Genomic DNA, 144179 nt, shown 5'->3' with positions numbered 1-144179 from the left:
CATAACCTCACACACACAGAAAGAGCAGCCATTAAAACCCTACAAAACGACCATGCTCTGGTCATCCGCCCCGCGGATAAAGGCGGGGCAATAGTCCTAATGGACTATGAGGATTATAAAGAAGATATACTTATGCAATTGACTGACAACAACACCTATAGAAAGCTACTAGGTGACCCTACGGTCAAATACAAAAAAGAACTGGATGGTATCCTTAAATTAGGATTTGAACAAGGATACCTAACGGAACAACTCTTTGAGTACTGCACTACAACACACCCAAGAATCCCAATATTATACACCACCCCAAAAATACACAAAACCCTACACCACCCACCAGGGCGGCCCATAGTCTCCGCAGTACAGTCACTCACACAGCCTGTGGCACAAGTAATAGATATTTTCCTTCAACCCATTGTCAAGACAGTCAGATCATTTATTTCAGACACCAACGACCTAATTAGGAAGATGAGGGATGTGCGTGTGGAGACTGGGGACATCCTGGTCACCCTGGATGTCAACAGTCTCTACACTATCATCCCTCATGATACAGGACTCATGGCTACCAAACAACACCTCATAGACAGCACACTATATGAGGGACCCCCTATTGACTACTTTTTGACACTAATGGAATATTGCCTCACTAGGAACTATTTTCGCTTTGAGACATCCTTTTATTTGCAACTTACGGGCACTGCGATGGGGTCAAATATGGCCCCATCGTATGCCAACATATATATGTCTCAGTTTGAAAACCAATTCCTATGGAGCACTGACACATCGCCGGTTGTTTTCTACGCAAGATACATCGATGATGTGTTCATGGTGTGGCGTGGCGGACAACAGGCACTGTTAGAGTGGTTCATGAAATGGAACAATACCCCTACACCAGTGAGATTCAAGATCACGCACCATCACAAGGAGATACAATTTCTAGACCTCAATATTTACATAGAGGGAAGTACCTTAGGCACCACACTCTACAGTAAGCCTACTGATAAAAATTCCATTTTAAGTGCAACAAGCTGCCACCCCCCAGCCTTACTAAAAGGGATAGTCAAATCACAGATGACTAGAGTCGTGCGCAATAATTCCAACAAAGCTACAGGGGTCTCACAGTTGCAGCTCATGCGGGACAAATTCTTGCAGCGGGGATACAAGCAACAGATAATTGATAGTACCCTTAGAGAAGTCCTTCCATACACCCAGGACAGTCTGATTTACAAGGGGAATCTGACAGAGAAACCGAACAAATTGATAATGGCAACAACGTTTTCACCTAACACAACACAGGCTGGGAACATACTAAGAGAACACTGGCCAATAGTACAGTCTGACCCAAAATTGACCTTTACGCACAACCTGACACCAATGATAGCATACCGGAGGGGTACTAACCTAAAGGACAGCTTGGTACGCACAGATCCTAAATCAAGCTACATGGACACTGCCCATATTAACATCAAAGGCTCATACAGGTGCCTAGGGTGCACAACATGCAATGGTCTCATGACAACTAAGAACTTTCACCATCCTCACACAAATAAAGTATTCAAGATCAAGCACTCAATATCCTGCACCACAACATTTGTAGTCTATCTGTTATTCTGTCCATGTGCCCGGTTCTATGTGGGCAAGACGAGCGGAACACTCCGCGACAGGATGGCTAACCATAGACGGGCAATACGGCTGGCACTGGATCAAGGAGGATCGGATCAACCAGTGGCCAGACATTGCGCCAATATGAGACACCAGGTGTCCACTATCAGGTATATCCTGATTGATCACATCCCCCCCCTTGATAGGGGTGGCGATAGAAACAAGGCCCTGCTTAGAAGAGAGGCTGAATGGATATACAGATTGGGCACTATAGCCCCAGGAGGGTTAAACTCACCTCCACACTTTAAAGCGCTCATGTAAGCAGAGACACACACTGGGGCATGGCAAATATACCTCGAGTAGTATGTGACGATGCACTGGGAGTCAGGCCTCTTGGGGGGTAGACTATTCAGTGCAGGGCGCACTACCTGTTGTTGGGGGAGTCATGGTAATGATTCCCTCCAATGTAGCAGCACTCGGTCTATCAATGCCAATTGCCAACAAGTTCTCATGCAGTCTTAAAACACTGAGCCTCCTTTAAATACATAGCAATTACATAGAGATCATCCATCTACATCAACCCAAGGTGATAATCTCAACGTGCAGAAATCAACCAACAGAAACACCACAAAGCTACAGATCTATGAACCATGGACATACAACCATGTCAGAGATGACATTAACCCCAAAATTGAGGAACACACCCCATACACCCCAGGGTCAGGTTGTGCTAATACAAAAAAACTAGGGACACTGTACTAGGACTATCAAACTATGATGAATCTAAAAACCTAAAGATTGAATCACGGATGGAAGTTACTATATAGTAATGTGACACAAAATAACTATATGGACTAATAGGGCAATAATAGCTTCCTTTAATACACAATAAGAGGAGCTAAGATGTGTACATTAGACGTAAAGAGTATGCAGACACAAGAGGGATAGATATAATTTAGAACAAAATCGAAACCAATTATACATTACTAATGCTAAGTGTACAATGTAGCAACAGCGTTTAGGTTGCTTTTCATTTTTTATTTATGTTAGATTGTTTGATGCTTTTATTTTTTTTTTCATTGTAACCCAGGTCTATTTATGTGGATCAAACACACAGTCCACATTGATAACTTAGAAGCACACTAACGATAACCGGGATGATACACAGATAGTACACACAACAAGTGCCAGAGAATACTCTTTAGCTCCTACATATACCTCTAACAGGCATGTTCTAGGACAAGCAAAAGAGACACATAAATGAATAAATTCCATAAAACCATGCAAATACCAAGATAATAGCAAGGCACGAAGGTAGCCTATACTGGTTATATGATATAGTAAAATCTGATAAAGAGTAATAAACAGATCAATCCGCCTAAGTAGAACCGGCATAACAAACGGTTTCTATGACAACCAGACTATGACAGCGTGTCCTATTGAACAGGCATGTTCTAGGACAAGCAAAAGAGACACATAAATGAATAAATTCCATAAAACCATGCAAATACCAAGATAATAGCAAGGCACGAAGGTAGCCTATACTGGTTATATGATATAGTAAAATCTGATAAAGAGTAATAAACAGATCAATCCGCCTAAGTAGAACCGGCATAACAAACGGTTTCTATGACAACCAGACTATGACAGCGTGTCCTATTGAACCATTTATACAAATGATCGAGACGGACACTAGTAAGACTACATACAGGGGGATGTAATTTAAGGTAATAGGGAATAATGTGCACATATAAGAGTTTACGAGTAGTGGACAATGCATCAGTAAAATAAATTCACGTAATCTGAATAACTCACAAAGAATGTGATGCACTGTCAACAATGGCACAGACAATGAAGCACTATGGCACACTTAGCCACTTGTGGTTAATTACAAATGAACACCGCAAGTTTATTTGCGAAATACAATATTATAATTATTTTTCTGTAAAACTGAGGATACCGGAAATAACACTGCACTGAACACTTCCGGTTCTCACAGTGGAACGCAGAATATGCGGTCCACACACACACTGTTTGGCGCCACCACACTGAGAAATTTTTTTCACACACAGGTATTTTGTATTAGTTTGATGAGTAATATGCCTCTATTTAAGTTTGTTTGATGCACTGTATGTTTATGCTGATGATGGGGAGGAATACCCCGAAAACGTTTCATTAAAATTATCTACGATTTTCACCAAAAGACCTGAGAGTGCGACTATTTTTCTGGAATATATATATATATATATATATATATTATTTTTTTTTAACACAAAGAAAGCACACACAGGATTTAACAACTTTTTAACCAAATTTTAATGTGAAGTTTCAAGGGTCATAAATGTCCCCTTCCTCAGAGACTTAAAATGTCACATTAAAATTTGGTTAAAAAGTTGTTAAATCGTATGAGTGCTTTCTTTGGGTTAAAATATCTACTAATAGCTACAACTCAAGTAGAAGCAAGAGACCATGGGCACCTTTACTGTATGCAATATTATAGATGACAAGAGAGAGGGTACAGTTGAGCAAAACTGCCCCAGCCAGCTGTTAATCATCCCATTCGGATTGGATCGGGATGATATCAATGCGCCACCTGAAAGGTAGCGGACAAGTTAAGGAGCAGCCAGCGGGCTTACGACCGCTGCTTCTTAAATTCTGTTTCAGGCGAGTCGGAAACTATGGGACTCCAAACCAGCATCCGCTGCTTCATAAATTGAGCCGTTTGTCTGCATTCTCCAAAGAAATTCTGGTGGCAAATGTGAAAGGAGACCATTTCATACAGGTATTCTAGGAATGCTAAGAGGAGTTCCTATATAGACACAAATACCGAAAGAGATTAGGAAATTCTGAGATATTAATTTCCATTTGTTACCATGAATCTATTTATTACAACCATGTGTGAGGTATTTAAATTACTATGATGTTTACATGCAATGCACAAGCAGATTCTGTAGTGCTGTACAGGGGTAACATAAGGCATGGATAAGCAGACTCAATATCTAGATGGTTCTTCTCGCTACAGTTCAAGCAATAACTGGAAACAAAAGGTCACACTGATGCTTGCAGATTTGTATTTTTTTTACTGATAAGACTTTGGGTGATTTACATTTGTTTGCAAATTGATTTCATAAATCAGATTGCATCTCATATCAGGGAAGTCCATGGGGTAGATTTATCATAGTGCGAGCGGACACGATATGATGTAGCATATCATGTACTCTGCACATCGATAAATGCTGACATACGCTGTCGGCATTTATCATTGCACCACCAGTTCTTGTGAACTGCTTGTGCAATGCCGCCCCCTGCAGATTCGCAAGCAGGGGGTGTCAATCAACCCGATTGGGTTGATTTCTGTCCACGGCCTCAGAACAGGCGGACAACTTATGGAGCTGCGTTCATTAGACAGCTGCTTCATAACTTATGTTTCTGGCGAGCCTGAAGGCTCGCACGGAAACAGGGGCATCAAGCTCCGTACGGATCTTGATAAATCGCCCCCCATAAGTTTAAAACAGCTCCCAGGAAGTCCTTGAGTTGTAACTAGGATCGTGCAACCTCCCCACCAAGTCATAAATAAATAAACAACCCCTCTCCAGAACTACTACCTAGCACTGCACACCTACGGCACCATGCAGGCACACAAGGTTTCCTAACCTACCTACCATAACACTTTTAGCTATTTGACCAATCAATAGAGAAATGGTGATCAGGTGTTTAAGGTTTGCCTATTTAAGATGTTATGGTTTCATTGGTGATGTCATATGTCATGTGATCAGTGATGTAATGGATTATGTCATATACTGTATATTATGCAAACAGTCATATGTATAATGTAAACTACCAGTTCTAGTGATACAGTGTATATTTTCTATATTTATTTTTGTGTATTTTCTGGCTTTTCTGAACCTGAATGAGACATATTTTAGGGAAGATTATTAAATGCACAGGACATTCCAACAATATTGCCTTCTAGGCTAAAAAACTGGGCAATATAAACGTTCTATAAGCAGATGTAAGCTTATCCTGCAGGTATTGTAAGAGCAATAAATATGGATTTTTCATAAGGGCTTCCAGGAACATTGAGTTTGGGGAGCTAATTATGTAAACCTGTATGTTTGTTATATGGCACGGTGCCCAAAACCACCAGTCTTACGCCCGTTCTTGTGTTACATTTTGTCAGTTATTTGCCGTCATGCATTAATACTTTCCTGAATACATTTTATTTCTACAGTGTTTATACGGGCAGGAACAGTATTGCTTCCCATGAAATTAAGTAGAAAGAGCAGGTTCCTAGCATGCCCTCCTGGGTAGTATCATGCAATAAAGCCAGGCATGTAAAGAATTAAACTAATAACGACTGCAAAGCACAATGGCATAAATATATCCACAAACCAAATTCCACCAGAATGATAAACATATTTATTACACGTTTTACTTCTTAAACAAAACAAAACAATCTGAGTGTACTTTAAATGTGACATGATTATTTTGACATAGAAAAAAAGAAGCACAAATTGCTTTTATTACTCTTATACTTAGGGCAAGATTACAGCTAGGGGCTGATTTATTAAAGTGAGGACGGACATGATACGATGTAGCGTATCATGTTCGCTGCACATCAATAAATGTCGACAGAATACGGTGTCGGCATTTATCATTGCACAAGCAGTTCTAGTGAACTGCTTGTGCAATGCCGCCCCCTGCAGATTCGGCCGTTAGCAGGGGGTGTCAATCAGCCTGATCGTATAGGATCGGGCGGATTGATGTCCGCAGCCTCAGAGCAGGTGGACAAGTTATGGAGCAGGCAACTTCTGTTTCCGACGAGCCTTAAGGCTTGCATGAAAACAGGGGAATCAAGCTCCATTTGGAGCTTGATAATTCAGCCTCCAAGAGCGTAAAATAGCATTTACGCAAAGCCGTAAATTACGCTGCCAAGATTTTGTTTTTGCATACTTTCTGCAGGATCTGTTTGGGCGTGGGATTACTAGAAAGCAGAAACATTACTTCCTTGCGCCATTTATGGGTTAGCGTATATTATTGCAAGGGGCTTTTCTACAGTATCACAGTCACGCTACACTACTTACGTACTCTAAGACCTGAGCTGTTATGCCAATAATTTAGGGAATATAAACACGTTTTTTCAATTAAAAAAGACTAATAAATTAAAATGGTGACAACCATTAATGTGTTGGAAAACCACCTAGAAGAACTGCATTCGATTTACATCTTTAGCCCAGTTTACAATGATCAGTGGAGTGAGCCTAGAGTTGACACTTCGGCCATGTTTTTAGAAACACTTATGACTTATACATGCTACAGGGTTTGGCAGAGGGGAACAGGAATAGTAATCTCCAGCCTCAATTAAGTGAACTGTCCTGGGGTGCAATGCATGCTACCATATGTATGTATTGGGTACTTGTAAAACACAGCTAATCACCCGTTAGGGTCTCAAGGCGCTGCTCATTTTATCAACCTCGGAAGGCTGAGTGGACCTCGCCGGGGATCGAACCTGTGCCTTAGCATGCTGAGCTATCTGTCCGGCTATGAACACCCTGAAACATGGGTAACTCAGAACACTGCTACAGAAACGTCATGTTGGGAGACTACTACATAAACGTGTGTGCGAATTATAATTACGTGTAAAACATGGTGGAGGCATTATTTAGTTTGCAAATAAATAACTGTTTAGACAGCAATTACGTGGGCAATACTTTAGAATAAGTTTTGAATAATACAATGCGAAGGCAAATATTGCTAAATTAACATCAGTAAAATGCAGAAATAGCTTCATGCACACATGAAAAAAACTTACAAGACATTTATAGAGATTTCTTTTGAGCGCGTGAACAATGTTCTAAACATATTCACATTGCGCACACACAAATATGTTTATGTAATCAACATACTAATCTTGCTATAAAGCACAATGAAGTGACATCTATGTAAATACATAGGCCACTACTTTGGAAAGTTTACCAGAATAATTGCACACATCCTACTATCAATTTTCATTTAGTACTATTACATTAAATTCGTTTTTTTTTTAAATATTTAAACATTATATTAGTGTTATGAATTACTAAAAATATTTTATTCAAATTGCAAGAAATAGCCAAATATTTTTCTTGTATTAAGAAATAGATATACACTGCAGTTGCTTAAAACAAAATGCAAACACCAACATATAAAGGAGGTACACAACGCCGCTGTACCTTAAGTTGTCATATTATTATAAACATAAAAAAGACACAAATGTATTATCATTTGGAACGTTTATTTAAATATTTGTAGCACTGGCATATTATAATTAATACTCAAGAAAATAATGTTCATTTATGAGTCCAAAGGGAGTGTTGTGAGTTCCATCACCACCAAAACAAAGGCAAATGCTGTGTCTATTTAGTTCTGCAATATGCCATACTGTCTCGTTTAGGGCTTACAGATAACATTAACTAGACCTCTGCTAGAATCATTGGATGTCAGGATAACTCACGACAGTCCCACTAATGCTAGTGATCATGATGGGGTCAATTTATCAAGCTCCGTATGGAGCTTGATGCCCCGTGTTTCTAAAGACCACTGCTCCATAACCTGTCTGCCTGCTCTGAGGCGGAGGACAGAAATCAACCCGATCGAATACGATCGGGTTGATTGACACCTCCTGCTAGCGGCCGATTGGCCACGAATCTGCAGGGGGCGGCATTGCACCAGCAGTTCACAAGAACTGCTGGTGCAATGATAAATGCAGACAGTGTATGCTGTCGGCATTTATCGATGTGCAGCGGACATGATATGCTACATCGTATCATGTCCGCTCGCACATTAATAAATTCACTCCGATGTCATTTTTTCAAGCATTTTTTCCCACTGATTTTTTAACTGCTTGGTAATCATTTGTGGTTCTTATTTTGTGGTTTTATAATCCATAAGCGTCATTTGTATGAAGTCTTTTGTTGTCTTCACTAATAAAGTACATGGTCAGTCTATAATGTATGTAATAAAACTTATTTGCAATTCTAACTGCGCTGTACTTTTCAACTAATCCTGAAAAATATTGCCATCATGTCATGGTGGCATCACACTTTACCCTGGAAGAAAATGAAGTACTTGTGGCTGCCTTAGAGTCACAATATACTGTATCTACCTAGTGGGATTGCGGAGGAGGGAGAAGAAATCACATGAAAGGGATGTCATGTGTAGTGACATTGCAGATATTGTCAACTTGACTGCCTAGAATGAGAAATCTGTTCTGCAATGTCGGAAAATAATTTCCGACATCAAAAGGAAGGTTTTAAGGAAGAAAAAACAATTACGCAAATTTAAAATACTAAAAGCTAAGAAAATAATTGGAAAGATTTGGCAAACAAAACTTAAGCAGTATGAAAAAGATATCCTGAACCTATTGAGGTTGGAAAATCCAGCTTCCAACATTTTATAACAGTGTTCTGAGGACCAATCACATCCCTTTCATGTGGGCTCTGTGTCCCCTTCCTATCCCGCAAATATTGAAAAAAAATGACATAGTGAAGATGAGCGTTCAACAGATAAGAACCTGTTTTTAAAATGTTCATTGTCAACTTATGTACAAAACGTTTGACTACAAGAAATGTTTAACTTGTATTTCAGACACTCTGGATTATGGCAATATTTTTCAGGACTTTTAATTTGTGCCAGAAATGCCAGATTTCCCTATACTAATATCTGATTCCTCAGGTAACTTGATATTTAATTAACTATTTGCAATGTAAAATGGAAAATATTAACAAATAATACTATGGGGTAGATTTAGCATAGTGCGAGCGGACATGATATGATGTAGCGTATCATGTCCGCTGCACAATATGCTGTCGGCATTTATCATTGGACAAGCAGTTCTTGTGCAAGCGGACACGATATGATGTAGCATATCATGTACGCTGCACATCGATAAATGCTGACATACGCTGTCGGCCTTTATCATTGCACCACCAGTTCTTGTGAACTGCTTGTGCAATGCCGCCCCCTGCAGATTCGCGGCCAATCGGCCGCTAGCAGGGGTATCAATCAACCTGATCGTATTCGATCGGGTTGATTTTTGTCCGCGGCCTCAGAGCAGGCGGACAAGTTATGGAGCAACGTTCTTTAGACCGTTGCTTCATAACTTCTGTTTCCAGCGAGCATGAAGGCTCGCGCGGAAACAGGGGCATCAAGCTCCATTCGGAGTTTAATAATTCGACCTCAAAAAATTTATTCACAGGTATAGTAGACATATATTTATATTTTTATTTGTGAATGCAGATTTTTGGTAATTAATACTGCTCCGAACGGCCCCACGTTTTTGCCACTTGAGGCTCGCCACAAACACAAGTTATGAAGCAGCAGTCTAAAGACCGCTGCTCCATAACCTGTCCGCATGCTCTGAGGAGGCAGACAGACATTGCCGGAAATCAACCCGATCGAATACGATTGGGTTGATTGACACCCCCTGCTAGCGGCCGATTGGCCGCGAAGCTGCAGGGGGCGGCATTGCACCAGCAGTTCACAAGAACTGCTGGTGCAATGATAAATGCAGAGAGCGTATGCTGTCAGCATTTATCGATGTGCAGCGGACATGATCCGCAATATCGGATCATGTCCGCTCACATCATGATAAATAGGGCCCATTAGGCATCAGCCTTCTCATGGGACCTCGACACCCTCTTCAGTTATCAGGGTTGAGCAGATGTTAGACTGTTAGGGGTAGATTTAACAAATGTAGAGCGGACATGATTCGCTATAGTGAATCATGTCCGCTCGACATCGCTAAATGCCGACAGCATACACTGTCAGCTTTTAACATTGCACAAGCATTTCTAGTGAAATGCTTGTGCAATGCCGCCCCCTGCTCACTCGTGGCCAATTGGCTGCTAGCAGGTACTGTCAATCCTCCCGGTCATAACGTATCAAGATGATTTCAATCCGCCACGACAGGTTAACGAGCGCTGCTTATTAAATTCCGTTTCAGGTGAGCCTGAAACAATGGGCCTCTGAAGCAGCGTCCGCTACTTCATAAACGGAGCCCTTAGACTGCTATTTATGTCCCTAGATAATATAGTTTTAATGATCCACCCAGCATCCTAAGATAAGCAACAGTTGGGATTCTTTGTCATACACTAAACCTATACATTTAGAGGTGAAAATGGAGGCAGAATTTAACTTGAGGCTATGGCCCAGTTGATGGAGGAGCTTTTTACACATTTTTTGTGGCATCTTGCTCAAGATTTGGGGAGTGTGCATGAGCTCTTAGCACAAACTGTACGTTTGCCGACAGTAAATAATGAGAAGAAGGGGGGAAGTGAAGTACCTTATGTGTGTCCTCCCAAGGACAGTGCCTTGACATGGACATACAGAGTTCTGAAGAGGCTATTTCAGATGCTAACCGCTCATCTTTTGAGGAGCCCTTCGGACCGTTTAGTTGGAAGAGGCGAGATAGCGAGTAGCTGTGAGGCGGCCAATTACGGAGGGGTTAGTAGACAAGTTTATTGCGGATAAGCCTCTGACAATCCATTTAAAGTGGAGAGATCATCAGGCACTACTTATTAAGGCAAAGGATGTCGGAGAACCGAACGTAACATCGTTTAATCTGGGAAATCTCCCTGCAGTGACTATCCATTTACTTTCAGAAACTTATTTCCATGATTACTGAAGATTTTAATGCAGAGACAGAATTGTTTCATAAGCGCATTTAACTTTTCCAGATAAGACTTAGGGGTAGATTTATCGTACCCCAGGAGGACATGATTCACTATAGCGAATCATGTCCACCCTGCATGGCTAAATGCCGACAAAACACACTGTCTGCATTTAACATTGCACAAGCATTCCAGCGAGCCATACTATAATTAACAGTCCTTCGGTCATGGAAGAGGGGCATACAAGTCAGGGCCTAAGGCAGATGTTGGTGGTAGGAGACTCTATTATTAGGAAGGTTGATAGGCTAATTTGTCATCCAGACCCTTAAAATAGAACAGTTTGCTGTCTTCCAGAACTGGATTTCTGTTTTTGTTCCAGGGGCTCATGTTAGGCATATTGTGGATCGTATAGATTGTTAGAGGGATATGGGTCTGATCCTGCAGTCATGGTACATATTGGTACTAATGAAGGAATCAGCAAGAGATGGAGAGTCTCAAAAAATGACTTCAGGGAGTTAGGTAGCAAGCTTAAAGCAAGGACCTCCAAAGTAATTTTTTCGGAGATATTACCAGTGCCGTGTGCTAACTCAGTAAGGCAGAAGAAGCTAAGGTCTGTTAATTCATGGTTAAAAACATGGTGTAAAAATTAGGGGTTTTACTTTTTAGAGCACTGGGCTCACTTTTCACTTGGGTACAATTTGTACAGTAAGGATGGATTGCACCTGAATGACATGGGTGCAGGTGTGTTGGGGAAAGGATGGTAGCACGTTTAGAGAATCTTTTAAACTAGGCAAAGGGGGAAGGGTCAGTTAGAACACAATAGAACAGAGAGATCAGTCTGTGAATATGTCACTCCCATAGTATCTCAAGGAAGGGATGACTTAAAGGGAAACTAAACCCAATTTTTTTTATTTCATGATTCAGATAGAGCATGCAATTTTAAGCAACTTTCTAATTTACTCATATTATCAATTTGTCTTTGTTCTCTTGCTTTCTTTATTTGAAAAAGAAGGCATCTAAGCTAAGGAGCAAGCCAATATTTGTTTCAGAACCCTGGACTGAACTTGTTTATTGGTGCTGTCCAATCAGCAAGGACAACCCAGGTTGTGAACCAAAAATGGACCGGCTTCTAAACTTACATTCTTGCTTTTCAAATAAAGATAGCAAGAGAATTAAGAAAAATGCTAATAGGAGTAAATTAGAAAGTTGCTTAAAATTGCATGCTCTATCTGAATCATGAAAGAAAAAAATCTGGGTTCAATGACCCTTTAAGAAATGTCACATTAGAAAGTATAGAGAAAAGCACACCAAGTAACAGCAGAAAGCACATGAAAATTAAATGTATGACAACAAATGCAAGAAGCATGACAGGTAAAATGGGGGAGCTGAAGCTTTTAGTTGCAGAAGAGGACTATGAAGTTATCAGTATAACTGAAACTTGGTGGGATGATTCACATGACTGGGCAGTTAACTTAGAGGGGTATACTTTATTAAGGAGGGACAGGAATAATAAAAGGGGTGGAGGAATCTGCATGTAAACCTAACCTAAAACCTACAATAAGGGAAGATATTTATGCTACAGGCGACAATGTAGAGACCCTGTGGGTTGAAACAGTGGCGTCACTAGGGTTGGTGTCACCCGGTGCGGTAAGTTATGGTGTCACCCCCCCCCCCCCAGAAAGCAGACACACACAAAAACACAGGCAAACACACATACAAACACTCAGACATACTTAAAACATACTCAGATGCACACACAAACACTCGGAAACACACTCAGATACACACACAAAAACTCAGACACACACATACAAAATATGTAAACTGCACTGCATTAATTATAAAGCTCATGCCTAGAGCTGCTCCCTGGCTCAGCAGAGCATCAAATGAAAGATAAACAGAGCACTCTAAAATAAATCACTAAAGAAAAGTTTTAGGTGCAAACAATGAAAATTCTGCTCTCTGACTCTGTTCCAAGTCTGTCAGTGCACAGCCCCGGGCCGCGTGCCTACCGCTTCTTATGGCCAATCACCTCTGCACTCTGCCCACCCCCAGACCCCCGCCCACCCTCCTACCTGTTCAGTGTGCACTTAGTGTACCGTAACCGTAGTGGTCTGGTGGGCATCATACGTGGCTCCTTCACTTTAAAGACAGTGTCAAACAGTCATGCGGTCAGGTGCCAGGCATCTCCTCATGATTTGCCAGTTCCCGTTTAGAGAGACAGCACAGCAGTGAGTGACTCCACTGCTCCACATGTCACTGAGCAGTGAGCACAGATAGGCAGGCAGGTTTAGGCTAGCAGCGCAACTTTGCAAGCCCCACGGCATGCCCACAACATTCATAGCGAAATTGGGCAGGGGAGAAGCAAAGTACAAACAAGCAAAAGCAGCCGGGAAAACTATTTGTTGAAATTGCAGCACTGGCTCAAGGGGCAAAAAAATTGTGTGTCTACATCTTCCCCAGTCCCACCAATGTTCATAAATGCCAGCCCCTCTAATAAAAAAAAAATCTGTTCATCTCAACATTGTATTTCTTTGAATTTCAATAAAATTTAAAAAAAAAAAAAAAAAAAAAAAAAAATTTTTTTTTTTTTTTTTGGTGTCACCCCCCTGGTGGGTGTCACCCGGGTGCGGCCCGCCCCCCCCGCCCCCCCCTAGTGACGCCACTGGGTTGAAATAAAAAAATATTACTAGGAACATGCTACAAGCCCCCCAACCTTAGTGACCTGGAGGAAACTCAACTACTTATGCAAATATGTAAGGCTGCCAATAACAGTGCTGTAATTATGGGAGATTTTAACTACCCTAATATAAACTGGGCCAACAAAACTAGTAATTCAGCTAAGGGGGATAGATTTTTAAATGTTCTCAGGGATAACTTCTTGTCACAATTAATAGAGGAGACAACTAGGAGTAACGCTATATTGGATTTAGTGCTATCAAATAATACAGATATAGATGCCTATTTATCAAAGGTCTTGCGTACCTGATCCAACAGTGCGGATCAGGTCCGCAAGACCTCGCTGAATGCGGAGAGCAATACACTCTCTGGGGCCTAGCTATCAAGCTCCGAAAGGAGCTTGACGGCCCGTGTTTCTGGCGAGTCTTCAGACTCGCCAGAAACAGCAGTTATAAAGCAGTGGTCACAAAGACCGCTGCTCCATAACCTGTCCGCCTGCTCTAAGCAGGCGGACAGACATCGCCGGAAATCAACCCGATCGAGTACGATCGGGTTGATTGACACCCCCCTGCTGGTGGCCGATTGGCCGCGAGTCTGCAGGGGGCGGCGTTGCACCAGCAGCTCTTGTGAGCTGCTGGTGCAATGCTGAATACGGAGAGCGTATTGCTCTCCGTATTCAGCGAGGTCTGGCGAACCTGATTCGCACTGTCGGATCAGGTCCACCAGACTTTGATAAATAGGGGCCTCTGTATTCAGCATTGCACCAGCAGCTCACAAGAGCTGCTGGTGCAACGCCGCCCCCTGCAGACTCGCGGCCAATCGGCTGCCAGCAGGGGGGGTCAATCAACCCGATCGTACTCGATCGGGTTGAATTGTGGCGATACCTGTCCACCTGCTCTGAGCAGGCGATAGATTCCAAAAAGGGGGAAATAGCACCACTTATTTAGTGCACGGTGTAAGGGTTAACTGCAAAAACCCTTCCAATATCCATATGTACACAATGTCACCAGCACTTCTATTTATATAAACTTATATCTTTATTGCAGACCCATTAAAACAAGCGACGTTTCGGGGATTAACCCCTTAGTCATGCTATCCTCTGAGCAGGCGGACAGGGTTATGGAGCAGCGGTCTTTAGACCGCTGCTTCATAACTGCTGTTTTTGGCGAGTCTGAAGACTCGCCAAAAACACGGGCCCACAAGCTCCATACGGAACTTGATAAATGGGCCTCATAATATCAAACATAGAAGTCAAAGAACATTTGGGTAACAGTGATCATAACATGGTCACATTTGAAATCTCTTTTCTTAAGCAGTGTCGTAAAGGTTTAACTAAGGCTTTTAATTTTAAGAAATCAAAATTCAACGATTTAAGGAAATCATTAAATTACATAAACTGGGACAAAGTATTCTCTAATAAAAATACAGAGGATAAATGGATAACATTTAAAACTTTGTTAAATAAATATACATATCAACAAATACCATATGGTTATTAAAAAAAAAAATCCAAGCCAATGTGGCTAAATAAAAATGTGTTAAAAGAAGTTAGGAAAAAACGTAGGGCATTAAAATTATTCAAAGAAAATAGTACAGACTCAACATTCCATATGTATAAGGAATCTAACAATGCATGCAAAAAAGCAATCAAATTAGCCAAAATTGAAAATAAAAAAATTATTGCAAAGGATTCTAAGTCTAACCCTAAAAGGTTCTTTAAGTACATAAATAGCAAAAAAATCTAAGAAGGACAATATAGGTACATTAAAATGCGTGGAGGGTAGCATGATTAATAGTGACAGGGAGAACGCTAAACCAGTTCTTTTCTTCAGTATACACAAGAGAGGAACCAATGGAGGATAGTTTGGAACAAACTAGAACATGCCAGCACATACCAATAACTGGGTTATGTCTAGAGGATATCAGGAAAAAACTGGATAATATTAAGGTAAATAAAACTCCAGGTCCATATGGAATACACCCAATGGTGTTAAGGGAATTTAGCACTGTTATAGACAAACCTCTACTCTTAATTTTTAAAGACTCATTATCCTCAGGCATGGTACATCAGGATTGGTGTAAAGCTGTTGTGGTACCACTATTCAAAAGGGAAGCAGGGATGATCCAGGAAGCTATAGACCGGTTAGTCTGACATCAATAGTGGGAAAGATATTTGAAGGGATTATAAGGGATTATATTGATGATCATATTCGTGTAAACAAGATTATGAGTTCAAATCAGCACGGTTTTATGAGAAATAGATCATGTCAAACTAATCTAATTAGATTCTATGAGGAAGTAAAAATATAGATAAAGGGGAAGCAGTTGATGTGATATACTTAGATTTTGCAAAGGCATTTGATACAGTGCCACATGAGAGATTAATGCACAAAATTAAGGGATTGGGAATAGCGGAAAATGTTAGCTCATGGATAAATAACTGGATAAAAGATAGGGAGCAACGAGTAGTAGTGAATGGATCATACTCAGATTGGACAAAGGTAATCAGTGGAGTCCCCCAGGGATCAGTACTGGGCCCTGTTCTTTTTAATATTTTTATAAATGACTTGGAGCAAGGATTAAATAGCGACATCTCTATTTTTGCAGATGATACTAAATTAAGTAAGGTCATTAGGTCAGAGCAGGATGAACTGTCCTTACAAAGGGATCTGCAAAAATTAGAAGTATGGGCAGGTAAATGGAAAACGAGTTTAATACGGGAAAATGCAAGGTTCTACATTTTGGAAGTAAAAATAAGCAGGCAATTTATTATTTAAATGGGACAAGACTTAGCCAAACAGAGGAGGAAATGGATTTGGGAGTAGTAATAGATAACAAGCTAAAGATGGGTGCACAATGCAGGGCAGCTGCTTCAAAGGCTAATAAGATACTAGCATGTATTAAAAGAGGCATTGATTCAAGGGAGGAAAGTATAATTCTGTCACTATATAAATCCCTGGTAAGACCTCACCTTGAGTATGGAGTGCAGTTCTGGGGACCGATCGCAAAAAAAGATACTGCAGAACTAGAAAAAGTTCAGAAAAGGGCTACAAAGCTAATAAGGGGAATGGAGAATTTAAGTTATGAGGAGAGGCTAGCCAAACTGGGTCTGTTTTCTTTAGAAAAAAGGCGCTTGAGAGGTGACATGATTACTTTATATAAATATATTCAAGTCCCAACAGAGATGGCAGAAGCTCTGTTTATTCCAAGAAATTTGTGTGTGACAAGAGGTCACAATTTCAGCTTGGAGGAAAGGAGATTTAACTGCAACGGAAACGCTTTTTCACTGTAAGAGCAATAAAATTGTGTAACTCATTACCAAAGGAGGTAGTTGTGACAAGACCGATCTCGTCACTGTGCATTGGAGGAGCCTGGTTGCCCGCCTGCTGCCTTTAGAGTATGGCCCCATGTACTTTCATAACTCTGTCTTATGTCCATGTCACCCTGTATCCATAAATACAGGATGGGTACAGGGTGGGAGTGCCCTTGTGGGAGCAATCGTGACTCTATAAACCAAGTGGGTATAAAGGACTTAATAGCTAATAAGAGCTGTTCTTATATTCTGTAATAAGATGTATTTTATTTACGTTTCAGATCTGATTGTGTCTCAGGAGTCTGTCTGGGTAAACTGATTGTGTTTTTGTGTGATTATGTTAACTAGACTGCCCAACATCAGATTGTCTGAGTAAACTTTCTTCCCCAGTTAATTAACTTGATATGCTAATCTGTCTTACCTATGAATAGACAATTGTTAGAGGTTTGATGTATTGTTCATATGTTTGCTTTACTGTTTAACTAATTCACTATGTAATCTGAAGCTCTGTAAATCTGGAATGCTAGGGTGTATAAATCTGTGTACTACCTTCAAATAAAGTATTAATTTCTCTGTTCACTGCTTGACAACACGGTGCCTTGTCACGTCTTTGGGGGGATTTACTGTATGCTGTTAGAGACTGATTGCCAGGAGTGTAAGCCGCTGGGGGGGGGCTTTTCCTGTTCAGCTGCTAGCAGCTATTCGTGAGGTTCCGGTTCGGGAGTTTGGTGTTCTACGGTAGCTGCCTGTGTCTCTGTAAGGGAAGATCTACTAAACGGCGGTTTAACCCTTTTATGCTTGGGGGTGCCGTAACAATTGGTGGCAGCGGTGGGATCATTCCCACAGCCAGAAAGACAGCTACAGGAGACACCATTCCGTGGATTTACAAGTTGGGGGCAACGCATGTCCCAGTACAGCGACCCTAAAAGCAACAGAATGGAACCAGCAGTGTTATACGAGGAGGAGGACCTGGATGGCCGGGATGCATTAAGGAAAGGCATCTGGTACCAGGCCCTGGATAATGTACAATACCAGCGGGGTGAGAGTCTCTCCAGTGAAGAGCAGCGGTTGCAGAAGCAAGTGGCCCTGCGGATGCCCTTCCTGGGAGAGCAGCCCCTGGAGGAATGGGTGAAGGAACTAGAGCACCGGGTATGGCAGGAGCTATGGCTGGAGGATGCCTACCAGGCGCTCTGGTGGTATATGGCACTGTATATACCCTGGACAGCCGAGCATGACAAACCAGAGGGAGAGGAGTTTGATGGTCCTGGCTTGTTATGGGAGTCCTTTGCAGAGCCTGACTTCGGGAGCCCTGCGCAGACTAGACTTCAGGACATTTTCTACGCGAGGGAGACTAGGCATGACTGGGCTGACCCCCATGAGGTAGAGCAAGACCTGGCTCACTTAGCAGCCCTGGTGTGGGAACTGGAGCAGGACTACCAAGATCTCTTCCACTCCATTGGGAAGGCTCAGCAGGACAGCAAGGTGAAAGACCCAGATCCAGACCCATTCAGCTGGGAAGATATTGTGGAGTTTTACTGGGAAGGACCCCAGGTGGATGGTGGAGATGGAACCGAGGTCTCTCCACCGGTCCTGCAGGGAATTGGGAGCCCAGTCTCCATTCCCCAGCGGCAGGCTGAGTTACAGGGGGCAGAGACAGTTAGTCCTGTCCCCAGCAGCAGAGTGATATGCAGGGAATTGGGAGCCCAGTCTCCATTCCCCAGCGGCAGGCTGAGTTACAGGGGGCAGAGACAGTCGGTCCTGTCCCCCAGCAGCAGAGGGATATGCAGGGGATTGGGAGCCCAGTCTCCATTCCCCAGCGGCAGGCTGAGTTAGAGGGGGCAGAGACAGTTGGTCCTGTCCCCTAGCAGTAGAGGGATACGCAGGGAATTGGGAGCCCAGTCTCCATTCCCCAGCGGCAGGCTGAGTTACAAGGGGCAGAGACAGTCGGTTCTGCCCCCCATCAGCAGAGTTATATGCAGGGAATTGGGAGCCCAGTCTCCATTCCCCAGCTGCTGGAAGTATGTATGGGAGAGGAGCTTGTTACCCCCTCGCCCCAGCGGCAGCTTAACACACCAGGGGGAAACAGTAAGCCCCACAATCGTGCAGATGGGACCGTGGTCTCTGCACTTACAGCACAGGGGGTAGGGACAGTCGGTCCTGTCCCCCAGCAACAGGGCTGTTTAGCCAAAGGGGAGACGATCGGTCTCCCCCTCCAGCAGCACAGCTATGTATCCAAAGGGGAGACAGTCGGTCTCCCCCTCCAGCAACCCGGCTCCCACCAGGCTACTTCTGTGGTAGTGCTGGCACCTGGGCAGAGTACAGCTGGTCTCTGCCCACCTCGCAACCCACCAATTCAGCGTACCAGTCCCCCACACAGCTGTGGTGAGGCACCTGGACATGGACAAGTTTTCCCCGTACTCAGGTGTACTAACCATTTATTGTGGGTGGGCTGTACTACTAATTGTGTTTTATGGGTGGGTTGCTGGACTAACCAGGGCACTGACCGGCAGGAGGTCAGATACCCTGTTAGTTTGTTTGGAATAGGGGAGAGATGTGACGAGACCAATCTCGCCACTGTGCATTGGAGGAGCCTGGTTGCCCGCCTGCTTCCTTTAGACTATGGCCTCATGTACTTTCATAACTCTGTCTTATGTCCATGTCACCCTGTATCCATAAATACAGGATGGGTACAGGGTGTGAGTGCCCTTGTGGGAGCAATCGTGACTCTATAAACCAAGTGGGCATAAAGGACTTAATAGCTAATAAGAACTGTTCTTATATTCTGTAATAAGATGTATTTTATTTACGTTTCAGATCTGATTGTGTCTCAGGAGTCTGGCTGGGTAAACTGATTGTGTTTTTGTGTGATTATGTTAACTAGACTGCCCAACATCAGATTGTCTGAGTAAACTTTCTTCCCCAGTTAATTAACTTGATATGCTAATCTGTCTTACCTATGAATAGACAATTGTTAGAAGTTTGATGTATTGTTCATATGTTTGCTTTACTGTTTAACTAATTCACTATGTAATCTGAAGCTCTGTAAATCTGGAATGCCAGGGTGTATAAATCTGTGTACTGCCTTCAAATAAAGTATTCATTTTTCTGTTCACTACTTGACCCTCAACACGGTTCCTTGTCACGTCTTTGGGGGGATTTACTGTATGCTGTTAGAGACTGATTGCCAGGAGTGTAAGCCGCTGGGGGGGGGGGGGCTTTTCCTGTTCAGCTGCTAGCAGCTATTTGTGAGGTTCCGGTTCGGGAGTTTGGTGTTCTACGGTAGCTGCCTGTGTCTCTGTAAGGGAAGATCTACTAAACGGCGGTTTAACCCTTTTATGCCTGGGGGTGCCGTAACAGTAGTTAATGCCAACACCCTAGATACATTTAAAAATTGTTTGGATACATTTCTGTCTAGAAATAAAATTCATGGATATGATTGCTTGTATTAAATGGGTCATCTTTTAGTGGGATTATTTAAGATTAACTGGAGCTTTCTGTAAGTAAATTATATTTGTATAGGTTGAACTCGATGGACTTCGGTCTTTTATTAACCTCATCTACTATGTTACTATGTTACCCAATTCCCTTGATCCTAGGGTACTCTATTATAATTCTGTGATGCTCACATCACATATTTTTTGCGTATGTTTATATTCTATGTCTAACCTTTAATTATTTAGCTATATGTGTATACATATGTATTTATATGTGGTGAAAACCGCATCTATCCATGGACCATCATGTCTGATGAAAACTGTGCGAGGTGTTGGGGTGGTGTTATGGTGTGGGGAATGTTTTCCTGGCACTCGATTGGTACATTGATACCCCTAGATTCATGTCTGAATGCCACAGTGTACGTAAACATTGTTGCTGACCATGTGCATCTGTTCATGTTGACAGTTTATCCTCAGGCAGATGGTTTCTTCCAGCAGGATAATGCGGCAGTGCAAAAAACATGCATCACTATGGTATGGTTCCTGGAACATGACAATGACATTTTTTGGCTGCCGGATCTCAACCCTTTTGAACATCTTTGGGATGAGCTGGAAAGGGCTATTCGCTGCAGGCCTACACCTCCGTCGAATCTCCAGATGTTGCGTGACACACTCATGACTTCATGGTACACAATACCTCCACAACGTTTTCAGCATCTTGTTGATTCCATGCCTAGAAAAATTCAGGCTGTTTTGAAGCCTAAAGGACGCTCAACGCGACACAAGGTACCTGTACCTTATAAAGTGGCTGCATAGTGTATATTTATAGTAATAACACTGTCCCCATAGATCACAATGTCCGTTTTTTTTTTTCTAACACCCCACATCTGCACACTTTAACCCCTTAAAACTGCTTTGTGCAGTTATATTTAAAAAAAAAATGCAAATATATTTTTTATTAAAAAGGAGCAATACTCTTGGTATCATTATTTGAAAAAGCAGGAAGGTAATCTATGGAGCTGGCCCTATATTTAGCCACCAGTCAGCAAGCGCTACCCAATTGCTCAACCTAAAATGGGTCGGCTCCTAATATTACATTCTTGCTTTTTAAATACAGATACCAAGAAAAAGAAGAAAATGTGATAATAGGAGAAAATTAGAAAGTTGCTTAAATTTGCATGCTCTATCGGAATCATGAAAGAAAATGATTGGGTTTCATATCCCTTTAATATGACTATTGTTGGTTATTGTTTCAAGTGCACGACATGCAATGCTTGAGAACTATTTTAGTTAAATATATACAGTACCAAATCCTCTCAAACATGGCACCATTTGGTTGGTAGAAAAAAAAGAATGATTGATTTCCTGTCTAGCCTGAATAACCAAATGTATCAATCCAGGGTATAAGTACAAGTGGCCCTCGGTTTACGCCGGTTCAATTTGCGCCGTTTCAGAAAGAATAGCAACCTTTTTTTTCAGTCATGTGACTGCTATTGAAAAGCTTTTTTGAGAGGGGCCTGGAACCTAACCCCCTCACTTCCCTTTGACTTACATTATAAACTGGGTTTCAATTTACAACGGTTTCGATTTACAACCATTCCTCCTGGAACCTAACCCCGGCATAAACTGAGGGCTACCTGTACCTAGAAAGCAAAGCTGATAAAGGCTCATTTGATCAAGTTAAAACTACAATTGCATATGGTAATTATTTTTGGAAAATCTCTTTCGCATAGGGCACAGAGTCGCTTAAAGCTTTGCAGCTGTGCTAACAGAAACCAGTACATGCTACTGAAGATAGTTCCATGACAACTGTTAACTCTGCAAGTGCCATATAATTCACTTCCCGTTTTTCTTGCATCCATCCTTACTTCTGTACAGCAAGTTTTACTTTTTTTTAAGTAAACTGAACACTTAAGGAATTAGTTAACATGACAGTAATCACTGCGATTGTAATATAAAATGATGAATTGTGCACAGTAAAACAATGTTTCAGTATATTTTCATTATTTATTTTGACTTCTATTCCAGTCTGAAAATTGTGTAATTTCACAAGCCTAACCCTGCCACATCTCTTACTTATTTAGTTATCCTAACATTTCAGATTAAGTCAAACATTGGAGATTTTGTAAACACAATGGCAGTGACACATCCTCTCATCCCCAGACTCAAGTACACACTGGCTCCACCAAATAAGGACAATGGTGGATGGACTTTCATCATTGATAAACAACTGCAGCAAATGAGGTGTTAAAGGGATAGGAAAGTTAAATTTAAACTTGCATGATTCCGACAGAATGTGCCATTTTAAGACACTTTTAAATTTAAATATTTTTTCAAATGTGCTTCGTATTTTTGATATCCCTTTGTTGAGAAAGTATATGCGCGTATCCTTCACTAGTGGGAGCTAGCTGCTGATTGGTGCCTGGGCACATTTGTCTCTTGTGATTGGCTAACTAGATGTGTTCAGCTAGTTGCCAGTAGTCCAATGCTGTTACTTCAACAAAGGATAACAAGATAATGAAGCAACTTAGACAAATAGAAGTAAATTGGAATGTTGTTTAAAACTGTATGTTTTATCCAAATCATGAAAGAAAATGTTGGGGTTTCCTGCCCCTTTAATTTGTTTTAACAACATTCTGACTCTGCTGATATGTTAATCTATCATAAGATTAAAAAAAACTACCCCCCTTAAAAAGGGAAATAGAAGGCAGAGCTTAAAAAATAATTTTTAACAGTCAATGTACCAAATGTAATAAAAATGTAAAAAATGCATAACAATATTGTCAATAAAACTCCCAACATTGATACTTGCACTATAAATATCACAATGAGGTATAGAGGTCAAGATGCACAGTCCGTGAAAAACAACGTCAGGAACCGCAATCAAGTTCTGATGAAGAGGATTTGCTCCTTGAAACGCGTAGTAGGTCTCTGAGGATTAACCAGCTGTTATACTATTCTACTTGATTGCGTTTCCTGGCGTTGTATTATTCATTGTGCAAGTATCAATTTTGGTATTTTTATTGCCAATATTGTTATCTATTTCTTACATTTTTATTAGATTTGGTAAATACTTTGACTGAGTTGAAAATTATTTTTACTTTTTAAGCACTATCTTTTATTTCCCTTTTTAAGGGGGATAGCTTTTTGAATCTGTAGTTTCTCTTGCGTTCTATGAAGATAGCTGCTATTTAAATACATATTTTAATATATGATTAAAATGAAGGTAAATTTCGTTCTATTCCAATGTAATTATCTACATTGCAGCAGAAATAAATGTCACTTTCATTCATCAAATTTTATAATTTTATGGTTAATATGAGTTTTCGCCGTTTTTATTTTCTATATCTCAAGAGTCAAATTCAACCAATAATAAAACATTTTTTTTACCCTGCTGGTCACGTTTTTACACCAGCCAATTGACTTTCTGGCCGTTAGACGGCTCATCGCCATCTTACACGCTCTGCGCATGCGTTAGCTTTTTCACACTCCCTGAAAAACAAAGCGCGGACCTGTTTCGCGCATGCTTACTGCAAATTTCCTTATTCACACAACATTACGTAGCAAAAACTGGCATTAACGCATGTGCATTTTCGATCGGCGATGATGTTTTGCGCATGCGCAGTGGTTTCCTTCGCCGTGCACAAGCATTGAAGACACGTATAGAGTGGGTGGGACCGCTCTACATGTCATAAGCTAAGAAATAAGGAAATGGATCATGGGAGGAGTTTATAACGGAACGGTAGGAAAGAACAAAATACATTTATTATAGAAATATGTAATGTAGCCCAGAAAATAAGCTAGCGACTGTATATTTCACAAGGTGCTTGATTAAATACTGCTTGCGAGCAAACTTTACCTTCACTTTAAATATATATTTCTATTTCCATTGCTAATAAACACTTGAGGAAATCTCTTTGTATATTGTATATATTGTTACATTCTTTAAATTCAATTTTTTTAATATTGACAAAATATAGGCGCTCTCCTATAAAATATTATTAAGTCTATCATAAGACTGCAGAAAAAAATTGTAATTACTGTCCCTGACGCTTTTAAGACAGTATTTCTGGCCCTTTCTCAGCTTTATTTATTTAATAAAAAGCATGCATCTCATTTTCTAGTCTGAAATGATGTCTCCATGATAAATAATTATTCCATACAAAACCCTTTTTAGCTGCCACCTTCAAATAAAAAAATAAATACAATTTAAACTGAACTTCCGAGCACTACATGAAATAGCGTTAGTAACTCGGGTTTGGAGTTTAACATCTACAGAGGAACATGAATTTACATACTTATGACATCTATGCAAATAGTATTGCAATATAGATAATTAGCTCATAAAAATATTGGTTCAATCTGAATGCGCTGTCGGCTACTACCTTTGGCTCAGTTTTAAGCAGTGTTAGATTTATGATGTTATTACGTGCACAGAGACAAAAGCATTTGGAGAAACAGTATCTCAGCGCCTAGAAATGCTGGAGTTATTATTTACTATCCAATCTGCTTTGTTCCTGGAGAAAAACAACCTGCACTTTGGGAATTGTCCACATGATGGAGCTGTAGTATGTTTTGCTGAAAAAAATTGGAGACATTGTTTTTCATCAAGTAACAGAGAACATTATATAGAACAATCTGCACCAAGACAAGCACAGGCAGAGTGGGTGTTTATGGTCACATTTTTGGGGGATTAAATAGCTGCTATAAGTAACAGTCTTGTCTGTGTTTCAGTCTTATTGCGACATGGAAACACAGACATCCCAAATCTCCCTGAAGTTCAGGGAGTCTCCCTGATTGTAATAGAGGCTCCCTGATGCCAGCAAATGGAATGCAATCTCCCTGAAACTCCAAGTACCATGATCCAATGTGGCCCAAATCCGTAAAAGTGTTTCTTTAAGGAATGCCTTTAGTTGCTGGGACGATATAGAACCCTCAAAGTACCATGATCCAATGTGGCCCAAATCCGGAAAAGTGTTTTTTTAAGGAATGCCTTTAGTTACTGGGACGTTAGAGAACCCTCAAAGTACCATGGTCCAATGTGGCCCAAATCCGGAAAAGTGTTTCTTTAAGGAATGCCTTTAGTTACTGGGACGTTATAGAACCCTCAAAGCATCAGTAACCAAAAAGCCCCACTGATTCTAATAAAATAAAAACGCAAATACTACCTTATTTACTGCACGTAATTAAACATCGTATTCTAAAATATTTAAGCATTCAACAAGCGTACGGTCACTGGAAAATAGGTTTGTTGTATGTGGTTTAGCAATAAAGCTACTTTTTTAATGTGACTTTAGTGGGAAACTACTTTAATGATAAGTCTCTATCTTATTTAGGGTTTCAAGGTGTCCAATATATAACTGGGAGAGAGGGAGGGGGGGTGGCGCAGTAGCGGGTGAAGCCACCTCCCTGAAATTAGTTTTTGCAGGTTGGGATGTCTGGAAACATAAAATGTAAAATTATCAGCAACTGAGGGTGTGGCTGTTTTTTATTTGCAAAAAGCGATTGTGACATTACTATAGAACAAACACTAAACAGATGCCAGAATGTCAGGATAAAGTTGTTATTAAAGAGATAGTGTAATGCAGAAATGACCCTGCAAGTCTATGTGTTTATTAAAGTACTGCTCAGGAGCCACTGAGATCTGCTGGCCTCAAGCAGACTAAGAAATATTGAGGTCTAGCATAAGGTATCACACTAAACCACAATGATCCACAATCATCTAAAATGCTGTAGCCAGCTACTCCAGTCTGTACTAGGCCATGGAGTTACGCCAGCTATATCACTTTTAGAGAGTAAACGGAATACCCTAAGGTGCTAAAATGTCTGCTGAAATTCTAATCCTGTATATACTTTACAAATGTGAAATGGATTGTGAGTTTTTTTTGACCGGACTGGTTGAAACAAAGTATTATGTAATAAATAAAACCATGTTACATACATAAAAAAAAAACTTGTCATGTTGTAGAAGTGTCTAGACTTGATGCCCCCTGAAAAAGCCAATCATCATTCCAAGATTATAAATTAAAAGCTAGAGTGTTGAGTGATAACACCTCCTTCAATTTGAGATGCAAGAGAGGTTGAGGCTGCTATACAGGTAACTGCTATCCTGCAAGTCATAACTGATAATGCACAGGCTTAGAGCTGAGTACAGTTTAACACAACAATTAGAGCTTTTATGTGTGTCACCCTCTCCCACCAAAACTATCACATAATTTAACATCCACAACATGTCCACACTTTACTAGTTTACATTAAATCAGTCAGCATTTGTGTAATTTGTACAAACACATACGGTAAAATTACGAGTGGAGAACTATCTTAATGTGTACCCGTATTGAGGCAAATATGCAGTTTACGGGCGCACTTTAAATAACTAGCCCTTACACGTGTCTGGTTAATGCTTGCGGTTTCATTTTGCGCTAAGTGCAATTGACCACAGGTCAGACCTCTGGTTAAAAATAAAAAGTTGCCCCAATTGCCCCCAAAATAAAGAAGACAGTACATTAAAATAAAATATAAATCTAAGCATTTTTTTTTTTTTAAACTTCACAAAGCAGTTATAATGGGTTAAAGTGAGGGGATGTGGGCTGTTAGAAGAAAAGAAAAAAACGGCACCTAAAGTGTCTTTCAATGGGGGACTGTGTTTTCTCTATAAATATATATGTATATGCATATATATTTATTTGTTAACAGTTGTATTTAGACATATAAACACATCAATGTATTTGTAAATAAGCATATACATATTTATTTATTGCTGCCCAATGCTGCGCAAATTGCTCCCTAAATTGCTCTCTAAAAGGTTGTTTGCCGTGGCTGCCGACGTGAAAATTAGACAACGAAAGCGCACTCTTGAGAGCACTTGGCTTGCAGCAATGCGAACGTGGGTGCGCTGTACTTGTAATACCAGCACACATTTACGTGCAATGGTATTACTGAGTGGAGGGCAAACATTGTGCTCACGTAAGCGCAATATAGAGCTCCACTCGTAATCTGCCCTTAGTGAGTATGTGACAAAGGTAAATTAATAAATGACATGACAACTGTCTTTATCCAGGTATGTATGAGTTATACAAACAAAAACTTCAATATAATAAAATATTTCAGCCAGTTTCTTCAAAGACTTTAGCAGCTTGTGAGACTACACTAGTGTGTGCAGCAGTGCAAGAACTGGTCTTTAAAATAAGTGCATGTTCTCCATAGAGTATGATTGCTGTACAGTATCACTGGCACATCCATCCCCATGCATTATAGACTGTTTATGATGACTTGACACCTTGACAATTGTACAATAAAACCTCTATTGTCTCTTTAACCTACTCCCGCACACAGAGGGTTTAAACTGTTCTACTGCGGGATGCTAAGTGGTGATAATAGTGGTCCTATGTGTGATGACTAAGGAGCCATGTACAGTGCACAAAATGGCACCAGTTTCCTAGCGCTGAATTAGTCAAAACATTTACGTATATTTTATTATGTTGTAAGAAGTCACCTGGTTTTCACTGACTGTTATGAGAGAGCAGCACTTGCTGTAACACAGTAGTTTCTTTGTATTTACCAAAGAACATGAGAAACCACCATTACTCAGACATCCCAACCTGCAAAAACTCATTTCAGGGAGGTGGCGTCACCCGCTACTGCGCCCCCCCCAGTTATATATTGGACACCTTGAAACCCTAAATAAGATAGAGACTTATCATTAAATTAGCTTCCCACTAAAGTCACATTAAAAAAAGTAGCTTTATTGCACAACCACATACAATAAACATATTTTCCAGTGACCGTACGCTTGTTGAATGCTTAAATATTTTAGAATACAGAGTTTGATTACGTGCAGTAAATAAGGTAGTATTTGTGTTTTATTTTATTAAAATCAGTGAGGGCTTTTTGGTTACTGATGCTTTGAGGGTTCTATAACGTCCCAGCAACTAAAGGCATTCCTTAAAGAAACACTTTTCCGGATTTGGGCCACATTGGATCATGGTACTTTGAGGGTTCTATAACGTCCCAGTAACTAAAGGCATTCCTTAAAGAAACACTTTTCCGGATTTGGGCCACATTGGACCATGGTACTTTGAGGGTTCTATAACGTCCCAGTAACTAAAGGCATTCCTTAAAGAAACACTTTTCCGGATTTGGGCCACATTGGATCATGGTACTTTGAGGGTTCTATATCGTCCCAGTAACTAAAGGCTCCTTAAAAAAACACTTTTCCGGATTTGGGCCACATTGGATCATGGTACTTTGAGGGTTCTATATCGTCCCAGTAACTAAAGGCATTCCTTAAAGAAACACTTTTTCGGATTTGGGCTACATTGGATCATGGTACTTTGAGGGTTCTATAACGTCCCAGTAACTAAAGGCATTCCTTAAAGAAACACTTTTCCGGATTTGGGCCACATTGGATCATGGTACTTTGAGGGTTCTATAACGTCCCAGTAACTAAAGGCATTCCTTAAAGAAACACTTTTTCAGATTTGGGCTACATTGGATCATGGTACTTTGAGGGTTCTATAACGTCCCAGTAACTAAAGGCATTCCTTAAAAAAACACTTTTCCGGATTTGGGCCACATTGGATCATGGTACTTGGAGTTACAGGGAGATTGCATTCCATTTGCTTGCATCAGGGAGCCGCTATTACAATCAGGGAGACCTGGGATGTCTGCATTACTGCGGGTCACATACGTAGCTTTACCACACACATATAGACCCTTTACTTGTGGGAGACATCACACTAAGTGACCTAGATGGCATTTTACTGACACCGCAGGTATTTTAATGGTTTAGGTCAATATTAATAATAAATAATACTTATTTAGCGCTGCAGAATCTGTTGGCGCGCTACAAATAACCAATAATAATAATAGAAGGTGCAGTTATGGTGATTCCTGTGCCAAGAATATGGGATTCTTATAATAAATGATTATTTAAAATATCTCCTTTGGCCTCTCATGCTGTTGAATTATTTATGCAAATACATATTAATTATTATGCCCTGTATTTTCTTTAACGAAAAATGGCAACCCTAGCTCCTACTTTGAACACTTCACAGCCACAAGTTGTGCACTTGAGGATGTATTTACCCTTGATTATAGTACTATTTTAGCATGAGGCAATAAATAAGTTTATTAAACAGAGAACAACTCACATATTAAAGAAACCCATTTATCAAGTTTCACCTCATCCCATAACCTCCTGCTCTCCCCACACTGGCTCACACAATCATATGACACTCTCCCGCCTCCCACGGGACTTTTATACCTGGGCAATGACGTCATTACAGTGATTATAGTTCCGGCACCCATGTCACGAGAGTTACTTATTACTGCCTTACATATATTCCTCCGCCTACCTAAATGACATAAGAATCTTGTCTTGAAAATTACCTCCGGTATATCATCACCCATGTGTGTTCCGTGAGACCCTAAGAGTCTCGTCCAAATAGGTACAGTGGTGCATGAGAAGGAAGGCTCGGCGCACTACTTGTGGATTCACGCGGAAGCAGATGCTGTTCGCGAAGGGAGCGCTGCGACGCAAGATGGCGGCGCCCTGAGGAGCTGTGAGGTAAACAGGCTGCTACATATACTGCTTGCTATAGACGGTCACCCGGCTCTGGGTGTTTGGTACTGTCCGGAGTAGGCGGGGGAGGGCGACTGGGTGTTCAGGTAACGGCTGGAGGGTCACTGGCTGGTCTGTAACAGCAGTTTTAATAAAGCTAAATGTAACCCCTTAGCTACCAGAGAAGGCTGCAGCCCATTGCATCACCGGCTGAAGGTTTATAGTGTTGTTTTGGGTGAATGTTGAAGACTATGCACTTTATGATTGTCTATTTTGCTATACCAGAGCATTGGGTGTGATGGGGTTTCTGGGGGATGTGGTCTTGAAACACTAGATACTTGAGTACTAAATAAACTCTAGGACAACAATTCCCAACATCCTCTGCGGTGATCAGGTGGACTTGACAGCTGCTAGTGCTGGGAGCTGCTGTTTGAATTGCATCCTTGTGCACTTGCTGTAGTGTCTACTCACATGTGTTGCACCTCTATTTGACAGCTGAGGGGTTAATTATACAACCACAGTAGTATCCTCCTCTCTGTCACTGTCCTCCTCATACAATTGCAGCCATAGCTGGCTAATAAGGTGTTAAAGGGATAGGAAAGTCAAACCTAATATTGCATGATTCAGACAGAGCAGGTCATTTTAAGACACTTTTATATTCACTTCTATTTTCAAATGTGCTTTGTTCTCTTGGTATCCCTTGTTGAAAAAGAATACTCACATATCCTACACTAGTGAGAGCTAGCTGCCGATTGGTGTCTGGACATATTTGTCTCTTGCGATTGGCTAACTAGATGTGTACAGCTAGTTGCCAGTATTGCAATGCTGTTCCTTCAGCAAAGGATAACAAGAGAATGAAGTAAATTGGAAAGTTATTTAAACCTTTATGTTCTATACAAATCCAAGAGACAATTCTGTGGTTTTCTGTCCCTTTAATTACTGTTGATGCAGTGCCGGATTGGAAAATACATAATTATCATAATAAAATAAAGGTTTCCGCTCTGACAGATAGTGGGTTGATTTCTGTTGTCGCCCCAATGTTTTTTTTTCTTGTTTAGCACACAAGGGGTTGAGTGAACTATTGTTCCCCCAGCATTGCAGCCTGAGTGGTAATACCATTGCCTTGCAGCAAGGGGGGTTAATTGCAATGTCACCTTGTTCCTAAGGGGGCATGAAACCCACATTTTTATTTTTTTTATTTCGGGATTCAGATACATTCAACTTATATAAAAAAAAAAAAGGTTACTTCTGTTATCAAATCTGCTTAATTATTTCAATATCCTTTGCTGAAGGATCAGTAATGCACTAATTAGAGTTAGATTAACACATCTAGCCAGCCAATCACAAGAGACAACTGTCTGCAGGTACCAATCACCAGCTAGCTCTCACTAGTGAAGGATATGTACATATTCTTTTTCAAGAATGGATACCAAAAGAACAAAGTACATTTGAAAATAAAATTGAATTTAAAAGTGTATTAAAATCATGGTATGCCTGAATCATGCAAGTTTTAATTTTGACTTTCCTATCCCCTTAAATCCTAGGTAAAAAAAACTGCGTGCTTCAGTGGGGTTGCATCTATGCCATAAGCAGATAATGTTAATTGTGATGATCACATGCTTTTGCTTATTGGAAAATTATTGGGGTAGCTGTTTGGAAGTGCATGTGTCACAGTGTCATTTCCCCAGCCTTGTTTTATGTAATATGGTAACACTGTTTATTCTCATCTTTTTGTTCACATGTTTAGCAGATTGAAAATTGTTGACCTGGTTTTTATGTGGTACAGGGTGATCTGTCTATGGTAGACTGTCCCTTTAAATGCTGACAGTGGATCTCTGTTCATGTTGTTCGGTTTACAAATAAAATTGTCAACTGTGGCCTTGTTGCCAGATGGGACGATCATTTATTATGTCTCTGCTACACCAGGAGCTCATTGCCTCAGTGACATGTACATTCTCAGACTATTTTTAGCCATCATATTCTTGTATGCAGCTACTATTGTATTGTGCAATGTCAGTACACTCTATATCAATAGTTCCTATAATATATATCCTGTGCCGTTTAGAATTTACTGAGATTCATTAAAATGCATGAATCACAACATATTTAAAGATTAAAGGGACATAGTACACTATATGTTTTGTGTATGATGCATTTTTATAGCCCACCTGGGAGTGTTTTTTTTTTTTAACAATGTATAGTTTTGCTTAATTTTTAATAACATCGTGCTGATTTTCAGACTCCTAACCAAGCCCCAAAGTATCAGATGTAGACCCAGGTCTACATACTCCTGCCTGCTCCTGTTTGTTTAATCTGTCTTTTCATATGGGGGTGGGGGGTTGCTCCTTCTGCTTTCCCAGCCCCTTTCACAGGGTGTTCCAGCCTAACTTCATCAACAGTACTAAACTGGGAGCTTCTAAGTAAGTTTAAAAAAAAAAAAGTTTTATACTGTATTTTTAGATCAGCACCTGTGCATATTCTTCTTTATAGTAGTGTCTATTACATGCAGTTAGATAAAAAAAATGGTGTATACTGTCCTTTTAAGCCTTTTCCAAATGAATGTACTATTATTCTTGACTACTATAAAATGTTGCTGAACATAATTTTTATTCCTTCCTTTATCAATATGTACATCCATAACAGATTCTGTACCCATGTAAAATGACTTTAGTCATTGGAAAAGGTCTCGTCTAAAAGTAAACCTCACCCCTTTCTTGTCTAATACGCTGATTGAGAGCCCTCGTGCGTCTGTTTCTGGGTTAGGCGTGTAAAACTGATGTAGTCTATGACCTACAATGTGTCTAACGCAAGAGAGCAAATAATGTTGCCCTCCAGAATTCCCAAGCACCCAGCCTCCTCTTACAGACTTCACTTTTGGATAGGGTCTTTCTGACTATCGATCTACAGAGAACAAAAAAAAAAAAAGTTTGTTGCCGTCACAAAGTCTATCCATCTGGTGCCTGGACTGTGAGTCCTGGAAGGTGCAGTCTTAATTGCTTCCAGTTGGCATCTATTGTCAAAAGCTGAACCAGCATGTTGCATTGGTCACATGAGTAGCTATTACGTGAGATTTTGCTGGCATGAAGACAATGATCTGATTTTATGTCAGTGAGGTACAGTATTTCAGATGCTAAACCAGCAGTAGTTAGTATAATTTGTCCAGTACATGTAAAGGCACGATACAGAACGTATACAGCTATACTGACAACTACTTGATATGGGAATCTGCTTTCAATCTAGTAACTTCCTGAAGTTGCATTTAGCTTTGTAAGGAAAATTGGCGCCTTTCAGCTCAGTATTGGGCTATTCAATGGAACCTGAGAGCAATAGTGTTTTAAATAGTCATAAAAGTGCAAAAAGAAAATGCTCTAATATGTTCAAGCATTTTATTAGTGCGTTACTGTTTAACCCATGAAAAAGGATGTCAGCTCAAGAGCAGGGACGTACTACTGAGAGCCCTGATGAGCCAATGGAGAGGTGTGTTTGTAGCCACCAGTCAGTAGCTACAGTAGTGTAGGATATGTAGATATTCTTTCTCAATAAAGGATACTAAGAAAAGGTACATTTGAAAATAGAAGATGTCTGTCATGAAGACCGCATAATTTTAGGTTGTAAGGGGTTAACTTCTTTGTTTGCTGATTTATTTTATTTTATTAGGAGTATCTCCCTGTTTATCCTTAAACTATTTGACAGGTGGTCGGGTTTTTACGTTTTATTGCACACAACTAGAATCCCGGTGTCTTAGGACAGTTTATGGCCCCAAGATGTGAATAGCGTGACAGGAAACAGTGTCTATCAAGGCACAGTCCTTTGGTCAATTAACGGTAACCCTCTTGGATATCTTGACATGTTTTAATACCATGCACAGCGCCTATGATTACCCAAAAAATGAACTTGCCCACATCCAGCAAGAACATTTCCTTGCATGTGTGTACATTATACATTAAAAATGACAAAGTACACCTTGTTGTTATAATCCCAAAAACTTGTATTCTTTTTGTATAGATTTCCTGACAATGTTCCAATTACACAATCATTGAACTACGGAGTAGTGCAAAATTAGACTTTAGTGAACTAGTATTGATATATTTTAAGCAAATATTGAAAATAAAATTAGTAACAGAGCCTCAGTCATTGTATTGAAGTCAATACAGAAAGTACCTGATCTATGCTGCACATGAAACGTTGAAACTGTTAACAGATGTCACTCTGAGTCAGAGTGCTCTGGGAAGTTCAACTCACAATCCTAAACCTCATTAAGTCGTGACACCTTAAACTCTTCTGCTTGCTCCTTCTAATTTTCAAGATGATCAAAAGGGATTGGAACCTCAGCAATTACTAAATTTGATGTTTCATTTGTAGACCTTTTTGTATGTGACATTTCTCTTTCATGGCCCTTCTGTTGCCCAATGCCTTAATGCGTCACTTGGATCAAATTGATCTACTGGTGCAGAATGAAGGTTTACAATCATTAAATGTGACAAAAGTTGAAGTTATGAGGGAGCAGCGCCAGTCACTTTTGATCATCTTCATTTTGGAAAAGCCTCTTTCACATTCTGATGTGCTGACTAGCAAAGTTAGGATCAAGTCCATCAAACTCAAAAGGTGGCCACATTTATCTCAGAATTCTCTGAGTTCAGGCCAGGTGACAGTTTTCAGCTTCTTCTCCCAATCATTCTTGTTATATAAACTAGTCTTCAGAACTATCCATTCAGTCTCTATTTTCCTACAATTAACATCCTGTGCCTCTAGTACTGGCTGAAACTGACTGATCAGAGTTCCAATGGCTTGGACCTAGAAATAAACAGAAAGTATACATAATTGCCCTGCTTATCTCTCCTTTTTTATTCTTTCTTTCGCTCTCTGGGATATTTTGGTTTCCTAATTTTGAGAGAGGGAGGGAGAGCTAGAGAAAGAGAGTGAAGGAGAGCAGCACAGGAGGGATAAAGGAGTTAGAGGTTGGGGAAAGAGACAGAGAGAGGGACAGGAGTGGGGAGGGTGAAATGGAGGGAGAGAAAAGGGGCTTGAGAGACATGGGGAGAAAGGGAAGGCTAGAGAGAGAGAGAGAGAGCAGAGGGAAGGGGCAGAGGTCTACACACCTGATCAAGATGTTGTATGGCTGCTTTGTAACCTTTGAGGAAATGGTTAAGTTCACGCCAGAAGTGGCCTACCCATCGTGTCCCATCTGCTTGTGTAGGCAATTGTGTCCTCATTTTCAAAGAAGCATAGCTGTTCTTAAGATTTGTATGGTTGAGTGCCGACATGATAAAATAAATATAAACCTAGAAGTAGATCCTTTAACCTCCGATGACTCATTATTGGCTGCTGTGTCCCTGACACTGAGCTCCAAGCGGTGACTCATGCAATGAATTGCAACAACGCTTTCTCTGTCCTTTTAGTTTCTGCACAACTCCTCCATTTTTCCCCAGCATAACTGCTGCTCCATCAGTGCCTATTGCAACTAGTTCCTCCTTCCACGACTGGTCAAGGTGTTGTGTAACTGCTGCTCCATCAGTGCCTATTGCAACTAGTTCCTCCTTCCACGACTGGTCAAGGTGTTGTGTAACTGCTGCTCCATCAGTGCCTATTGCAACTAGTTCCTCCTTCCACGACTGGTCAAGGTGTTGTGTAACTGCTGCTCCATCAGTGCCTATTGCAACTAGTTCCTCCTTCCACGACTGGTCAAGGTGTTGTGTAACTGCTGCTCCATCAGTGCCTATTGCAACTAGTTCCTCCTTCCACGACTGGTCAAGGTGTTGTGTAACTGCTGCTCCATCAGTGCCTATTGCAACTAGTTCCTCCTTCCACGACTGGTCAAGGTGTTGTGTAACTGCTGCTCCATCAGTGCCTATTGCAACTAGTTCCTCCTTCCACGACTGGTCAAGGTGTTGTGTAACTGCTGCTCCATCAGTGCCTATTGCAACTAGTTCCTCCTTCCACGACTGGTCAAGGTGTTGTGTAACTGCTGCTCCATCAGTGCCTATTGCAACTAGTTCCTCCTTCCACGACTGGTCAAGGTGTTGTGTAACTGCTGCTCCATCAGTGCCTATTGCAACTAGTTCCTCCTTCCACGACTGGTCAAGGTGTTGTGTAACTGCTGCATTTACTGCCTGAGAAATTGTTTCAGCATCAGCCTTTTCAACTGACTGCAAAGCCACAAATCTTGTGTGTACCTTGCCTTCTATTGCAAATCTGGCATAAATAATTTCTTCCTCCACAACTGAACCATCACACAAGACTACAAGAAACTTGGCAGCTCCATATTTTGTTTTTGTATGTAGTCTTTCTTCTTGTGCAATAAAGTGTACAAATGACCGCGTTGATATGGCATTAAAGGGACACTGAACCCAAATGTTTTCTTTCATGATTCAGATAGAGCATACAATTTTAAGCAACTTTCTAATTTACTCCTATTATCAATTTTTCTTTGTTCTATTGATATCTTTATTTAAAAATTAGGAATGTGATGCATAGGAGCCAGCTCACTTTTGGTTGAGAACCTGGGTTATGCTTGCTTATTGTGGGTAGATGTAAGCCTCCAATAAACGAGCGCTATCCATGGTGCTGAACCTAAAATGGGCTGGCTGCTAAGATTTACATTCCTGCTTTTAAAATAAAGATAGCAAGAGAACAAAGAAAAAATGATAATGAGTAAATTAGAAAGTTGCTTACAATTTCATGCTCTATCTGAATCATGAAACAAAAAATTTGGGTTCAGTGTCTCTTTAAGATCGGTATCTCTAACATCAAAACCCTTCATTTTGTCAAGTCTGTAGAAAAAAAAAAAGATACAAATTACCATTTAGCACAGAAAGTATTATAAATTAAGCAGAAAGTTAGGGAAAAGCCAAACTCACTTTATACAATAAAAACACACTTACTTGCACAAATCTAGAAAGTTAAAGACCTTGATTTAATGGCAAGGAGATGAGCGTTGCGAAACAGTAGTTTTAGTTTCTCTCTCCCTGTGCCTTTGTCATGTCATGATTGTCTGTCCAGCAGGTGTTTCAGTCTGTTTTAATTTCCGGTTTGACTCACACTGGATACTCCACAGATGCCCTGATGAAAGCTCATGTGATCGAATACCTTCAAGTTTCATTGTGCTGGTACCTTCCACAAATGCTTTCTGTTTGTTTGAAAATGCCTGGCATACAATAATAGCATAACCTGTTTATAGCTGTACACAAGCCACTATCTCTCTATTTTCCCCCTTATTAATTAATTAGCTGTCTGAATTGTCTCTCCTTTTCATATTGTCTGTCCCTTTCTCTCTTTTCTGCATCATCTACCACCACCTTCTTTGACGGTTCACTGACATTATTAAGATAGCGCCACATCATATAACCATCACTTTGAAATGGAACAGGAATTATCAGTAAGTCTGCAAAATATAGAGTAATACAAACCTGCGCAGCACTGTCTTTCATTATTTCCGCTGGTATTGTAGTCCATACAAAATTGTGCAACAGCTGCGACATCGGTAACAAGGTACTTAGTATTGTGCCCCACAAAACATAAAGCGTCTGCCTTTAACGAGGCTGTGACATCAATCCGATCCGGAACACAAGCTTGTATCAATGCTGCCAAATATTATAGTGCGCCCTGACATCACTAACACCGGACCACAAGCTGGTATTAAGGGGCTGCTGTAAAAAAAAATAGTGCAGATGCAGTATTAAGCTTGCAAAAAAAGCTAGGACACAATATTATGCCCCCCAAAATATAGTGCAAAGCTGCCATGGTGAGATCGCAATTGATTGAAAATTTTACTTGCCCGCAAGAATTTTTACTCGCCATTGGCGACCAGACTGGTCTATTCATATGCCCTGCATGTATGTTACTGGGTGACAAAATATGACAGACGTCATGTTTAATATTAAATAAATCCTCATGTTATGAGGGGATTGCTTATATGGGTTCTGGATATACATAACAAAATTATAAGTGATTCAATAACTTCAGCCAGAGCTGCAGGGCTTTTTATGACCTGCCATAAAAAGGGGTGGGGGGCTACCTTCGGTGCCCACTCTGGAAGGGCCCTTTTCATATATCTGACCTCAGGAAAAAAAATGTATGTAACTGATTTCAGCAAAATATTGTCATTCTGCATGGGAGGCTGCGTGCACAGCGTGTTTGACTATTCGTTACATCTCCCTGGACCAGAGGCTATTCTGGTAAAGTTATAGGTTCCGTAATATTTCTCCTTTTTATTTTAAACTGCTGTTTTGTGTAGTTTTTTTTTTATTAATTACATATATATATATATAAATTAATGAATGCACAGTGACTCTATAGTTAAAGGGAAAGTCTACTCCAGAATTTGTATTGTTTAAAAAGATAGATAATCCCTTTATTACCATTCCCCAGGTTTGCATAACCAGCACGGTTATATTAATATACCTTTTACCTCTGTGATTACCTTGTATCTAATCCTCTGCAGACTGTTCCTTATCTCAGTTATATTAATATACTTTTTACCTCTGTGATTACCTTGTATCTAAGCCTCTGCAGACTGCCCCTTATCTCAGTTATATTAATATACTTTTTACATCTGTGATTACCTTGTATCTAAGCCTCTGCAGACTGCCCCTTATCTCAGTTATATTAATATACTTTTTACCTCTGTGATTACCTTGTATCTAAGCCTCTGCAGACTGCCCCTTATCTCAGTTATATTATTATACTTTTTACCTCTGTGATTACCTTGTATCTAAGCCTCTGCAGACTGCCCCTTATCTCAGTTATATTAATATACTTTTTACATCTGTGATTACCTTGTATCTAAGCCTCTGCAGACTGCCCCTTATCTCAGTTATATTAATATACTTTTTACCTCTGTGATTACCTTGTATCTAAGCCTCTGCAGACTGCCCCTTATCTCAGTTATATTATTATACTTTTTACCTCTGTGATTACCTTGTATCTAAGCCTCTGCAGACTGCCCCTTATCTCAGTTATATTAATATACTTTTTACCTCTGTGATTACCTTGTATCTAAGCCTCTGCAGACTGCCCCTTATCTCAGTTATATTATTATACTTTTTACCTCTGTGATTACCTTGTATCTAAGCCTCTGCAGACTGCCCCTTATCTCAGTTATATTAATATACTTTTTACCTCTGTGATTACCTTGTATCTAAGCCTCTGCAGACTGCCCCTTATCTCAGTTATATTATTATACTTTTTACCTCTGTGATTACCTTGTATCTAAGCCTCTGCAGACTGCCCCTTATCTCAGTTATATTAATATACTTTTTACCTCTGTGATTACCTTGTATCTAAGCCTCTGCAGACTGTCCCTTATCTCAGTTATATTAATATACTTTTTTACCTCTGTGATTACCTTGTATCTAAGCCTCTGCAGACTGCCCCTTATCTCAGTTATATTAATATACTTTTTTACCTCTGTGATTACCTTGTATCTAAGCCTCTGCAGACTGCCCCTTATCTCAGTGCTTTTTACAGACAATCAGTGCTGACTCATAAATAACTCCAGGGTAGTGAGCACAATGTTATCTATATGGCACACATGAACTAGTGCTGTCTAACTGTGAAAAACTGTCAAAATGCACTGAGATAAGAGGCGGTTTAAGGGTTTAGAAACAGGCAGAATTTTAAATTTATTTTAGTTCTTTTGACAGACTTGCATTTTAGCCGATCAGTGCTGACTCATAAATAAGTTAACTGGAGTGAGCATAATGTTATTTATATGGCACACATAAACTTATGACCTCTAGCTGTGAAAAACTGTCAAAATGCCATGAGGTAAGAGGCGGCCTTCAAGGGCTTAGACATTAGCATATGAGCCTACCTAGGTTTAGCTTTCAATAAAGATTACCAAGAGAACAAAACAAATTTGATGATAAAAGTAAATTAGAAAGCTGAATCGGGCGTTTCATTTTGACTAGACTGTCCCTTTGATAATAAACAGCACCCCCCCATCCCCTGTATATTAAAAGACCCTTTACACAACCATGTAGACACTCCCAGATGGGCTAAATAAATGGATTAGTGTACAGTGTCCCTTTAACCTTTTTGTACCTACTGAACTAAGTCACAGACTTGCCTGGAGTGGCCAGTTAAAGGGACAGTCTAGTCAAAAATGACACTGACTCTGATAGGGCATGCAATTTTAAGCAACTTTTCAATGTACTTTTATCATCAAACATGCTTTGTTCTCTGTGTTCTTTGTTGAAAGCTAAGCCTAGGTAGGTCCCTTTAAGGCCACATCTTAATCTTATCTCAGTGCTTATGGACAGTTTTTGTGTGCCATATAGATAACAACATTGTGCTCACTCCCGGAGTGGAGTTATGTAGGAGTCAGCACTGATTGGTTAAAATGCAAGAGGTAAACGTAATCTTGTTTTGGCTTCCTGCTCTTTGGCAAACGCGTAGTAGTTCTAAATATGTTCATTCATTTTACCATTATTCCGATGCAAACATTACATGTCATAAGAACCAGCTTAATTTTTATTACTGGTCCTAGATAACTTTTTAACTCATGAAAAGGGGTTAAACACACAGGTAAAGTGCTGCTCTTAACAAAGACAACATATTTAAGCTCTATGTAAAACTATTTTAGGCACATTCATGTTCTTTCAGTGCTAGCTGGTACAGTATTACTTCATATGTAGCCATGCGTGCCACTCATTTCCAGTACGCTTTTAGTAGAGCTTGTGTATTTTTCCATGCCGTTGTGCACTTTTTTCTTTTTGTTGTGTCCGAGCAGGGGCTGAGTAAGAATATGAGATGTTTTGCTGTGGGGCAAGCAAGCTGTGTATATTTTGTCTTTGCGTAAGCAGGTTCTCCTACTAAGTGCTTTCATGTGACTTTCTGAAACTGCTTTAGAGAGAGTAGTGTGATCTGAGACAAGTGTCATACAGTATCTTCTCTATAGAGTCAAAGGCAGTTCTGTAGTGACAATTGCAGCTCTTTTATTTATCATTAAAACACACAAGTGAATAGTTTTTGATCTCAGACTTCCCACACATAGCTATAGGAAACCCAGGGCTAACCATTACGGTTGTAACCCATCTGTTTACATCCCTTTAATATCTGTGTTAATCCTTTGTGTAAGCTCAGACTTGGCTGAGTCACTTTATAAGAGAGACTGTCGTTTTTCCCTTGATACATCAAACAAGTAGTGTTTGAAAAGAAAATGATCCGTTACACTCAATCAAAGGATAATTCATGCCTGTATTAGTTTTTAAAGGATTAGAGAACACAGAATTTAACTCCATGCGTTACAAACTATAAACTCATGGATCTGTGTCGCTGATTGGGGAGTCTTGCCTTACTACCTTGTCTGTACTATTCTTGCACCCTGTGCCCACATCATGTATCACTAACATAAGGTTATATTTGATCAGGATAAAGTGACTTAATCATAGTGAGGTTTAACACATTAAAACAGTGTCTATTGATGCTCCTTAAGTATAACCTTTTTGATGTTCAAAATGTTAGTTTTAAAATGTATTTATTTAGATGTGGCTCCTAAAATTGTCAGATTGTATTTCAGACTGAAGAGTTTGCCTCGCAAAATATAAAGCTTGTACAAATGCAGTTTTATTTTTATATATTTTATTTTTAAGCAAACTATGCTGTGCCATGTATGGACGTTTTTCATGTTGAATGGGATTGGCTCTCGGCTTGTGGGAAGGGGTCTGTTGTCACAAAGCCAGATCACCATCAGAGCGTTTTATTGCTTTAAGAACCTAGTATAACCAGTTGTCTCACTAACATATGAAGATGAAATCCTATAACATGACAGCTGTGGCTTATATCACCCGCACAGGGGGAGCTTTCTGCATGCCACAGTGAGGGAAGGAACACAAACCCTAAACTGAACAGAGAACATGTAAAGAACACTTTCTGCTCTCTGTATTCCGTCCCAGTGGGATCTTTTAGCCTTAGGTGGCAAATATAAAAGATAAAATAACTTGTTTTAATTGCTTTTATACACAAGTGCTGTGTTGGGAAATATATGCATTTAAAACAAACGCATTCGAATCTGACACTTTGTTAGCAAAATGCTTAGGGTTCCTTAATTCCAGATCACTCCAGTGATTCATCTCAAAAACTTTGTCTTTACCTTCTCTTCTTTTGCTGTACCCAAGCAGAGGCTGGCAGTAAATAGCTTGTGTACTGCTTTAAGAAATTGCTATGCACAAGAGTCGGCATTTTTGCACAAAAAAGCATTGAAACTGTTTTTTTGTTAGAAAAACATGCCTCTTGAATGATATTTATCTTATTGCTTTTGTGGTTGATAATTGGGGGATATATATATAACACAAAAACTTTTCTTTCACTCATGGTTAGTGATTGGCTGAAGCCATTTATTACCAATCAACTGTGTTTACTCTTTTTAAATCATAATGACAACAGAAACTACCCAAATGACCCTGATCAAAAGTTTACATACCCTGGTGATTTTGGCCTGATAACGTGCACACAAGTTGACACAAAGGGGTTTGAATGGCTATTAAAGGTAACCATCCTCACCTGTGATCTGTTTTCTTGTAATTAGTTAGTGTGTGTGTATAAAAGGTCAAGGAGTTTCTGGATTTCTGACAGACCCATGCATCTTTCACCCAGTGCTGCACTGATGATTCGGGATTCTGAGTCATGGGGAAAGCAAAAGAATTGTCAAAGGATCTGCGGTAAAAGTTAGTTGAACTATATAAAACAGTAAAGGGATATGTAAAGATATCCAAGGAATTGAGAATGCAAATCAGCAGTGTTCAAACTCAAAGAAGTGGAAAATGAGGGGTTCTGTTGAAAACAAACCACGGTCGGGTAGACCAACTAAAATTTCAGCCACAACTTCCAGGGAAATTGTTCGGGATTCAAAGACAAACACACAAATAACTTCAGGTGAAATGCAGGACGTGTGGTGTGGCTGTTTCAAGATGCACAATAAGGAGGCACTTGAAGAAAGATGGGCTGCATGGTTGATTCGCCAGAAGAAAGCAAATGCCACAAAGTATCCCGCTTACAATACGCCAAACAGCACAGAGACAAGCCTCAAACCTTCTGGCGCACAGTCATTTGGAGGGATGAGACCAAAATTGACCTTTTTGGCCACAACCATAAACGCTACATTTGGAGAGGAGTCAACAAGGCCAATGATGAAAGGTACTCCATTCCTACTGTGAAACACGGATCACTGATGTTTTGGGGATGTGTGAGCTACAAAGGCACAGGAAATTTGATCAGAATTGATGGCAAGATGAATGCAGTATGTTATCAAACAGAACGCCTCATTTTCCACTTCTTGATTAGAGTTTTAACACTGCAGATTTGCATTCTCAATTCCTTGGATATCTTTTTATATCCCTTTCCTGTTTTATACAGTTCAACTACCTTTTTCCCACAGATCCTTTGACAATTCTTTTTCTTTCCCCATGACTCAGAATCCAGAAACGTCAGTGCAGCACTGGATGAAAGATGCAAGGATCTGTCAGGAGTCCAGAAACTCATTGACTAGTTACTGTTATTATGAGTTAAAAAGAGTAAACACAGTTGATTGATAATAAATGGCTTCAGCCAAATACTAACCATGAGTGAAAGAAAAGTTTTTGTGTTATCATTCATATTCACTGAAAAATGGCCTAGAAATCGTAAATTCTGCCAGGGTATGTAAACTTATGAGCACAACTGTGTATGTGTGTGTGTATATATTCATTACAACCAATCATTGTGCAGCATGGATGAGTGTCAGGAAGTCTGCGTTCCACTGAATCCACTCTAGTCACAATTACAGGAAAAGCAGGCTAATTTAAGTAATGAAAGTGCATTCAGATGTTGTGGTGTTTTTATTATGCATAATGTAAAAATGTTATGGTTAATGGAAGCTTTCATTTTAATGCCCCTTGTAAATATATAGGATACACAGTAACATCTATGGCTGGGGTAGGAAAAGCATAATTTCCAGTGGTAAAGTAGACGCAATAAATGTACTTTCTTATGTTTCTTTTCAACGCTGCAGCTTGGAGGAGGCACAGTTGAGGATCTAGCTGTGACCTTGACCTCCTGCAGTCACCAGCACGGAAGAGAATAAAGCAGCATGGCACAGCAAGCTAACGTGTGTGAGCAAATCTATCTTCTAGAATCTCCTGACCTGCAACAACTGGATGACATCATAAAGCTCATAAGTGAACACTTAAGTAAAGGTATGATGAGCTATGTGGTCCGTGGCTGGTTGTAGGCTTGTCTGACCCTGTGTATGCAGTGGGAAGTACAAACTATACCAACTGGTTTATATACAGCATCTGATGTACATAGTAACAAGTGTGTATTTCTGAAACCATCACTGATCCTTGTTTGTACTAGACACAGTATTGGTTGCTTGCCATGAAAAGCAGAATAAAGAGGAAACTGGTTTGTAGCATTTGGTGCTGCTAATTTCTCAGTTAAAGTAATGTCACACAGTTAAGCTTACATGTGTCAGGGTTATATTCCTAGCTATGTGTAGCTAGAAAATCTGCTCTTAGCAATGCATTCACCACATGATATATAATAGTTTTGCTATCCGCAGATCGCTCCCCTACTCTGGTGAACAACTTGGTGGATTACTACCTGGAAACCAGCTCTGAGCAAGCAGTGCTAGTCCTCTCTTTGGTTCAGGAGCCGCATGACAAGGTAACATTATGTTGCACTTATTTTCATGTAAATATTTACAAATGTCTAGTGACACTGACAATAAATGGCCCCCGAGGAGAGCCATCGGTGGATTTGAGTTGACCGCTAGACATGTATTTGTTTCCAACTAGACATGAAACTTCCTCCTAAACCTTTTTTTAAGCAGAACTTGAAAAGGTTCATTTTCGATTAAATCTAGGACAATTGATGCTGTTCCACATTATTCATTCTTAATCTGTTACTACTTAGTATTGCTTACACTTCTTTTTTTTATTTATTTAGTTTCCTTGCTGCGTTCAAACTTTAGCTGATGTCTTCTAAAACTTTTTTATTATTGTTGTTTTAATAGCATCTCTTGGATAAGATAAATGAAAATTTAGGTAAAGCTGCTACAAGGTTATGCACCCTGACACTACTGGGCCATGTGATCCGTCGTCAGCCATCTTGGAAGCATAAACTGTCGCAATCTCCCGTCCTTCAGTCCTTGTTGAAGTGTCTCAAAGTAGGTATTCTTAGCTGATTGTCTTTGTCAGGGAGTTGTATTAGTTAAGACAAGGCTGAAAATCCTTTTACCACAAGTCCTCATTGGTTAATGTGTTGGAATTTAATGTATATGGTAAGATATACTAATTGTGTTTTTTTTTTTTTTTGTTTTTTTTTTTATTATTATGATTAACTCTGTCTTTATCTTGAGCAAGTGAATGTAGAATATACTAAAGACATGGGTTTTGTGATGCTAGAGTGTATTCCTCAGTAGTATATGAGCCAGTTTACTAAATATGTTTTAGGTTCTCCTCAAGGTAGACAGAGAGAGGCGCTCACACCAGCTTGTAAATAATTACTTCTCAGTCTTGGGTGTTATATTTTGACAATAAACTGATATTCTAGGACCGTTGCTGAAGCAGAAACTGATTTTAACATTTTATTAAAATTAAGGTTAAAAATGTAAGTTTAGTGTCCCTTTTTGTGAGTGATGCTCAGCCAGATATCGCCATGGAGTAATAGCCATATGTGTGATCTGTGCGTAGATCAAGCTTACTTTATTCAACATAGCACTCATCATGCTTGCTGGAGGTAGAGCACACAGATCTTAGCGGCTTAGTCATATCTTACAAGTAAAATGATCTATTTTACCATGCTGATTGAGAGCGGTTTAGTAATAGTGTTGAAAAGTGTCTGGAAAGCATTTATTTCCTGTTACAGATAAACACAGATGTTGTTGTTCTTACCACTGGCGTTCTGGTGTTAATAACGGTTCTGCCAATGATCCCACAATCAGGAAAACAGTATCTTCATGAGTTCTTTGACATATTCGGTCGTTTGTCTGCGTGGTGTTTGAAGAATCCAGGTGAGTGTGCAGGTCCTACCCCATTTTACACAAGCTGAGCATATTCTGTATAGACCTGCAACATATTGCCTGAGCCATGGGGGTACATGTAGGTGCTACGTATTATTTACTGATCTATTTAACTCATTAGTATAATATACACAAGTGGCTTCTTTACATATCCGTTCGTGCTGCTGAAATTGTATAGCCTGTACATGCGTGTTTTGCTTTCCTAACATAGCAAAAAGTGGCAAACTGATAGACTGAGTGCTTAGCAGGTTTCCATGTGGCATTTGCTTCACAAGAGAGATTAAATAAAGATTCCTTGACTTCCTTGCAGATCTCAAAAGTTTGTGTGAACATCGAGCTCACTGATGAGCCTAGACTTTTGGTTCCGAACAACCTTGTAATTTGCTCAGAACTGAAGAAGCCTGTAATGCTGCGTAACAAAGTGTAAAATCACAAGTCTGATTTATTGTGTTCTTGCTTTTGCGGTAATGATAGGGAACTTATGTAAAGCCACTATTTTAGGATTTTGAGTTAGTTTTCCCGATTCTGTACTGGTTTCCTACTTCCTTTGGCAACTTGTTGGATGGGCGATAGGTGGCACTTGCAAAGGAGGCTTCAGCTCAATACTTTTCTGGGTTATGCTTTTCACTGTGACTTATAGGCACATTAAACACTAAATACATTTTGTAAGCATAATATTGAGGTTATTCCCGCCCCTTCTAGTAATAGGTGCTGCAATGTAGAAATCTAGCTCTCACTGCATTTCTGTGCTGCTGCTTGCACATGTGCAGTAATGCTCCTTCAGATACCTGCAGTGTAACTTAGGTTCCAATATGGCAGCGCCCATGATTAGAGGGAGGTGCATGAAATGTGTCCCTTACCCTGAATTGGAGCTCTGTAAATTAAAAAAATACATTATATTTTCTAGTAATTGAGCAAGATTCTATAATCTTATGTAAGTTTACAGTTCTTTTGGTGCATATCATGGTTCACCTGTCTCCCTCAGGTCATGTAGCAGAGACTTGTCTTGTCCATCTCCATGCCAGTGTTTATGCACTCTTTCACCGTCTCTATGGGATGTACCCGTGTAACTTTGTATCGTTCCTGCGCTCCCATTATAGTATGAAGGAAAACCTAGAGACGTTTGAAGAAATAGTAAAGGTAAAACCCATCTGTAGGACAATAGGCATCCCAGTGTGTCTAAATTTATGTAATTCGTCTGTCATAGCACGTCCCATAATCCTGTTACCTACGTCTGTGAGCTACCGTTCAGCATTTAAATTTCCCTTTCTAAGCCTTAAAGGTTTGTGTTGCTATAGAAAATTATTTGCATTCATCAACTTCTATATCAGGACTTGATAAAGCCTGCAAGCCACTGCTCCTAGAAGTTTTCCTTGCCACTCCTAACTGTTGTTGTTGTTGTTGTTTATATGTAAATACAAACACCTTTGTCTGGCCCCTAATAAAGTGTATGAATGACTACATTTTTCAAAATGATTTGTCCACTTCTAAAATGGTTTTTGTTTTAGCCAATGATGGAGCATGTGCGGATTCACCCTGAGTTGGTAACTGGCTCGAAGGATCATGAACTAGACCCCAGCAGGTACTTTCACTGTGAACTGTGAGGAGTTTTAAAAAGAAAATAAAGTTAGTGAAACATTTTTCACACAGCTTTTTCTTTATCTCTCACTATATATATGTGTGTGTGTATTTACAAAGAAAGGAAGTGGGTGCAAAAAAGGGGAATCACTGAGGACCAAGGCTAAGACAAGATTGTATTAGATATAGTATGATATACACTAAGTATAATATAGCTCGGATGATACAAATGAATGAATACAAATTAAAAACAAAAATAAATGACATAAAATACAATTCTAATAGGCTAAAATTGTGAAGTGACTCAATAGTCACCTTACAAAAGTAATGTTTTCAAAGTTGAAAACAAGTAAACAGAATATACTCAACACTACACCAAAATATTATCTAAGTATACAAGAATAGCAAAAGGACCAGAGCTGGTATGATGAAAGGTATATATTAACAAAAAGCCAGTCCGTGTATAATAGAGCAATTGTCCTTTAAGAAGATGAAATAGGAGCCAACAGTAATTAGTCCCCAAATTTCAAAGTGTCATGAAGGATTAATTTCAAAACGCCACCAGTTGATATTCTCACACCCGTGGAGATAAGTAGAATTCCTACTTGCTAGAAATTACCCCAATCAAATGAGGTAAGTGCTGCATACATTAAATCATCAGTGAGCTACTCAGGTGGAAAGTGATCCGTCTTCAGTTAAGCTAACAGGCTTCGATCCAGGCCAGGGGAAGATAAAACACATAGAAGATAGTGCAACACTGTTTGTATAAAATGACTGAATTTTATTATAGCGTTAGCAAAACATGCTTACATTTAAAAACCTTAATCATAATAAGAGGTATCAGTAAAACACAAGTAAAAGCCTTGGAGCTGTTGCTTCCATATAGTAAAAACAGTCTGGTTTGCAGGTTATTTAGCAAGGATAAATATTAGCCCCAAATAGCGTGTAAAACCTGGAGCTATCCAGTAAAGTTTTACACTCTATTTGGGGATATATATATATATATATATATATATATATATATATATATATATATATATATATATATATATATATATATATATATATATATATATATATATATATATATATATATATATATATATATATATATATATATATATATATATATATATATATATATATATATATATATATATATATATATATATATATATATATATATATATACATATACATACATACATACATACATACATACATACATACACACCCAGCAGTGAGCATTGAAATGCTGACATGTTTCGGCCAAGGGCTGTAATCGTAGCTATTCAATACACTTGCACAAAAAATATTTAAAAGCAGTGCTCATTGTCTATTGGTCAATTTATAATCCAATCAAATACATGAAATTGTAGGTGTGTTGTCAACACATATGTAGACTTAATGTCTAATTACTAACTTTAGATTAGATCATAACTATATTCCTAATGCATGTTAACATATATGTATATAAATAAATACATATGAATACACAGTGTGTCATTTGTGTTAAATCGATACATATGAATAAACAGCGTGTGTCACTTGTGTTAAAAGAACCATGTCCCCACAAATAATCAAAGATTTCTTATCTGTTTGATTAGTGGCATATGCATATCAAGTATATGTGGCAGGATTAATACAATGTCCCACCATAACAATTTTTTTAAAACATTAAAGAGATACCTGGGCATATTCACATATGAAATATTCCAACTTAAAATAGAGATAAGAAAAAAAAAAATTGAATTAAATTGAGTAAAAATTAGAATTAAACTCAACAGTGGATCTATATATAAAAAGTTATAATTAGCATGATACACCTTAGTTTCCCTTAGTGTTGGACTGTACGATGTGTTATAGAAATACCATAAACGGTATATCAGTGAATGGAGATGCATCAGAAAATAGGTACTTAAATATTCTATATGTACTGGAGATAAAATGGTCTTCTTAATACATATATCCCATTATAGAATCACAGTACAATGTCATTAAGAGAAAATGTTCAGGTCTGTCTTATTTCCAATAATTAATCAGATCGTATTCTGAGTTTAGGCCTGTAGGAACTCTAGTTTTTAATTTAAAGATCCAATACATCTCTCTCCCAAAATCCTATTTATATCCCCAACACTAGGGGGTGATCTGATTTGTTCAATTATTTGCCATCTGAGCGTATCAATTCTTTTTTGATGAACTCTACTGAAATGTTGGACTAAAGAGGTACTAGCATCACCTTTTGTAATTGTCGACAAATCATTCCTCATACGGGTATTGGCATCATTTGTCGTCAATCCTACATATTGTAGATGACATTCAATGCAAGTAATAACATATATGATGTAAGAGAATGTACAATTTAAACATTTGTCAATTTGATAGATCTCCCCAGTAACTGATGAAACAAAATTATCTGAGAATTTTCCGAAATCACAAGGTCTACATTTAGTTCTCCCACACCTGTACTTACCTTTTATGAGATAGCCAGGAGCCACTATTTAATGGTGTTTTCGGGGGTAATTCAGAAGGGGATAGAACATTCCCTAGTGTTTTACATCTCCTATAGGAACAGCCTTAACCATTGTTTACACACTGATCCAACTTAGAATCAGTGTATGTATGTATATATATATATGTGTGTGTGTATATGTGTATATATATATATATATATATATATATATATATATATATATATGTGTGTGTGTATATATATATATATATATATATATATATATATATATATGTGTGTGTGTGTGTGTGTATATATATATATATATATATATATATATATATATATATATAATGACACGGTGAGTCCACGAATCATCTTATTACTATTGGTAATATCACTCCTGCCCAGGAGGCAGCAAAGAGCACCACAGCAAAGCTGTTAAATATCACCTCCCTTCCCTCCAACCCCAGTCATTCTCTTTGCCTACGTTAAGAGCAAGGCAGTAATGGCATGCACTGGTGACGAGGACACTTATGCTCGACGTGTGGTGTTTTTTAAATCTTACTCCCGGCGGCTTTACTGTGGAATACATTTGGCCGACCGGGAGGTTAATTTTGATACACCCACAATAGGCGGGATTAGCTGAGGCGGCAAGTTTCTGTTGCGTGCTTTTTTCGCCTTCACTTCCTAGGTTCCGGAGGGGAGATAGCTTTGTTGCAGCTTGTAAACAGTGTTAGTTACCGGACTGCATTTTTTAGCATACCGAAGTTGAGTCCGGAATGTTCTAGCAGAATATTCACTCCGGTGTCAGTAAGGCTAAGCTGAGGTGTAGAGGTTGTCCGGGAGTTTTTTTTTTGACAGTTTATTGATTTCTTGCAGAAAAATAAAGCAGTTTAGTTTTAAAATTTAAAGAGACAGTAACGTGTTTATTTCAAATTAAAATATAAGTTTATTTAATTCCACTTTTGTTCAGTTGTGAGTAAAGATGGACCAAGAGGCCCTACAAAATGTTACGTGTTCTTTGTTTTGATGCTAACGTGGAACCACCAATCCCTTTCTGTTCCTCATGTATTGAGAGAACTTTAAATTACAGGGATAGACTTTTTTCCAAGCCAATATTGTCTAAGGCTGTTCAGGAGTCTTCTGACAATGTTCAAGAAATGCTGCAGCTTTCGCCTCAAGTGTCCCAAATGTTATCGTCCACACATGCAGTGCCCTGCGCTTCCTCACAAACACCGCCTGGTGTTACGTTGCAAGACATTGCTTCCCTCATGTCCTCTGCGGTATCTGATGCGTTGCCTGCTTTTCCCATGCTGCAGGGAAAGCGCAAGTGGAAATGTAAAGAATCAGTGAGTAAGGTTTCTGACACAATCGTGGCTATTTCGAATGTTCCCTCCCAGAAATCTGAGGAGAAAGATACTTCGGTAGCGTCTGAGGGTGAAATCTCAGACAGTATAATTCCTTCTTCTGATGCTGAAGTTGTATCCTCCCAGGTTTAAGCTGGAACACCTCCGTTAATTACTTAAGGAGGTTTTGGCTACCTTGGACGACTCTGACACTACTGTCGTAGTCAATCCTAAGAAGTCTAGCAAGTATTTTGATGTACCTTCCATGGTGGAGGTTTTCTCTGTACCAGATATGGCTACAAAGATTATTGCTAAGGAATGGGAGAGACCGGGTATTCCTTTTTCTCCATCTACTATTTTTAAAAAGATGTTTCCTATTGCTGACTCTATCAAGGAGTCTTGGCAGACGGTCCCCAAGGTGGAAGGGGCAATTTCCACTTTAGCTAAGAGGACCACGATTCCCATAGAGGATAGTTGTTCCTTTAATGATCCTATGGATAAGAAGTTGAAGGGTTTGCTCAAAAAGATGTATGTTCACCAGGGTTTACAATAACAACCTGCGGTGTGTATTGCTACCGTCACTAGTGCGGCAGCATATTGGTTTGATGCGTTGTCTGATTCTATTCAGACAGACTCTCCCCTTGACGAGATCCAGAATAGGATCAAGGCCCTTAAATTGACCAATTCTTTTATTATGGATGCTTCCCTACAGGTTATTAAATGGACACTGAACCCAAATTTTTTCTTTCATGATTCAGATAGAGCATGGCATTTTAAGCAACTTTCTAATTTACTCACTATAATTTTTTTTCCATTCTCTTGGTATCTTTATTTGAAATGCAAGAATGTAAGTTTAGATGCCAGCCCATATTTGGTGAACAACCTGGGTTGTCCTTGCTGATTGGTGGATAAATTCATCCACCAATAAAAAGTGCTGTCTAGAGGTCTGAACAAAAAAAGCTTAGATGCTTAGAGAACAAAGAAAAAATGATAATAGGAGTAAATTAGAAAGTTGCTTAAAATTGCATGCTCTATCTGAATCACGAAAGAAAAAATTTGGGTTCAATGTCTCTTTTTAAGTAAGGAGCAAAAATTTCTGGGTTTGCCGTACTGGCCCGCAGAGCCTTATGGTTGAAATCCTGGTCTGCTGATGTCATCTAAATCTAAGCTTTTGGCGATTCCCTACAAGGGTAAGACCTTGTTTGGGCCGGGCCTGACTGACATTATCTCTGACATTTTGGGAGGAAAGGGTTATTTTCTCCTTCAGGATAAGAGAAATAAGCAGAAGAATTACTCAAAGTCGGCATGAAGGGTCTGCCCCCGATCTGGGACCGGATCTTGTGGGGGTCAGACTTTCCTTCTTTGCTCAGGCTTGGCTTCGGGATGTTCAGGATCCCTGGGCGGTGGACATAGTGCCCCAGGGATACAAACTAGAGTTCAAGACCTTTCCGCCCAGGGGCAGGTTTCTGCTCTCAAGATTATCTGTAGACCAGATAAAAAGAGAGGCATTCTTACACTGTGTTTAAGACCTTTCCGATCTGGGAGTGATAGTTCCTGTTCCAATGCAGGAACAGGGTCTAGGATTTTACTCCAATCTGTTCGTTCCCAAAACAGACCAATTCTAGATCTCAAAAGTCTAAACAAGTTCCTCAGAGTACCGTCCTTCAAGATGGAAACTATTCGTTCCATTCTTCCCTTGGTTCAAGAGGGTCAATTTATGACAACAGTAGATTTAAAGGATGCATACCTGCATGTTGCCATCCACAGGGATCGTCGCAAGTTTCTGAGGTTTGCATTTCTAGACAAACACTTCCAATTTGTGGCTCTTCCATTCGGCCTTGCCACAGCTCCCAAATTTTTTTCAAAGGTCCTGGGATCCCTATTGGCAGTGCTCTGGTTGCGGGGCATTGCAGTGGCACCTTATCTGGACGACATTCTGGTTCAGGCGCCATCCTTTCAACAAGCGAACTCCCACACAGAGATGTTATCCTTCCTGCGCTCTCACAGATGGAAGGTGAATTTGGGAATGAGTTCCTTAATTCCAGCTACAAGGGTAGTGTTCTTGGAAACCATAATAGATTCCCTATCGATGAAAAGATTTCTTACAGAGGTCAGAAAATCAAAGATCTTCGATACTTGTCTGGTGCTTCAGACCTCTTCTCAGCCGTCAGTCAGTGGCTCAATGTATGGAGGTGATCTGTCTGATGGTAGCTGCCATGGACATCCATTCCGTATGCCCGTTTCCACCTCAGACCTCTGCAGTTATGTATGCTCAGACAGTGGAACGGGGATTATGCGGATCTGTCTCCGCGATTACATCTGGACCAGACGACAAGCGATTCTCTTCTTTGGTGGTTGTCTCAGGAACATCTCTCCCGCAGACCCACCTGGGTGATTGTGATAACAGATGCCAGTCTGCTGGGATGGGGAGCAGTCTGGGTCTCTCTAAAGGCTTAGGTGACATGGACTCGGGAGGAGTCTGTTCTCCCCATAAACATTCTGGAGCTAAGGGCAATCTTCAATGCTCTTCTGGTTTGGCCTCAGCTTCAGCCCGGTTTATCAGGTTCCAGTCGGACAACATAACTTCAGTGGCTTACATCAACCATCAGGGAGGAACTCTGAGTTCCTTTGCCATGACAGAGGTAGCCAAAATGATTCAGTGGGGGGAGACCCACAACTGCTGTCTATCTGCGATCCACATTCCAGGAGTGGACAATTGGGAAGCAGATTTTCTGAGCAGACAGACCTTTCACCCGGGGGAGTGAGAACTCCATCCGGAGGCGTTTTCCTTATTGATTCTCAAATGGGGACAGCCGGAACTGGATCTCATGGCATCTCGTCAGAATGCCAAGCTCCCGTGGTACGGGTCGAGGTAGAGGGATCCTCAGGCTGTACCGAGAGATGTTCTGGCGGTCCCTTGGAATTTCAGTCCCGCATACCTATTTCCTCCGTTCGCTCTCCTTCCTCAAGTCATTGCTCGAATCAAACAGGAGAGGCCGTCGGTGATCCTCATTGCACCAGCGTGGCCTCACAGAATCTGGTACGCAGACCTAGTGGAGATGTTCTCTCTCTCTCTATCTATCTATCCATCCATCCATCCATCCATATCTCGTTTCTCTGAATCTGACTGCTTGTAGATTGAACGCTTAATCCTATCTAAGCGGGTATTTTTTGAGTCGGTCATTGAGACCATGATCCAGGCTCGTAAGCCTGTTACCAGGAAGATTACTACAAGATATGGCGTAAATATCTGTATTGGTGTGAATCCAGAGGCTACTCTGTCTTTACTCCAAGAGGGTTTGGAGAAGGGGTTATCGGCAAGTTCTTTGAAAGGTCAAATTTCTGCCTTGTCTAGTTTGTTACGTAAACGTCTGGCGGATGTACCAGACGTGCAATCATTCTGTCAGGCCTTGGTCAGAAGCAGGCCTGTGTTCAAACCTGTTACTCCTCCCTGGAGTCTTTATTGTTCTTAAAGTTCTTCAGCAGGCTCCATTTGAGCCTATGCATTCCTTAGATATTAAATTATCTTGGAAGGTTTTGTTTCTTGTTGCTTTTTTATCTGTTCGTAGAGTCTCAGAGCTCTTGGTATGAGTCTCCTTACCTTATTTTTCATTCAGATTAAGGTAGTTTTGCATACTAAATTAGGGTTTCTCCCTAAAGTGGTTTCGGATAGGAACATTAATCAGGAGATTGTTGTTCCTTCTTTATGTCCTAACCCATCTTCTCATAAGGAACGTGTGGTGCGTGCGTTAAAATTCTATTTACAGGCGACTAAGGATTTTTGCTCTGTTTGTGGTTTTCTTTGGGAAACGTAAGGGGCAGAAAGTTATAGCTACTTCTCTTTCTTTGTGGCTGAAGAGTATTATTCGCTTGGCCTATGAAACTGCTGGACAGCAGCCTCCTGAGAGGGTCACGGCTCATTCTACAAAGGCTGTTTCCCTGGGCATTCAAAAATAAAGCTTCTGTGGAACAGATTTGCAAGGCTGCAACTTGGTCCTCTCCACACTTTTTCAACATTTTTATACATTTGATACTTTTGCCTCGGCTGAGGCTTCCTTTGGGAGAAAGGTTCTTCAAGCAGTGGTGCCTTCTGTTTAGGTTCCCTGTCTTGTCCCTCCCTTATCATCTGTGTCCTCTAGCTTGGTTATTGATTCCCAATAGTAATTAGATGATCCGTGGACTCACCGTGTCATTAGAATGTAAACGAAATTTATGCTTACCTGATAAATTAATTTCTTTCTTGACACAGTGAGACCACGGCCCGCCCTGTTTTTTTTGTTTTGTTTTTTTATGGTATTATGAACCTCAGGCACCTATGCACCTTGTTGCTTCTTTTCTCTCCTTTTACTTCGGTCGAATGATTGGGGTTGGAGGGAAGGGAGGTGATATTTAACAGCTTTGCTGTGGTGCTCCTTGCCGCCTCCTGCTGGGCAGTGATATTCCCAATAGTAATTAGATGATCCGTGGACTCACCGTGTCAAGAAATAAGTTATATATTTTGTGTATGATATAAAACTTCTACACACCCCTGTTAAAATGTCAGATAAGTAATTTCAGAACTTTTTTCCACCTTTTTAATGTGCCCTATAAACTGTACAACTCAATTGCAAAACAAACTAAATTCTTTTAGGTGAAGGGAAGTAAAAATAAAATAATATGTTGCATAAGTGTGCACACCCTTAAACTAATACTTTGTTGAAGCACCCTTTGATTTTATTACAGCACTCGGTCTTTTTGGGTATGAGTTTTTCAGCATGGCACATCTTGACATGGCAAGATTTGCCCACTCTTCTTTGCAAAAGCTCTCCAAATCTGTCAGATTTTGAGGGCATCTCTTGTGCACAGCCCACTAAAGATCACCCCACAGATTTTCATTTGGATTCAGGTCTGGGCTCTGGCTGGGCCATTCCAAAACTTTAATTTTCTTCTGGTGAAGCCATTCCTTTGTTGATTTGGATGTATGCTTTGGGGCGTTGTCATGCTGAAAGATGAAGTTCCTCTTCATGTTCAGCTTTCTAGCAGAAGCCTGAAGGTTTTGTGCCAATATTGTCTGGTATTTGGAACTGTTCATAATTCTCTCTACCTTGACTAAGGCCCCAGTTCCAGCTGAAGAAAAATAGACCCAAATGATGCTGCCACCAAAATGCTTCACTGTGGGTATGGTGTTCTTTTGGTTATATGCAGTGTTGTTTTTGCGCCGAACACATCTTTTGGAATTATGGCCAAAAAGTTTAATCTTGGTTTCATCAAGCCAGAAAACCTTTTGCAAAATGCTTTTGGGAGACTTCAGATGTGTTTCTGCAAAATTTAGCTGGGCTTGGATGTTTGTTTTCGTAAGAAAAGGCTTCCGTCTTGCCACTCTACCCCATAGCCCAGACATATGAAGAATACGGGCGGTTGCTGTTGCATGTACCACACAGCCAGTACTTGCCAGATATTCCTGCAGCTCCTTTAATGTGGCTGTAGGCCTCTTGGCAGCCTCCCAGACCAGTTTTCTTCTCGTCTTTTCATCAATTTTGGAGGGACGTCCAGTTCTTGGTAATGTCACTGTTGTACCATATTTTCTCCACTTGATGATGACTGTCTTCACTGTGTTCCATGGTATATCTAATGCCTTGGAAATTCTTTTGTACCCTTCTCCTGACTGATACCTTTAAACAATGAGATCCCTCTGATACTTTAGAAGCTCTCTGCGGACCATGGCTTTTGCTGTAGGATGCAACTAACAAAATGTCAGGAAAGACCTACTAGAACAGCTGAACTTTATTTGGGGTTAATAAGAGGCACTTTAAATGATGGCAGGTGTGTACTGACTCCTATTTAACATGATTTTGAATGTGATTTGCTCAATTCTAAACACCGCTATATCTCCAGTTATGCAACCATATTATTTTATTTTTTTATTTTTACTTCCCTCCACCTAGAAGTTTCAGTTTGTTTTTCAATCAAGTTGTACAGTTTATAGGTCACATTAAAGGTGGAAACAGTTCTGAAATTATTTATCTTTGTCTCATTTTTTTGTTCTATTTTGTTAAGGTGGAAGAGGTTGGAGACACACGATATTGTTATAGAATGTGCCAAAATCTCTCTGGACCCTAATGAAGCCTCCTATGAAGAAGGATACTCTCCACTGTCCACTCGCATCAGGCAAAGGCATCAAGACTCTGCACCAAGCCCACACATGGATGGCAGCGCCTGTGGTAAGCACGAGCATTTGCTTGTAAAGAGGCACAACCAACAACTACAGTAGGGCAGCTATTCCATTATTGTTTGCTAATATCTCACATAGTTACCATACATTTTACTTGTTACATTTCTTTAACAATTAGTAATGTGAGTCCTTCTATCATAGGAGTTGTACCCTGAAACCTAATATACTTTTAAGAATGTTTGGTTTATTATGCATAAATATTTGTTGTTTGTAATTTAGATTTTAACATGAAATAAATCCAGCTTTAACATAGCTGATCACTTAGGCCATGCTTATTAATCCAGTAATATGTGGCTCTCAGTGTTTATTTTTATTTTTTATTCTGTCCTTTTTCTTAGTGAGCTACTCCTCAACACCCTATTCCACTCCCAGACAGTGTACGCAGGGGCCACTACCTCACCATTTAAACACGCAAGGTCTCCTGCTACAAACTGAGCTGCCGCAGGTAAAATTTAACTTGCAGTGACTGCATGAGCTGTTAAATGAAGAAGATGTAATGACTATGTCCCTTAAAGGGATAGAGTACTGTGAATTTTTTTTCCCCTCCTTTTTTTAATGTGTTCCTATTTAACTTTCTGAACTGTATTACTTTGCTTACAAATGGCTCCTTTTACTTGTTTTTGTCATGTAAGAAAAAGGTGCTTTTGTAGTATCCCTACCTATACTGAAAATTTCAGTACGTAAGTAATGCTTAATAGAAAACCTATGTAAACAAGGTAGAAGAAATAATGCTCACAGTGGTGGTGAAACAGAGCAGTAACAAAGGTTCATTTTCTATTCTCTCCAAGTGCTGATGATCTAAACCTTGCAAGTTCAGACATTTGTTTTCTCCAACATTGGTGTGTCCGGTCCACGGCGTCATCCTTACTTGTGGGATATTCTCTTCCCCAACAGGAAATGGCAAAGAGTCCCAGCAAAGCTGGCCATATAGTCCCTCCTAGGCTCCGCCCACCCCAGTCATTCTCTTTGCCGTTGCACAGGCAACATCTCCACGGAGATGGTTAAGAGTTTTTTGGTGTTTAAATGTAGTTTTTATTCTTCTATCAAGTGTTTGTTATTTTAAAATAGTGCTGGTATGTACTATTTACTCTGAAACAGAAAAGGATGAAGATTTCTGTTTGTGAGAGGAAGATGATTTTAGCAGAAGTTACTAAAATCGATTGCTGTTTCCACATAGGACTGTTGAGATGAAGTAACTTCAGTTGGGGGAAACAGTTAGCAGACTTTTCTGCTTAAGGTATGACTAGCCATATTTCTAACAAGACTGTGTAATGCTGGAAGGCTGTCATTTCCCCTCATGGGGACCGGTAAGCCATTTTCTTAGTCAAACAAACAGAATAAAGGGCTTAATATGGGCTAAAAAACTGGTAGACATTTTTATGGGCTAAATCAATTGCTTTATTTGGGCATATTATTCAGATTTAGGCTGACAATTTGCATTTATAATCTTGGGTAACGTTTATATAACGGCAGGCACTGTGTTAGACACCTTTTCCAGTCAGGGGGCCTTTCTAGTTATAGACTGAGCCTCATTTTCGCGCCATTACTGCGCAGTTGTTTTTTGAGAGCAGGGCATGCAGATGCATGTGTGAGGATCTAAAAATTACTGGAAAAGCTTCTAGAAGGCGTCAATTGGTATCGTATTCCCCTCTGGGCTTGGTTGGGTCTCAGCAAAGACTATAGCTGGGACTGTATAGGGGTTAAATTTAAAAACGGCTCCGGTTCCGTTATTTTAAGGGTTAAAGCTCTGAAATTTGGTGTGCAATACTTTTAATGCTTTAAGACACTGTGGTGAAATTTTGGTAATTGTTGAACAATTCCTTCATACTTTTTCACATATTCAGTAATAAAGTGTTTTCTGTTTAAAATTTAAAGAGACGGTAACGGTTTTGTTTTAAAACGTTTTTTGTGCTTTGTTGACAAGTTTAAGCCTGTTTAACATGTCTGTACCTTCAGATAAACTATATGTATGAAAGCCAATGTGTCTCCCCATTTAAATTTATGTAATAATTGTGCCATAGCGTCCAAACAAAGTAAGGACAGTACTGCCACAGATAATGAAATTGCCCAAGATGATTCCTCAGATGAGGGGAGTAAACATGATACTACATCATCTCCTACTGTGTCTACACCAGTTTTGCCCACGCAGGAGGCCCCTAGTACATCTAGTGCGCCAATGCTTATTACCATGCAACAATTAACGGCTGTAATGGATAACTCCATAGCAAATATTTTATCCAAAATGCCTACTTATCAGAGAAAGCGCGATTGCTCTGTTTTAAACACTGAAGAGCAAGAGGGCGCTGATGATAATTGTTCTGTCATACCCTCACACCAATCTGAAGGGGCCATGAGGGAGGTTTTGTCAGATGGAGAAATCTCAGATTCAGGAAAAATTTCTCATCAAGCTGAACCTGATGTTGTGACATTTAAATTTAAATTAGAACATCTCCGCGCACTGCTTAAGGAGGTGTTATCTACTCTGGATGATTGTGACAACTTGGTCATTCCAGAGAAATTATGCAAGATGGACAAGTTCCTAGAGGTTCCGGTGCACCCCGACGCTTTTCCTATACCCAATCGGGTGGCGGACATAGTAAATAAGGAGTGGGAAAAGCCCGGCATACCTTTTGTTCCCCCCCCTATATTTAAGAAATTATTTCCTATGGTCGACCCCAGAAAGGACTTATGGCAGACAGTCCCTAAGGTCGAGGGGGCAGTTTCTACTCTAAACAAACGCACTACTATTCCTATCGAAGATAGTTGTGCTTTCAAAGATCCTATGGATAAAAAATTGGAAGGTTTGCTTAAAAAGATTTTTGTACAGCAAGGTTACCTTCTACAACCAATTTCGTGCATTGTTCCTGTCACTACAGCAGCGTGGTTCTGGTTCGAGGAACTAGAAAAGTCGCTCAGTAGAGAGACTCCATATGAGGAGGTTATGGACAGAGTTCACGCACTTAAGTTGGCTAACTCTTTTATTTTAGATGCCGCTTTGCAATTAGCTAGATTAGCGGCGAAAAATTCAGGGTTTGCTATCGTGGCGCGCAGAGCGCTTTGGCTAAAGTCTTGGTCAGCGGATGTGTCATCCAAGACAAAATTGCTTAACATCCCTTTCAAAGGTAAAACTCTATTTGGACTAGAATTGAAAGAGATTATTTCAGACATCACTGGGGGAAAGGGCCACGCCCTTCCACAAGATAGGTCTTTTAAGGCTAAAAATAAGTCTAATTTTCGTCCCTCTCGCAATTTCAGGAACGGACCGGCCTCTAATTCTGCATCCTCTAAGCAAGAGGGTAATGCCTCACAACCCAAACCAGCCTGGAAACCGATGCAAGGCTGGAACAAGGGTAAGCAGGCCAAGAAGCCTGCCACTACTAACAAAACAGCATGAAGGAGTAGCCCCCGATCCGGGACCGGATCTAGTGGGGGGCAGACTCTCTCTCTTTGCTCAGGCTTGGGCAAGAGATGTTCAGGATCCTTGGGCACTAGAAATAGTTTCTCAAGGTTATCTCCTGGAATTCAAGGAACTACCCCCAAGGGGAAGGTTCCACATGTCTCACTTATCCTCAAACCAAATAAAGAGACAGGCATTCTTACATTGTGTAGAAGACCTGTTAAAGATGGGAGTGATACACCCAGTTCCAATAAAGGAACAAGGAATGGGATTTTATTCCAATCTGTTCGTAGTTCCCAAAAAAGAGGGAACTTTCAGACCAATTTTGGATTTGAAGATCCTAAACAAATTTCTCAGGGTACCATCGTTCAAGATGGAAACCATTCGAACGATTCTACCCACTATCCAGGAAAGTCAATTTATGACTACCGTGGATCTAAAGGATGCGTACCTACATATTCCTATCCACAAAGAACATCATCAGTTCCTAAGGTTCGCTTTTCTGGACAAGCATTACCAGTTTGTGGCCCTCCCATTCGGGTTAGCCACTGCTCCAAGGATTTTCACAAAGGTGCTAGGGTCCCTTCTAGCTGTTCTAAGACCTAGGGGCATTGCAGTAGTACCTTACTTGGACGACATTCTAATACAAGCGTCGTCCCTGTCAAAAGCAAAGGCTCATACGGACATCGTTCTAGCCTTTCTCAGATCACACGGATGGAAGGTGAACATAGAAAAAAGTTCTCTGTCTCCGTCGACAAGAGTTCCCTTCTTGGGAACAATAATAGATTCCTTAGAAATGAGGATTTTTCTGACAGAGGTCAGAAAATCAAAACTTCTAAGCTCTTGTCAAGTGCTTCATTCTGTTCCTCGTCCTTCCATAGCGCAGTGCATGGAAGTAGTAGGGTTGATGGTTGCAACAATGGACATAGTTCCCTTTGCACGAATTCATCTAAGACCATTACAACTGTGCATGCTCAAACAGTGGAATGGGGATTATACAGACTTGTCTCCAATGATTCAAGTAGATCAAAAGACCAGAGATTCACTCCGTTGGTGGCTGACCCTGGACCATCTGTCCCAGGGAATGAGCTTCCGCAGACCAGAGTGGGTCATTGTCACGACCGACGCCAGTCTAGTGGGCTGGGGCGCGGTCTGGGAATCCCTGAAAGCTCAGGGTCTATGGTCTCGGGAAGAGTCTCTTCTCCCGATAAACATTCTGGAACTGAGAGTGATATTCAATGCTCTCAGAGCTTGGCCTCAACTAGCAAAGGCCAAATTCATAAGGTTCCAATCAGACAACATGACGACCGTTGCATATATCAATCATCAGGGGGGAACAAGGAGTTCCCTGGCGATGAAAGAAGTGACCAAAATAATTCAATGGGCGGAGGATCACTCCTGCCACTTGTCTGCGATCCACATCCCAGGAGTGGAAAACTGGGAGGCGGATTTTCTGAGTCGTCAGACATTCCATCCGGGGGAGTGGGAACTCCATCCGGAGATCTTTGCCCAAATAACTCAATTATGGGGCATTCCAGACATGGATCTGATGGCTTCTCGTCAGAACTTCAAGGTTCCTTGCTACGGGTCCAGATCCAGGGATCCCAAGGCGACTCTAGTAGATGCACTAGTAGCACCTTGGACCTTCAACCTAGCTTATGTATTTCCACCGTTTCCTCTCATTCCCAGGCTGGTAGCCAGGATCAATCAGGAGAGGGCCTCGGTGATCTTGATAGCTCCTGCGTGGCCACGCAGGACTTGGTATGCAGACCTGGTGAATATGTCATCGGCTCCACCATGGAAGCTACATTTTGAGACAGGACCTTCTTGTTCAGGGTCCATTCGAACATCCAAATCTGGTCTCCCTCCAGCTGACGGCTTGGAGATTGAACGCTCGATTCTATCGAAGCGTGGGTTTTCAGATTCTGTGATAGATACTCTGGTTCAGGCCAGAAAACCGGTAACTAGAAAAATTTACCATAAAATATGGAAAAAATATATCTGTTGGTGTGAATCCAAAGGATTCCCATGGAATAAGATAAAAATTCCTAAGATTCTCTCCTTTCTACAAGAAGGTTTGGAGAAAGGATTATCTGCAAGTTCTCTAAAGGGACAGATCTCTGCTTTATCTGTCTTACTACACAAAAGACTGGCAGCTGTGCCAGATGTTCAAGCATTTGTTCAGGCTCTGGTTAGGATCAAGCCTGTTTACAGACCTTTGACTCCTCCCTGGAGTCTAAATCTAGTTCTTTCAGTTCTTCAAGGGGTTCCGTTTGAACCTTTACATTCCATAGATATTAAGTTACTATCTTGGAAAGTTTTGTTTTTGGTTGCAATTTCTTCTGCTAGAAGAGTTTTAGAGTTATCTGCTCTGCAGTGTTCTCCGCCCTATCTGGTGTTCCATGCAGATAAGGTGGTTTTGCGTACCAAGCCTGGTTTTCTTCCTAAGGTTGTTTCTAACAAAAATATTAACCAGGAGATAGTTGTACCTTCTTTGTGTCCGAATCCAGTTTCAAAGAAGGAACGTTTGTTACACAATTTGGACGTAGTCCGTGCTCTAAAATTCTATTTAGAGGCTACAAAAGATTTCAGATAAACATCTTCCTTGTTTGTTGTTTGTTCTGGTAAAAGGAGAGGTCAAAAAGCGACTTCTACCTCTCTTTCCTTTTGGCTTAAAAGCATCATCCGATTGGCTTATGAGACTGCCGGACGGCAGCCTCCTGAAAGAATCACAGCTCACTCCACTAGGGCTGTGGCTTCCACATGGGCCTTCAAGAACGAGGCTTCTGTTGACCAGATATGTAAGGCAGCGACTTGGTCTTCACTGCACACTTTTGCCAAATTTTACAAATTTGATACTTTTGCTTCTTCGGAGGCTATTTTTGGGAGAAAGGTTTTGCAAGCTGTGGTGCCTTCCGTTAGGTAACCTGATTTGCTCCCTCCCTTCATCCGTGTCCTAAAGCTTTGGTATTGGTTCCCACAAGTAAGGATGACGCCGTGGACCGGACACACCAATGTTGGAGAAAACAGAATTTATGCTTACCTGATAAATTACTTTCTCCAACGGTGTGTCCGGTCCACGGCCCGCCCTGGTTTTTTAATCAGGTTTGATTAATTATTTTCTCTAACTACAGTCACCACGGTACCATATGGTTTCTCCTATATATATTTCCTCCTGTCCGTCGGTCGAATGACTGGGGTGGGCGGAGCCTAGGAGGGACTATATGGCCAGCTTTGCTGGGACTCTTTGCCATTTCCTGTTGGGGAAGAGAATATCCCACAAGTAAGGATGACGCCGTGGACCGGACACACCGTTGGAGAAAGTAATTTATCAGGTAAGCATAAATTCTGTTTTTTTCACGCTAACCCTTGCAGTGGCTGCCCTGGTGCAATAATCGTAAAAAAAAAAAAAAAAAAAGGGGGCAGTCCATACAATTGGTGAGATATCTCCTATCAAAAGTAATGGAGCTCACTAGAGGGGACACTTCACTCCGTAGAGAAAAGTTAGCAGGGGTGCAATTTAAAAATGACACTTTTGTATTTGTTCTTATAAGTATGTTTTTCAAAGTGATTTTTGCGCAACCAGTGCACTTAAAGGACCAGACAATACAGTAGATATGCATGATAGGAAGACAATGCAATAGCACTGAGTCTGAACTTCAAATGAGTAGTAGTTTTTAAAATAAATTGCAAAGTTATGTGTGTTTCCACTCCCCCTGTATCATGTGACAGCCATCAACCAATCACAAATGCATATACGTATATGCTGTGAATACTTGCACATGCTCAGTAGGAGCTGGTGACTCAAAAAGTGTAAATATAAAAAGACTGCACATTTTGTTAATGGAAGTAAATTGCTGCTCTATCTTTATCTTTAGTTTAATTTTGACTTGAGTGTCCCTTTACATTATGATTTACATTGTGCATATTTAATACAATTTTATTTCTGTGTAATTTACATACAAATTTTTACATTTTTGATAAAATATGATTTTCGGTGAAAACTTTGTTGCGATTTTTGATGCACCTTCACAATACAATTTTTTTTTACCCCCTGCATATTTTTTGTGTGAATGATTCAATTATTAAGTTTTGTGTTATGTTTAAAATAGAAATTTTATGTGCACTTTTGCAGTGTATGCTTCTCCTCCCCATATGAAAATACTGTAGACGCCCTTTAGCGAGACGCCCTGTTTTCAGGGTAAAAAGTGGCTTTAGATCATTCCAAAAGGGAAATAGGAGTACCTGGCAAGTGTTTTTCCATAATCGCCAGCCCAGAGACCTTTGGATCATCAGGCCCCAAGTACTGGGCTTTAAGTATACAGTGAGAGAAGTTCTAATGCATTTTATACTCTGCATCTGGTATAACAAGTTATTATACATAGTTCCTTTAATAATTTACATTACTATATATATATATATATATATATATATATATATATATATATATATATATATATATATATATATATATATAAAATCAGCAGACCTTAACACCGTTTGTGTGGGCTGTATTGTTCATATTACAATGTGTTGACTTATTTGGGTAAACAAGATTTACGTATATGCCTGCTGATAATTTCGTTGTTTCCATGTTCACATTAATGGTACCTGACTGAATTTTTTTCTTTTTATTCATTAGGATGCAATTTGGAGTCCCACCACCCTATGTGGAATGACCACCCCTCCCAACTCGCCCACCACTGTGCCAACTGACCTGTCCCTTGCTTATTCTCGCCCACCTAGCAAAGGTCTTCATACGCCCTGTAAGTATGTGAGATAACACTCTGCTATTGCTTTTGCCTAGTAGCAGATTTTAGAAACATATTGATGTGCTTGTTGCTTTGGTGCTATGCCTTCCATTTTATTTAAAACCCACAAGGAGGTTCATTACTAATGGGATGTCTGGACTTATCCTTTATAAAAAAAAACACGATATACATAAAGATCTAGTCACACCTTCTAATCACATACGCTAAACCCCAAAAATATAAAAGAAGTTGAAAGAAACATTGTATTGGGTCCACTTTTAAGAAGCTTCAGGCCAACAATGTACAAGCTACAATAAAACACAATAAAATGCCCACATAGAGTATTAAATGGGCAGTAAGAAGACAATGCAGGTTTCCGATTTTAAAGGTACGTACTGAAAAACCCCAACCTCTATACACAGACTGTGGCTTCTATTTCCTTTAAGACCATTCCCTGGTAAATAGCCCCAAACACCAGTTTATAATAGAAATTGCCTTATTTTAAAAACATTTCATTTTATGAAATAATGTATACCTGATTGAGTTTTGTTTACTTGCTGCCTGTTACTTCATAGCATTATTTGTGTCACATATAAAATGAGGTGAAGTTTTTTTCTATTTTAGTTTTATAAATAGTTGTAAAAACTTATGCTGTTGTTTTTGACTGTAGCCGGCAAAGGAACTCCTAGTGGAACACCAGCAACCTCGCCCCCTCCTGTTTACAGTTCTGAAGAAAGTGCACACATCTCAAACGTCTACTCTATAGCAGCACCCCTGAAAAAGGCAAGTGCGATGCATTGGTGCCATTGCAATATGTTTGTGCATTGTGTTATCTTGACCTCTATGACCTCTGTATTCATAAACTTACAGAATGGAGTTGCAGATCTTGGAAGGTTTGGGTCACAAAGGCAACAAGTCAACAAGGGAGACCAGAGCTATGGTGAGACACACATTTTATGGCTTGTGCAGTCTGTTTACCCTCATAACTTGCAATTGTATACTTTGTGGGTGGTTATAAATATTAAGCGATACATTTTAAATTATCTCTGTTCTACCTAACTTATTTTTTTCTGTTACATTTTTTGCTGGAGAAGAATCCCCCAAAACGGTTTCACTAAGAGAACTTCCTGATGTAATTGAAGGTTTGGCTGCTGAACAAAACAGCACCTGGGAAGGTGAGCTTCTGGCGAGCTAGGTCAGTGCAATATGTGGTGAGGTGAGTGGGCACATGGCTGTCCTTTGTGTGGGAAGTGAGTGCACAGTGAAGAGGATGCTGTGTGAGAGCTGGGGAAGTGTTGGCTCTGCAGGTGATATTAGTTTTGTGTGACATATCTGAACTAGAAGAGCTAACGGTTTCTGTACTGCTTACAGTCTAGTCATTTTATAGCTAGCTCTAGAAACACATTAAAAAGGATATTAAATACTTCACTCCCTAGAGAGGCCAAAACGCAAGTAGTCCTCAACATTATTTTACAATGTAACTATATATCTCTGTTACTGACAAAAGAAGGGCAGTGCCGTGTTATCCAGTGTATTAAAAGAAAGTAACAAGTGATTTACAGGTTATACCGTTTAATAGATAATGAATAGTGGATGCTATTGCAGGCTTTCAGGCATTTTAATGTACAAGTGAAGCGGTCATATTTATATGCATTTATAGATGACATTTCCCAGAGCCCATACAACATGTTCATGTTTCACTGGTTTGTGTGAAGATGTTTGTGATTCCTTAGATTGCAGGATGATGCTGTAATGTGTGAAGTGGCCATCTGTCTCCACTGGGTAGGTGGAATTATACCAGTAATCTGTATGATTTAATAGTCTTTTAATATCAAGAAATTAGTAGATTTACTGTGTCTTTAGGAAATCTAATAGGCTTTTGAGTTTGTATTGCCACTTTTGGGATCTCATGTTCCCTTTATTTTCAAATCCTGGACACTGGTTTGGTTTGTTGAAATGTTTCTCTAATGGTGTATGTTTTGTTTGTGGTTGCAATTCATTCTCTTCCTAAGTTGTTCTGTTTCTCCAATGTAGTGTCCCCTACTTCTTACTGTATTGATGTGTACGCTACGTTTTATTAAGAGCAAGAAAAACGGCCCTGGATTTTGTATTCCTGTTCTTTATTGGGTGGTTAGATTGTCTCTGCTAGGATGTGAGGGTAGTTTTTTTTTTTTGCATCATGAGGTGTGCTAGTTGGCTTTTGATTAACATCCTTTATTTTATTTATTTTTTTTCTATATAAGTTTCCCAGACCCACCCCTCCTCTCCTACAGGGCACCCCCCACCCCTTAAGTGTTAATTAAAACTAGCACTAGAATCTCCACCACTTCACAATCGCCAACAAAATAACGGCTACATCAGTAGGGAAACCAAATCCCAATGTCCAGGATTTGAAAATAACAGTACTGAAAGGGAACTTAATGGAACAATCTATTTGGGAATACAAATTCATCAGCCTATTTGACTTTCAGTGACCCATGACTTTATGAATGCTTAGATTTGCTAAGAACATTGTACATAGACTAATTTCTTGATATTAAAACATTCACTCCAAACTGTTTAATCATACAGATTACTAGTATAATTCCACCTACCTAGTGGCGACAGGCGGCATCTTCACACGTTACAGCAACATCCTGTCCAGGAATCACAAACATCTTCACAATTTCCTGTGAAACCTTTCCCAAAGCCCAGACAACTACAACACAACATATGTTCATGTTTTACATGTAATTTTAAATGCATATACTGTACCCTATATGTTATATATAAGTCTGACTGATCTTTACTTGTACATCAAAATACCTGACAAAGGGAGCTCACTCTTCTAAAAACTTGCAATTGTATCCACTATTAGTTCGCTAATAACGGTATCACCTGTATATCACTTATTTTCTTACGTAAGGATTTTTTTACTTTATAATGGCAAAAAAGCAGCTTAGAAAGCAATTCAGCTCTGTACTTTAGTCATTTGCATACACCATCACAAGGACATTTGGTCTCCACTTTTTTTCCCTTCTCAGGACTTGCAGAAAATGGGAATGGTAGGTTGTATACTGAGTTGTCGGCGGTCTGAGAGGTAACACCAGGTCACACCAGGTGGTGGTTAGGGTATACTTATGGTGATGGCGGGTGGAAATGTAATCCTGAATTTAATTTACAAAAGGGTCTGATACCCATCAATAAATCTTATCTACAAACGTACAACTTTAATGCTGGTGCACTTCAATTAGTTTCTAAGTTGCCAGCCATAAAGCTAGAGAGCTTGTTTGTTATGGAAAGAAATGAGAACTTACCCCACAGAGCATATAAACAGTTGGCTATTTATATCATTTGCGTCTGTTCTGCCAGAGTCCATGGGTTTTATTTTGTGTTTGAGAACTGCCCTCCCCATTCCATCTTTTATGTTAATGGGCTGATATAGTTATCACATATCAATTCTTTGTTTTACTATTTTTAGGAGGTTAGGAGCCAATTGATCTGTTTTCTAGATTTTCTAAAGAATGACATTCTGACCTACAAATAAAAAATTAGCTGTATGAATAGTAAAGAATTACATAAGTTCATGATTTGTACTTACCACAGCAGATGTTAGATGAATCCTATGCAGGAGACTTGACCTGCAATTAGAAATGTGGAGAGAAAGATAATGGAAGTTTTTAAGTCTCCTGTATTGGTAATTTTTCTCAATTGCACATACTGATAAGACGACTGATTTGGGAAAAGGTGCTAGATAAAAAAAAAAAGCAGCCGGCTGCTCAGCATATTGGTGTTTGTGCTGGTCAGTTTCAATAGCTCACATTGTACAGTCCTCTATAAAAGTACATTTTCTGTGTCCTTATCCCACATTCTCTTGAGAAACCAAAATACAAATTCTGTAACTTGTAAATGCTGCAAATCCAAAAGCAAGTTTAGGCAATCTGCGGCACTTTGCAAATCTTAGTTATAGGTTTTGTTTTTTTGGCCTCTCGAGGGAGCAAAGTTTAGTAATAACACAAATCATTACCCCTTTAAAGTGACAACCCTTAGCCAATATATTTCCTTATGGGTGAGACAAAAGCATCTCTCTGGGCAGCTGGTCATGTTGCTACCCAGGGGCTTCTTAAAGGGACATTGAACCCAAATGTTTTCATTTGTGAATCAGATAGAACATGCAACTTTCTAATTGACTCCTATTATAAATTGTCTTCATTCTCTTGGTATCTTGTTTTGAAATGCAAGAATGTAAGTTTAGATGCCGGCCCATTTTTGGTGAACAAACGGAGTTGTTCTTGCTGATTGGTGGATTAATTCACCCACCAATAAACAAGTGCTTTCCATGGTTTTGAACCAAAAAATTAGCTTAGATGCTATATTTTCAAGTAAAGAAAGCAACAGAACGAAGTAAAATTGATAATAGGTCTAAATTAGAAAGTTGCTTAAAATTGCATGGGTTAATTGTCCCTTTTAATATGAGTCTGTAGTCAAGTTGCTGTTGGGTTTGGATACAAAAGCTAATGTAGTCTGTTGTGAATTGTAGAACTGAGCTATAATTAATGTCAGAGGTACATTTTAAATTGGTAAAGTTGATAGTAATGGTCATGGCTCTAACTTAGAGTAGAGCCTTGTGGTTCATACGTTGGCTTTAAGGCCTTCTACCTGATACTAATCTCCCTCTTGAAGGGTTAGCGTTTTTGAAAGGTTACAAAAACAGAAGTTATTCAGTCTCTTAGGTCACTTGTTTTTTTTTATAGTATAGTTTTCAAACCTGTTCTCAGGCCTCCCTAACAGGTCAGATTTTGAGGATATCTGAACTAGAGCACAGCTGATTAGTAAACATGGTTATTTAATCTGTGCTCACCCAAGGTAACCCTGATAATCTGGCCTGTTGGGGAGGCCTGGGGGCATGTTGGAAAACCAGTGCTAAACATGGCAGCTGCTTTAAATAAGAACAACCTTAAATATCCATTATAAAGAAGGAAACACAAACCAGAAACAAGATTCTCAATTTACTTCTTGCCATCCTGTTATATATTTCCATCTAAAGGGGAGGAGAGTCCACGCCTTTATTACTATTGGGAATTAAGAACCTGGCCACCAGGAGGAGGCAAAGTCATCCCAGCCAAAGGCTTAAATACTTCCCTCATCCCCCAGTCATTCTTTGCCTTTCGTCACAGGAGGATGGCAGAGGAGTGCCGAAAGTTTGGAGTAGTCTCTTATGGAGGGTAGTACCCTTACTAGTGGGACTGGAGTTTTAAGTAATCCTGTCAGCCTCTCAGTGAGAGCCTGGGCGAAAGTTAGTCCGGAGATGCAGGTAGAGTCTTTCTGCGAAACCATCCCGACTCATATTAACAGCTCCATTAGCAATCATCGTTGACGAGTTTCGCTGCCTGCTTTCTTCACTCAAGTCCATGTCAGGAGCGAGGCTACTAACCTGTCACACTTGAAGGGCCGTGTTCCTGTTCCACGGCGTAGATTCTGGTAAGATTGTTTCATTTTTTATTGATAATGATAACATAGAAGACAGGGTCACAGTGTGGCACCTTTTTATCTTTACAGAATCAAGGGTTAATATTCCTGGAAGGGGGATTATTGAACAGGGGTGTTTATACATGATATTATTTATTGTATCATTGCTGCGTTATGTGTGAGATGAGGCTCTGGCAATGTGTGGAACTTTCAGGTTACTTGCGGAAACTTTGCGCGGCCATTTTTTGGCGTGTTTTTCCCTAATGCAGGGGCGGTCCTGCCAGGCATTCTATGTGACTGGGTGTGGCTATCTACCCTTCCCATTGATCTGTGGCGCAGGAGACGTAGCGGTTTCTGTAATCCGGGTCCTAGGAGTTGGTGAGTGACTATTGGTGGTATAAAGGTGCCTTTTTTTAATAAATAAAGTTAGTCTAACCAATAGCGCAAGCAATGAAGGACTCCGACGTGTTGGAAGGCTCTCCTTTCTTAATAAAGTCTCATTCCTGTCTTTATTGTGAGGTGGTTCTGGTAGATCAGCCTGCTCAACTATGTTCCACATGTCTTGATAAAGTTACAACATCTAAATGTAAACGGATGTCTAGTACTACTAAGCCGTCCACCTCTGAGGTTTCTTTGTCCCGAGAGGTGCGTTCCCTACATTCATCTCCGATTGCACATGCAGCGCCCCGGGGTCCAACTGTTACTCCTTCAGGAGAGATTCATTGGCCGTCAGACTTTGCGGACCAACTGGAATCGGTGGTTTTGAAAGTGATCCATGCCTTACCTCGTTATGCTGGGTTTATCATTGCGGCCTGGCCCAGGGTTTGTCCTCGCTGATGGGAGATCCAGAGGCTCTATACGATGACGAGGCCCACTCCGACTCTTCGGAGGAGGCCCCTTCTGGGTTGGAGTCCGTGTCAGCTAAACCTCCGGCGGTGGAGGAGCCTGGTTATAGGTTTAGAATGGAGAATTTGCGCTTTCTGCTACGGCAAGTGCTTGCTACTCTGGAGGTTCCGGAACCTAAGATACCGGAGGAACCTGCGATTCCTAAGCTTGACAAGGCATACGAGGACAGGGTCGTTCCTCAGTCTTTTCCGGTTCCCGTTAAGATGGTTAATATTATTATGAACAAATGGGAGCGGTTAGATTCTTCCTTTTCCCCTTCTTCCTTTAAAAAACTGTTCCCTGTTCCAGACTTTCAGCTTGAGCCCGTGAGGGACCATCCCTAAGGTGGATGGTGCTATCTCTACGCTCGCAAAGCGGATAACTATTCCCCTCGAGGATAGTTCGTCGTTTAAGGAGCCCATGGATAAAGCTGGAAAACATGTTGAGAAAGATGTTTCAGCACACAGGGTTTGTTTTTTAGCCAGCTGGAGCTGCGATATATTGGTGTGAATCCCTGTGTGAAATGATCGAGGGGGGACATCCATCGACAAGATACAGGGGAAGATTAAGGTGCTAAAGATTGCCAATATGCAAATTATTCGCCTGATTGCAAAGGTGTCAGGTTTTTCTGTTTTAGTGCGCAGGGCTCTGTGGCTAAAATCTTGGTCTGCGGACATAACCTCTAAAGCGAGGCTGTTTTCCTTGCCTTTTCAAGAAAAGATCCTGTTTGGTCCAGGATTGGATTCGATTATATCCACGGTTGCGGGAGGCAAGGGAGCTTTCCTACCGTAGGATAAGAAGGCTAAGCCTAAAGGATCTACTTTTCGTCCCTTTCGTGCGGGCAAGGCCCAGCGCCAGCAACCCGCCGCAAAAGCAGACCAATCCAAGGGATCTTGGAAGCCGGCTCAATCTTGGAACAAGTCTAAGGGGCGGCCCCCGACCAGTCTCCGGATCGGCGCTCCGAGGGCAGATTCCTCTTGTCAAACCTGTCTTCAAGACCAGAGAAGAGAGAGGCCTTCTTAGAGTGTGTGAGGGATCTCGCCTCTCTCGGTGTTATCGTACCAGTACCCCTAGCACAAAGGGGTCTAGGGTACTATTCCAACCTTTTTGGGGTTCCAAAGAAGGAGGGCACGTTCCGCCCGTTTCTGGACCTAAAGTGTTTTAAGTTTCTGGCAGTTCCATCGTTCAAAATGGAAACGATCAGATCTATTCTGCCCCTAGTTCAAAAGGGACAGATCATGATGACTATAGACTTGAAGGATGCTTACCTTCATGTGCCAATCCACAGGGACCACTTCAGGTTCTTAAGATTTGCATTTCTGGACCAACACTTTGTTTGTGGCCCTTCCTTTTGGTCTGGCGACCGCCCCGAGAATCTTCACAAAGGTTCTGGGGGCGCTGCTTGCAGTGGTCAGATCCAGGGGCATTGCGGTGGCGCCTTACCTGGACGACATACTGGTTCAGGCGCCGTTGCTCAGCCTCGCAGAGGATCATTCTAGGGTTCTTCTGCTTCAATCTCACAGTTGGAAGATCAACTCAGGAAAGGGTTCCCAGCAACAGGGTGGAGTTCCTGGGCACGATAATAGACTATGTCCATGAAGATATTTCTCACAGATCAGCGGCGCAGGAAGCTTGCGTCCACCTGTCTTGCCCATCGGTGGCTCAATGTATGGAGGTAATAGGTCTCATGGTGTCAAGATAGATGTCATCCCATTCACCAGGTTTTACCTCAGATCTCGTAAATTGTGCATGTTGAGACAGTGGAACGGCGATCTATCACAGCTGATCTCCCTGGATGCTCTTACTCGGAACTCCCTCTCTTGGTGGATTCGTCCGGAGCAACTGTCCTTGGGGACATCCTTCTTAAGACCGTCCTGGGAGATTGTGACCACGGACGCCAGTTTGTCAGGATGGGGAGCTGTTTGGGGTGCCAGGATGGCACAAGGAAAGTGGTCCAGGGAGGAATCTCTCCTTCCGATCAACATCCTAGAACAATGAGCAATTTACAATGTTCTGAAGGCTTCGCCTTCTCTGGGGTCGGTCAGATTCCAGACCGACATTACCTCGGTGGCTTACATCAACCATCAGGGGGGTACAAGGAGCTCCCTCGCGATGACGGAGGTGTCTCGGATTCTGGAGTGGGCGGAGTCCCACAACTTCTCGCTCTCAGCGATTCACATTCTGGGTGTGGACAACTGGGAAGCGGACTTTCTCAGCAAACAGTCCTTCCATCCGGGGGAATGGTCTCTTCACCCCGAAGTGTTTGCAGAGATTTGTCACAGATGGGGAACGCCGGAGATAGATCTAATGGCGTCCAGACTCAATTGCAAACTACCTCAATACCGGTCGAGGTCCAGGGATCCCCAGGCAAAGCTGATAGATGCCTTAGTGGTTCCTTGGGGATTCAGCCTAGCTTAAATTTTTCCTCTGTTACCACTTCTACCTCGCATAGTGGCACGCATCAAACAGGAGCGGGCATCGGCCATTCTGATTGCTCCTTCGTGGCCGCGGAGGACGTGGTTTGTGGATCTGGTGGGGATGTCATCCTCTCCGTTGTGGAGGTTACTCTGTCGCAGGGATCTGCTGTCACAGGGCCCTTTTCAGCATCAAAACCTAGATTCTCTGAGAAAAAATAAACAAACAGGTGTGCTAGAAATCCTATATATATCTCACAGATTCCCAAGGTACTATAATGTGTAGAATAGCACTAATACAAATGTGCACAATGTAGTACCTTCAAAGAGTGGCATATTAAAAGGTCCAAAGTACAAAATATATATTGTCCTTTAACGATATCAATTTCTGAGTTACAGTTCAAAGATTGCTGTGTTGTGTGCTGCTCCTCTAAGACGGTCCCATCACAGACTCACTAGGCAGAAACAAAAAGAGAAAAGCTCTCTTCTCTTTTTGTTTCTAGATTCTCTGAGGCTGACTGCGTGGAGATTGAACATCTAGTCTTAGCCAAGAGGCTTTTCTGAAGGTGTGATTGGCAAGGAAGCCAGTCGCTCGTCTCATCTACCATAAGGTGTGGAGGACTTACTTGTTCTGGTGTGAGAAGCATGGATATCCTTGGCATAAGGCGAAGGTATCCAGGATTCTGTCCTTTCTCCGAGATGGTTTGGAGAAGGGTCTTGCCACTAGTTCCTTAAAGGGACAGATTTCGGCATTGTCGGTTTTGTTGCGTAGGAGACTCGCTGAGCTGCCTTACATTCTATCTTTTGTTCAGGCTCTGTCTAGAATCAGGCCTGTCTTTAGATAGTCGGCTCTGCCTTAAACTTGGTCCTTAAAGGGACACTACCCAAAATTTTTCTTTCATGATTCAGATAGAGCATGAAATTTTAAGCAACTTTCTAATTTACTCCTATTATCAAATTTTCTTCGTTCTCTTGGTATCTTTATTTGAAATGCAAGAATGTAAGTTTAGATGCCGGCCCATTTTTCGTGAACAACCTGGGTTGTCCTTGCTGATTGGTGGATAAATCCATCCACCAATAAAAGTGCTGTCCAGAGTACTGAAACCAAAAAAAAGCTTAGATGCCTTCTTTTTCAAATAATGATAGCAAGAGAACGAAGAAAAATTGATAATAGGAATAAATTAGAAAGTTGCTTAAAATTGCATGCTCTTTCTGAATTACAAAAGAAAAAATGTGGGTACAGTGTGCTTTAAGGTTTTGCAGAGGGTTCCCTTTGAACATATGCATTCCATAGACATTTAAGATTCTGTCCTGGAAGGTTCTCTTCCTGTTTATTGCATCAGCACGCAGAGTATCTGAACTTGCTGCCTTGCAATGTGATCTTTCTTTTATGGTGTTTCCTGCGGATAAGGCTGTACTTCGCACTGGGTTGGGGTTTCTCCCTAAGGTGGTGTCTAACCGTAACATTAATCAGGAATTAGTTGTTCCTTCTTTGTGTCCTAACCCTTCTTCTTCAAAGGAGAGGTTACTTCAAGGCACGAACAACATCCAGGTTATGAAGTTCTATCTTCAGGCTACAATGGATTTCAGACAGTCTACATCTCTTTTTGTGGTGTGTTCTGGGAAGCGCAAGGGGCAAAGGGCCTCTGCTACTTTTGTCTTTTTGGTTGAGGAGCTTGATTCGCTTGGCTTATGAGACAGCGGAACATAAGCCTCCTGAGAGGATCACGGCTCATTCAACTAGAACTGTGGCTTTGTCCTGGGCCTTCAAGAATGAGGCCTCTATGAAGCTAATTTGTAAGGCGGCTACCTGGTCCTCCTTACACACTTTTACAAAGTTTTACAAATTTGACGTTTTTGCTTCTGCGGAAGCTGTTTTTGGGAGAGAGGTTTTGCACGCTGTGGTGCCCTCTGATTAGGGTCCGCCTTTTTACCCTCCCGGGTTTCATTCAGTGTCCCCTACAGCTTGGGTATATGTTCCCAATAGTATTGAATGAAGCCGTGGACTCTCCTCCCCTTTAGATGGAAAACATTAGTAATGCTTACCTGATGATTTCATTTCCATCGAGGGGAGAAGAGTCCACGGCTCCCGCCCGTATCTCCGTTGGGCGGCCCTAAATTTATACATCTTCTTGCACCTTTTTTACCCTGATATTTCTCCTACTGTTCCTTGTTCCCTCTGCAGAATGACTGGGTGATGAGGGATGTGGGGGAGGTATTTTAATCAGGTAAGCATAATTTTTGTTTTTTCATCATCATTTAATTTCCATGGGTGGCGATGGATCTAAGGGACCTCCCTGTTAAACACAGCTCTGTCTATTAATGACTAATGCACCTTTCCTGCACAAGGAGATCCTGCTGTGATAAATAGGACATTTTAGTTTTAAAACAGGTTTGTCCAGATCCAAGTGGATGTTTGGGCAACTTTGTAGGCCCTAGGATGTTTAATTAGTATATTGTGTTTAGTGTTGCTTTAGAAATGTTCAGATGCCCGTTTGAGTTAAAATACTATTTTTATTTATTTTTTTATCAATATTCAAAAACCAAGATGGATTCTTTCTTGACCATTAGTCACACAGTTATTACAACTAAAGGGCTTCTTGGGATCACTTTTTGATTTCTGCCAGGTGTTCCCTTGTCAGTCAATGAGTTTAGAGAGACACTAAACCCAAAAGTTTTCTTTCATGATTCAGATAGAGAATGCAATTTTAAACAACATTCCAATTTACTTCTATTATCTAATTTGCTTCATTCTTTAGATATCCTTTGTTGTAGAAATAGCAATGCATTTGGGTGAGCCAATCACGTGAGACATCTATGTGCAGCCACCAATCAGCAGCTACTGAGCTTATCTAGATATGCTTTTCAGCAAAGGATGTAAAGCGAATAAAGTAAATTCGATAATAGAAGAAAATTAGAAAGTTGTTTAAAATTGCATGCTCTTTATAAAACATGGAAGAAAATATGTGGGTTTTATGTCACTTTAAGGCAAGTGGATTGCTCTAGAAGCAGATTTTCTGAATCTGTGAGTGTAGGACTTTTACAGGAAGGTCTGGGAAGGTTTTGCTATGACAAACCTCCAGTAGCTTCTTACTTTTACAGGAAGGTCTGGGAAGGTTTTGCTATGACAAACCTCCAGTAGCTTCTTACTTTTACAGGAAGGTCTGGGAAGGTTTTGCTATGACAAACCTCCAGTAGCTTCTTACTTTTACAGGAAGGTCTGGGAAGGTTTTGCTATGACAAACCTCCAGTAGCTTCTTACTTTTACAGGAAGGTCTGGGAAGGTTTTGCTATGACAAACCTCCAGTAGCTTCTTACTTTTACAGGAAGGTCTGGGAAGGTTTTGCTATGACAAACCTCCAGTAGCTTCTTACTTTTACAGGAAGGTCTGGGAAGGTTTTGCTATGACAAACCTCCAGTAGCTTCTTACTTTTACAGGAAGGTCTGGGAAGGTTTTGCTATGACAAACCTCCAGTAGCTTCTTACTTTTACAGGAAGGTCTGGGAAGGTTTTGCTATGACAAACCTCCAGTAGCTTCTTACTTTTACAGGAAGGTCTGGGAAGGTTTTGCTATGACAAACCTCCAGTAGCTTCTTACTTTTACAGGAAGGTCTGGGAAGGTTTTGCTATGACAAACCTCCAGTAGCTTCTTACACTGCACAGTTGGTAGGAATCCTTACACATGAAGAAATAGATCCATAAGAGATTACATCCGTTCATCTTCTCAGAAAGTAAGCGTGGCGCTAGAAATCTAGAGGTATTTTGATTGATGGTTTATTCTTTTAAATTAGGAAAGAAGACTACTTGCGCAAGTTGCTCTTTAGGCATTCCGAATTAAGTTTATGGTCAAGTTAGTGGAGTGCAGTGCATAAATTATAGGAAACCTTAAGAATATCTAGGTTTTACTTAAAGTGATGGTAAATTTTAAGGTTTCAGAAGCTTTCCATTTTTTCTAGATATCTTAAGCATAGGTAGTGAATTTTTTTTTTTTTAATATTTTTTTTTTTTTAATATTTTTTTTTTTTTTTTTAAATGTTCACAAACTTTTAAACTATATATTTTTATTCTTACTCTTATCAATTACTTACTCCTCCCCCTTCATTTTCCTTGTTTCGATAGTGTGGACGTAGTGAGCGGTCCCACCCGCTCTCTGTCTGCATTGCTCATTGTTTACTTGTGGAGCCGTTCAATGCGGATCGCTGGTATGTCTATTCCCTTTTGCTGCAGTTACCCACTACCCGCGTGTTTATAATACGATGAGGTAAAAGTCAATTCCCATCTGTTTTCCTCTGCATGTGTTTACCGCAGGCTTGTTCACGGAGTGACTGACAGCATGACGTGATTACGCATGCGCACTCCCTTCCGTTTTTTTCCCCCATCATGAAATACATGCCAATTTGCCAGTTTTCTGATTGGACAGCTGGAAAATCTTAATTAAAAAAAAAAATAGTGCACTTTGGAGCGAGGTGTAAAAAGCAGCGATCGAATGCAGAGGTATTTACACTGATTACAAAATATACACTGCAGATAATAGCAGGAAGATTAATGAATGTCATGTTAATTTTCAACAAAGAATTGATTGCAGCGTTGTGGTGGATAAAAGTTTACGATCACTTTAAGTCAAATGGTTTCATTGTAATGTCTAGTGACAGAGATACCAAAAGCTTTAATTACCAGAGTATAGAGCGTATAGCCAACAAAGCATTAACTAACAGAATGTTGTCATTAGATGAATATCCTACGTGGTAACCCTTCCAATTCCTGTTTGCTAGCAATACATTTTTAGCTAGTATGGAATAGATGGTTTTAGCAGGTCCTTCTTTTAGGCTCATTACCCTAATAAAATTTACAAAGATTCCCCCCCTTTTTGTCCCTGTAATTAATTACCTTTAAGTTATCAGTTGTCAAAGATGAGGTGCAAACTACCTTTTTTACTTTTATGAACCAGCTTTGAGCCATTTCTTTCCATACACAAACTTTATACTTTCAGTGCTATAGAGCAGAAAATTGAAATAACACAAAGTAGAATTTGACTTTTGTGTCCTTAGTCACTTGGGTTTCAGTATTTTGTACACTTATATGGTGGTGTGTGATCCTGGACTGCACTTGAAGAATACAAGACCTTTTACATTTCAGTAATAGTAATTTGATACAAATGTCCTACCCCTCTCGTTTTTATAGTGCCAACTTACCAAAAGCAAAACCAGTTGTGTGCTTTCACAAGGAATTCCGTGAATAGTAGGTGGTGTGTTTTAGTTGTGCAATTTGATTTAAATTATATTGGCATTTCACTACTCTGTTCTTTTGCTCCTCAGCTGCTATATCCCAGGAGCTGTCTCAGATAACTACATCTGAAAATGAGCCAGTTGTCCTACGAGGGGGCTTTGACTCTCCTTTCGCTCGGTATGACAGCCAGCCCAGCTCTCAGAAAAAGCCCGCCTCTTACGGCATTGTCAGCACTTGTGAGCAGTCAACTGTGCCCCGTTACAATGGATCACAGGACACACCCAAACAGGCATTCACTCCCATAGAGCGACCCAGTGGTGGGAGGAATGACACAGTCTCAGGGAAGACACCGATAACAAACTCTCTGTCCAATACTGGTAACATCCTCACTCCTAGTCCCTGTAGAGCCCAAACCAATAGTGACACTTCTTTCAGCTCTGCCCCATATGAACATCTCTTTGAGGTGGCGTTGCCTAAAACAGCCAACTTGTTTATCTGCAAGAAGACGGAGGAGCTGTACAAGATGAAGGCAAGTGACGATGGAGAAGCAAGCACCCCATCCATCTCTCCAGCCGAGGTGCTGGATCGGCTTATCCAGCTTGGTGCTGATGCCCACACCAAAGAGCTGAGAAAGTGAGTGTGACCTTCCTATTGGTTCAACCAGTCTGCACCTTTCCTCATCAGAGTAAAAAGTGCGTGTGCTGAATACATAGACCAGAAATATTATATATATATTAAAACTCTCTTTTTGCACTACCTTGACTTAAAGTGTGATCATAGAGAATGCCTGGTTGAAGTAAGTGAACGTTGGAATTTAATAACTGATGGCGGCACCTCTTTAATAGCAGTGGCTTTGAATGATCACTAAACCATTTTTTAACAATAAAAAAGCTCCAGCTACTGTGTGGAAATTAAATGCTTTAAATGAATTGGTAGTATGGGGTTGAACTTAAGCCGTTTGTCAAACCAATATATTCCTTTTAAGTTAAACTAAGGAGTTTGTCATAAATATTCCAACACTCCACATGGACAACCTAATGTCTGTCCAGTGTTGACAAATCTCTGAAAATTAAAGCCTGGGCTTTGTTTTGTATTTGAAGTATCCGTATGGTAATAAAGAAAATAGTTTGCGTTTTAGAAAACCTACTGAAATAACCTTGTTGCGATCATTACACACAAACAAAATGAAGTTTACAAAAACCAGGCTGAGATAATAATGCCCCTTTTGTTTTACAGGTTGCCTTTACCCAGGATATCAGCGGATTGGACTCATTTTGGTGGTACGTTCTATCCTTTTGCTGCTTTCTTAAACTGTCTGGTACTGTATGTTTGGAGTCTTTAATGCAATACAACCTTGTTAATGGGGCACTGTAAAATTGTTTCCCCTTTAATTTGTTCCCATTAATGATTTGTTATACCAGCTGCAGAGTATTAAATGTATGAGACATGACTCCTTATGTTTCCTTTTGTAAATTAAATAGCTGGATTTGCTCTTTGAAACCACAACCCATCTAAATATAAATAGACTAAAGTTACGGAGAGATTAGACATTCTTATCACTCATGTTGTCTCTTTATTTGTCTCCATTCAATACTTTTAAGTGGGTGAAAGTTCTAAAACGTTAAATTACAAAGTATTAAAGGGCAAAGCAAATCCTGGATGGAATGAGAAGAGGCGCCAATAGGGTAATAACGTAAGCACAAGAGACAATAGCAACAAGCAACGATGAGTATACTCACAAACGGAGCGGCACTGATTTGCGCCAAACACAGCAGACCGGACCTGTTCGTCGCCCGGCAGACCAGCAATCGATCAAAACTCCAAGCGGTCACGTGGGACCCTTCAACCAATCAGGTAAGAGGACACGTCCACACCTTGTTCCTCACGACTGCTCCACCAATCCAATGACGATCTGGATACACACCTTCCTCCCTTGGAATCACAGTGGGATACCTGTATTCTATGAATAATTGGTGAGAAACACAGGGCGGGTGGTATTATAGTCCGATAACCACAGGACGCAAAAGCTTAATTCCGGTAACACAGAACAGGTCCCGGTCTGCTGTGTTTGGCGCAAATCAGTGCCGCTCCGTTTGTGAGTATACTCATCGTTGCTTGTTGCTATTGTCTCGTGCTTACGTTATTACCCTATAGGCGCCTCTTCTCATTCCATCCAGGATTTGCTTTGGTCATTGCCGTATTACTTGAGAGAGCAGCCTTTGATCTTCGCCCATCGTTTGTTTTTCTACCATTTTGGCGCCTAGCGCACCTCCAGCGTCTGACTTAACATTCTCTATTTCAAAGTATTAAAGGGACATGATACACAAATGTTGAAGCACTTGAAAGTGATGCATTATAGCTGTAAAAAGCGGACTAGGAAAAATCACCTGAGCATCTCTATGTAAAAAAGAAACTATTTACCTCAAAATGTCCTAAGTATTCACAGCCCATTGTAAAGAGATACTAGTCCCAGGACTTGCAAGAGTGTGCATCTGGCACAGTCATGTTTCGCTATTCCGTTTAAGGAAGTTTACTATGAAATCGCACAAGATCACAGCATAGCATGACTTCAGCACTGTTGATGCTGATTGGCTATTGTGTGGTGGGTTATGTCTCCCCCCCCCCCAATTTGCAGCTGAAGTATAACCGTTACAAATGAACTTACCCTTGTAAGCTGAAGAAATTTTGAGGTAAAATATCCTTTTTTACATAGAGATGTTCAGGTGATATTTTCTGGTCCACTTTCAAGTGATTTAGCATATAAATATTATGACCCTTTTAATTTATCTTGCTGGCTGTGTTTACATAACATGTAAGTAGCTTAAACTTAAAGGTACAGTATACACTCATTTTCATATAACTGCATGTAATAGACACTACTATAAAGAGACAGTATACACTCATTTTCATATAACTGCATGTAATAGACACTACTATAAAGGGACAGTATACACTCATTTTCATATAACTGCATGTAATAGACACTACTATAAAGGTACAGTATACACTCATTTTCATATAACTGCATGTAATAGACACTACTATAAAGGGACAGTATACACTCATTTTCATATAACTGCATGTAATAGACACTACTATAAAGGTACAGTATACACTCATTTTCATATAACTGCATGTAATAGACACTACTATAAAGGTACAGTATACACTCATTTTCATATAACTGCATGTAATAGACACTACTATAAAGGTACAGTATACACTCATTTTCATATAACTGCATGTAATAGACACTACTATAAAGGGACAGTATACACTCATTTTCATATAACTGCATGTAATAGACACTACTATAAAGGTACAGTATACACTCATTTTCATATAACTGCATGTAATAGACACTACTATAAAGGTACAGTATACACTCATTTTCATATAACTGCATGTAATAGACACTACTATAAATTGACAGTATACACTCATTTTCATATAACTGCATGTAATAGACACTACTATAAATTGACAGTATACACTCATTTTCATATAACTGCATGTAATAGACACTACTATAAAGGTACAGTATACACTCATTTTCATATAACTGCATGTAATAGACACTACTATAAAGGTACAGTATACACTCATTTTCATATAACTGCATGTAATAGACACTACTATAAAGGTACAGTATACACTCATTTTCATATAACTGCATGTAATAGACACTACTATAAAGGTACAGTATACACTCATTTTCATATAACTGCATGTAATAGACACTACTATAAAGGTACAGTATACACTCATTTTCATATAACTGCATGTAATAGACACTACTATAAAGGTACAGTATACACATTTTCATATAACTGCATGTAATAGACACTACTATAAAGGTACAGTATACACTCATTTTCATATAACTGCATGTAATAGACACTACTATAAAGGTACAGTATACACTCATTTTCATATAACTGCATGTAATAGACACTACTATAAAGGGACAGTATACACTCATTTTCATATAACTGCATGTAATAGACACTACTATAAAGGGACAGTATACACTCATTTTCATATAACTGTATGTAATAGACACTACTATAAAGGTACAGTATACACTCATTTCCATATAACTGCATGTAATAGACACTACTATAAAGGGACAGTATACACTCATTTTCATATAACTGCATGTAATAGACACTACTATAAAGGTACAGTATACACTCATTTTCATATAACTGTATGTAATAGACACTACTATAAAGGTACAGTATACACTCATTTTCATATAACTGCATGTAATAGACACTACTATAAAGGTACAGTATACACTCATTTTCATATAACTGCATGTAATAGACACTACTATAAAGGTACAGTATACACTCATTTTCATATAATTGCATGTAATAGACACTACTATAAAGGGACAGTATACACTCATTTTCATATAACTGCATGTAATAGACACTACTATAAAGGGACAGTATACACTCATTTTCATATAACTGCATGTAATAGACACTACTATAAAGGTACAGTATACACTCATTTTCATATAATTGCATGTAATAGACACTACTATAAAGGGACAGTATACACTCATTTTCATATAACTGCATGTAATAGACACTACTATAAAGGTACAGTATACACTCATTTTCATATAATTGCATGTAATAGACACTACTATAAAGGGACAGTATACACTCATTTTCATATAACTGCATGTAATAGACACTACTATAAAGGTACAGTATACACTCATTTTCATATAACTGTATGTAATAGACACTACTATAAAGGTACAGTATACACTCATTTTCATATAACTGTATGTAATAGACACTACTATAAAGGGACAGTATACACTCATTTTCATATAACTGCATGTAATAGACACTACTATAAAGGGACAGTATACACTCATTTTCATATAACTGCATGTAATAGACACTACTATAAAGGTACAGTATACACTCATTTTCATATAACTGCATGTAATAGACACTACTATAAAGGTACAGTATACACTCATTTTCATATAACTGCATGTAATAGACACTACTATAAATTGACAGTATACACTCATTTTCATATAACTGCATGTAATAGACACTACTATAAAGGTACAGTATACACTCATTTTCATATAACTGCATGTAATAGACACTACTATAAATGTACAGTATACACTCATTTTCATATAATTGCATGTAATAGACACTACTATAAAGGTACAGTATACACTCATTTTCATATAATTGCATGTAATAGACACTACTATAAAGGTACAGTATACACTCATTTTCATATAACTGTATGTAATAGACACTACTATAAAGGTACAGTATACACTCATTTTCATATAACTGCATGTAATAGACACTACTATAAAGGTACAGTATACACTCATTTTCATATAACTGCATGTAATAGACACTACTATAAAGGTACAGTATACACTCATTTTCATATAACTGTATGTAATAGACACTACTATAAAGGTACAGTATACACTCATTTTCATATAACTGCATGTAATAGACACTACTATAAAGGTACAGTATACACTCATTTTCATATAATTGCATGTAATAGACACTACTATAAAGGTACAGTATACACTCATTTTCATATAACTGCATGTAATAGACACTACTATAAAGGGACAGTATACCCTCATTTTCATATAACTGTATGTAATAGACACTACTATAAAGGTACAGTATACACTCATTTTCATATAACTGCATGTAATAGACACTACTATAAAGGTACAGTATACACTCATTTTCATATAACTGCATGTAATAGACACTACTATAAAGGTACAGTATACACTCATTTTCATATAACTGTATGTAATAGACACTACTATAAAGGTACAGTATACACTCATTTTCATATAACTGCATGTAATAGACACTACTATAAAGGTACAGTATACACTCATTTTCATATAACTGTATGTAATAGACACTACTATAAAGGTACAGTATACACTCATTTTCATATAACTGCATGTAATAGACACTACTATAAAGGGACAGTATACACTCATTTTCATATAACTGCATGTAATAGACACTACTATAAAGGGACAGTATACACTCATTTTCATATAACTGCATGTAATAGACACTACTATAAAGGTACAGTATACACTCATTTTCATATAACTGCATGTAATAGACACTACTATAAAGGGACAGTATACACTCATTTTCATATAACTGCATGTAATAGACACTACTATAAAGGTACAGTATACACTCATTTTCATATAATTGCATGTAATAGACACTACTATAAAGGTACAGTATACACTCATTTTCATATAACTGTATGTAATAGACACTACTATAAAGGTACAGTATACACTCATTTTCATATAACTGCATGTAATAGACACTACTATAAAGGTACAGTATACACTCATTTTCATATAACTGCATGTAATAGACACTACTATAAAGGTACAGTATACACTCATTTTCATATAACTGCATGTAATAGACACTACTATAAAGGGACAGTATACCCTCATTTTCATATAACTGCATGTAATAGACACTACTATAAAGGTACAGTATACACTCATTTTCATATAACTGCATGTAATAGACACTACTATAAAGGTACAGTATACACTCATTTTCATATAACTGCATGTAATAGACACTACTATAAAGGGACAGTATACCCTCATTTTCATATAACTGCATGTAATAGACACTACTATAAAGGGACAGTATACACTCATTTTCATATAATTGCATGTAATAGACACTACTATAAAGGTACAGTATACACTCATTTTCATATAACTGTATGTAATAGACACTACTATAAAGGTACAGTATACACTCATTTTCATATAACTGCATGTAATAGACACTACTATAAAGAATAAGATGCACAGATACTGATATAAAAATCCAGTATAAAACGGTTTAAAAACTTACTTAGAAGCTGTCAGTTTAGCTCTGTTGAAAAGGTAGCTGGAAAGCCCACAGCAAGTGGCAAATAAGACCCTCCCCCTTCTTTTGCATATGAAAAGACCCTTTACACAAACAGGAGCAAGCTGGAGAAGGTAGTCGAGCGTATTCACATAAAACTTTGGGGCTTGGTTAGGAGTCTGAAAATCAGAGCAATGTTATATAAAAATAAGCAAAACTATACATTTATTTAAAAAAAAAACTTTATGGGCTATATAAATAGATCATCTACAAAACATTTATGCAAAGAAAAAATGAGTGTATAATGTCCCTTTAAATATAGAAACTTTCAATATAGGCAGGGATACCATAGGCAAAATCGGCTATTTCAAATACAGACACAAAGACAAAGGAGCTATTTGTAAACCATTTAATACTTAATTAAAAACCATACAAAAAATATATTCATTAAACCTAAATCTTACCGATAATACACATGCATTTCTGTTGCAGCTAAGTTGATCACAGGTAAGTTGATATGTGCTTGCACCTTCACCTGTGATCAGTTCTTACACTATTGTCTGAGTTGCAATGCATTCTTTATTTTTTGTGCAGCTGTAATATTAAGGACATTTTGGCCTCTGTTTTTTCACCTAGTTTAAAGGGACACTCAAGTCAAAATAAACTTTTATGATTCAGATAGAGAAACAGTTTTAAGACACTTTCCAATTAACAAATTGTGCAGCCTTTTTTATATTCACACTTTCTGGGGAACAAAATCCTACTGAGCATGTGCACAAACTCACAGGATATACTTGTACTAGTCTGTGATTGGCTGATGTCTGTCACATGATACAAGGGGGGCCGGAAAAAAAAAATCTACTGCTTAGCCATGTAGTTCTCCAGATACCTATCTAGGTATCTCTTCAACACAGAATATTATGGGAACAAAGCAAATTTGCTGATAGAAGTAAATTGGAAACTTTTGTACAATTGTATGTTCTGCCTGAATCTCAAAAGAACATTTTTGGTTTTCATATCCCTTTAAATCAAAAGGCTTTCTGCATGTTTATGAAGTGCTTTATTGCTGCTAGTACCTATAGTGTATTTGTGTTTTCTTCCCCATTTATGGTGTTGATCAAAATCCTTTTGAAAAACCTATCAAATGATTTATCTACAAATATCTTCATAGACTTTAATGGTGCCTTTCTGTTGCTAATCATTCGATACGTTTTTCTAACAACCTATATTCTGTTTTTTAGTTCTTTATTAGGTCTAATTTGACAAGATAACCTAATGTTGGGTTTGCATGTGCAACTAGACAGATGTGGTACTCAATCTGTTCCATAACACACTATGCAGTGAATAAAACCATATCCCACTGCCCCATACGTAGCCTATGTTTGCAGACTGTAGGATAACATAACAGAGCCACAAGTGGCCATAAGTTAATTAAATGCACAGTTTGTGTATTCAAGCTTAAATACTGGTTTTAAAGTACAACCCCAATTCCAAAAAAGTTGGGACAGTATGGAAAATGCAAATAGTCATTTAAAAATTCTATTTACCCGGTACTATATTGAAAACTAATTAGTAACACATTATTTGATGTTTTGCTTTGTGAATTTAATGTATTATACACTCATTTCAAATCTGATGACTGCAACACACTCCCAAAAAGTTGCGACAGTCGACTGTTTACCACTGTGTATCATCACCTTTTTCTTTTAATAACACTTAAGCTTTTGGGCACTGAATATATCAGTTGGTTATGTTTAGCAAGCAGAGTTTTCCCCCATTCCTCCATTATGCAAGTCTTTAGCTGCGCAACTGTACTGGGCCTTCGTTGCCTTATTTTGCTTTTCATAATGTGCCACACATTCTCAGACAGGTCAGGACTGCAGGCAGGGCATGCTAGCACCCGCACTCGGCTTATGCAACCATGCAATTGTAATCTGGGCATAATGTGGTTTGGTGTTGTCCTGCTGAAAAATGCAGGGACATCCCTAGATAAGACTACATCTGGATGGCAGCATATGTTGCTCCAAAATGTATACATATCTTTCTGCATTAATGATGCCCTCACAGATGTGCAAGTTACTCATGCCATGTGCACTGACACCCCCATACCATGACAGGCGCTGGCTTCTGGACCTGACACTGATAACAGCTTGGATGCTTCTTTTCCTCTTTGGTCCAGAGAGCACGACGGCTGTTTTTTCCAAAAACTATTTAAAATGTTGACTCATCGGACCACAAAACACAATTCCACTGTGCTACTGTCCATCTCAGATGAGACTAAGCCCAATGAAGTCGGCAGCGCTTCTGGACAGTGTTGTTGTATGGCTTTTGCTATGCATAGTAAAGCATTAACTTGCATCTGTTGATGGAGCAATGAATGGTGTTGACTGACAAAGGTTTACCAAAGTTTTCCCAAGCCCATGTCAGGATATACATTAGACTCGTGACGGTTTTTGAGACAATGATGTCTGAGGGATCAGAGATCACGAGCATTCAGAAGTGGCCTTGCCCTTTATGCACAGAGATTTGACTGGATTCCTTGAATATTATTGTGCACTGTAGAAGGTGAAATGCCCAAAATCCTACTGATTTGTCTTTGGGGAACGTTGTTCTCAAATGGTTGAATTATTTGCTGACACATCTGTTGGCAGATTAGCGAACTCTGACTCATCCTTGCTCGTGAAGGACAAGGCTGGAGGCTGGAAATAAAGCACACAAAACCCCTCAGCAGCGCTCAGTGCCGGAGCTAAACATACAGCACAGTCACGGCTCTAAAAAGCTTTCTGTGGTTACAAGCATAAGCCCCACATCTCTCGGTCATCATAATGAAATAGAAGAATGTGACTTACTGACTCGATCAGCTTCTATTGTAACCCTCCTCAGTGCTAAGCTGCCACAAATACAGTTCACCTGTTCCACTCTCGCCATCTCCAGTCTCCACTCTGTGTATCCACACTAGCAAGCTCCACCTCCTCCATGTGAAAAAAGCCGGTGTAGCAGCGGTCTTACGTGTTTCAGCTCAAGCCTTACTCATAATGAGGCTCCTTATATTCTATGATTGCCTCACCTGTTTCACATCACCTTCTTATTTCTATTTGTCACATCGCTATTAGTCCCAAATTGCCCCTGTCCCAACTGTTTTTGGAACATGTTGCCGTCATCGGATTTGAAAGGAGTGTATATTTTCACCAAGTAAAACATCAAATAATGTAATGTGTTTTCAATATAGTACAGGGTGAATGGAATTTTCAAATGACTCTTCTTTTTGTTTCTTTGCATTTTCCATACTGTCCCAACCTTTTTGGAATTGGGGTGGTAGATAGTGTAGACTTCATTATTTTTCTGCGGTCCCTTTAGGACAACTTGAGGGCATCAACCAGTTCATTTTAGCCTGTTGCACAAGCAGATGTACCAAATGTAGCTATTTTTTATATATTATATACGTTTGTGCACAAAACCTTTTATACATTTAGTTGTGTGGTATGTGTATGTCTTTGTTCTCTTTATGGATACAGGGATGTGCTAATAGTAGATAAAAAGATGGAAGGCCATAACGTAATTGGTTGCTTTAGTGCAGGTTGACATGTTATTTCACTGGTTACCGTGCCACCCTTTTGTGCAAAGTAAAGGGTTTATATTAGCCATGTGTTCTCACTAGCACTGTACCAGGAGGCTGAGCGCACTTCTCTGGATACTGCTGCATAGACGTGCAAAAATATTTGTTTGACTAATAGCCAAGTTGAAGTATTTTGTCTGATATTTGTTCATTAATAAAAAAAAATAATGTATTAATCTTCTATTTTAAAATTAAACTTTCATGATTGCAGTTTAAAATAACTACAACAAAACTTCCATAATCAAAGACAGAACTATCTGTGTGTGTTTTATTTGTAATGCGCACTTTGAAGCACCAGCTCCTAGTGTTATATGTAGTCTGATTTGCTGATGGCTGTCACATGATACAGGGGGAAGGGAAATGGAAGGAAAGTTTGAAATTCTAAGTAAGTGCTATTACATTATCTATCTTTTTATTAAGCATTTTCTGATTATGCAGTTGTAATTTTTATTTACTGGTCCTTTTAGTGAACAAATGTTTGACAAACGAACAACAATCAATTTATTTTTTATTCAAACAACTATCATTTTTCTAATTTACTCAATTACTTCTGCACCAATTGGAGGAATGGCAGCCAACCAGAGTGAAAGGCAGATGGGATCTGCAATAGCCTTGTTTGCAGCTGGTCAAAAATACAGGCTAAAATTTATTTATAGCTTAGTGATCGCTCTGAAGAATCTGGTTGGCTCTCTACAAATAACTGACAATAATAAATAATTTCAGCCTCTCCAGGCATGTTTTGGGGTAAGATAAGCATAGTTTGTAGGAAGAAGGGATAAATACACTTATATTGGATGGAGAGAGACACAGGCATGAACATATTAAAGATGAGGGAAATGTCTTTGAAATCAGAGTCAAAGGGCAAGACGAGCTCCTATGAGGTTTAAAGCGATATGAAACACATTTTTTCTTTTCTTTCATGATTCAGATAGAGCATGCAACTTTTCAATTTACTCCTGTTATACATTTTTTTTCTTTTTCTATCTTTAATTGAAAAGCAGGAATGTAAGCTTAGGAGCTGGACCATTTTTGGTTCAGCATCTGGGTAGCGCTTGCTGATTGGTGACTAATGTAGAATAAACGGAATATACTGAACTAAATGACCATGTTCTGTAAATGCTAGGGTCTCCCCCATCAGATGAAATCAACACTCTACGAAACCAACTGGTTTTACTGCACAACCAGCTCTTGTATGAAAGGTTTAAGAGGCAGCAGCATGCCATGCGCAACCGAAGACTTCTACGCAAAGTTATCAAGGTTACTGCACTGGAAGAGCAAAATGCTGCTATGGTGAGTGGCTGTTAGCTTGTTGTGAGTAAGTATTAAATGATCTGAGCTTTTCCAAGTGTCCTTGTTGTCTTTCTGGCAGAAAGATCAGTTAAGGCTACAAGAAGTGGACCTCCATTCCTTAAAGGGGAGTCTGCAGCAGGAACAGACACGCTACCGGAGTTTACAGGATGAGAAAGACACCCTCATTACACAACTTCAAAGCCAGATCAGGCAGCTCCAACATGACCGTGAAGAGTTCTACAACCAAAGCCAGGAACTGCAGGTGATATTTTCCCCTTCTCTCTGCAACTATAAATAAATATTAGCTGAATATGAATGTGTTCTCTTTACGCTGCCCTTGATGATTAATTCTGTGAATTGTGCCTCTGTGATTGACATCTGTGAATTTGTAACGCTAACCACCATTTTTTGTTGCCTACACATTGCGGTCCCATTATGTGATTGTATGACACGGGTTGTCTGTCTGTCTTTGTATGCGTGTTCTCATGCTGCGTTCAGGTTTAAAGTACTACGCCATATCTGACTTACTTTCCTTGTGATGGAACAGACGAAGCTGGAGGATTGTCGCAGTATGATAGCAGATCTGCGATCGGAGCTGAAAATAGCCAATAACAAGGTGTGCAACACTGAGCTCCGTCTTAGCCAAGTGTCCCAGAAGGTGAGAAAATGGCTCCTCCTTTCTGCTAGACTAGTTACTATTGATATTTGGTCCTTGTTTTACATTCTGCCACTATTACATGTGAGATCAGTTTTGCTTTCTATCCTATATTCTCTAATGTTGTTTTTTTAACTTGGCATAATGGTACACTATTAACTATGTAAGTTTTTTTGTCATTGCTGTACTTCTAAAAAAACACTTTTTACTGTAACCGGCATTCTACAAGCTCAGGCCACCACTCCTGCACCTTTTTCATTAGTTTATTTCCATCCTTTTAGGCTGTACTTTTTCAGAACAAGACCTTTATCAGTTTGTATAGTAAAGTCTAATTTATGGACTGAAACTCTTACGTGTATTAGTGCTATGCAATACAGTAGTACTATAAAGTTACATATCTTGCTTTTGTTTTTTTTTAATTTATATTATTGTAGAAATATGAACAATTAAATCCTGTCGCACTTGGATAACACCACCTATAGCCACCAGTTCATTTTGTTGCCTTCTGAGTAACAATGCTTTTAAATTTCCAACTTTAATCGATCTTATTTAATGGTTGCTAAGATGTCTTCAGTATGCCTGGGTTTACAGCCATACTTTTTTTGAGAACCTCCCCCCCACCCCCACCCTACAGTTGCTTTGTGTGACCAAAGGCAGCAAGTATATTGTGGGGGGATAAACCCTAAAATCTGTTTAGCTATCCATCCCACTGATTGCTAAATTACATCTTAGAATCCCCTGTCTATACTGCTTGCAAAGTTGGATCTATAAATCTGTTACATAGTGTATAGAAAGGGTTGTGACTTTTTTTTTTTCTTCTAGCTCTCAAACAGCGAGTCCATACAACAGCAGATGGAGTTCCTAAACCGGCAGCTTCTTATTCTTGGGGAGGTGAATGAGTTGTACGTGGAACAATTACAGCACAAGCACACAAATGCCTCAAAGGTGATAATGGGGGATGGCTTTCTTTTTTATTATTACTATTAATATTATCACAAGTGTAAAGGAAGTTGTGTATGTACAAATGATTGATCAACAAAACATTATAGTGACACAATGTATTTATATACACTATTTAACATATAGCTTAGTGTTCTCTAGGAAATTTTCGTAAGATGAGAGTCCATAGTATTATGTTGGATATATTTCCCACCACTAGGATGTGGTCAAAAACCCTCACAAGAGGTTCTAATCCCTCCCACCTCCTCTCTCCACTCAGTTTGTTTTTGGCCTCCAAGGAGAGAGGTGATCTGCAAGCAAGATTTTATTATTTTCTGTCTATTAGGAGCTCAGACCTGACTTGAGACCCAGTACTCTTCTTACATCTTCACTCAGGAAAGACTTCAGGATAATCTCTCAAAGATTCTGAGTGAAACAGGGATAAAGGAATACCTCCTGTTATGGCATGTCAGTACAGTCACGGGTAAATCTCTTTGCCATAATTGCCCTCAGGCATCACAGGGACCCCATCCCTTAGCCTCCACCTGAGGGGTTGCAAGTATATCCACAAGTATCCTCTGCAGTATGTTAGCTTTCACTGGATGGGCGCTCTACTATATCAGCATTCTGTAAGGGACAAAGGCTTCAGCAAGCTGGTAAGACACAGAGGAGGGGTTTTGAAGTCCAGGTTAACTGACTCAGACACTACACGTCCCAGAAACTATCCCTAGTACTCTCCTTTTATAAGTACTACATAGTTGGGAGTTCACAGCCTTTACACACTGCTTTATCTCATTTATTAAACTTCAGACTCTTAAATCCTTCTAATTTAATTGCCCTTTTACCCCTTGGCAGCTTTCGCTATATTTTTGGCTTGAGCTCTTTTGAAAGTGAAATGCATCACTCTCTTTAAGAATTTTTTTTTTTTTTACTATAAGCAGTGTCTGCAGTCTACACTTTATCTGGGCCCAGTTTTATCACTTTCTTTGCCCAGGAGGTGGGTGAGTACCCTCATAGGAACGGCTGAGGGGGTTAGTGGGTGACATTTTTCTGAGGCTAAAACACATCTGATTTGCTGGGGTTCTGAGGTGTGCATATACCTTGCTTTTCATTTTGGATAAGGTAGTTCTGCGTACTAAGTTAGAGTTCCTTCCGAAAGTGGTTTCAGATAGGAATATTAACCAGGAAATCGTTGTTCCTTCCTTGTGCCCTAGCCCTTCTTCTCATAAAGAGCGTTTACTGCACAATGTGGATGTGGTACGTGCATTGAAGTACTATTTGCAGGTGACTAAGGACTTTCGCCAGTCCTCTTCCTTATTTGTACTTTTCTCTGGGAAACGCAAGGGTCAGAAAGCTACTGCTACGTCTTTCTCTGTGGCTTAGGAGTATAATTTGTTTGGCCTATGAAACTGCTGGACAACAGCCCCCTGAGAAAATCACGGCTCATTCTACGAGGGCTGTTTCCTCTTCCTGGGCATTCAAAAATGAAGCTTCTATGGAACAGATTTTCAAGGCTGCAACTTGGTTCTCTCTACACACTTATTCGAAATTCTATAAATTTGATACTTTTGGGAGAAAGGTTCTTCAAGCAGTGGTGCCTTCCATTTAGGTTCCCTGTCTTGTCCCTCCCTTATCTCTGTCCACTAGCTTGGGTATTGATTCCCAATAGTAATTAGAGATGATCCGTGGACTCACCGTGTCATTAGAAAGAAAACTAAATTTATGCTTACCTGATAAATGTATTTCTTGAGACGGTGAGTCCACGGCTTGCCCTGTTTATATCAGTCTTTTTGTTTTGTAAATCTCAGGCACCTCTGCACCTTGTGTTACTTCCTTTCTCTCCTTTTCCTTTGGTCGAATGACTGGGGTTTGAGGGAAGGGAGGTGATACTTAGCAGCTTTGCTGTGGTGATCTTTGTCTCCTCCTGCTGGCCAGGAGTGATATTCCTAATAGTAATTAAAGATGATCCGTGGACTCACAGTGTCAAGAAATAAATACATTTATCAGGTAAGCATAAATTTAGTTTTCTTTCATGTAATTAGCAAGAGTCCATGAGCTAGTGACGTATGGGATATACATTCCTACCAGGAGGGGCAAAGTTTCCCAAACCTCAAAATGCCCATAAATACACCCCTCACCACACCCACAAATCAGTTTTACAAACTTTGCCTCCCGTGGAGGTGGTGAAGTAAGTTTGTGCTAGATTCTACGTTGATATGCGCTCTGCAACAGGTTGGAGCCCGGTTTTCCTCTCAGCGTGCAGTGAATGTCAGAGGGATGTGAAGAGAGTATTGCCTATTTGAATTCAATGATCTCCTTCTACGGGGTCTATTTCATAGGTTCTCTGTTATCAGTCGTAGAGATTCATCTCTTACCTCCCTTTTCAGATCGACGATATACTCTTATATATACCATTACCTCTACTGATTCTCGTTTCAGTACTGGTTTGGCTTTCTACTACATGTAGATGAGTGTCCTGGGGTAAGTAAGTCTTATTTTTGTGACACTCTAAGCTATGGTTGGGCACTTTTATATAAAGTTCTAAATATTTGTGTTTAAACATTTATTTGCCTTGATTCAGGATGTTCAATATTCCTTATTTCAGACAGTTTCATTATTTGGGATAATGCATTTGAATAATCATTTTTTCTTACCTTAAAATTTGACTTTTTTCCCTGTGGGCTGTTAGGCTCGCAGGGGCTGAAAATGCTTCATTTTATTGCGTCATTCTTGGTGCAGACTTTTTTGGCGCAAAACATTTTCTTTGTTATTTCCGGCGTCATACTTGTCAACGGAAGTTGCGTCATTTTTGACGTTTTTGCGCCAAAAATGTCGGCGTTACCGGATGTGGCGTCATTTTTGGCGCTAAAAGCATTTAGGCGCCAAATAATGTGGGCGTCTTTTTTTGGCGCTAAAAAATATGGGCGTCATTATTGTCTCCACATTATTTAAGTCTCATTGTTTATTTGCTTCTGGTTGCTAGAAGCTTGTTCACTGGCATTTTTTCCCATTCCTGAAACTGTCATTTAAGGAATTTGATCAATTTTGCTTTATATGTTGTTTTTTCTATTACATATTGCAAGATGTCTCAGATTGACCCTGAATCAGAAGATACTTCTGGAAAATCGCTGCCTGATGCTGGACCTACCAAAGTTAAGTGTATTTGCTGTAAACTTATGGTATCTGTTCCTCCAGCTGTTTGTAATGAATGTCATGACAAACTTGTTAATGCAGATAATATTTCCTTTAGTAATGTTACATTACCTGTTGCTGTTCCATCAACATCTAATACTCAGGGTGTTCCTGTTAACATAAGAGATTTTGTTTCTAAATCCATTAAGAAGGCTATGTCTGTTATTCCTCCTAGTAAACGTAAAAGGTCTTTTAAAACTTCTCATTTTTCAGATGAATTTTTAAATGAACATCATCGTTCTGATTCTGATCATGTTTCCTCTGGTTCAGAGGATTCTGTTTCAGAGGTTGATGCTGATAAATCTTCATATTTATTCAAAATGGAATTTATTCGTTCTTTACTTAAAGAAGTTTTAATTGCATTAGAAATAGAGGATTCTGGTCCTCTTGATACTAAATCTAAACGTTTAAATAAGGTTTTTAAATCTCCTGTAGTTATTCCAGAAGTCTTTCCTGTCCCTGATGCTATTTCTGAAGTAATCTCCAGGGAATGGAATAATTTGGGTAATTCATTTACTCCTTCTAAACGTTTTAAGCAATTATATCCTGTGCCATCTGACAGATTAGAGTTTTGGGACAAAATCCCTAAGGTTGATGGGGCTATCTCTACTCTTGCTAAACGTACTACTATTCCTACGGCAGATAGTACTTCCTTTAAGGATCCTTTAGATAGGAAAATTGAATCCTTTCTAAGAAAAGCTTACTTATGTTCAGGTAATCTTCTTAGACCTGCTATATCTTTAGCGGATGTTGCTGCAGCTTCAACTTTTTGGTTAGAAGCTTTAGCGCAACAAGTAACAGATCATAATTCTCATAGCATTGTTAATCTTCTTCAACATGCTAATAATTTTATTTGTGATGCCATCTTTGATATCATTAGGGTTGATGTCAGGTATATGTCTCTAGCTATTTTAGCTAGAAGAGCTTTATGGCTTAAAACTTGGAATGCTGATATGTCTTCTAAGTCAACTTTGCTTTCCCTTTCTTTCCAGGGTAATAAATTATTTGGTTCACAGTTGGATTCTATTATTTCAACTGTTACTGGGGGGAAAGGAACTTTTTTACCACAGGACAAAAAATCTAAAGGTAAATTTAGGTCTAATAATCGTTTTCGTTCCTTTCGTCACAATAAGGAACAAAAGCCTGATCCTTCCCCTACAGGAGCGGTATCAGTTTGGAAACCATCTCCAGTCTGGAATAAATCCAAGCCTTTTAGAAAGCCAAAGCCAGCTCCCAAGTCAACATGAAGGTGCGGCCCTCATTCCAGCCCAGATTACGTTTTTTCAAAGAAATTTGGATCAATTCGATTCACAATCTTTGGATTCAGAACATTGTTTCAGAAGGGTACAGAATAGGCTTCAAGATAAGGCCTCCTGCAAGAAGATTTTTTCTTTCCCGTGTCCCAGTAAATCCAGTGAAGGCTCAAGCATTTCTGAAATGTGTTTCAGATCTAGAGTTGGCTGGAGTAATTATGCCAGTTCCAGTTCTGGAACAGGGGCTGGGGTTTTACTCAAATCTCTTTATTGTACCAAAGAAGGAGAATTCCTTCAGACCAGTTCTGGATTTAAAAATATTGAATCATTATGTAAGGATACCAACATTAAAAATGGTAACTATAAGGACTATTCTGCCTTTTGTTCAGCAAGGGCATTATATGTCCACAATAGATTTACAGGATGCATATCTGCATATTCCGATTCATCCAGATCACTATCAGTTTCTGAGATTCTCTTTCCTAGACAAGCATTACCAGTTTGTGGCTCTGCCGTTTGGCCTAGCAACAGCTCCAAGGATTTTTACAAAGGTTCTCGGTGCCCTTCTGTCTGTAATCAGAGAACAGGGTATTGTGGTATTTCCTTATTTGGACGATATCTTGGTACTTGCTCAGTCTTCACATTTAGCAGAATCTCATACGAATCGACTTGTATCGTTTCTTCAAGAACATGGTTGGAGGATCAATTTACCAAAGAGTTCATTGATTCCTCAGACAAGGGTAACCTTTTTAGGTTTCCAGATAGATTCAGTGTCCATGACTCTGTCTCTGACAGACAAGAGACGTCTAAAATTGGTTTCAGCTTGTCGAAACCTTCAGTCTCAATCATTCCCTTCGGTAGCCTTATGCATGGAAATTCTAGGTCTTATGACTGCTGCATCGGACGCGATCCCCTTTGCTCGTTTTCACATGCGACCTCTTCAGCTTTGTATGCTGAACCAGTGGTGCAGGGATTATACAAAGATATCTCACTTAATATCTTTAAAACCGATTGTACGACACTCTCTGACGTGGTGGACAGACCACCATCGTTTAGTTCAGGGGGCTTCTTTTGTTCTTACAACCTGGACTGTGATTTCAACAGATGCAAGTCTGACAGGTTGGGGAGCTGTTTGGGGGTCTCTGACAGCACAAGGGGTTTGGGAATCTCAGGAGGTGAGATTACCGATAAATATTTTGGAATTTTCAGAGCTCTTCAGTCATGGCCTCTTCTAAAGAGAGTCGTTCATTTGTTTTCAGACGGACAATGTCACGAATGTGGCATATGTCAATCATCAAGGAGGGACTCACAGTCCTCTGGCTATGAAAGAAGTATCTTGAATATTGGTATGGGCGGAATCCAGCTCCTGTCTAATTTCTGCGGTCCATATCCCAGGTATAGACAATTGGGAAGCGGATTATCTCAGTCGCCAAACGTTACATCCGGGCGAATGGTCTCTTCACCCAGAGGTATTTCTTCAGATTGTTCAAATGTGGGGACTTCCAGAAATAGATCTGATGGCTTCTCATCTAAACAAGAAACTTCCCAGGTATCTGTCCAGATCCAGGGATCCTCAGGCGGAGGCAGTGGATGCATTGTCACTTCCTTGGAAGTATCATCCTGCCTATATCTTTCCGCCTCTAGTTCTTCTTCCAAGAGTAATTTCCAAGATTCTAAAGGAGTGCTCATTTGTTCTGCTGGTGGCTCCAGCATGGCCTCACAGGTTTTGGTATGCGGATCTTGTCCGGATGGCCACTTGCCAACCGTGGACTCTTCCGTTAAGACCAGACCTTCTATCGCAAGGTCCTTTTTTCCATCAGGATCTCAAATCCTTAAATTTGAAGGTATGGAGATTGAACGCTTGATTCTCAGTCATAGAGCTTTCTCTGACTCTGTGATTAATACTATTTTGCAGGCTCGTAAATCTGTATCTAGGAAGATATATTATAGAGTCTGGAAGATTTACATTTCTTGGTGTCTTTCTCATCATTTTTCTTGGCATTCTTTTAGAATTCCTAGAATTTTACAGTTTCTTCAGGATGGTTTGGATAAAGGTTTGTCTGCAAGTTCCTTGAAAGGACAAATCTCTGCTCTTTCTGTTCTTTTTCACAGAAAGATTGCTAGTCTTCCTGATATTCATTGTTTTGTGCAAGCTTTGGTTCGTATAAAACCTGTTTATTAAGTCAATTTCTCCTCCTTGGAGTTTGAATTTGGTTCTGGGGGCTCTTCAAGCTCCTCCGTTTGAACCTATGCATTCGCTGGACATTAAATTACTTTCTTGGAAAGTTTTTTTGTTTCTTTTGGCCATCTCTTCTGCTAGAAGAGTTTCTGAATTATCTGCTCTTTCTTGTGAGTCTCCTTTTCTGATTTTTCATCAGGATAAGGCGGTGTTGCGAACTTCTTTTAAATTTTTACCTAAGGTTGTGAATTCTAACAACATTAGTAGAGAAATTGTGGTTCCTTCATTGTGTCCTAATCCTAAGAATTCTAAGGAAAGATCGTTGCATTCTTTGGATGTAGTTAGAGCTTTGAAATATTATGTTGAAGCTACTAAAAATTTCCGAAAGACTTCTAGTCTATTTGTTATCTTTTCCGGTTCTAGGAATGGTCAGAAGGCCTCTGCCATTTCTTTGGCATCTTGGTTAAAGTCTTTGATTCATCATGCTTATGTTGAGTTGGGTAAAACTCCGCCTCAAAGGATTACAGCTCATTCTACTAGGTCAGTTTCTACTTCCTGGGCGTTTAGGAATGAAGCTTCGGTTGATCAGATTTGCAAAGCAGCAACTTGGTCTTCTTTGCATACTTTCACTAAATTCTACCATTTTGATGTGTTTTCTTCTTCTGAAGCAGTTTTTGGTAGAAAAGTACTTCAGGCAGCTGTTTCAGTTTGATTCTTCTGCTTAGAATTTCAGTTTTTGTCATTATAAGATTTAAACTTTATTTTGGGTGTGGATTATTTTCAGCGGAATTGGCTGTCTTTATTTTATCCCTCCCTCTCTAGTGACTCTTGCGTGGAAGATCCACATCTTGGGTATTCATTATCCCATACGTCACTAGCTCATGGACTCTTGCTAATTACATGAAAGAAAACATAATTTATGTAAGAACTTACCTGATAAATTAATTTCTTTCATATTAGCAAGAGTCCATGAGGCCCACCCTTTTTTGTGGTGGTTATGATTTTTTTGTATAAAGCACAATTATTCCAATTCCTTATTTGTTATGCTTTCGCACTTTTGTCTTATCACCCCACTTCTTGGCTATGCGTTAAACTGATTTGTGGGTGTGGTGAGGGGTCTTTTTATAGGCATTTTGAGGTTTGGGAAACTTTGCCCCTCCTGGTAGGAATGTATATCCCATACGTCACTAGCTCATGGACTCTTGCTAATATGAAAGAAATGAATTTATCAGGTAAGTTCTTACATAAATTATGTTTGTTTTTTTTTGCCAACCAGGTTGCATTATGAAGTAGTAGAGTGGGGCAATGTTCTAGTATTTTCTGTTATTTGTAAATGTTACTTCAGCTATCCAAAGCACAAATTAATGGAGTAATTTACCATACTTAGCTTCACTTGTGCAACAAACAATGAAAAAGTTAGCTGGTGGTATTCCAACTGTTTTGTCTGGCTTTCAGCACTACTTGTGCGCCAAAACAAAGTTTGTAGTTTAGCACTAGAAAAGGAAGAACCAACCCAAAAATGCAGTATAATGATAATCAGATTTATTCTGCATTTATTCTAAAAGTATTAATCAGTAATCTGCTTATCAAGCAAGCCCGTTAATAAACTTTGTGTTAGCTTCAGAACTTTGCAGATCTAACAGGGCTGTTGTCTAGTTGGCACGATCGCACCTTTCACTCCATTGCATTACTCCCATCCAGTTTCTCTTCTGTCTAGTCATGTCTTATTTAGTTTTGTCATTCAGTCTATTCTTGTGTTTCAGTCAGTATCCCCCTGCAATTCTACAAATGAAACCATTATTTGCAGACGTGTCTACGTGTTATGTCAATTCTATTGCGTAGCGATGTTTTAGTTAACTGAACGGCTTTTTCCCCCAATACAAAAGTGAATACACACACAGCAAATTTCTCTCTACTAAGCAATGTTGATTATTTGTGTATGGAATCATGAACATTTTCCCATCCATTACACCCATTAAATAGGTCCTTGGGAAAACACTGTAGCTATATAATAGAAGCTGAGTTTCATGTATTGTGGGGAATAACTGTCTGTGTTTTTATACTGCAGGAAGTTGAAATGCTTCAAGCTTCATTTAAAAAGGAGCTAGAGAAGGCACGTTGCCTTTTTATTCAGCAAACTCAGAGACTGGAGTGCGCCCAGAAGCGCGTAGGGGAGCTGGAGACCCAGTTGACCAAGAAAGATCAGCTTTTGTTGGAGCAGAAGAAATTTTTGGAAGACGTCAAGGCAAAAAGCAGGTACTTTTGAGAAGTTGAGATGCAGCTGGTTTATCCTGGAGTGACTGCTTGTACAAGATGAAATCCATTCACTTTGCTCTCCTTTGAGATCTAGATTCCTGTTCAACCTTTTGAGCTCAATACATTTTATTGTATCGTCCTGTTGTCTGGGATGTGCACTGATCTTCTTCTTTATTTTGTACTCAGAGGGGAATTGCAAGCGGCAGAGAGCAGATACAGCGCACAAAAGCGAATAACCCAGGGTTATGAAGTGGAGCTTCTTGCTCTGTACAGCAGATTGGGGAAGGAAGGCCTTTTGAAAAAACAGTTGGAGGAACGACCTGAAACGGCTGAAGCAGCTGAAGAAAGGTGAGCCTGACATAGACTCTTGGTTTTTTTTCTTCAGTGTAAAAACCACATAGTATAGGGACGTTAAACCCTAAATAAATGCTAGACAGAACGATGTATTAAAATATTAATGATCGCCTTCATGTTGTAACCTAAGTTTCCTTCTTATAAATGGGTCAATAGAATGTGCACCTATTGACCATATGGAGTAGAACAGTGTTAAAGTGATGGTAAACTCTCTGCTTTATAAAAACCGATCCGGAATGTTAGTGATATTTTAGATGGAGTTTTATTCATCAGTTGTAATGCGCTTATAACTTTTTTTTAATATAGATATGAAATTCTAATACCCAGCTCCCCGCCGCCCACTTCAAAAGTTTGTTTTTCTGCGAGTTTAAGGTTGGAATTGTTCTCCAATCAGCGCTGTAGCTACAACAAAGTGCTATATGGGGAGAGCGCTCTGGAGTCTGCCTTTTTCCTGAAACATGAGGGCTTCATATGTGAAAGAACCACTAATTACAGTAGAATTGCATAATTAAGTGTATAATAAAAAGACAATGCAATAGCACCTACTCTGAATTTCATATAAGCAGTAGATTTTTTTATTTTCTCTGTTTGCCCGGCTCCCTGTATCATGTGAATGTTGAATTTTGACTTTAGTGTCCCTTTAACAAAGCAGTGTACGACTGGTATCAATACAATCAGTGCTTCATGGTATTTTCCAGCACACAGCCTTTTGCTTGGAGCTTCAGGCTAAATATTCTGAACCATTCCATGGCTCTTGGTGTCCCATTGTGTGTGTTTAGCTATCACATGCAACTTGCCCAACTACATGTTTCTGCTCGGCAAGACAAAGATACAGTGCACAAGCATGGCACTGCGCTGTTTACGGGCACGTTTGTGCATCTAGTGTAGTGTAGAGAAAACAGTCACCTACTAACTTGAGGCTGTTCTTGCTTAAGGCCAATAACTATTAGATTATGAATGATGGGAATTGTAGTTTCCATGTGTGAATAAGAATTTGTTTTGTGCATGCAGTGCTCAATACCTCCAACAGCTGCAGGGAGTTCAAAGCATCCATTATATTCTCATGTGCCCAGTATGGCACTATGCAAATGACCGGGTTAGTCATGGCCCAGAAATATATGTACCAGGACAGGTTTTTTAGATCCAAGTGGCAACCTGGCACCTGGATTAATAGTCCTAACCTAACGTCAGTAATGAAAAAATGAAATACTCTGATTATAAGCATGTTATAGCACTTAGCAATAGTTTGAACTATAAGAAACATAAAAATAAACTCTTATCCAATGGCAGCCAGGCCTAATCTTATAGTTTTTTTATTTTAGCTTTAAAAATCTATTTTAGAATTCTATTTAGGACTTCTAACTTGGGGGTTCTTTGGTTTATAGAATATAATTTACTCTTCGTTTTAATTTCAGGTTTGACATCACAAGTGGAAGTTCTTCTGATCTGGAGACTGGGGTCAAAGACGAATTAAATGGAAGAACTAGTGCTAGTAAAATGCGAAGGCAATCAAGCACCTGTAGGGGCGAAGGGAGCAGTGGGAGCAGCAGCAATCTGTCAACCCCAGAGAAAACAAAGAACTTGCAGTACAGCAGCCATGACTTGTTGGAACCGCCCTCCAGCGGACATCTGAAAGTTGGTTCCTATCCGAATGCTAAAAGTTTGATTGGCATGCGAACCCGTGAGTTGTTCCGCAACAAGAGCGAAAGTCAGTGTGATGAAGCTGGAATGAGCAGCCTTTCTGAGATTCTGAAAGATAAACTGTGCCGAGAACCTGATTCTGAGGCAAATGCAATCAGCTCCTCGGGGGAAAGTAGTACAGACCCTCCCCGTGTGAGGCAGCTAGAAATCCCAGACTATAACTAGACACATCCTGACCACAGTTATCAGACGAGCAATCAGTGTTATGTCCCTTCTGGCTCCTGGCTCAGACCAAAGGTCTCAATCTGTAATGCCTAGCTGCTCCTGCAGTGCAGTTGTAGCAGCCGTACTGAACTGGAAATGACCATCACATATGGACTCTTTAAACCGTATTTCAGTGACCCTCCTTCTCTCTAATTCTGTCATCTCAGAACATTCTTGCTTTATGATTCTCCCTTCTGTCACAGCACATTTATTATATAGCTACAGAAACAAGTGAGCTGAGAGTAGCAAGCTGGCCACTTACGGTATTTCTCTCCATGTGCTCATAGCTGGAGACTGGTAACATTTTTCTTTGGTGATCTAACGGATCATTGAGTAATTACATAAATAGGTTTTGCATCTCTTCATGAAAGCACAGGAAATTATTGGCAGAGCTGAAGTACCCTCTGTACCAGCCCCAACATCTATGGCAACCCATCGGACACCAGAGTGTGGCTCTATCTAGTATTTTCATAGTTACCAGTGGGTGCCAAATAAGGTAAGGGACCAACAGCTTCTCATGCCAGCCCCGTTTATACAGCATTAATATGCCCTAACTCATTGTGTTACATACTCAGTCTGCTTTACCGCCCTATTTTTCTTTTGTACCTTTAACTCACTATTTCATTTTTGCAATAACTTTTTTTTTTTTTTTCAGATGTGAAGCTTTAAATAATGTAAATTGCACTTTTCTGACTAAACACTACATAGAAGTATCCTTTATTTTTGTCTGATATAATTTCATGTAGTGGAGTAGATGATCCGATTTTTGTACAGAAATTCTGGCGTTGACTGGTTCGGTCATTTTCTTGACTACCCAGTGCTACTGTAAAATCTGTTCTGTGTATGTCTGTCGTTCTTTATTTTTTTTTTTATTTTAGATGTATCACAATCATGTGAATTATTAGCCATTGTATAATCTCAGGCATTTTGTCTAAGGTTTGCAGGTCAACTCCAAGTTAACCAGACATAGATTAATAAAGGGCTTGTTGCTACCAGCTGGAGTTTATCAAACCTAGTGATGATCAAGTTAAGTGTACACTAGTACAGCTTAATTAGACAACACGTGTGGATCCCACTACCAGGCTAAGCACTATAAGAGCACTTACCTGAGTCACCTTGATGTCTGTAAAGTGTCAGAGAGGGCCATGCATGCTTGTGTGTGTCCGCTCTTTCTTAAGCATTTCCGGAATAGAGCTTGGAGTACTAGGAACAACGATAAGTTTGTTATAGTTTCACATCCACTTTGGTTAATGCAAACTTATTTTACCATTATGATCTCACATAAACTATGATATATATTATGGTGCTTAAATTTTAGACTCCTATACCGTACACGGTATCCTATTTTATCTATCATTAGAGAGAGATCCTTCTGACTAGGCTTCTTCATTGGCAAAACCACTTAAAACATACAGTGACCCTGATGATGGTAGCTGCCCAAAGATTATAGGCACCTTGTAACATACTTGTCCCTGCGCTTGATTTGCTCTAATTTCATAGCGTTCAGTAAATGCTTTTCTGTGGCTTTGTGTACCACCGGCCACTGAGACACAGACACCTGTTAGGGGTGTGGACTACACATCCAATCACTGGTAAATTTACATTGGGAAGTATATTTTTACATATAACCACTGGCAGTTCTATACAGTCACTCCCAAGGTATGACTAAACCTTTTTTACTCAAAATAGTCAAAGTAGTAGTATTTAATTTGTTTCAATTTTTTTTTTTGCAAATTCCAAATGTTATATTTCTCCAACATAGGTGTGTCCGGTCCACGGCGTCATCCTTACTTGTGGGATATTCTCTTCCCCAACAGGAAATGGCAAAGAGCCCAGCAAAGCTGGTCACATGATCCCTCCTAGGCTCCGCCTACCCCAGTCATTCTCTTTGCCGTTGTACAGGCAACATCTCCACGGAGATGGCTTAGAGTTTTTTAGTGTTTAACTGTAGTTTTTATTATTCAATCAAGAGTTTGTTATTTTAAAATAGTGCTGGTATGTACTATTTACTCAGAAACAGAAAAGAGATGAAGATTTCTGTTTGTATGAGGAAAATGATTTTAGCACCGTAACTAAAATCCATGGCTGTTCCACACAGGACTGTTGAGAGCAATTAACTTCAGTTGGGGGAACAGTGTGCAGTCTCTTACTGCTTGAGGTATGACACATTCTAACAAGACGATGTAATGCTGGAAGCTGTCATTTTCCCTATGGGATCCGGTAAGCCATGTTTATTAAGATAGTAAATAAGGGCTTCACAAGGGCTTATTAAGACTGTAGACTTTTTCTGGGCTAAATCGATTCATTATTAACACATATTTAGCCTTGAGGAATCATTTATTCTGGGTATTTTGATATGATTATATCGGCAGGCACTGTTTTAGACACCTTATTCTTTAGGGGCTTTCCCTAATCATAGTCAGAGCCTCATTTTCGCGCCGGTATGGCGCACTTGTTTTTGAGGACAGCATGGCATGCAGCTGCATGTGTGTGGAGCTCTGATACATAGAAAAGTCTTTCTGAAGGCATCATTTGGTATCGTATTCCCCTTTGGGCTTGGTTGGGTCTCAGCAAAGCAGATTCCAGGGACTGTAAAGGGGTTAAATATAAAAACGGCTCCGGTTCCGTTATTTTAAGGGTTAAAGCTTCCAAATTTGGTGTGCAATACTTTTAAGGCTTTAAGACACTGTGGTGAAATTTTGGTGAATTTTGAACAATTCCTTCATACTTTTTCGCAATTGCAGTAATAAAGTGTGTTTAGTTTAAAATTTAAAGTGACAGTAACGGTTTTATTTTAAAACGTTTTTTGTGCTTTGTTATCAAGTTTATGCCTGTTTAACATGTCTGAACTACCAGATAGATTGTGTTCTGACTGTGGGGAAACCAAGGTTCCTTCTCATTTAACTATATGTATTTTATGTCATAAAAAAATTTAGTAAAAATGATGCCCAAGATGATTCCTCAAGTGAGGGGAGTAAGCATGGTACTGCATCATCCCCTCCTTCGTCTACACCAGTCTTGCCCATACAGGAGGCCCCTAGTACATCTAGTGCGCCAATACTCCTTACTATGCAACATTTAACGGCTGTAATGGATAATTCTATCAAAAACATTTTAGCCAATATGCCCACTTATCAGCGAAAGCGCGACTGCTCTGTTTTAGAAAATTCTGTAGAGCATGAGAACGCTGATGATATGGTTTCTGAAGGGCCCCTACACCAGTCTGAGGGGGCCAGGGAGGTTTTGTCTGAGGGAGAAATTTCAGATTCAGGAAACATTTCTCAACAAGCTGAACCTGATGTGATTACTTTTAAATTTAAGTTGGAACATCTCCGCGCTCTGCTTAAGGAGGTGTTATCCAATTTGGATGATTGTGATTATCTGGTCATTCCAGAACCACTATGTAAAATGGAAAAGTTCTTAGAGGCCCCGGGGCCCCCCGAAGCTTTTCCTATATCCAAGCGGGTGGCGTACATTGTTAGTAAAGAATGGGACAGGCCCGGTATACCTTTAGTACCTCCCCCCATATTTATAAAATTGTTTTCTTATAGTCGACCCCAGAAAGGACTGATGGCAGACAGTCCCCAAGGTCGAGGGGGCGGTTTCTACTCTACACAAGCGCGCCACTATACCCATAGAAGATAGTTGTGCTTTCCAAGATCCTATGGATAAAAAATTAGAAGGTCTGCTAAAGATGTTTGTTCAGCAAGGTTCCCTTCTACAACCAATTGCATGCATTGTCCCTGTCACTGCAGCCGCGTGTTTCTAGTTTGATGAGCTAGGAAAGGCGATTATTAGTAATTCTTCTTCTTATGAGGAGATTATGGACAGAATTCGTGCTCTTAAATTGGCTAATTCTTTCACCCTAGACGCCACCTTGCAATTGGCTAGGTTAGCGGCGAAAAAATTCTGGGTTTGCTATTGTGGCGCAGAGCGCTTTGGTTAAAATCTTGGGCAGCGGATGCGTCTTCCAAGAACAAATTGCTTGACATTCCTTTCAAGGGGAAAACACTCTTTGGCCCTGACTTGAAAGAGATTATCTCTGATATCACTGGGGGCAAGGGCCACGCCCTTCCTCAGGATAGGTCTTTTCAAGACCAAAAATAAACCTAAGTTTCGTCCCTTTCGCAGAAACGGATCAGCCCCAAGGGCTACGTCCTCTAAGCAGGAAGGTAATACTTCTCAAGCCAATCCAGCCTGGAGACCTATGCAAGGCTGGAACAAAGGAAAGCAGGCCAGGAAACCTGCCACTGCTACCAAGACAGCATGAAATGCGGGCCCCCGATCCGGGACCGGATCTGGTGGGGGGCAGACTCTCTCTCTTCGCTCAGGCTTGGGCAAGAGATGTTCTGGATCCTTGGGCGCTAGAAATAGTCTCCCAAGGTTATTCTCTGGAGTTCAAGGGGCTTCCTCCAAGGGGGAGGTTCCACAGGTCTCAGTTGTCTTCAGACCACATAAGAAGACAGGCATTCTTACATTGGGTAGAAGACCTGCTAAAAATGGGAGTGATTCATCCTGTTCCATTAGGAGAACAAGGGATGGGGTTCTACTCCAATCTGTTCATAGTTCCCAAAAAAGAGGGAACGTTCAGACCAATCTTAGATCTCAAGATCTTGAACAAGTTTCTCAAGGTTCCATCGTTCAAGATGGAAACCATTCGAACACTTCTTCCTTCCATCCAGGAAGGTCAATTCATGACCAAGGTGGATTTCAAGGATGCGTATCTACATATTCCTATCCACAAGGAACATCATCGGTTCCTAAGGTTTGCATTCCTGGACAAGCATTTCCAGTTCGTGGCGTTTTCTTTCGGATTAGCCACTGCTCCTAGGATTTTCTCATAGGTACTAGGGTCCCTTCTGGCGGTGCTAAGACCAAGGGGCATTGCTGTAGTACCTTACTTGGACGACATTCTGATTCGAGCGTCGTCCCTTCCTCAAGTAAAGGCTCACACGGACATTGTCCTGGCCTTTCTCAGATCTCACGGATGGAAAGTGAACGTGGAAAAGAGTTCTCTATCTCCGTCAACGAGGGTTCCCTTCTTGGGAACTATAATAGACTCCTTAGAAATGAGGATTTTTCTGACAGAAGCCAGAAAAACAAAACTTCTAGACTCTTGTCGGATACTTCATTCCGTTCCTCTTCCTTCCATAGCGCAGTGCATGGAAGTGATAGGTTTGATGGTAGCGGCAATGGACATAGTTCCTTTTGTGCGCATTCATCTAAGACCATTACAACTGTTCATGCTCAGTCAGTGGAATGGGGACTATTCAGACTTGTCTCCGAAGATACAAGAAAATCAGAGGACCAGAGACTCATTCCGTTGGTGGCTGTCCCTGGACAACCTGTCACAAGGGATGACCTTCCGCAGACCAGAGTGGGTCATTGTCACGACCGACGCCAGTCTGATGGGCTGGGGCGCGGTCTGGGGATCCCTGAAAGCTCAGGGTCTTTGGTCTCGGGTAGAATCTCTTCTACCGATAAATATTCTGGAACTGAGAGCGATATTCAATGCTCTCAAAGCTTGGCCTCAGCTAGCGAGGGCCAAGTTCATACATCAACCATCAGGGGGGAACAAGGAGTTCCCTAGCGATGGAAGAAGTGACCAAAATCATTCTATGGGCGGAGTCTCACTCCTGCCACCTGTCTGCTATCCACATCCCAGGAGTGGAAAATTGGGAAGCGGATTTTCTGAGTCGTCAGACATTGCATCCGGGGGAGTGGGAACTCCATCCGGAAATCTTTGCCCAAGTCACTCAACCGTGGGGCATTCCAGACATGGATCTGATGGCCTCTCGTCAGAACTTCAGAGTTCCTTACTACGGGTACAGATCCAGGGATCCCAAGGCGGCTCTAGTGGATGCACTAGTAGCACCTTGGACCTTCAAACTAGCTTATGTGTTCCCGCCGTTTCCTCTCATCCCCAGGCTGGTAGCCAGGATCAATCAGGAGAGGGCGTCGGTGATTTTGATAGCTCCTGCGTGGCCACGCAGGACTTGGTATGCAGATCTGGTGAATATGTCATCGGCTCCACTATGGAAGCTACCTTTGAGACGAGACCTTCTTGTTCTAGGTCCGTTCGACCCACTCCAGCTGACTGCTTGGAGATTGAACGCTTGATCTTATCAAAGCGAGGGTTCTCAGATTCTGTTATTAATACTCTTGTTCAGGCCTGAAAGCCTGTAACCAGAAAAATTACCACATAATTTGGTATATCTGTTGGTGTGAATCTGCAGGATTCCCTTGGGACAAGGTTAAGATTCCTAAGAGTCTATCCTTCCTTCGAGAAGGATTGGAAAAAGGATTATCTGCAAGTTCCTTGATGGGACAGATTTCTGCCTTGTCTGTGTTACTTCACAAAAAGCTGGCAGCTGTGCCAGATGTTCTAGCCTTTGTTCAGGCTCTGGTTAGAATCAAGCCTGTTTACAAAATTTGGACTCCTCCTTGGAGTCTCAACCTAGTTCTTTCAGTTCTTCAGGGGGTTCCGTTTGAACCCTTACATTCCGTTGATATTAAGTTATTATCTTGGAAAGTTTTGTTTTTGGTTGCAATTTCTTCTGCTAAGAAGAGTTTCAGAATTATCTGCTCTGCAGTGTTCTTCTCCTTATCTGGTGTTCCATGCAGATAAGGTGGTTTTGCGTACTAAACCTGGTTTTCTTCCAAAAGTTGTTTCTAACAAAAACATTAACCAGGAGATAGTTGTGCCTTCTTTGTGTCCTAATCCAGTTTCAAAGAAGGAACGTTTGTTGCACAACTTGGATGTAGTTCGTGCTCTCAAATTTTACTTAGCAGCTACTAAGGATTTCAGACAAACTTTGTCTTTGTTTGTTGTTTATTCTGGTAAACGGAGAGGTCAAAAAGCAACTTCTACCTCTCTCTCCTTCTGGATTAAAAGCATTATCCGATTGGCTTATGAGACTGCCGGACGGCAGCCTCCTGAAAGAATCACAGCTCACTCCACTAGGGCTGTGGCTTCCACATGGGCCTTCAAGAACGAGGCTTCTGTTGATCAGATATGTAAGGCAGCGACTTGGTCTTCACTGCACACTTTTTCTAAATTTTACAAATTTGATACTTTTGCTTCTTCTGAGGCTATTTTTGGGAGAAAGGTTTTGCAAGCCGTGGTGCCTTCCATTTAGGTGACCTGATTTGCTCCCTCCCTTCATCCGTGTCCTAAAGCTTTGGTATTGGTTCCCACAAGTAAGGATGACGCCGTGGACCGGACACACCTATGTTGGAGAAAACAGAATTTATGTTTACCTGATAAATTACTTTCTCCAACGGTGTGTCCGGTCCACGGCCCGCCCTGGTTTTTTTAATCAGGTCTGATAATTTATTTTCTTTAACTACAGTCACCACGGTAACATATGGTTTCTCCTATGCAAATATTCCTCCTTAACGTCGGTCGAATGACTGGGGTAGGCGGAGCCTAGGAGGGATCATGTGACCAGCTTTGCTGGGCTCTTTGCCATTTCCTGTTGGGGAAGAGAATATCCCACAAGTAAGGATGACGCCGTGGACCGGACACACCGTTGGAGAAAGTAATTTATCAGGTAAACATAAATTCTGTTTTTATTTTTGTCTACAAATATTAGCTTTTGGTTTGTGTTTTTTTTTTATCCTAATTGATTTCCCCTACATAAATATTAATGGAAATTTCTTTAATGATACAGAGATAAACTGTTTAATACTGAACATTCAGTGATTAGCCTGCCATGAGACATTTTGATCTATGCAAAAACTCCCTACATCAGGAATGTTTGTGTTTTAAATGGTCAGTGGTGTTGTCTGCACCATCCTGCAGGTATTTGTCTCAGCACACAATTTTATGAGACCTGTATGTATGGCAAGTGACGATAATGACAAATATGTTTTGTAGAAATGAAAGCATATTATCTAAAGGAATGTATTCAGGAATATCCATACATTTGGGTCTCTTTCCCACATGCATATCCTATAGCAAATTAAATTGGGCGCTTGTATTATCAGAACAGAATGTTTGTGTGTCTGTTATAGCTAATGGCATACCCTTATCTGGAAAAAAATTATACTTCCATTTTCACTCTGGTTTGTTTTTTGCCCTATTCTTGCCATTTTGGTCCAGCAATTGAATATGTGTAGGGAGGAAAGAGATCACATATTGATAGACTCAGATTATGTATACCAGGATTTCCAGAATTTTCTAAGACTCTTTGCTTGTGTTTAACTGTGAACAAATAAAACAAATTGTTTTGCACTATTTTACATGTGTGTGTGTGGCTCATTGTTCTATGAAAATATTGTTTATTTTCTCCATTGTATTGAAATACATAAAATGTAAATGTGTCCGTTATTGACATACTTTTTTCATTCAGGTGGTGAGAGTCCACGGTTCATTACTCATGGGAATTACTCTTCTCTACCAATAAGAGGAAGCAAAGAGTCCCAACAAACCCCAAGAGCTCTATAAAACCCCTCACACATATCTGTCTTTACTTTGCCTCCGCTGGAGGGGGTTGAGGATTAAAGATGTGCACTTCAGAGAGCTGTTTTCAGTTTAAATTGAGACCCGGTTTCCCCCTCAGAGTATTGTTCTTGTCAGAGGGATGTATATGGGGTATGGTTTGTGATTCTTTTTTCATCTCATAATACATTTTTCATAACCCCTCTTTAATTGGTCGCAGGGACTTGTCTTTTGCCTCCCTTTATGGATCTACAATATACTCCTATTCCATAACCTCTGCTGATGTTTCAGTACTGATTTGTCTGTCTGCTTGTTAGTGGACATGTATCTATTGGATAATGCTGATTTCTTTCATGTAATTAACAAGAGTCCATGAGCTAGTGACGTATGGGATATACATTCCTACCAGGAGGGGCAAAGTTTCCCAAACCTTAAAATGCCTATAAATACACCCCTCACCACACCCACAAATCAGTTTTACAAACTTTGCCTCCAAGGGAGGTGGTGAAGTAAGTTTGTGCTAGATTCTACGTTGATATGCGCTCCGCAGCAAGTTGGAGCCCGGTTTTCCTCTCAGCGTGCAGTGAATGTCAGAGGGATGTGAGGAGAGTATTGCCTATTGAATGCAGTGATCTCCTTCTACGGGGTCTATTTCATAAGGTTCTCTGTTATCGGTCGTAGAGATTCATCTCTTACCTCCCTTTTCAGATCGACGATATACTCTTATATTTACCATTTCCTCTACTGATTCTCGTTTCAGTACTGGTTTGGCTTTCTACAAACATGTAGATGAGTGTCCTGGGGTAAGTAAGTCTTATTTTCTGTGACACTCTAAGCTATGGTTGGGCACTTTATTTATAAAGTTCTAAATATATGTATTCAAACATTTATTTGCCTTGACTCAGAATGTTCAACTTTCCTTATTTTCAGACAGTCAGTTTCATATTTGGGATTATGCTTTAATTATCATATTTTTTCTTACCTCAAAAATTTGACTTTTTTCCCTGTGGGCTGTTAGGCTCGCGGGGGCTGAAAATGCTTCATTTTATTGCGTCATTCTTGGCGCTGACTTTTTTGGCGCAAAAATTCATTTCCGTTTCCGGCGTCATACGTGTCGCCGGAAGTTGCGTCATTTTTGACGTTATTTTGCGCCAAAAATGTCGGCGTTCCGGATGTGGCGTCATTTTTGGCGCCAAATAATGTGGGCGTCTTATTTGGCGCCAAAAAATATGGGCGTCGCTTTTGTCTCCACATTATTTCAGTCTCATTTTTCATTTGCTTCTGGTTGCTAGAAGCTTGATGTTTGGCATTTTTTTCCCATTCCTGAAACTGTCTTATAAGGAATTTGATCTATTTTGCTTTATATGTTGTTTTTTCTCTTACATATTGCAAGATGTCTCACGTTGCATCTGAGCCAGAAGATACTACAGGAAAACCTCTGCCTGCTGGATCTACCAAAGCTAAGTGTATCTGCTGTAAACTTTTGGTAGCTATTCCTCCAGCTGTTGTTTGTATTAAATGTCATGACAAACTTGTTAATGCAGATAATATTTCCTTTAGTGATGTACCATTGCCTGTTGCAGTTCCCTCAACATCTAAGGTGCAGAATGTTCCTGATAACATAAGAGATTTTGTTTCTGAATCCATAAAGAAGGCTTTGTCTGTTATTTCTCCTTCTAGTAAACGTAAAAAGTCTTTTAAATCTTCTCTCTCTACAGATGAATTTTTAAATGAACACCATCATTCAAATTCTTTGGACTCTTCCATCCGGATCTGAAATCCTTAAATTTAAAGGTATGGAGATTGAACGCTTGATTCTTGGTCATAGAGGTTTCTCTGACTCCGTGATTAATACTATGTTACAGGCTCGTAAATCTGTATCTCGAGAGATATATTATAGAGTCTGGAAGACTTATATTTCTTGGTGTCTTTCTCATCATTTTTCTTGGCATTCTTTTAGAATACCGAGAATTTTACAGTTTCTTCAGGATGGTTTAGATAAGGGTTTGTCCGCGAGTTCTTTGAAAGGACAAATCTCCGCTCTTTCTGTTCTTTTTCACAGAAAGATTGCTATTCTTCCTGATATTCATTGTTTTGTACAAGCTTTGGTTCGTATAAAACCTGTCATTAAGTCAATTTCTCCTCCATGGAGTTTGAATTTGGTTTTGGGAGCTCTTCAAGCTCCTCCGTTTGAACCTATGCATTCATTGGATATTAAATTACTTTCTTGGAAAGTTTTGTTTCTTTTGGCCATCTCTTCTGCTAGAAGAGTTTCTGAATTATCTGCTCTTTCGTGTGAGTCTCCTTTTCTGATTTTTCATCAGGATAAGGCGGTGTTGCGAACTTCTTTTGAATTTTTACCTAAAGTTGTGAATTCCAACAACATTAGTAGAGAAATTGTGGTTCCTTCATTATGTCCTAATCCTAAGAATTCTAAGGAGAAATCATTGCATTCTTTGGATGTTGTTAGAGCTTTGAAATATTATGTTGAAGCTACGAAATCTTTCCGTAAGACTTCTAGTCTATTTGTTATCTTTTCCGGTTCTAGGAAAGGCCAGAAAGCTTCTGCCATTTCTTTGGCATCTTGGTTGAAATCTTTAATTCATCTTGCCTATGTTGAGTCGGGTAAAATTCCGCCTCAAAGAATTACAGCTCATTCTACTAGGTCAGTTTCTACTTCCTGGGCGTTTAGGAATGAAGCTTCGGTTGACCAGATCTGCAAAGCAGCAACTTGGTCCTCTTTGCATACTTTTACTAAATTCTACCATTTTGATGTATTTTCTTCTTCTGAAGCAGTTTTTGGTAGAAAAGTTCTTCAGGCAGCGGTTTCAGTTTGAATCTTCTGCTTATGTTTTTTGTTAAACTTTATTTTGGGTGTGGATTATTTTCAGCAGGAATTGGCTGTCTTTATTTTATCCCTCCCTCTCTAGTGACTCTTGTGTGGAAAGATCCACATCTTGGGTAGTCATTATCCCATACGTCACTAGCTCATGGACTCTTGTTAATTACATGAAAGAAAACATAATTTATGTAAGAACTTACCTGATAAATTCATTTCTTTCATATTAACAAGAGTCCATGAGGCCCACCCTTTTTTGTGGTGGTTATGATTTTTTTGTATAAAGCACAATTATTCCAATTCCTTATTTTATATGCTTCGCACTTTTTTTCTTATCACCCCACTTCTTGGCTATTCGTTAAACTGATTTGTGGGTGTGGTGAGGGGTGTATTTATAGGCATTTTAAGGTTTGGGAAACTTTGCCCCTCCTGGTAGGAATGTATATCCCATACGTCACTAGCTCATGGACTCTTGTTAATATGAAAGAAATGAATTTATCAGGTAAGTTCTTACATAAATTATGTTTTAGTGCTTCCTGCCATGAAAGGAGGGGGGGATGTTTTTCTCAATGCTGCAGTTTCTGAAGCGTTGTCTGCTCTCCGCCTTCAAAAAAGGCTAAGGTCAGTACATATTTAACCTTCTACAAGTGCTTCCTTGTTATGTACACAGAATTTCTTTCCATAAGGCAGGGAGAGTCCACAACTTTATTCCTTACTGTTGGGTAATACAAAACGTGGCCACCAGGAGGCAAAAACACCCCAGCCAAAGGCTTAAATATCCCTCCCACTCCCCCCCCCCCCCCAGTCATTCTTTGCCTTTCATCAATAGAGGAGGATGGCAGAGAGGTGTCAGAAGATTCTGATAGTCCTTAAATGGGTATATTCCCTTCAACAAAGAACTGGAGTTTTTTTTCACGGACTCTCCACATTGTCTTCTAAGAATTCAAACCATACATAACCTAACGTCTGTGATAACATGTATAATTGTAAGATTTCATTTTACTGCAAATATTCTGATATACATGTATTGTCTGCATCTGCTATTACCAATAAAGCTTGTTTGAAAATTAAAAAAAAGAAAAGAAGAAAAAAGGAAAAAAGAAAGTGTATATTTCAATGATAGCACACTCTTACATGTCAGTATACAAGGGTTCATTGTGAGATTTGTATTGACCTCTTTGTAATAAGTCATGCAGTAACCAACCCATATTCAGTCTACTATGTATATTTATTCTCTCCTACATGTGTGTACACGTTTTCTTTTTTTTTTTTTCTTTTAGCCCTAATGTTGTCCCATTCATTAAATATTACTAGCCGGAACCCTAGACAGGTGAGGCGCTAAACATATTACTCTGCATAGATACCAAGTTTTTTTCTTTTTCACTTGATGGGAATGGCATCTTACCCATAAACCTTGTTAGTAAAACAATACTTGCCTAGCCTTTTGAGATTTAGGATTTGTAGATTCCCAATAGACCTGCACCTGTTTCCTTAGACAGCCTTTTCTGTAACTTAAGAATAGGCAAGGTGAATATATATCTAGGCCCTATCCCTAAGTAAGGCTCAATTATAACTGGTGCCTGGTTTAGTAACTCCCTATATGTAAGTGTTGATCATCTACCATTTTCAATCACATTCCGGGTCCAAGAGTGGCCCATTTTTATTATTCTCCTTTACCCCCAATGCCCCCCGCTATGGCATATTTATATTTCAGGAGGTCCAAGAGTGGCCTCTATATTTCTTTAGGAGCATACGTTATGTCTTTACTTTAACATACTCTAATGGGGACGCTCTATAACAGAAAATATGAGGTTGAATTTTCTTTTCTCTATTTGCATATTTAGTTAATACTTGTTTCTCCAACATAGGTGTGTCCGGTCCACGGCGTCATCCTTACTTGTGGGATATTCTCTTCCCCAACAGGAAATGGCAAAGAGCCCAGCAAAGCTGGTCACATGATCCCTCCTAGGCTCCGCCTACCCCAGTCATTCTCTTTGCCGTTGCACAGGCAACATCTCCACGGAGATGGCTAAGAGTTTTTTGGTGTTTAAATGTAGTTTTTATTCTTCAATCAAGTGTTTGTTATTTTAAAATAGTGCTGGTATGTACTATTTACTCTGAAACAGAAAAGAGAAGAAGATTGCTGTTTGTGAGAGGAAGATGATTTTAGCAAACGTTACTAAAATCGATTGCTGTTTCCACACAGGACTGTTGAGATGAAGTAACTTCAGTTGGGGGAAGCAGTTGGCAGACTTTTCTGCCTGAGGTATGACTGGCCACATTTCTAACAAGACTTTGTAATGCTGGAAGGCTGTCATTTTCCCTATGGGAACCGGTAAGCCATTTTCTTAGATTAAGTAAAAGAATAAAGGGCTTTATAAGGGCTTAAAAAACTGGTAGACATTTTTCTGGGCTAAAACGATTACTTTGCTAAGCATATTTGGCAGATTATAACTCTTTATAGTTATTATAATCTTGGGGATTGTTGTTAAAAAACGGCAGGCACTGTATGGACACCTTTTTCAGATGGGGGCCTTCTCTAGTCATAGGCAGAGCCTCATTTTCGCGCCACTAATGCGCAGTTGTTTTTGGAAAGCAAGGCATGCAGATGCATGTGTGAGGAGCTAAGAACCACTGAAAAAGCTTATAGAAGGCGTCATTTGGTATCGTATTCCCCTCTGGGCTTGGTTGGGTCTCAGCAAAGCAGATACCTGGGACTGTATAGGGGTTAAATGTAAAAACTGCTCCGGTTCCGTTATTTTAAGGGTTAAAGCTTTCAAATTTGGTGTGCAATACTTTTAAGGCTTTAAGACACTGTGGTGAAATTTTGGTGAATTTTGAACAACTGCTTCATGCTTTTTCGCATATTCAGTAATAAAGTGTGTTCTGTTTAAAATTTAAAGTGACAGTAACGGTTTTATTTTAAAACGTTTTTTGTGCTTTGTTGACAAGTTTAAGCCTGTTTAACATGTCTGAACCATCAGATAAGCGATGTTCTATATGTATGAAAGCCAATGTGTCTCCCCATTTAAATATATGTGATAATTGTGACATAGTGTCCAAACAAAGTAGGGACAATGATGCCACAGATAATAATAGTGCCCAAGATGATTCTTCAGATGAGGGGAGTAAGCATGGTACTGCATCATCCCCTTCTGTGTCTACACCAGTTTTGCCCACACAAGAGGCCCCTAGTACATCTAGTGCGCCAATACTTATTACCATGCAACAATTAACGGCTGGTATGGATAATTCTATTGCAAATATTTTATCTAAAATGCCTACTTATCAGAGAAAGCGTGATTGCTCTGTTTTAAACACTGAAGAGCAAGAGGACGCTGATGATAACGTTTCTGACATACCCTCACACCAATCTGAAGGGGCCAGGAGGGAGGTTTTGTCTGAGGGAGAAATTTCAGATTCAGGAAAAATTTCTCAACAAGCTGAACCTGATGTTGTAACATTTAAATTTAAATTAGAACATCTCTGCGCACTGCTTAAGGAGGTATTATCTACTCTGGATGATTGTGACAATTTGGTCATTCCAGAGAAATTATGTAAGATGGACAAGTTCCTAGAGGTTCCGGTGCCCCCCGATGTTTTTCCTATACCCAAGCGGGTGGCGGACATAGTAAATAAGGAATGGGAAAGGCCCGGCATACCTTTTGTTCCTCCCCCTATATTTAAGAAATTATTTCCTATAGTCGACCCCAGAAAGGACTTATGGCAGACAGTCCCTAAGGTCGAGGGGGCGGTCTCTACTCTAAACAAACGCACTACTATTCCCATAGAAGATAGTTGTGCTTTCAAAGATCCTATGGATAAAAAATTAGAGGGTTTGCTTAAAAAGATGTTTGTTCAGCAAGGTTACCTTCTACAACCAATTTCATGCATTGTTCCTGTCACTACGGCAGCGTGTTTCTGGTTCGAAGAACTAGAAAAGTCGCTCAATAAAGAATCTTCGTATGAGGAGGTTATGGACAGAGTTCAAGCACTTAAATTGGCTAACTCTTTTATTCTAGATGCCGCTTTGCAATTAGCTAGATTAGCGGCGAAAAATTCAGGGTTTGCTATCGTGGCGCGCAGAGCGCTTTGGCTAAAGTCTTGGTCAGCGGATGTGTCTTCCAAGACAAAATTGCTTAACATCCCTTTCAAGGGCAAAACACTGTTTGGTCCTGATTTGAAGGAGATTATTTCAGACATCACCGGGGGAAAGGGCCACGCCCTTCCTCAGGATAGGTCTTTTAAGGCTAGAAATAAGCCTAATTTTCGTCCCTTTCGCAGAAACGGACCAGCCTCTACTTCTACATCCTCTAAGCAAGAGGGTAATACTTCTCAACCCAAACCAGCCTGGAGACCGATGCAAGGCTGGAACAAGGGTAAGCAGGCCAAGAAGCCTGCCACTGCTACCAAAACAGCATGAAGGGATGGCCCCCGATCCGGGACCGGATCTGGTGGGGGGCAGACTTTCTCTCTTTGCTCAGGCCTGGGCAAGAGATGTTCAGGATCCTTGGGCACTAGAAATAGTTTCTCAAGGTTATCTCCTGGAATTCAAGGAACTACCCCCAAGGGGAAGGTTCCACAGGTCTCAATTATCTTCAAACCAAATAAAAAGACAGGCATTCTTACATTGTGTAGAAGACCTGTTAAAGATGGGAGTAATTCATCCAGTTCCAATAGGAGAACAAGGGATGGGGTTTTACTCCAACCTGTTCATAGTTCCCAAAAAAGAGGGAACATTCAGACCAATTTTAGATCTCAAGATCCTAAACAAATTTCTCAGGGTTCCATCGTTCAAAATGGAAACCATTCGAACAATCCTTCCTACCATCCAGGAAGGTCAATTTATGACCACGGTGGATTTAAAGGATGCGTACCTACATATTCCTATCCACAAGGAACATCATCAGTTCCTAAGGTTCGCTTTTCTGGACAAGCATTACCAGTTTGTGGCACTTCCATTCGGATTAGCCACTGCTCCGAGAATTTTCACAAAGGTACTAGGGTCCCTTCTAGCGGTTCTAAGACCAAGGGGCATTGCAGTAGTACCGTACTTGGACGACATCCTGATTCAAGCGTCGTCTCTGTCAAAAGCAAAGGCTCATACGGACATCGTCCTAGCCTTTCTCAGATCTCACGGATGGAAAGTGAACATAGAAAAAAGTTCTCTTTCCCCGTCAACAAGAGTTCCCTTCTTGGGAACAATAATAGACTCCTTAGAAATGAGGATTTTTCTGACAGAGGTCAGAAAATCAAAACTTCTAAGTTCTTGTCAAGTACTTGATTCTGTTCTTCGTCCTTCCATAGCGCAGTGCATGGAAGTAATAGGATTGATGGTTGCAGCAATGGACATAGTTCCTTTTGCACAAATTCATCTAAGACCATTACAACTGTGCATGCTCAGACAGTGGAATGGGGATTATACAGACTTGTCTCCGACGATTCAAGTAGATCAAAGGACCAGAGATTCACTCCGTTGGTGGCTGATCCTGGACAACCTGTCACAGGGAATGAGCTTCCGCAGACCAGAGTGGGTCATTGTCACGACCGACGCCAGTCTGGTGGGCTGGGGCGCGGTCTGGGAACCCCTGAAAGCTCAGGGTCTTTGGTCTCGGGAAGAATCTCTTCTCCCGATAAACATTCTGGAACTGAGAGCGATATTCAATGCTCTCAAAGCTTGGCCTCATCTAGCAAAGGCCAAATTCATAAGGTTTCAATCAGACAAAATGACGACAGTTGCATATATCAACCATCAGGGGGGAACAAGGAGTTCCCTGGCGATGGAGGAAGTGACCAAGATAATTCAATGGGCGGAGGGTCACTCCTGCCACTTGTCTGCAATCTACATCCCAGGAGTGGAAAATTGGGAAGCGGATTTTCTGAGTCGTCAGACATTCCATCCGGGGGAGTGGGAACTCCATCCGGAAATCTTTGCCCAAATAACTCGATTATGGGGCATTCCAGACATGGATCTGATGGCCTCTCGTCAGAACTTCAAGGTTCCTTGTTACGGGTCCAGATCCAGGGATCCCAAGGCGACTAGTAGATGCACTAGTAGCACCTTGGACCTTCAACCTAGCTTATGTATTCCCACCGTTTCCTCTCATTCCCAGGCTGGTAGCCAGGATCAATCAGGAGAGGGCTTCGGTGATCTTGATAGCTCCTGCGTGGCCACGCAGGACTTGGTATGCAGACCTGGTGAATGTCATCGGCTCCACCATGGAAGCTACCTTTGAGACAGGACCTTCTTGTTCAAGGTCCATTCGAACATCCGAATCTGGTTTCCCTCCAACTGACTGCTTGGAGATTGAACGCTTGATTTTATCAAAGCGTGGGTTTTCAGATTCTGTAATAGATACTCTGATTCAGGCTAGAAAGCCTGTAACTAGAAAAATTTACCATAAGATATGGAAAAAATATATCTGTTGGTGTGAATCTAAAGGATTCCCCTGGAACAAGATAAAAATTCCTAAGATTCTATCCTTTCTACAAGAAGGTTTGGAGAAAGGATTATCTGCAAGTTCTCTGAAGGGACAGATCTCTGCTTTATCTGTTTTACTTCACAAACGGCTGGCAGCTGTGCCAGACGTTCAAGCGTTTGTTCAGGCTCTGGTTAGAATCAAGCCTGTTTACAGACCTTTGACTCCTCCCTGGAGTCTTAATCTAGTTCTTTCAGTTCTTCAAGGGGTTCCGTTTGAACCCTTACATTCCGTAGATATTAAGTTATTATCTTGGAAGGTTTTGTTTTTGGTTGCAATTTCTTCTGCTAGAAGAGTTTGAGTTATCTGCTCTGCAGTGTTCTCCGCCCTATCTGGTGTTCCATGCAGATAAGGTGGTTTTGCGTACTAAGCCTGGTTTTCTTCCGAAAGTTGTTTCCAACAAGAATATTAACCAGGAGATAGTTGTACCTTCTTTGTGTCCGAATCCAGTTTCAAAGAAGGAACGTTTGTTACACAATTTGGACGTAGTCCGTGCTCTAAAATTCTATTTAGAGGCCACTAAAGATTTCAGACAAACATCATCTTTGTTTGTTGTTTATTCTGGTAAAAGGAGAGGTCAAAAGGCAACTTCTACCTCTCTTTCTTTTTGGCTTAAAAGCATTATCAGATTGGCTTATGAGACTGCCGGACGGCAGCCTCCTGAAAGAATCACAGCTCATTCCACTAGGGCTGTGGCTTCCACATGGGCCTTCAAGAACGAGGCTTCTGTTGACCAGATATGTAAGGCAGCGACTTGGTCTTCACTGCACACTTTTGCCAAATTTTACAAATTTGATACTTTTGCTTCTTCAGAGGCTATTTTTGGGAGAAAGGTTTTGCAAGCCGTGGTGCCTTCCATTTAGGTGACCTGATTTGCTCCCTCCCTTCATCCGTGTCCTAAAGCTTTGGTATTGGTTCCCACAAGTAAGGATGACGCCGTGGACCGGACACACCCATGTTGGAGAAAACAGAATTTATGCTTACCTGATAAATTACTTTCTCCAATGGTGTGTCCGGTCCACGGCCCGCCCTGGTTTTTTTAATCAGGTCTGATGAATTATTTTCTCTAACTACAGTCACCACGGTATCATATGGTTTCTCCTATGCATATTTCCTCCTGTACGTCGGTCGAATGACTGGGGTAGGCGGAGCCTAGGAGGGATCATGTGACCAGCTTTGCTGGGCTCTTTGCCATTTCCTTTTGGGGAAGAGAATATCCCACAAGTAAGGATGACGCCGTGGACCGGACACACCGTTGGAGAAAGTAATTTATCAGGTAAGCATAAATTCTGTTTTTCCTTTTATGGCATGACTCTATCTGGAGATAATGAGTATATTAATGTTCTTATATTCTTTTCCCAGTATTAATGTGATTTTTTTTCTGTACTTACATGCCATGCAAATTATTGCCTAAATTGTTATATAATGCATTATACCTCAATAAAAAAATAAAAAAACAAAGAACTGGAGTTTTAAGTAATCCTATAAACCTCTCAGTGAGTATTGATGAATGTTAGAGTCTGGAGATGCAGGGGAAGTTTTTCTGCGAAACGATCCAGACTGTCTCTCTAACAGCTCCTGGGCAATCGGTGTTAACAAGTTACACTGCTTGCCTTTTTACACCCAGGTCCCTCTCAGAACACCACGGCAAGGCTGTCACACTTGAGAGGCTGTATCTGTTTCACAGCATAGATACTGGAGGTTAAAGGACCAGTCAACACAGTACATTTGCATAGTCAACAAATGCAGGATAACAAGACAATGCAATAGCACTTGGTCTGAACTTCAAATGAGTAGTAGATTTTTTTTCTGACAATTTTAAAAGTTATGTCTTTTCTTTTTAATGACACGATGAGTCAACGGATCATCTTAATTACTAATGGGATATTCACCTCCTGATCAGCAGGAGGCAGCAAAGAGCACCACAGCAAAACTGTTAAATAGCTCCTTCCTTCCCTTCCGCTCCAGTCATTCTCTTTGCCTACGTTAGTGTAAGGAAGTGGGGAAACTTGGGGTTAGAAAACCTTCTTCAATCAAGAGTTTAATATTTTTTAAGTAGTACAAGATTGTGCTACTTTGTTCTAGGGTGTAGCCGTAGTCTACATCAGTCTCTTCAGTAGAGCAGTGGTGGATTTAGAGCAATGGGAACTTGTGGGACATAATTCTCACTGTGCCTCCCATATATTGATGCTGCCCTGCCTCTGGAAAACCTGAGAGATTCTAACTCGGGACTTTCTCTTCATTCACAGGTCCATGTGAGGGATAGGACCTCTCAAACCTGGGATCTGCCTTGCTGCCAGGCAGCATATGAGGTAAGTGCTGACTTTTTTTCTGGTGGAAGAAAATGGAGTCTCAGAAATAAAGGAGGGCACTTTATTTATTTTGTACATGGGACAAGCCTCATTATTACTCTCATAGTCTCCCCATAAGCATAGGGGACATTTGGGCAGTGTTGCAGCAGGCACTGGGGCTTATTTTACTAATATAGGTGGTTCCACATCTCCCGGCGGGTTTGTAACTTTAGAGCCAACCGGGAGATTTCCTTGGCCACGCCCACGATGGGCGTATAGTAATTACGCTCCCTTTTTACTCCGCTTCAGGGTAACTTGTTTCTACGCATGCGCATATCATTGCTGCGCATATTCTAGAGAAACTTACTGCGTAGCTACTTCGGAGATCGTCTGTGCAAAGAATCATAGTTTCACTTGATTCCTGCTCAGAGGACATAGGCACCTCAGCAGAGTGCTGCTGAGGTGTAGGGGTGTTTATACATTCATTTTTAAAGCCTATTACTACCAATAATACTTAGACGTTTTTCACAGTAGAAAGTAAGTTTTATTATTTAAAGACACAGTAATGTTTTTAGATTTTTTTTGCATTTCTAATAAAAATGTATCTTTGGATAATTAAATTGTTTCAGATTAATGTTAGAAATGGACCTAGAGGCCTTAAAGTGTCACTTGCTCACTATGATTTAATGCCAATGTGGAACCAACAAATCCCTTTCTGTTCCTCATGTATTGAGAGAACTTTAAGCTACAGGGATAAACTTTGTTCTGAGCCTACATTTTCTAATGAGGATGCTGTTAAGGAGTCTAATGACAATGCTCAATATATAACGCAGCTTTGTCCTCAAACATCCCAGAGTTTACCGCCCTCACATGCAGTGCCCTGCGCTTCCTCTCAAACTCCCGCTTGAGTTACTTTAAGGGACATCGCTTCTCTCATATCTTCTACAATTTCAGATGCGGAAAATCAGACATTCAGTAAACGAGGTTTCTGATGCAGTTGTTGCTATTTCAGAGGCTCCCCTCCCTGAAGCCTTAGGAGGAGGATACCATAGTAGCATCTGAAGGTGCAATTTCAGATTCTGTCTGTGTAATTCATTTTGCTGATACTGAAGTTCTGTCTTTCAGGTTTAAGCTAGAACACCTCTGTCTGTTAAGGAGGTTTTAGCTACTTTGGATGACAGCGTCTCCACGGTCGTTGTTGTTCAGTAAGCTGAACAAATATTTCGAGGATCCTTCCTTGATAGACGTGTTTCCGGTACCAGACCAAGCTTCTGAGATCATTGCTAAGGAGTGGGAGAGACCGGGTATACCTTTTTCTCCATCTCCTATATTTAAAAAGATGTTTTACCATAGTCGACTCTGTTATGGGGGCTTGGCAAACAGTCCCCAAGGTAGAAGGAGCCTTTTCCTCCTTAGCTAAGAGAACTACTATTCCCATAGAGGATAGTTGCCCTTTCAAAGATCCTATGGATAAGAAATTAAAGGGGTTACTCAAAAAGATGTATGTACACCAGGGCTTACAATGGTAGCCAGCTGTGTGCATTGCTACCGTCACTAGTGAGGCGGCATATTGGTTTGATGCGTTGTCTGGTGCTATCAGGACAGAAACTTCCTTAGATGAAATCCAGGATAGGATAAAGCTCTTAAATTAGCTAATTCCTTTATTATGGATGCTTCCCTTCAAGTTATCAAACTGGGAGCAAAGATTTCAGGTTTCTCTATTCTAGCTCGCAGAGCCTTATGGTTAAAACCTTGGTCTGCAGATGTGTCCTGTAAGTCTAAGCTTTTAACAATTCCTTACAAGGGGAAGACCTTGTTTGGACCTGGCTTGACGGAAATTATCTCCGATATCACGGGAGGTAAAGGTCATCTTCTCCCTCAGGACAAGAGAAACAAACAAAAAGGACGACAGAGTAATTTTTGTTCCTTTCGAAATTTCAAGGGAAATTCTTCCTCTTCCGCCTCCAAGCAGGAACAGTCTAAAACTTCATGGAGACCCAATCAGTCTTGGAATAAGGGAAAACAATCCAAGAAGCCTGCTATTGAATCAAAGACAGCATGAAGGGCCTGCCCCTAATCTGGGACCGGATCTTGTAGGGGGCAGACTTTCCTTCTTCGCTCAGGATTGGGTTCGAGATGTTCAGGATTCCTGGGCAATAGAAAGTATCCCAGGGATACAAACTAGAGTTCAGAAGTTTTCCTCCCAGAGGCAGGTTTCTGCTTTCAATATTATCTGCAGACCAGACAAAAAGAGAAGCGTTCTTAGACTGTGTAGGAGACCTCTCCGACCTGGTAGTGATTGTTCCTATACAGGAACAGGGTCTGGTATTTTATTCAAATCTGTTCAGGGTTCCCCAAAAAAGAGGGAACCTTCAGGCCAATTTTAGATCTCAAGAGTCTAAATAAATTTCTCAAAGTACCGTCCTTCAAGATGGAATCTATTGGTTCCATTCTCCCTTTGATCCAAGAGGGTCAGTTTATGACAACAGTGGATTTAAAGGATGCGTACCTGCATGTTCCCATTCACAGGGATCATCACAAGTTCCTAAGGTTTACCTTTCTAGACAAACACTTCCAATTCCTGGCTCTTCCCTTTGCTCTTGCCATAGCTCCCAAAATTTTCACAAAGGTTCTGGAATCGCTGTTTGCGGTGCTTCAGTTATGGGGCATTGCAGTGGCGCCCTATCTGGACGACATCCCAGTCCAGGCGCCATCCTTAAAACAAGCAAGAGCCCACACGGACATTTTGTTATCCTTCCTGCGATCTCTTGGGTGGAAGGTAAATTTGGAAAAGATTTCCTTAGTCCCAAATACAAGAGTAACTTTCTTGGGTACTATAATAGATTCCCTATCAATGAAGATTTTTCTGACAAAAGTCGGGAAATCAAAGATTATCGATACTTGTCTAGCTCTTCAGTCCACTCCTCGCCAATCAGTGGCGCCCAGTGCATGAAGGTGATTGGGCTGATGGTGGCGGCAATGGACATCATTCCGTTTGATCGGTTCCACCTCAGACCTCTGCAGTTAAGCATTCTCAGGCAATGGAACGGAGATTATGCAGATTTGTCTCCTCGAATACTACTGGAGCAGGAGACGAGGGATTATCTTCAATGGTGGTTGTCTCTGGATCATCTCTCCCAGGGAACCTGCTTTCGCAGACCATCTTGGGTTATTGTGACAGCAGACACCAGCCTTATAGGGTTGGGAGCAGTCTGGGGTTCCCTAAAGGCTCAGGGAGTTTGGACTCGGTCAGAGTCTGTTCTTCCTATAAACATCCTGGAGCTGAGAGCGATCTTCAATGCTCTTCTGGCCTGGCCTCAGTTAGTCTCGGTCCAGTTTATCAGGTTCCTGTCGGACAACATAACTCCATCCGGAAGTGTTCTCCAGCCTGATTCTCAAGTGCGGTCAGCCGGAATTAGATCTCATGGCATCTCGACAGAATGCCAAGTTCCTGAGATACGGGTCGTGGTCCAGGGACCCCCAGGCGGAACTGATAGATGCTCTGGCGGTACCTTGGACCTTCAGTCTAGCACATACCTCTTTCCTCTGTTTGCACTTCTTTCTCGGGTCATTGCTCGAATCAAGCAGGAAAGGGCATCGGTGATCCTCATTGCACCTGCTTGGCCTCGCAGGATTTGGTATGAAGATCTGGTGGACATGTCATCTCTGCCACCTTGGAGATTTCCGTTGCGGAAGGACCTTCTAATTCAAGGGCCCTTCCTTCACCCAAATCTAGTTTCTCTGAAGCTGACTGCTTGGAGATTGAACACTTAATTTTATCCAAGCAGGGTTTTTCTGACTCGGTCATAGAGACCATGATTCAGGCTTGTAAGCCTGTAACTAGAGGGATTTACCATAAGATATGGTGTAAATATCTCTATTGGTGTGAATCCAAGGGCTACTAGAATTTTGTCTTTTCTCCAAGACGGTTTGACGAAAGGTTTATCGACAAGTTCCCTAAAGGGTCAAATCTCGGCCTTATCTATTTTGTTGCACAAACATCTGGCGGATGTCCCAAATGTACAATAATTTTGTCAGGCCTTGGTTAGGATCAGGCCTGTGTTCAAAGCAGTTACTCTTCCATGGAGTCTGAATTTAGTTCTTCAAGAAGCTTAGTTTGAGCCTATGCATTCCCTAGATATTAAGTTGTTATCTTGGAAAGTTTTATTTCTTGTTGCGATTTCTTCTGCTCCTAGAGTGTCAGAGCTCTCGGCATTGCAGTATGAGTCCCCTTACCTTATTTTCCATTCAGATAAGGTAGTTTTACGTACTAAATTAGGATTTCTTCCTAAGGTTGTTTACAATCGGAACATTAATCAGGAGATTGTTGTTCCTTCCTTGTGTCCTAATGCTTTTCTCAGATGGAACGACTTCTGCGCAATTTGGATGTGGTCCGTGCTTTACAGTTTTACTTGCAGGCGACTAAGGACTTTTTGTCAGTCTTCTTTCTTTGTGGTTTTCTCAGGAAAACGTAAGGGACAGAAAGCTACGGCTACTTCTCTTTCTTTTTGGCTGAAGAGTATCATACGTTTTGCATATGAGACTGCTGGACAGCAGCCTCCCGAGAGAGTTACGGCTCATTCCACAAGGGCCGTTGCTTCTTCATGGGCATTCAAGAATGAAGCTTCTGTGGAACAGATTTGCAAGGCTGCAACTTGGTCCTCTCTTCACACCTTTTCAAAGTTCTATTAATTTGACACTTTTGCTTCGGCTGAGGCCGCTTTTGTGAGAAAGGTTCTTCAAGCAGTGGTGCCTTCCGTTTAGGTTCCCTGTGTTGTCGTCGTCCCCCCCCCCGTATCATCTGTGTACTCTAGCTTGGGTATTGAATCCCATTAGTAATCAAGATGATCTGTGTACTTATCGTGTCATTAAAAAGAAAAGAAAATGTATGCTTACCTGATAAATGTATTTCTTTTTTGACACAATGAGTCCACTGCCCGCCCTGTTTTTGAAAGACAGGTTGTTGGTTATTATAAATTTCAGACACCTCTGCACCTTGGTTTTTCCTTTCTATCCTTAACTTCGGTTGAATGACTGGATTGGGAGGGAAGGGAGGAGCTATTTATACAGCTCTGCTGTGGTGCTCTTTGCCGCCTCCTGCTGACCAGGAGGCGTAATCTCACAAGTAAGGATGAAATCCGTGGCCTCATCGTGTCAAAAAAGAAATAAATTTATTAGGTAAGCATAAATTTTCTTTTTCCACTCCCCCTGTACCATGTGACAGCCATTAGCCAATCACAAATGCATACACGTACCATGTGACAGCCATCAGCCATTCACAAATGCATACACACTTAATCTTGCACATGCTCAGTAGGAGCTGGTGACTCAAAATTTTAAATATAAAAAGACTATGCACATTTTAGTTAATGGAAGTAAATTGGAAAGTTGTTTAAAATGGCATGTTCTATCTGAATAATGAAAGTTTAATTTTGATTGAGTGTCCCTTTAAGTCCACTTTATTTTACTATTTAGCAGGGACTCTTATTATTAGGGTCACATTGTGACTCCAATTATTAGGGTCACATTGCGACTCCTATTATTAGGGTCACATTGTGACTCCTCATAACCTCAATAGGATCAAGGGTTAATATCTCCTTTAATTCCGAGATTAATTTGGAACAGTTTGGGGATATATGTACTGCTTTGAGCCCAAACCTTCACAATGTGTTCCTTAGAGAACAAATAGACTGTGTACTTTTGGCAATGGAACAGACAGGTTTCACTTACATTGTGCAGCTTCTAATGGCTTTGCACGCTTTTTCTCATAGCAGGGGAGGTCCCTTCTTGCGCACCACGTAATCGGTTGCGGCTCATTCGTTTTCCTTGCAATCCTACTGCAGGAACTCTGGCAATCTTACGGAGAGCGTTTTATAACTGTCTTGGTCTAGGAGGTGGGGTGTACCCCAGCTATTTGGGTTATAAAGGTTCCTCTTTTTATTAATAAAACAAGTCCCAGATAAATTGTTGTTTAAATCTGTTTTCTTACTGTGGGATTGCCTCTCCTGCAATGGAGGACTCTGATATTATGTTAGAAAGTTCTGCACCTTCTATTCTAAATAATAATACCTGTTTATACTGTGTGGAGGCAGGTTTGTCCACCTGTTCAATTATGTTCCAATTGCCTGTGCCTAAAGGAGGTTCTGTCTACTTTAGAGCTTCCGGAAGCAAAACTGCCTGAGGAACCTAAGATTCCTAAGTTAGACAGGGTTTATGAGGACAGAAAGGCCCCACAAACTTTTCCTGTCCCAGTTCGCATGGCAAATATCTGTAGTAAATGGGAAAGTGTTGGAACTCCTTTTTTTCCCTTCATCAACTTTTAAGAAGTTATTCCTGGTCCCTGATTCTCAGCTGGAATTGTGGGGTTCCATCCCTAAAGTGGATTGTGCCTTTTTGACGCTAGCTAAGCGTACCACTATCCCTCTGGAAGATAGTCATAGCCAGGAGCGGATTCTCTGAGAGTGTCCTAGACACTTTGATTCAAGCTTGTACGCTGGTTACTTGGTGCATCTACCATAAGGTATGGTAACGTTACCTGCACTGGTGTGAGTAACATGGTTTTTATTGGCATAAGGTAAAGGTTGCCAGATTTTTTTACTTTCTCCAGGATGATTTGGAGAAGGGTCTATCTGCCAGTTCTCTGAAGGGACAGATATCGGCTCTGTCGGTGTTGCTGCACAAGAGAATAGCTGAGTTTCCCGATGTGCAGTCCTTTGTTAAGGTTCTGACTAGGATCAGACCTGTGTTTAGACCTGTGGCTCTGCTTTAGAGTCTCAATCTTGTTTTGAGTTTTTTGCAGCAGGCTCTATTTGAGCCCATGTATGTTGTTGACATTAAACTGTTATCTTGGAAAGTTTTGTTTCTGTTAGCCATTGTCTCTGCTCGCAGAGTCTCTGATTTCAGCTTTACAGTGTGACCCCCCCTTACCTTTTTTTCCATGCCGGTAAGGCGGTTTTAGACACTAGGTTAGGTTTCCTTCCTAAGGTGGTTTCAGATCGTAACATTAATCAAAAGATTGTTGTTCCTTATTTGATTCCCAATCCTTCTTCAGCAAAGGAATGTTTGCGTCACAATCTGGATGTGGTTCGTGCCTTGAAGTTTTACCTTAAGGCCACTAAGGAGTTTAGACAATCTTCATCTTTGTCGTTTATGCGGGTAGATGGATGGGTCAGAAGGCCACTACGTCGTCTTTGTCTTTTTGGTTAAAGAGTGTCATCCGCTTGGCTTAGGAGAAAGCGGGACAGCAGCTTCTTCCTTGACTTTTAAGAACGAAGCCTCTATGGATCAAATTTGTACTTTTTCTAAGTTTTACAGATTTTATGTATTTGCTTTGACTGAAGCAGCTTTTGAGAGAGAGGTTTTGCCGGCTGTGGTTCCCTCAGATTAGGGTCTGCCTCCTTTTTGTTCCCGCCTCCTTATGGAAAGAAAACAAAATGTATGTTTACCAGATAAATTCCTTTCTTTCCTGGCAGGTAGAGTCCACAACCCTGCCTGTTAGAATATTTTTGGGCGGCTCCCTTTTTGTTTTTCTTTTGGCACCTTTATACCCTGATGTTTCTCCTACTTTTCCTCGTTCTCTCGGCCGAAAGACGGGGGATTGGGGAAGTTGGAGGGACATTTAAGCCTTTGGCTGGGATGTCTTTGCCTCCTCCTGGTGGCCAGGTGTTGTATTTCCCAACAGTAAGGAATGAAGTTGTGGACTCTCCCTGCCTGGAAAGAAAGGAATTTATCTGGTAAGCATAAATTTAATTTTTTCTATGTGACTGCCCCCGTGTGTGCCGGGGACTTATTTTGCACCCACCTCCTGTGGGATTCAGGTGTTATTCTGTTTAAAGACACTACAGACAATACTGAATGGGTTTAACTCTCTCGCAGCTCTGTGGAAACATATCTAGCACCTTTCTGAAAATAGGTGTTTGGCCCTTTAAGAAATCTGCTAGCTGCTCTGTGTAATTAGTTTAGTTGTGCACACTCTTGCCTTGCTGGGGATGTTTGTTTGCCATTTTAATAAGTTTAGGCCTCACACCATCCATTAGCCCCGCCCCCTCCAAACTCCCCCCTCTCCCCCTTTTTTTCTGAACACTCTGAGTCCTGCTTCAGTATAGAGAAGCAGTGCAGAGGTCTGTTATGTAATTCATCCAGTTTGATTAATCTAATCTTGGATTAAGTTGCAAGATGGGGTGAATACTCATGCAAAGAGCTGCCAGAGGGGTTTGTTTACCATTTTCAGTCTCCAGTTTGGGGCTTTAAATGTATAATCACTAAGCTATAACATGTCAAAGGGGTTGTGTGGGTTTAATGTAGAGGGCTCTCTACTTGTTTTTTTCTTTTCTTTCTGTGTATCTGGTGTCGTATAAACTATTATGGAATTCAGGTTGGGGAGCTGTTTGGGGATCTCTGACAGCACAAGGGGTATGGAAATCTCAAGAGGCGAGATTACCAATCAATATTTTGGAACTCCGTGCAATTCTCAGGGCCCTTCAGTTTTGGCCTCTGTTGAAGAGAGAACCGTTCATTTGTTTTCAGACAGACAATATCACAACTGTGGCATATGTCAATCATCAGGGTGGGACTCACAGTCCTCAGGCTATGAAAGAAGTATCTCGGATACTTGTTTGGGCGGAATCCAGCTCCTGTCTAATTTCTGCGGTTCATATCCCAGGTATAAACAATTGGGAAGCGGATTATCTCAGTCGTCAGACTTTACATCCGGGAGAATGGTCACTCCACCCAGATGTGTTTTCTCAAATTGTTCAGTTGTGGGGGCTTCCAGAAATAGATCTGATGGCATCTCATCTAAACAAAAAACTTCCCAGGTACCGGTACCAGTCCAGGCATCCTCAGGCGGAAGCAGTGGATGCATTGACACTTCCTTGGTGTTATCAACCTGCTTATATTTTTCCGCCTCTAGTTCTTCCAAGAGTGATCTCCAAGATCATCATGGAGCAATCGTTTGTGCTGCTGGTGGCTCCAGCATGGTCTCACAGGTTTTGGTATGCGGATCTTGTTCGGATGTCCAGTTGCCAACCTTGGCCGCTTCCATTAAGGCCTGACCTATCTCAAGGTCCGTTTTTCCATCAGGATCTCAAATCATTAAATTTAAAGGTATGGAAATTGAACGCTTAGTACTTAGTCATAGAGGTTTCTCTGACTCAGTGATTAATGCTATGTTGCAGGCTCGTAAATCTGTTTCTAGAAAGATTTATTATCGAGTTTGGAAGACTTACATTTCATGGTGTTCTCATAAATTCTCTTGGCATTCTTTTAGAATTCCTAGAATTTTACAGTTTCTTCAGGATGGTTTGGATAAAGGTTTGTCTGCAAGTTTCTTGAAAGGACAAATCTCTGCTCTTTCTGTTTTATTCCGCAGGAAAATTGCTAAACTTCCTGATATTCATTGTTTTGTACAGGCTTTGGTTCATATCAAGCCTGTCATTAAATCAATCTCTCCTCCTTGGAGTCTTAATTTGGTTTTGAAGGCTTTACAGGCCATTTGAGCCTATGCATTCTTTAGACATTAAACTACTTTCTTGGAAAGTGTTGTTCCTTTTGGCCATCTCTTCTGCTAGAAGAGTTTCTGAATTGTCTGCTCTTTCTTGTGATTCTCCTTTTTCTGATTTTTCATCAGGATAAGGCAGTTTTGCGGACTTCATTTAAATTCATACCTAAGGTTGTGAATTCTAACAACATTAATAGAGAAATTGTTGTCCCTTCTTTGTGTCCTAATCCTAAGAATTATTTGGAGAGATCTTTACATTCTTTGGATGTGGTGAGAGCTCTGAAATATTATGTTGAAGCCACTAAAGATTTCAGGAAGACTTCTAGTCTATTTGTTATCTTTTCTTTTGCATGATGTACCGAGTCCACGGATTCATCCTTACTTGTGGGATATTATCCTTCCTAACAGGAAGTTGCAAAGAGAGCACCACAGCAGAGCTGTCTATATAGCTCCCCCCCTTAACTCCACCCCCCAGTCATTCTCTTTGCCGGCTCTAAGCAGGAAGGTAAAGTGAAAGAGGTGTTAAACTGTTAGTTTTATTTTATCTTCAATCAAGAGTTTATTTTTAAATGGTACCGGTGTTGTACTATTTACTCTCAGGCAGGACATAGATGAAGATTTCTGCCTGGAGGATGATGATCTTAACATTTGTAACTAAGGTCCACTACAGATCCCACAGAAGCTGAGGAGTACAGGAAAACTTCAGTGTGAGGAACGGTTTCTTGCTATACAACAATGAGGTATGTTCAGTCATTTTTTTTCTGCAGACACTGTGTTAAAGGGACACTGTACCCAAAAATTTTATTTTGTGATTCAGATTGAGCATGAAATTTTAAGCAAATTTCGAATTTACTCCTATTATCAAATTTTCTTCATTCTCTTGGTATCTTTATTTGAAATGCAAGAATGTAAGTTTAGATGTCGGCCCATTTTTGGTGAACAACCTGGGTTCTCCTTGCTGATTGGTGGATAAATTCATCCACCAATAAAAAAGTGCTGTCCAGAGTACTGAAACCAAAAAAAAGCTTAGATGCCTTCTTTTTCAAATAATGATAGCAAGAGAACGAAGAAAAATTGATAATAGGAGTAAATTAGAAAGTTGCTTAAAATTGCATGCTCTTTCTGAATTACAAAAGAAAAAATTTGGGTTCAGTCTCCCTTTAACTACAGAAAGGCTGACAGTATCCCCATTAGGGGAAGGATAAGCAGTAATCCTAGTGTTATAAGAGGCATTACTAGCTTGCATAAAGGGCTAATTTTTTGGGCACTCAGTTTGTATATGAGATATTGGGCAAACATTTGTGTGTTTCTGGGAGTAACGTTTTTATTCTGATGGGACATTTGTTTGAGGGTGCATTTGGCTTATTTAGGGGTTTTTATAACCCACATGGCTTACAAACAAGGTTTGATGAATTTTGTATAGGCCCCAGCAACATCGAGTAGAGGTGGACGGGGCCTATTTCTTCTGTTAAGTGTGATCAGTCCACGGGTCATCATTACTTCTGGGATATTACTCCTCCCCAACAGGAAGTGCAAGAGGATTCACCCAGCAGAGCTGCATATAGCTCCTCCCCTCTACGTCACTCCCAGTCATTCTCTTGCACCCAACGACTAGATAGGATGTGTGAGAGGACTATGGTGATTATACTTAGTTTTATATCTTCAATCAAAAGTTTGTTATTTTAAAATAGCACCGGAGTGTGTTATTACCTCTCTGGCAGAGTTTGAAGAAGAATCTACCAGAGTTTTGCTATGATTTTAGCCGGAGTAGTTAAGATCATATTGCTGTTCTCGGCCATCTGAGGAGTGAGGTAAACTTCAGATCAGCGGGCAGATGAATCTGCATAGAGGTATGTAGCAGTTTTTATTTTCTGACAATGGAATTGATGAGAAAATCCTGCCATACCGATATAATGTCATGTATGTATACTTTACACTTCAGTATTCTGGGGAATGGTACTTCACTAGAATTACACTGTAAGAAATACATAAACCTTTTTAATAACTAGAGATTATGTTTAACGTTTTTGCTGGAATGTAAAATCGTTTTCATTTGCTGAGGTACTGTGTGAATAAATGTTTGGGCACTATTTTTCCACTTGGCAGTTGCTTAATCTGTTTTTCTGACAGTTTCTGTTCTCCCTCACTGCTGTGTGTGAGGGGGAGGGGCCGTTTTTTGGCGCTTTTACTACGCATCAAATATTTCAGTCAGCAACTCATTGTATTCCCTGCATGATCCGGTTCATCTCTACAGAGCTCAGGGGTCTTCAAAACTTATTTTGAGGGAGGTAATTTCTCTCAGCAGAGCTGTGAGAATTATAGTTTGCCTGAGATAAAAAACGTTTATTCTGTAATTTGTTTCCTGCTTTCAGAATTTGTTATCTTTGCTAATGGGATTAAACCTTTGCTAAAGTTGTGTTGTTTACAAGGATTGAGGCTATAACTGTTTCAATTTATTAATTTTCAACTGTCATAGATCTTCTGTGCTTCTTAAAGGCACAGTACGTTTTAATATTATTCTAATTGAATTGTATTTCCAAGTTGCAAGTTTATTTGCTAGTGTGTTAAACATGTCTGATTCAGAGGATGATACCTGTGTCATTTGTTGCAATGCCAAAGTGGAGCCCAATAGAAATTTATGTACTAACTGTATTGATGCTACTTTAAATAAAAGTCAATCTGTACAAATTGAACAAATTTCACCAAACAACGAGGGGAGAGTTATGCCGACTAACTCGCCTCACGTGTCAGTACCTACATCTCCCGCTCAGAGGGAGGTGCGTGATATTGTAGCGCCGAGTACATCTGGGCGGCCATTACAAATCACATTACAGGATATGGCTACTGTTATGACTGAGGTTTTGGCTAAATTACCAGAACTAAGAGGTAAGCGTGATCACTCTGGGGTGAGAACAGAGTGCGCTGATAATATTAGGGCCATGTCAGACACTGCGTCACAGGTGGCAGAACATGAGGACGGAGAACTTCATTCTGTGGCTGACGGTTCTGATCCAAACAGACTGGATTCAGATATTTCAAATTTTAAATTTAAACTGGAAAACCTCCGTGTATTACTAGGGGAGGTGTTAGCGGCTCTGAATGATTGTAACACAGTTGCAATACCAGAGAAAATGTGTAGGTTGGATAAATATTTTGCGGTACCGACGAGTACTGAGGTTTTTCCTATACCTAAGAGACTTACTGAAATTGTTACTAAGGAGTGGGATAGACCCGGTGTGCCGTTCTCACCTCCTCCGATATTTAGAAAAATGTTTCCAATAGACGCCACCACAAGGGACTTATGGCAAACGGTCCCTAAGGTGGAGGGAGCAGTTTCTACCTTAGCTAAGCGTACCACTATCCCGGTGGAGGATAGCTGTGCTTTTTCAGATCCAATGGATAAAAAGTTAGAGGGTTACCTTAAGAAAATGTTTGTTCAACAAGGTTTTATATTGCAACCCCTTGCATGCATTGCGCCGATCACGGCTGCAGCGGCATTCTGGATTGAGTCTCTGGAAGAGAACATTGGTTCAGCTACTCTGGACGACATTACGGACAGGCTTAGAGTCCTTAAACTAGCTAATTCATTCATTTCGGAGGCCGTAGTACATCTTACTAAACTTACGGCGAAGAATTCAGGATTCGCCATTCAGGCACGCAGGGCGCTGTGGCTAAAATCCTGGTCAGCTGATGTTACTTCTAAGTCTAAATTGCTTAATATACCTTTCAAAGGGCAGACCTTATTCGGGCCCGGGTTGAAAGAGATTATCGCTGACATTACAGGAGGTAAAGGCCATGCCCTGCCTCAGGACAAAGCCAAGACTAGACAGTCTAATTTTCGTTCCTTTCGTAATTTCAAAGCAGGAGCAGCATCAACTTCCTCTGCACCAAAACAGGAAGGAGCTGTTGCTCGCTACAGACAAGGCTGGAAACCTAACCAGTCCTGGAACAAGGGCAAGCAGACTAGGAAACCTGCTGCTGCCCCTAAAACAGCATGAATTGAGGGCCCCCGATCCGGGATCGGATCTAGTGGGGGGCAGACTTTCTCTCTTCGCCCAGGCTTGGGCAAGAGATGTTCAGGATCCCTGGGCGCTAGAGATAATATCTCAGGGATACCTTCTGGACTTCAAATACTCTCCTCCAAGAGAGAGATTTCATCTGTCAAGATTGTCAACAATCCAGACAAAGAAAGAGGCGTTTCTACGCTGCGTACAAGAGCTCTTGTTAATGGGAGTAATCCATCCAGTTCCACGATCGGAACAGGGACAGGGGTTTTACTCAAATCTGTTTGTGGTTCCCAAAAAAGAGGGAACTTTCAGACCAATCCTGGACTTAAAGATCCTAAACAAATTCCTAAGAGTTCCATCGTTCAAGATGGAGACTATTCGGACAATTTTACCTATGATCCAAGAGGGTCAGTACATGACCACTGTAGATTTAAAAGATGCTTACCTTCACATACCGATTCACAAAGATCATTATCGGTACCTAAGGTTTGCCTTCCTAGACAGGCATTACCAGTTTGTGGCTCTTCCATTCGGATTGGCTACAGCTCCAAGAATCTTCACAAAGGTTCTGGGTGCTCTTCTGGCGGTACTAAGACCGCGGGGAATCTCGGTAGCTCCATACCTAGACGACATTCTGATACAAGCTTCAAGCTTTCAAACTGCCAAGTCTCATACAGAGTTAGTGCTGGCATTTCTAAGGTCACATGGATGGAAGGTGAATGAAAAGAAAAGTTCACTCGTTCCACTCACAAGAGTTCCCTTCCTGGGGACTCTTATAGATTCTGTAGAAATGAAGATTTACCTGACAGAGGACAGGCTAACAAGACTTCAAAGTGCTTGCCGCACCCTTCATTCCATTCAACACCCGTCAGTGGCTCAATGCATAGAGGTAATCGGCTTAATGGTAGCGGCAATGGACATAGTACCCTTTGCACGCTTACACCTCAGACCACTGCAACTGTGCATGCTAAGTCAGTGGAATGGGGATTACTCAGACTTATCCCCTTCTCTGAATCTGGATCAAGAGACCAGAAATTCTCTTCTATGGTGGCTTTCTCGGCCACATCTGTCCAGGGGGATGCCATTCAGCAGACCAGACTGGACAATTGTAACAACAGACGCCAGCCTTCTAGGTTGGGGTGCCGTCTGGAATTCTCTGAAGGCTCAGGGACAATGGAGTCAGGAGGAGAGTCTCCTGCCAATAAACATTCTGGAATTGAGAGCAGTTCTCAATGCCCTCCTGGCTTGGCCCCAGTTGACAACTCGGGGGTTCATCAGGTTTCAGTCGGACAACATCACGACTGTAGCTTACATCAACCATCAGGGAGGGACAAGAAGCTCCCTAGCTATGATGGAAGTATCAAAGATAATTTGCTGGGCAGAGTCTCACTCTTGCCACCTGTCAGCAATCCACATCCCGGGAGTGGAGAACTGGGAGGCGGATTTCTTAAGTCGTCAGACTTTTCATCCGGGGGAGTGGGAACTTCATCCGGAGGTCTTTGCCCAAATACTTCGACGTTGGGGCAAACCAGAGATAGATCTCATGGCGTCTCGACAGAACGCCAAGCTTCCTCGTTACGGGTCCAGATCCAGGGATCCAGGAGCAGTCCTGATAGATGCTCTGACAGCACCTTGGGACTTCAGGATGGCTTACGTGTTTCCACCCTTCCCGTTGCTTCCTCGATTGATTGCCAGAATCAAACAAGAGAGAGCATCAGTGATTCTAATAGCACCTGCGTGGCCACGCAGGACTTGGTATGCAGACCTGGTGGACATGTCATCCTGTCCACCTTGGTCTCTACCTCTGAAACAGGACCTTCTGATACAGGGTCCCTTCAAACATCAAAATCTAACTTCTCTGAAGCTGACTGCTTGGAAATTGAACGCTTGATTTTATCAAGACGTGGATTTTCTGAGTCAGTTATTGATACCTTAATACAGGCTAGGAAACCTGTTACCAGAAAGATTTACCATAAGATATGGCGTAAATACCTATATTGGTGTGAATCCAAAGGTTACTCTTGGAGTAAGGTTAGGATTCCTAGGATATTGTCTTTTCTACAAAAAGGTTTAGAAAAGGGTTTATCTGCTAGTTCATTAAAGGGACAGATCTCAGCTCTGTCCATTCTGTTACACAAACGTCTGTCAGAAGTTCCTGACGTCCAGGCTTTTTGTCAGGCTTTGGCCAGAATTAAGCCTGTGTTTAAAACTGTTGCTCCACCATGGAGTTTAAACCTTGTTCTTAATGTTTTACAGGGCGTTCCGTTTGAACCCCTTCATTCCATTGATATAAAGTTGTTATCTTGGAAAGTTCTATTTTTAATGGCTATTTCCTCGGCTCGAAGAGTCTCTGAATTATCAGCCTTACATTGTGATTCTCCTTATTTGATTTTTCATTCGGATAAGGTAGTCCTGCGTACTAAACCTGGGTTCTTACCTAAGGTAGTTACTAACAGGAATATCAATCAAGAGATTGTTGTTCCTTCTTTATGCCCAAATCCTTCTTCAAAGAAGGAACGTCTACTGCACAACCTGGATGTAGTCCGTGCTCTAAAATTTTACTTACAGGCAACTAAGGAATTTCGACAAACGTCTTCTCTGTTTGTCATTTACTCTGGGCAGAGGAGAGGTCAAAAAGCTTCCGCTACCTCTCTTTCTTTTTGGCTTCGTAGCATAATTCGTTTAGCTTATGAGACTGCTGGACAGCAGCCTCCTGAAAGAATTACAGCTCATTCTACTAGAGCTGTGGCTTCCACTTGGGCCTTCAAGAATGAGGCCTCTGTTGAACAGATTTGCAAGGCTGCAACTTGGTCTTCGCTTCATACTTTTTCCAAATTTTACAAATTTGACACTTTTGCTTCATCGGAGGCTATTTTTGGGAGAAAGGTTCTTCAGGCAGTGGTTCCTTCTGTATAAAGAGCCTGCCTATCCCTCCCGTCATCCGTGTACTTTTGCTTTGGTATTGGTATCCCAGAAGTAATGATGACCCGTGGACTGATCACACTTAACAGAAGAAAACATAATTTATGCTTACCTGATAAATTCCTTTCTTCTGTAGTGTGATCAGTCCACGGCCCGCCCTGTTTTTTAAGGCAGGTAAATATTTTTTAATTTATACTCCAGTCACCACTTCACCCTTGGCTTTTCCTTTCTCGTTGGTCCTTGGTCGAATGACTGGGAGTGACGTAGAGGGGAGGAGCTATATGCAGCTCTGCTGGGTGAATCCCCTTGCACTTCCTGTTGGGGAGGAGTAATATCCCAGAAGTAATGATGACCCGTGGACTGATCACACTACAGAAGAAAGGAATTTATCAGGTAAGCATAAATTATGTTTTTCGCGCCTCAGTTGCGCATTTAGTTTATGCAGACAAGCAGCAAGCAACTTCTCCAGAGGTCCTGGTACACTTCTGGGGCCTAATCAAAGCTTTATCCTCATATTATTGTTCCCTAAGGGCAGGTAGGCGCCACAGCAGAGCTGTGGCAAGGTGCTGACAGGTTTTTTTTACCGGTTTTGGGCATTTATCAATCCGGTTTTCTCATTTGGGGGTTTATTGCTTATTTACTTGTGGTGCAATCTTTCTAAAGCTTAGTGGGTACACTGTTAAAATTTCGGAAAATTTGAAGCAATTTTTTCCAGTTTTGCAGTTTGTGTATGCCTTTTTTTTCTCTTAAAGGCACAGTACCGTTTTTGCAAATTGTGTTTTTTTCATTAAATAAAGTGTTTTCCAAGCTTGCTTGCCTCATTACTAGCCTATTAAACATGTCTGACACTGAGGAAACTCATTGCTCAATTTGTTTAGAAGCCATTGTGGAACCCCCTCTTAGAATGTGTCCGACTTGTACTGATATGTCTATAAATTGCAAACAGCATATTTTGACTTATAAAAGTTTGGCATTGGATGATTCTCAGACAGAAGGAAATCAGGTTTTGCCATCTAGTTCCCCCCAAGTGTCACAACCAGTAACAACCCGCACAAGCGACGCCAAGTACTTCTAGTGTGTCTAATTCTTTCACCTTGCAAGATATAGCTTCAGTTATGAATACTACCCTCACAGAGGTTTTATCTAAACTGCCAGGGTTGCAAGGGAAGCACAGTAGCTCTGGGTTAAGAACAAATTCTGAGCCTTCTGACGCTTTAGTAGCCGTATCCGATATTCCCTCACAAAATTAAGGCTCTTAAGCTAGCTAATTCTTTTATTACAGACGCCGCTTTTCATCTTACTAAGTTAGCGGCAAAGAATTCAGGTTTTGCCATTTTAGCGCGTAGAGCGTTATGGCTAAGTCCTGGTCGGCTGATGTGTCATCTAAATCTAAGCTTTTGACCATCCCTTTCAAAGGTAAGACCCTATTTGGGCCTGCACTGAAAGAGATAATTTCAGACATCACTGGGGGGAAGTGTCATGCCCTCCCTCAGGATAAGTCAAATAAAACAAGGACCAAACAAAATAATTTTCGTTCCTCAATCCAAGCCAACCTGGAGACCTAACCAGGCCTGGAACAAAGGTAAACAGGCCAAAAAGCCTGCTGCTGCCACTAAGACAGCATGAAGTGGTAGCCCCGCTCAGGCCTGGGCAAGAGATGTTCAGGATTCCTGGGCAGTAGAAATCGTAACCCAGGGATAGCTTCTAGATTTCAAGGATTCTCCTCCAAGGGGGAGGTTCCATCTTTCTCAATTGTCTGTAAACCCGACAAAAAGAGAGGCGTTCTTACGCTGTGTAGAAGACCTTTTTACCATGGGAGTTATCTGCCCAGTCCCGAAAGCAGAACAGGGGCAGGGGTTCTACTCCAATCTGTTTGTGGTTCCCAAAAAAGAGGGAACTTTCAGACCAATTCTAGATCTCAAGATCCTAAACCAATTCCTAAGAGTCCCATCTTTCAAGATGAAGACCATTCGGACTATTTTACCAATGATCCAGGAGGGTCAATATATGACCACCGTGGACTTAAAGGATGCGTATCTACACATTCCTATCCACAAAGATCATCACCAATTCCTCAGGTTTGCCTTTCTGGACAAGCATTACCAGTTTGTGGCTCTTCCCTTCGGGTTGGCCACGGCACCACAAATCTTCACAAAGGTACTAGGGTCCCTTCTGGCGGTTCTAAGGCCACGGGGCATAGCAGTGGCACCTTATCTAGACGACATTCTAATTCAAGCGTCTACTTTCCAACTAGCCAAGTCTCACACGGACTTAGTGTTGGCCTTTCTAAGATCTCATGGGTGGAAGGTGAACGTAAAAAAGAGTTCTCTTTCCCCCCTCACAAGAGTTTCATTTCTAGGGACTCTGATAGACTCGGTGGACATGAAAATATTTCTGACGGAGGTCAGGAAATCAAAGATTTTGTCCACCTGCCGAGCTCTTCATTCCATTCCTCGGCCGTCAGTGGCTAAGTGTATGGAGGTAATCAGTCTAATGGTAGCGGCAATGGACATAGTTCCGTTTGCTCGCTTGCACCACTGCAACTATGCATGCTCAATCAGTGGAATGGGGATTATGCGGATTTATCTACTCAGATAAATCTGGATCCAGAGACTCTCTTCTTTGGTGGTTGTCACAGGATCATCTGTCCCAGGGAATGTGTTTCCGCAGGCCAGATTGGGTTATAGTGACGACAGACACCAGCCTTCTGGGCTGGGGTGCAGTCTGGAATTCCCTGAAAGCACAGGGTTTGTGGACTCAGGAGGTGACTCTCCTACCGATAAATATTCTGGAATTAAGAGCAATATTCAATTATCTTCAGGCATGGCCTCAGCTGGCTTCGGCCAGATTCATCAGATTTCAGTCGGACAACATCACGACTGTGGCTTATATCAATCATCAGGGGGGAACAAGGAGTTCCTTAGCGATGATAGAAGTTTCAAGAATAATCCGTTGGGCAGTGGCTCACTCTTGCCATCTGTCAGCGATCTATATCCCAGGGGTAGAGAACTGGGAGGCAGATTTTCTAAGTCGTCAGACTTTTCATCCGGGGGAGTGGGAACTCCATCCGGAGGTGTTTGCTCAACTGGTTCAGCTATGGGGCACACCAGAATTGGATCTGATGGCGTCTCGTCAGAACGACAAATTTCTTCCTTATGGATCCAGGTCAAGGGATACTCA

At 40.5% G+C, this 144179-nt stretch overlaps 1 protein-coding gene across 4 annotated transcripts; it reads left to right on the top strand.

Annotated features, from left to right (window-relative positions):
• The first annotated feature begins 30094 nt into the window (after positions 1-30094).
• On the top strand, positions 30095-105363 carry TSC1 (TSC complex subunit 1). Of its 4 annotated transcripts, none has more exons than XM_053695659.1 (23): positions 30095-30246; positions 44228-44411; positions 44777-44880; positions 45230-45382; positions 46084-46228; positions 47223-47377; positions 47746-47819; positions 57653-57816; positions 58166-58272; positions 65867-65990; positions 66646-66758; positions 66846-66915; positions 67070-67150; positions 80038-80581; positions 81185-81228; positions 87373-87387; positions 91620-91786; positions 91866-92048; positions 92334-92444; positions 93264-93386; positions 102073-102260; positions 102447-102608; positions 104030-105363. In XM_053695659.1, the coding sequence occupies exons 2-23, from the start codon at positions 44306-44308 to the stop codon at positions 104478-104480; spliced, it is 3384 nt and encodes a 1127-aa protein (XP_053551634.1). In that variant the 5' UTR covers positions 30095-30246; positions 44228-44305; the 3' UTR covers positions 104481-105363. The 4 variants fall into 4 exon arrangements, with proteins under 4 accessions (XP_053551634.1, XP_053551631.1, XP_053551635.1 ...); XM_053695656.1 differs by having other exon boundaries at positions 67067-67150; XM_053695658.1 differs by lacking the exon at positions 30095-30246 and adding an exon at positions 42080-42097 and having other exon boundaries at positions 67067-67150.
• The last annotated feature ends 38816 nt before the right edge of the window (positions 105364-144179 follow it).

This window comes from Bombina bombina, chromosome 12 (assembly GCF_027579735.1).
Source record: "Bombina bombina isolate aBomBom1 chromosome 12, aBomBom1.pri, whole genome shotgun sequence".
NCBI classification, from domain to species: domain Eukaryota; kingdom Metazoa; phylum Chordata; class Amphibia; order Anura; family Bombinatoridae; genus Bombina; species Bombina bombina.
The sequence above is the reverse complement of the archived record's forward strand: the minus strand, read 5'-3'. Positions and strand labels throughout refer to the sequence as shown.

Bases quoted from the DNA above. Each gene is read 5' to 3' on its own strand.
- TSC1 (XM_053695656.1), top strand. From the start codon at position 44,306: ATGGCACAGCAAGCTAACGTGTGTGAGCAAATCTATCTTCTAGAATCT. The intron at 65,991-66,645 runs GTAAGTATGTGA...TTTTGACTGTAG, and splicing joins CAAAGGTCTTCATACGCCCT to CCGGCAAAGGAACTCCTAGT. The intron at 80,582-81,184 runs GTGAGTGTGACC...TTTGTTTTACAG, and splicing joins CACACCAAAGAGCTGAGAAA to GTTGCCTTTACCCAGGATAT.